General features: G+C 40.0%; 1 long non-coding RNA gene across 2 annotated transcripts; it reads left to right on the top strand.

The window, feature by feature from the left end:
• Positions 1 to 56619: 56619 nt before the first annotated feature.
• On the top strand, positions 56620 to 99470 carry LOC308071918. 2 transcript variants are annotated; one of them, XR_013931383.1, is made up of 3 exons: positions 56620 to 60213; positions 69634 to 73980; positions 77476 to 99470. It is a non-coding gene; the product is annotated as an uncharacterized lncRNA (long non-coding RNA). The 2 variants fall into 2 exon arrangements; XR_013931384.1 differs by having other exon boundaries at positions 56620 to 73980; positions 77476 to 77545; positions 77689 to 99470.
• Positions 99471 to 101799: the final 2329 nt, after the last annotated feature.

Below are 101799 nucleotides of genomic sequence, written 5' to 3'. Positions count from 1 at the left end.
AGAATTAACACTCTTAACAAGGCTGTGAGTGACAAAAGGTAGTTGAAGGAAGCATTGTGCTCCTCTTCTACAGGAGGGAAAACGGTAGTAAGAAGACTCAAGTGATTTGTCTGGAGTAAACCCAGTAGTTTCTCAGAAAAGAGTCCACCTGTCTATCCAGACTGCTCCCCTGCACATCACAAGTCACAGACCATGAGTGCGACACAATTCCTCTCTCAAACACTACTTTTTGGCATGTCAGTTTTCTGTCTTGTTTCCACTCCTGACTCAAGGGGAAGCAGCACAGACTCAAGGAGGAGGTCTGCTTATGAGAGATTTGGTTGAACTCCCAGCATTCTTGTGAGGAAGCAACAATCAGTATATATAAAACACCAGTCAACCTGTTGGAAGGAAGGGAATGATGATATAAAACCATAAGAAGTTATTCACATGTAATGTTGTAGTCTAGAAGTTCTTCAATTTTTAAAGGAAAATAAAGTTGCCAACAATGTTCCTGTAAATCCTAGAAATTGTTCTTCCTTGAAATAGAGGGAGAAATCTTCTGTAGGTTGTGGGCTCCTAATAAAACATATCAATATAATTTTAAATAATTATGCAGTATCATAAACAACTATGAACAGTTTCTGAGAGTTCATTCAATGTTAATAAAGATTAGACATTAATTTATTATCACAGTAATATTTTAGAAATATGAAGCCCTATCTATAATTCTTTGTCAGAATAAAAAGAACGGCTAACAGAAAAGACCATGTCTCTAAACCTAGACTTAACTATAATAAATATAGCTGTTGGGTCAAAGTTATACTTTATTTTACTCTACTGACTTCAGGTGGATTTACTACATCAAAAATGAATATGGTCTAATAGTTTATTTTTCATAGCTTAATCTGATTGTATGAATTTATGAGATTGTATGAATTTATGAGATATAAGAAGAAGTCCTAGCCAAACCATCAGGAGCACATTAAAAATCAAAACTTCATTTTCATTTAACAGTCAACACTAAAACATCAGCATCATTACAATGCCTTCAAGCTTGATAGCTGATTCTCACCCTGGATGCGAACAGCCAGCCAGCCATTTCCACAGTATCAGCTGCTTTCATTTATCAGAAATTAGAGTGACACGTTAATTTTATGCAAAGTTACCTAAATGTGATGGATATTACGTATGCCAGCCACCATAACAGGGTTCAACTCCAGGTTTCCACTGAATCAATGAGACAAAAAGAGATTGTTCTATAAAGCCCTTTTTATTAATAATGCTACAGCTCAAGCTGGGTGCCTCCGAAGAGGGACACCAAACAAAGGAATGTGTGGGGAATTATAGCCTTACAGTCTAAATTCCCCACCCTTCGTGTGACAGTTTGGACCAGGAGTGATATTAGGGTCTGGGGTCTTCCCATACTTCATTGGGTCCTTTCATTGCCTCTGGGCAGGCCTCTTCTTACCTCTAAGGTTGCAGCTTCTGTTAATGAACGCAGCTTCCTTACCTTCTGGATTGAATCAGCTCTGGGGCCTTCTTTAACTTGACTCGGTAAAAATTCAACGTATCTAGGTGAAAGTTCACAGTTTGCAGCCTAAGGCTTCAGCAAATTTAGCTACTTATGCTAAGCAAATTAGCAAGTTACACTAAACAAGTTCTATACAAGTAGTATACCAAATCGCACAACACAAAGAAGAAAACTGTTTGCTCTGATCTCTTTGAAATTTTAATCACTGTACCAACTTCTTCAGGGCAAAAACTGGATTAGCAGTACTTGACAATTCCAAGTATGTGATACAAAAAGTGTATGGCAGGCTTTTCAAGATGAAAGGGAAGCTGCTCTGTCCGTGAGTCTTCTCAACAGAGAACAAGAATTAAGATATTTTTCAATGTGATATGTATCATGCCTTCTTAATAGTATTACAAGGTTTGATGTTATTTTCAGTTCTCAGTTGCCGACAATACTGAGCCTGCTAACTCCAGATTCACAAGATAAATGGCTTTATATATAAAAATGCAAGATACTATCCTTCTAATCAACACCAACCAAGTGTCAGCTGAGGCAAATACTGTTCTTCAAGGGTAGGTTAGTTGTCCTCTTGAAACAAACTATCTCAACTGCTGTTCTTGTTTGATAAAAAATACCACTGCTCAGTTGATTAAATCTGAGTTTGATTTCAATACACCTGGGTTTTAAAAATATAATGAATTTAGAGTTAAACTTATTCATATTCTGATTTTGATAACATGTTAAAACTTCCCTCTGCAGCTGCAGGGGTTTGGAATATACTTTTTTTGGTAACAAAATATGAGATTTTTTAAAACGCTGGGGCTGTACTGTGAGAAAAAAGATGAGAGTAATCCATGAGATCCCTCAGCCTGGTCTCTCTAGCACACATGAAGTCGACATAGTGGTATTTTTCTTAGCATTTTTTCTTTTTGGTGTTAAGGACCTATTTAAGGTGATGGGACTTGTGTCTTCACTGGGAATGTGAATTGTAGGAGGTAAGGACACCAACCACCAAAGCAGAGTTTTTTCTGCAAGTGCAAATTGGCAGTTTTTATTAAAAAATGTTCTTTGAAGCAGTCACATCATATAATCTGAGCAAATGAGGCTAATATAATGAGTTGAAGCATATTTTTTTTCTCACCATCACAGAAAAAGGAAGCAGTTGTTTTTACAATGTGCAGCAGCTATTATATTAAATTAATAGATCTAATATGTCTGGATTTGTAGAAAGCTATTTGACAAAGTTTCCCTTGATAGATTATTGTAAAAGTTCTCTAAATATGGGTGAGGTAATACATTATTAAGATGTATAAGGAATTGGTTAGAAACCAGAGAGATGAATTGAAGGTATCTGTTATTCATAGGAGTTGGTAAAGAGTGAAAACCCACTGGGCTCTAATTGTGTCAATACTGTTTAATACTTGTTTTAACATTTTCAACAGAGCTGTAGCATGATCCTTCTTCCTATTTGTGGGTGTTACCCCAGAGAGAAGCATAGCTCAGTGAATTGTAGCATTTATGGGCTTGAACCAAAGGTTTCAGGGCAGTGGGTCAAGCCACAGGATTATTCGCATCAGTGAAGTGAATGGCTGCACAGACAGAATTTAAGCATTAACCAACCAGAGCATCGTCAACCACTAACACACACTGAAACAGCAAAGACAATGGTTAAAGGATCAATAGCAAAATGTCCCAAACTATAACAAGACAATACTGGAAAGGTTTTACAAATATAAGTAGGGCCAGTATTTTCACGTTTGGGCAGATCTGCGAGTCATGGGAAAGGGAGTTTTTAGAGCTGCTGCACCGATGACAGGCTGACAACCCAAAAACATCTTGTTGTGGCAGTACCGAGTATTGCATGTGCTGTCCTGTTGGTGATGGTAGCCCTGCTTACCATGTCTGAGTGCTCAGATCAAGCTGTGGTTTCTAAAAGGGAAGCTGACATCTGCATGTGATTTAGATGAAGACCACTAGTGCTCAGGCCCCCACAGGCACCCTCCCAGTCAGGTGCAGTCTAACCCACTGGTCCACCACAGACCTGATTGAAATCCCTGTAAGGTCTGGAGATGACAGATGCTGGATTTGGTGGAGCTGGATCACATTGCTCATGACTGCCATATCAGTTCCAGGCACTATGTATGTTTCCATACTGAGCTATATATGTAAAATAGATTTGAAAGGAGTGATTTTTGCAGAAGGAAGGCTGTGCACCAACTTCCCCATGAGTACGATGATTACCTGACAGCTCTCAAGAAAGCTTTCTAGACATTTAAATTTTCTATTGTTCCCTTAATAAAAAAAGGCCCCTTTTATGCAACAAGATCAGCCATTCCAGCTTTTCAGACATTCATAAGGTACACTGTAACAGTGCTTAGAAATCAAAACTGGCAGTTGTGTTTGATCCACAGCGGTGGCTGAAAACAGTGTATACCATCTAAACTGGTATATACAACCCCCAGGGGTGAGGCAATGTCTGAACTTTAAGGACACAATTACTTTTGCAGAGATTGTGACATGAATATTTTATGTGTGAATCAAGACTTTTTTTTCATTCAAAAGAAAGTGAAATATAATTTGAATGCATGCTGTCAGATGAGTGACACCTACGGGGAAATTATAGCACAATAATCAAAGTCTGAGACAGAGGAACACTCTATTCGACCAAAGAAGAGATCACACAGTCATTAATACAACAATAGACAGCAGTTTTAGTACTTAGCACCAGTAGTCTATTTGCACCTAAACGGGAGCAAGACAGCCACTGAGAGAAGAATGAACCTCTCTCTCTCTCTCATTGATTTTTCAAACATTTCTAGCATTAAAAGTGACAGGTCACTTCTAATTCAAGCATAACATGTATGTACAGAACAAAACAATGGGAGAAAAAAAATGAGCCAATTGAGAATTTGATTGCATTTTCCTTTACTATGTCTACCTTTGAAAAATCCATATTTGAAAAAAATTCAACCCTTTATGAGCTGAAAAAGGTCACGTGATAGCCAGGGGCAGGATTACCTGGGGAAGTAGTTTGAATGGCCTGGCCCTGGTACAGACAGCAATGGAGCCCACAGTAGCCCAAAGCATGATTTTTCTGTGCTGGAAAAGGTTATTGGTTGTCTGCAGTGTCATGCCCAAAGTTTTTGCATTGACCGTATTCATGAAATGTATCTGTGCTGCTATGTCGCATTTTTTCCCCCTTTCTCCGAGGTCAGTGATATAATTGTGACTGGAAGAAAGCTAATCAACTCCATAACAGATGAAAAATAGCAGCAGTTGGTTTTGCTCTCTCTTAGCCACAATGTGTACATGTGGACTCTCCTCTGACTCATGGTTTGCTATATCTAATGTCAGTAAGAGAAAAACAGTGTCAGAACTGGATTTGATACTGGGGGAGGGTCTTCTATATTGAGAATAAATACAGGGTGAAGGTTTAGGGGGGCAGGTTTTCATTGAATTAGCACAGGAGGAAAGCAAAGCAGCCTGCCCAGAAATAAGACCGCTATTTAATGAAAAAAGGAGGACCCTGAGAATTGAGTATGGGTGTCTCCAGGAATTTCCAGAATCTTCAGTGTGAAATTTAAAGAGGGTTTTTGGGTAGTAGCATAAAAAGTAAGTTAAATGCCTCAATACCTCCTTTGTATAAGCGTGACCTCCCTGACCTCTCTGCTAAACTGCACAAAGTGCTAGGGTTCCCTGTGCAGCTCTGGAAAGAGTACCTGAAAACTAGCAAAACAATTAGGAAACCATCTAATTTGCCAATAGAAATACAGGAAAAAATGGTTTTGAATTTTAAATTCTCAGTATATTTCAAGCAGGAGCCTAAATATTTTGCCGAATGGTATCTAGAAATAGCTCAACACACTGGACTCTCCTACAGGTAGATACCTGCATACTCTTACATACTCTTTGCTTTCAAAACATGGACACGTGGTGCACAGTTACTGCTTCCTCCTGGGAGTAAGAATCCTTGGTCCAAGTCCTGGATCTAATGACTGTTAGTACATTTTACAATGTATAAGCAAAATACAGACCTTGCCCTTGGAAATGAAACAGGCACCCAGAACTTCCCTCTCCAGGTACACCTATTTAGTATTAGGCTAGAAAGCCATGCCCACACTGTCCCAATTAGCTTTGCATTCCGTGCTAACGAGAATAGCTTCCATGGAAACACCAAAAATACATGTTCCTTACTGCACATAGTATTTTGGCTGATTATTGAAATCAGAGGAGGTGGACTTGACCCCATCAGACTGGAAGAACTGAACAAAGAGCTTTAAAAACCAAGCTGCTATTTAAACTGGTAGGATGGGTGACAACACCATCTTCCTTCCCTTGGCTTTGTCTTGAAGACTATTTAATGCAGCATGAGCTGGTTCATTTGCTGTTACTTGCTTGCCAGATTAGTATGAGGAAAAAAAGTGTGACACTTTGTGGATGTGGCTGGAACTTACGTGGGGAAATACTGAGTTACCTGATAGTGCTAAGAAGGAGAAATTACTGTGTGTGCCTGGAGGTCTCCTTGGAGCTCTACTGTTAAAAAATGATCTCAGTAGGGACTTGAGGCACTTCCAGGCTTGGACAGCAGTTGGATAGTTTCTGTGGATGGCAGTTTTGGTCATCTAAATCTACATCCCAGCTGAGCACCAACCACAAGATGTAGGGTTCAGCTCCCGTGAGGTATTTAGGTGCTTAATGCCCACTGGTTGCAGTAGGAGTCAGATGTCGAGGTACATTCGTAGATGTCACCTTCAAAGTTCATTATACATGTTTCACTCAACCAAATACAACAAGTTTTCTCACTATACATGAAACAGTATTCTAGGCTAGTTTTTATATCTGTACTTAAAGCCCACATGCTGTGCATAGTCCTGCCATAAGAAATGTTTAACCCACACACTGTTCTTTTAAAGGAAAAATAATGTTTTCTTTACATAGCAGCAGGAATTTCACAGTTGAAGGCTGAATAATGTATCTTTTAAAAATAGCCGTTTATGCTTTCATCTCCAAAGCCTTTTGCTAACACTGGGCTCAGCCATGCATCCCTCCAGGTATTGAACTCCTCCGACTATATAGCAAGATACAGATATAGGAACTGACAGGATCAGTCCCATCCTTACACCCCTCCTGTGAAGTAAATTATTATCCTCTTGTTACAGGCAAGGAGACAAATACAGACTGAATTTGATTTTGTAAGATTACAATGCTGGGTCGCTGCTCACAAAATCAAGGCCATATATCAAAACAGATTCTATTAGCTCATTGAGCACACAATTTTGCCCATGCAGGACACTGTGAAACAGGAATTAAGTAGAAGTCTGGCAGTGATCTGTACTTTACTGGGATTAATAAAAAATAATTCTGTATTTATACTGAGGTACTAAAATTATTAAACTAATTAAGGATGCAACGTTACAAAGATCCTAAAGGATATCACTAATTTTCAAGTGCAAAACTTTACAATAAATTTGTTTCAATTTAAGAAAGCATGTTCTCTCTCTGTTGTTATGTTTTGCATATTATTTTTGTAAAAGGAAAACCAAGACATTTAAGAGATTAAAGCATATTGCCAGCAAAAGCACACTTAGAAGTTGCCTCCTAACAATTTTGTTTCTGCAAAGTTAGAACTGTCTGACCTTTCTGGATAGTGTTAAACTTCAGCTATGTTGATGATGTTGAAATTTATATGACTTTGCTAAAAGCACAGTTCTTAATTCTCAAGCTTTTTTGGAAAATTTCAGGGTTTGAATTCTTCAGAATACAAACTTGCTTATTTCTAGAAGTAAAAAACTAAAGCATAGTCCTGGCACATTTCTGTGCTTTTCACTCGTATGAAGTTGTAGCTGTTCTATACACAATACTCTTGAATTTACTGGGACTAAGACCCGGGCTTGTGACCCCATATATCAATATCCATTACAGAGAGGAGCCTAAATAAATGCAATCTTCAAAATGCCTATCATCTAAAAATCTCTGCTTTAATTGTTGCTATGGGAAAGCTGGCTCTTAGAAATTAAAGGTCTGGATCATTGTATGCTAGCTGACTCTCAATGAAGAACTGTATGATCACTTTTAATACACTAGCCTGTGAATTTACACTTATATCTCAAATAGTTACACTTATATCTTAAAGAGACAGACCTGACTTCAACTGGAAGTGCCTCTGAAGGAAGTTCATGATGCTGGCAATTCTCTGAGGTGTTTTTCACCAATCACATTAGGACAGGGGCTCAGCCTGAAGTTGTGCCCAGCCTCTAGGCTAGAAAGCAAATCCACTTTGTCAGGACTTGCACATCCAGCCTAAAACTTTGTGTGTGTTTCCCCTGTGGTGTCTGCACACAAGTCTGGATGTTGAGAAAAGCCGTAAGTTTCTTGGAAAGCTTTCAATGAGCAGGAGTGTGCTATGGCTGTACTAAGGTTTCCAAACATAAATGACCTTACGTGTTTAAAACCTGTGTCTCAGCCTGAACTTTCCTGGCTTCAATATACAGCTGCTGGGTCTTTTTGTATCTTTGCTGACTAGGATATCATCAGTTAGGCACAACATCCACTGTCACTTAAGAAGAGAAGCTGTTCCAAGTGTCCTGAAGGGAGCAGACCATAAGAAATGGCTGCACGGTGTCTAATCCTGTGTCCTGTCGCCAGTCGTGGCCACCAGCAGGTACCGGGAGATGCAAAGCCTCCAGTGACACCTCCTGGTACGCACTCTTGCCAAGAATTTGCAGTTTATGAACTTCTCCAGAGTGATTTAGATAAATCTTTGCATTTAATAGCTCAAGAGGATTTCTTGTCCATGCTCTTACACAGTGTCTTCTTGAGATCATCTAAATGGTTATCATTCATAGCATCCTATAGCAAGGGTTTCCACCAGTTTAACTACGTATTGTATAAAGATTCACCCTGTTCTGTTAAGTGTGAACTTGCCTCCTGCGAGCTTCATTGGGTGAACCCCAATTGCTCCACAGGGAAAGAATATAAACAATAAACTTCCTGGGCTATTTACAGTTTTATATACTTTTGTCACATATTTGATCTTTTCTGGGCTGAAGAGCCCTGGTCTGTACAGTCTTTCCTCACATGGAAGATACTCCATACCTGTGATCTTTGCTGTTTTCTTATGAGCTTTTTCCCACTCTGTCTTTATGAGATGAGGCAAATAAAGCTACATATGTAATAACTGGGTGCAAAATACATTTAAACAGTTGCTCAGTTTTGTAAGCAGCTTCTGCAACCCTTGACAGTTGCTCCATCCTGAAAAACTTAGTATTTGTAAAGACTGACACCTCACCTGTCATTGATACCTACTCCTAAATTGCTTATGGAAGATGATGAACAGCCTTCTGACCACTTACTGAACATTTACTCTTATCTTCTGTTCCCTTCTTTACCGAGTTATTTAACCATGCAACTGCCCTCCTCCTTATAATGTCTGAATTTCCTTAAGAGCATTTGGTGAAGGACCTTGTTAAAAGCCTTCTGGAAAAACAGTAGTCAAGCCCTATCGATATACTTGTCAACTCCTAGAACCTGCAGGTTTGTGAGACAGGACTGCTCATCACAGAAGCCACATGACTCTGGCTCAGTATCTGATATAAATGTGCATTAGATACAAATTAAACTTCTAGTATAAAACCAAAAAAACCCCAGACATTTGATGTGTGGAAGGAAGAAGACAGAAACAGGACAGTCAGTAATACTATTAGAGAAGAGTGCTTCAGCAGAAATGGTGAAAATTATAGAGGATTGAGAAATATTTCAGAGGGAAATAGAAGTAGCAGTGATGAAATTTAACTTGAAGTAATTAAACACACATTAGCCTAAAATAATCCCATATGTTACTGTATTTGCAATGAAGATACAGGGACCAGGTAAAATGGTAGCAGGAAAAATAAGCTTTAGAGTTCCTTTTATTGTAATATTTAGTAGTGTGAATCTAGAGAAAGAAAAGGAAAGAAGCAGTGTGTTTTACAATTATTGGGAAATATATTTAACATGTATAAGTAAACTGTGGGATTCACTGCTGCAAGAGGCAAAACATCGATGATGACCTTGAATGATTAAATTATACTTCCCAAAATATCACAAAGGAAATCATACAGGCAAGGCCACAAAAAGGAGTCAGAAAAATATATTCCATATTAATCTGTAATAGTATAGAACCGATTAGCAACAACAGGAATCATTGGTCCTTGAGGAACTGTTCACTGGATGGATCGGAACATGGTGGGGTTTGTGATTTTCCTTTTGGAGATTGCAAAGTAATAAATACGAAATGTAAAAAAGTTTATATTTTTCGAATCCTAACTTAAAACCCCTTAAATTATAGAAGCAGCTAAGCTAAGCAATGTTTGATCAGCCAGCTAGTTGTCTGCAATATTTATGGTTTTCATGGGAATAACAGTAAATGTCAGAACTAAATGTATGCTGTCATGGCCACTAATGCAAAGTCACAGCTACTTAATTTTTCAGGTCTTCTTTTTAGTGAAACAAGGCCTAAAATGTTTTTAAATGCATTTAGAAAGTTCTTTGTTAAAAACCTTATGAATGTCCAAAAGCTGGTATTTTAAAAAAGATTTTGGAATAATGTATTATGCTAAACTGTCTGAGAATGGCTATGCATCATTGTAAGCATCAGTCTGGCCTATTCATCTTCCAGACACTGTGAATTTGCACAATGAAGCCAAATCCAGAATTCTGATGTTGTTGCACCTGCTCTGACTTCAGTGGAGGACCTTCCTGAGCATGATCACAGGATTAACTGAATACAGGAACTTAAGAACACATTCTGTGTGATGGTGAATGCCTTAACTTGGATTGATTTCAGAGGAAATTAACTTTAGGAAGAGCTAAGAATCCTCTAGGGATGACTTCTTTAAACAAAAACGAAAACAAAGCCAAAACCAAACAACAACAAAACAAAAACAAATAAACCACAAAAAAAAACCAAAACCAAAAAAAAAGTCAGAAAAAAATCACTGTTAATATGTGTGTATAAGTCCTGATTTGGTATTTGGTCATTCTTCAACATTGCATAATTGTGAGCTACCAACTCGTCCTTGAAGATTATCATACTGTGATCTTACATTCATTGATATATGAGAGTTTGAAAGATGTGTAAAGAGAACAATTAATTTCACTGCAACAATGATGAAAATAGGAGATAGCTTTTAAGGACCAGATAATATGAGTATGTAACAAAGCCACTGATTTCCCTATTGTCATATTACAATAATGGTAATTTTTCATTTCTGTGATTGGTTTGTGAGGAACAAAACTTTGGGTTTATCTTATCCGAGGTAGTTCAGATATTTACCTACCTGGATCTGAAATATCTGTGCTCTTACGATCCAGCCACTTGTCCTACATCTTGGGAACACTTCAAAATTTTGCCAAAGTATGTCAAAAAATATGATCTGTGTGAATGAATAGTTACAAGAGACAGTCATGTAAGGCTTGTCTTATCCTTAAAACATTTTTTTTTTTAAATCAGAAGATGCTTATCTAGCCAAATTGCTTTGCAACTCAGGGTGATCAGAACACACCTGTTGCTACCGTAGCTCAGCTGACAGGTAATACCTTATTCAGCTGCATTAGCTTGGTGGCTTAGGACCACCAACTAAACTCCTGCACTCTGCACCCAGAAAATCATTCAAGTAGTACTTTTTGGGTACATGAACTTACAAAGCACTCATCTTGATAAACATCAAAGTCATCAAAACTCTTTCCTCCACAGACAATGGAGTACAGCCCTATGCTGGGAGCCCTCACCAGCATCTTCTGGTTCTCAAATGCTGACATAGGGGGGCTGCCTGTCCTTTGAGGGAGTGTGCCCTGGGCTTGGGTGGTGTCACCTCGGTACCCTTCCTGCCCCCCCCCAGGACTGCTCACCCATCAGACCTCAATTCACAGCACAGAAGGGTGCTGTCTGCATCCTCCTAACCCCACACCAGGGAAGAGCAGGGAGTCAAATGAAACCAGTTTTATAGAGAGTGCAATTAAAGGAAGCAAGGGACAGAAGTTAATTATCCCCCTTTATTAGGTGGTGAGTTTAGATAAGCTGCTCTGATGACAGGACTGCTGTGCAGTTGGATAGCCACAGATTTCTGAACTTTGTGGAAGATAGGTCTTTGGTTTATATTTTGGTCACAAAGGATTTTTCTTCCCACTGAAAAAACACCCCAGTAACTCATAATATTATTTAAACGCAGTAATTTTAATACTGGTGAACACTTTGCAACAGACTGACAGCATGATAATCTTAACAGGTCTATCTTGTAGAAATCTTTCTAATTTCTCAGAATATATTTTACAGTATTTCTTAGTGTAATAATATCATCTTAAACCTCAGCTTTTAAAAAGGTTTTGGGAAAAAAATAATTCTTTAACAAAAATAGAAAATTCTAACATGTTTTATGGCAACAGTTTTAAATGAATGTTTCAGCATTAAAAATCCATTAAAAGTGAAACAAAACCTTCCAGCATAAAGACAAATATCTAGGGATTCAATTACTGAAGCTGCTTGCAATCAACTTATTTAAGTGGAATATCCTTTTTTCGAGCTTACAAGAAAAAAAGAATTCTTGAAATAAAATAGAGAAGCCAATGCCAAAGTTTCTCCATATCACAAAGCAATAAAGTAATTCAATATGGTATTAACATATGAAACAGAAGTTAACTATGCTTTTCAAAGATCTCTTTAAACAGAACTGAGAAAAATAGGCTGATGATATGTTCTTAGGCTTCCATTTTAAAATTGTGATTTTCCATAGTTTTAGATGAGTGCATTGAGTAGGAAAGTTGGTTGTCTTGTACTATGCTTGTGCTTCTGGACCTAATCCCATTCGTAATTAGAAACAGAGAATATTTGCCAAAATTTGTCAAATCTGAAAACCGTTTTGAATTTAGTCTTATCTGACTTATTAGCAAAGTTTCCAGGTCCTTCTTTCCTTCCTAATTAAGATGAAATGGATAGAAATATTCAGTGTTTACTTATATTGATCCAGAACAAATTAAAATACAGTACTGTGAGAATGTGTCTTAGCTTTGTTACACGAGGTCTGGAGTTCAAAGATTTGTACTGCTATACATTTACTATGAAAATAATGTCCATCCTTCTGTACTAGCTGATGATTTCTTTAGCTAGAATATAAAAAATAAGAAAATCACTTTTCTTCCAAAATGTTAATTCTCTAGGAAAAAGTTTTTCAACTGTTATTTGTTATCTTCCTAACAAAACTGAAAATAATTACAGCAACACTTCTTATGACTCAAAAATCTAACACACATAAAATCATGGTAAGAACAGTTATTTTCCAGCTTTATATTATATATATACATTCCTCTTGCTCATTTAGAGGCGGACATTTTCAGCCCAGGAAGGGTGACTGTAAGTAGTATGTCTGGCCTTCTGCAAATTACAGGCTTGATAATGTAAACTGGTCACTTCCTCAACTAACTAGTGGCTGAACAAAAGCACACACTGATTTACATTTTCCAAGTAATGAAAAATCCTCCACTTAACCTGGTAAGACCTTCCAGTGATTAAGTGCTGCCTTTACTAACAGTATTATGTCCTTGGACAGTAGTCAGGGTCAGCACACTGCATGGAAATGCAGCTGTCCTTGCCCTGACATACAGTAGACAAGCTAACAATAACGTTTTTGTTCAGCTCTGCAGAATCAGTTTGCAAAATGTGTAATTTACATAGCTAAGTTGGTAGGGTTTTTTTGTACTATATATATGTATAAGCAAGGGTAATGTAGAAAACTGGGAGGTTATTAGAAAAGGTTGAAATGGAGGTTAAGCACTGGCAGCAGAAGAGGATTATGAATTTCTGGCAAAGACCCACCTTCTCGTCTGTAAAATAGACACATCTCTGGTGTCACACAGCAGAGAAGGAGGAAGAAAGATAGCTGCAAAGGAAGGCACAGCTGTGAGAGAGGCAGACAAAAGAGAGTAATTGCCATGTTAAATGGCAAATAGGGGCATGCCTGCTAAAAGCAATTTGAGTTCACATGGGTGAAAAAGAAGGAGAGCACTGAGTTCACATATAAATGACACAAATTAGTAATAAGCTATTTATTCTTGCCGTTCCCATCACCTTTGACTAACAACAACCTTTCACAGTAAAGTAATGATTAAAGTCATCATGACCAAATTTAACCCACTGACCAATAAGTCAGCAAATGAATCCACTCTTGTGACTAAAGTCAAGAATGGGCAGTGGTACGAAATTAACCCAATCTTAATGATATTTGAGAAATGTAATTTCATGCTCCACCTCGGTTGGTTTGTCTTGCCTTGTTATATTTCTTTAGAATCACTAATACTATTTTTGAACAAGTGAGGTCTTTAGAAATTGAAAATGTCATCACTGAACTGAAGAAGAAAGTTTGGTTTCATCCTCAACTCCTAAATATGCTAGTCCTATGTAAGAGATGTCTAAATTACTGGGATGTCACAGTTAAATGACAGGATAATCAGTTTCATCTTTTATAACAGCTCATTTGTCAATTAACACCACACTCCCGTTTCAGATTTTACCTATGGATTCAGACAGCCGAGGAACTGGAAGACAAACTCCAGCCCTCTCCACCTACAGCAGAACCTGCACCAGCTGCTGGGGGTGGGCCTCTTACGGGAAAGCCCAGCGACCATTAACTGACAAAACTCTCTCCCATAAGGCTCGACAGGGCCAGGATTTTGTACTGTATTTTGACAAATTGTGTGCAGATATGGACTACCCAAGGAAATTGTGCCGCATTGCACAGGACTATCCTGTGGCATGTCAGTTCTTAAAATTCTCGTGTTCACAGCCTGTGCCAGGCCGTCTGCCCGCTGCCACCCGTGCGGTTTGTACTCATTGCTGCACCTCCACACGGATTCCTTCCCTGCGCACTGCTCCAACGCGCTCCACCACACTGTGGTAGCTTCACATTCGCCACTCAGCAGTTACTCACAGAGCTTCACTGCTCACAGCCCCTCCCCGGACACCCGCGGTACACAGCGTGTCCCTCCTGTAACGGGGCGCTGCCCCACCTCACGGCAAGAGCGCTGCCGGCGGCACCGGGCTGGCCGCGCAGCGCTGCGGGCGAAAGGCACACCGGCCCATCTGCACGGAGAACGAAGCCGGCGGCGTTAATTGCCGGCGCACAGCGGCCGACCCGCGCGCAGAACGAAGCCGGCAGCGCTCGGTGCTGGGGCCGCTCCGCGCCCGGCCCCTCCTCAGGCGCGGCGGGGCAGCGCTGCCCGCCTCGGCGCCTGCGTGCAGCCGCGCTGGGCGCTCTGAGGCGGCGGCCGCGGCCGGGGGCCGGGGCCGTGGTGGCGGTGGCCGCGAGTGTGCGCGGTGCTCTCGCTGTGTTTTCGGTCTCCTTACAGCTCTCCTGGGGCCGGCTGCCCCCGGCGGCTGCTGCTGGGGCCGGGGGGCTCCGGCTAGGGGCGGTCAGGCTCCGGCTAGGGGCGGTCAGGCTCCCGCAGTGCAGCAGACGGGCAGTTACCACAGCGGGGGCCTGCCGTGCCCCAGGGCGTGCTCCAGTGCTGGTGCCCGTGGCACAGGGGAGGCCTTTGATCAGCCAGCGCCTTGGGGGGGACGGGGTGACACCCCCCCACCCCCGCCCCCCGCCGTCCTGGGGCTTGAGAGAGTGCCGGGGTCTCTCCGTGGGGCTGGAGCAGCAGCGGCAGCTCCCTGTGGGAGACCAGCCCCAGCACCGTGCCCAGAGCAGGCGGGGGGCTGCAGGGGGGTGCGCACCCTCAGCGGGGTGGGGACTGGTGGCGCCTGTGTGGAAGGTGTGCAGCTGCGATAGCCTGGGCAAGAGTGGTGGCTGTGGCCAGCCGTATGGCAAAGGGCAGCTGTTAAGGGTCTGGCTTCCAGCAGCCGGGGGAAGGTTCCTGCTGCATCTGCTGGGCTGTAGCTGCAGAATGGATACAGGGCCTGGGGAAGATTGAGCAGGACCTGTCAGGGGATACATCAGAGCCAGCTGTGCCCCATCTGAGTGTTCCCGTGTTGCTGGGGGAAAGGCAGGTGGTAGCTATAAGGGACACACTGCTCTGCAGGACAGAGGCACCAATGATGATCTGATGTCTTGGAACATTTGGCTCTTGCCAGGGACTGGGGTTTGGGGTTTTGCAAAGATGCTGCCAAGGCTAATCCAGCACTTGGGCTGTTAGCACTTTGTGCTTTTCTGTGTGAGGACCAGTGGTACTGCTAGAGGTAACCTGGAATATAACAAGTTACTCTAGGCAGTAGAAGACAGACCAAGTGTGACCTCCATCCTTCCAGTGAGAAGGAGAGGCTTGAACAGAGTATGAACACAGAGGCATTGTTGGCCGCAGTCACAGGCAGGGCTTTGGCTTCTATGACTGCGGGATCCTCTGAGGTCAGTGAGCCTCACCTCGGTCCCTGGAGGGATGTTCCAAACACATGGAAGGCAAGATTGTTCCTAGGAGCAGCCAGTGTGGGTTTAGTTTAACCAATGTGAATCTGGTAAATCTTGCCCGACCAACCTTTTGCTTTCTGTGATGAGGTGGTTCGTACTGTGAGAAGGGGAGGCCAGTGGGTGTTCTATGCTAACATTGTAGTAAGGTGCTTGACACAGTCTCCCATAAGCTTGTCACCAAGTTGGTGAGATTGCAGGCTGAATAAATTGGCAGCAAGGCTGGAAAGGTGACTAGGCTGTGGTGCTTCAAAGAATTATGGTCAGTGGTGTAAAGTCCAGCCAGTGGCCAGTAACTAGTAGTATGACCCTGTGATCAGTTCTGGAACCAGTTCCAGTTAATCTCTTCGTTGACCTGAATGATGGGATAGGAGTACCCTCTCTGCAGGTTGCGGATGACACCAAATTGGGGGGGCAGGGGCATGGTCAGCAGGCTAGAGAACAGGGCAGGCTAGAGTACACAGCAGGCAGGAACCTATGAAGTTTGATATAAGTCCGTGTGAAGTCTGGCATCTGGGATGAAACAATCCCATGCAGCAGTACAGGCTGGGGTCCGCCTGGCTAAGACATGGAAATGGATCTGGAGGTCCTAGTGGACAACAAGCGGACCATGGGCGCACAGCATACCCTTGCAGCAAAGGCCAGCTACGTCCTGGGCTGTATTACTAAGAAAGGTAGATATTTTTCTGTGTCCCTGAGTGAATTGCAAATGCAGTTGCCAGTGTAGATTGTTTTGAAGACAACTAAAATTCAGTCATTAGCCAGGTCCAGGAAAGTCATCTGCCCCCTATATTTGGCACTTGTGAGACTGCATATGGAATACTGTGTCTGGTTTTGGGCTCCCCTGTACAAGAAGGATGTTGACATACTGGAGGGAGTCCAGCAGGTCAACAGGATAGTCAGGAACCTGAAACATGATGAATAAGAAGCAAGCTGGGCTTCCTCAACCTTAAGAAGAAAGTGTTTCAGTGGGACCTTACTAGTTGTCTGGAACTTCTGTTACCCAGGGAGGTTGTGGGATCTCCATCACTGGAGATGTTCAAGACTTGTTTGGCCGTGACCCTGAGTAATCTCGTCTGATTAGATGTGCTTTGGGGAGGGATTTGGACTACATGACTTCTAGAGATCCCTTCCAACCTAATTTTTTTCTATGCTTTGAAGTTCTCAAGGCTGCTTTGAGGAGAATGAACAAATCTTGACTAACTGCTTATTCAAAAGCTACCACATACCTTGTGCAGGGAATAAAAGCAGGGAACATAAGAAGTGAAAAGCTTGTAACAGACTAGATCACAGCCCATATGAATAAGGGTGAGATGAATTAAGACTTTAGTTTTGACTTTGTAGGCTAGATATGCTTTTAATGTGAGTGTGTGTGAACTGAAGCAACTGAAGAGCGGTTAATTTCTTAAAGTTGATTTTAGTTTCATATTAATTCTCTTGCATTTACTCTTATAAGTGAATGTAGGTAATTTTTACTTTTATAAGTGAATATAGGCAATTCTTACTGCTTTTAGATTAGTCTGATTTTACTTGGTTTGCTTATTCACCTTCATACATGCGGAGAGAAGAAATTTAAGAAAGATTTCATAATCTGAAATGTACATGAGTTACTTGTAATTATCCAGCAGGTACTGTGAATTAACCCACCTTTATCATGCTCTCTTTTGCCTTCATTGGTTACCAAATAATTTTCAAGCCAGTTAAATTGCTTGACCCTCTTAAATTTTCCCAGACCATTTTTTTTTCCCTTTTCATTTGCTTCAGAACTTCCTACCTTCTGTTGAACTGGCAATTAATCATAACAACTCTGTTGGCAGGCAATTGCTTGCTCTTTATAGAACACACCGTATGTCTCTTGCTCACAGTTCTCTATAGTTTTTGGATATGTTAAAAATAAAGCTGGTTGCAAATAGCCGAGATATGTAGCTATATCTGTGTGGATATAGTTCTCTGTGGATATGGAGTTCTCTGTGATAGAAGCAGAGTATTTTTGTGTGTCAAAAAAGATTGTGCTGTTAGAAGGAAAAGCATGAACAATTACCTTTGTAATTTATCGGTAAGACTAGACCCCATAAAATCGTACATTTTTCACTCAGATTTCCCTCAGATATTTCAGCAATGTCTCCTATCTGAAATAGGACTAACAGGCTGGATTCGGAGCTGAGGTGCTACTCAAGATGGAGTTCAGCGTGTGTTTTGATCATGTATGCAAGCCCAGTGGGAGGCAGTAGGGCTTCAGCCTCTCCTTAATCCCATAAACAATTCAGAGTGTTTATATGCTCTTCAAATGGAAGACTGAATAGTTTTCTGCACTGCAGATTAAATACTTAGAACTCTAGATTCTGGTTGTCATGCTTAATATAACCTTGTGCCAGAAGTGGGATTTGTTTCTTTTGGGTGTTCTGGTGGTTTTGAAGGGGGTGTTTGCCCAAATGTATCTCAAATGATAGTTTGAGAGTTAGGGCATTACTCAGTTTAAGCAATAGTATCACAAACTCTGCGTTTAATTTTAATGAATCTAAGTCTTCTCCTGAGTCAGGCATCACCAGTGTCATGGTTTCACCCCAGCGGGCAGCTGAGCACCACACAGCCACTCCCTCACTTTCCCCAGTGGGATGGGGGAGGCAGTCAAAAGGGTTAAAGTGAGAAAACTCATGGGCTGAGATAAACGCAATTTAATCGGTAAAGCAAAAGCTTCACACATAAGCAAAGCAAATGAAGGAATTCATGCAGTGTTTCCCATCGGCAGGCAGGTAGGCACTCAGCCATCTCCAGGAACGGAGATTTGCTGTGGGATATGCCTCTGCTCAGTGGGGGTCAGCTGTCCTGGCTGTATCAGAACCAAACTAGTACAATCAGATGCTGTCATACCTACGGTATTTTTTTCCCCCGTTTTTATACAATTAAATTCCAGATGTAATTTTCTGAGTAGATTACTTTGAGGACAGCTGGCCATTTGTGTTCAATCATTAGTACTTACTCTTTTTTCCTTTGCCAACATAGGGTTATTTTTAAAGGAGTATTAATAATTAGCTAAAAAATATATTAATATTTTTAGTCAAACATTTAAGTAGAACGCCTCTTTCTAGGTATAGAGGATAATTTTAAGTTTCTAGATTTTTTTTTTAACTGAACTCTGTTTGAGTGTTTTAATGAATAGTTGTAGGAAAAAAGCAGGATTTTTTTTTTTTTTTTTTACAGTGAAAAAGGCTGCTCTATTTTGGACTGTGGGAAGGGATACACAGAAGAATGAAATGTACACTAATGCAGCATTAATAGGAAACCGTTCAGAACAGTTCGTGAGGAACTGATTTGGCCAACATGATGCTGCTGGTTGTTTTTATTTAAAACAAAACAACCCAAACCCCAAACAAACCATGAAGTATTCATATGTGCTAAATTTCATCACACTAGCATGTTTCCACAGCAAAGACTCCAAAGTTACCCAAAGAAGCAAGGAAAAGAGCAACTGGTAGCAGTGATGGCAAACACAATAGAGTTCTTGGGAGCATGAGAAAGTAGATATCTGCTGTAGGAAGTTCTGCTGACTACCCAGATAGAAACAAACCTCTGAACCTTTTACAGCAGCTACTGCATAATTTTTATGTCTGTCTGACTATCTATTGATCAATCTTGCAGAAGACCAAGTTGCAAGATCTTGAGAAATATACCTCTGTTAATGGTAAGGAAAGAATAAGTAAGAAACTAAAAGGTGTCCATCTATTTGAGCATTTTGAAAAGTTTGAAGGAACAGGACTAGGAATTGGTTTTGCAGTCCTATTACTGCATTCTGTATTCTGTCTTTGATATCTTTAGTGCGAAGAGATGATACGTCCTTGTAAATAAAAAATAGTCAAAATACGCCACTGTATTTCCATTTGAATCACAAGATAGGTGTTTCAGTAGTGTGTTTGGCTCAGGCTTACATGATCCAGTCCTTTGTCTCCCGAGGGTGCTGAGATACCGTCAGCAGAAAAAAAACCCAAACCCAAACAAACAAAAAACCAATTTACTTTGAGATGTTAAAGTCCTCATCAGTGATATTCCTTTATAGCCTACTGGTATATATATTGGAAATATATATATATTGGAAAGATGCAGGAATGTTAGTGAATGTACCAGGGGGGAAATATATTGAATTTCTCAGTTTTCTTACTAATAGAAATAAGCTTACATCCCTGGAAAATACAGTGTCTTGTATTTATTAACATCAAATAGTGAAACAGTAGCACGTTCCCTACCATTATTGTCTTACATGTAATATCCCTTATGAAATTGTAAATATGTTGAGTAAAAAAAATCTGAAACACCAGTATTGCTCGGTTGTGAAGGGTTTGATTTTGCAAGTTTGTTCTTAATAATGTAAGAATACAGAGAATATTTTGTACCTGTTTGAGTCATCTGCTGTCTAGCTTTCTGATTTGGTGCTGACAGTTTCCTTTAGTTAGCGACAATTTCCAGACAATTTAGAAGCCTGTTTTGAACAATTAGATATTTTGATGATTTAAAGGGTCAAAGTCCTGGAGCGTATATGAGGCCAAGAAAGCTGTTTAGTATTAAAGGATCACCTTCCAAGGGTCACTAAGATGATAAAGAGACTGGATCATCACTCATATCAAGAAAGGCTGAGAGAACTGGGACTGATTACCTTGGAAAAAGCTCAGGGAGGAGCTTATTAATCTGTGTAAATACCTGAAGGCCAGCCACAGCACTGGCTTTCAAGCCTGAGCTTGTCATGTCATGGCTGTTCTGGAATGTGGTACAGTGAAAGGAGAGATTGAAATGGCAAATTTTCGCCCTCGGGGCGGTCAAATGCTGGCAGAGGTTGTCCAGGAAAGTTGTGCAGTCTCTGTCCTTGGAGATCTTCAAAGGCCAAGGGCACACAGTTTTCTGTGACCTGCTCTAGGTGAGCGTGCTGGAGTAGAGGGCTTGGCCCAGAGGACCTCCACGGGTCCCTTCCAACCCGCCCCTCCTGTGTGGCTCTGTGCTTTGCTTTCGCTCCTAAAGCCCCTCAGCTCAGCCCCGATGCCCGCTGGAAAGGGTGCCGGGGCAAGGGACGATCCCAAACTCCTCCCCGAGGGTCCAATCTGGAGTGTCCAAGATAAGAAGTGACCGTGCCTGGTCCCACAGTTAGAGGAATTCTCCCAGCTGTAAAAAACAGCTGCTACTGACTATTTATCAGACAAAAACATGATTTCCTGATGTTGGGTTGATTTCCACATTTCTTTTTGCTAATGTCAACAGATGTTGCTGTTAATATATACAGGATCAGGAACAACAGAAGGAGTCACTGTGGCAGCTGTATTTTTTCCTCTGCAGCCAAGGGCATTCCTGCCTTTTATTTGGACTTTGCCTTCAGAAGCAGAAGCAATGTAATAGTGTACGGGGTAACTTAGCACTTCTCATCAGTCCTGTATGTTCCAACAACAGCATGAGAAATGTGGGATGTGAGCTAAATATGATATCCTGACTACAGGTTTTTTTTGCAAAGTACTTACAAACCATGAAAGAAAAGTAAAAAATGGAAACACCATGTTTTGGCATAGGATTGGTATTTGCCAGCAGGAAAAATCAACTGTGTGCAGCAGACTTCCTGCTAGTGTAGCAATAGTGCACACTGCAGTTGTTCTTTGGACAGTTCATGCTAGCTCAACCTACAGGTTGGCTGTCCTTGCCAGGATGATGTTGAATTAGAAATGTTATTCCCTGCATGCTCTGGTAAGTTAGCTCATAGTTTTTTGTATGGTTTGTTCTTTTTTTCCTTGACATCTGCTTGCAGTTTTGTTGCTTACAAGTTATGGGAGCCTTACATTAAAGGAAAAGATAAACAATGTTAAAGCATGACGCCCTTTGTTAGTCTAGTGAGCACTTATTTGTGTGACTAATCCTGTAAAGTTCCTTACAAAATCATTATGCAGCCAAGTTAGAAGTTACCCACGTGAGTCGACTCACAAAGGTACATCAGTTTTAGCATTGCTAAAGATAATGTTGTTCCAAACAAGACAATACATTTTGCTTTTTCTCTCAGCAGCTGCTCCTCAATCAATAGAAAGTGGCTGAACTGGAGCGAGGTTTGCTATACAAACACCCAACTACCTGGAGTTTTGTTCTGCAGAACTGATGTTAAAATGAGGACTCCTTCCAACTGGTGCCAGTCAAACAAATCCAAATGTAAGCCTTGCTTTTTTAAGACAAACATGAAAGAGCTTGATTATCAGCCCTGATTTCCAGTATATAGTTCACTGCGTCCCAGGTTACATACATCTTCTCAATTAAAAGTTTAGAGGTGAAGTAGGTGCTTCGTGTGCTTTTTTGTTTATTTTTAGTTCTGTACAAAACAATTCCATGCAAAACCGTGCAGATGGCATTACAATAGATTGTAGCTATTAAGTACCCCCTCACTGTAGTCTCACTTGTAGATTTTAAATCAGTTGTTCTTTTCTATTAGGAAAAACTTCAAATACCATCTGCAATTGCAAAGAAACTGGCAGGCAGACCGTTGCTTTCTTTTGAGAATAAAAAAAACAACAAACAAACCCAAATGCAGCTAATTCTCGTGTTCACAGGCAAAAACATTCATAGCTTTTTAGTAGGTTTTTAAACTAGAAAGACCTTAGAATGAGGTGAACAAATCTTTGGTTTAATGTACCTCAGTCGATATTTTGTATTGTTATGTGTGAAGGGCACATGTTTCATGGTCAAAATACATTGCAGATATGTTGCATGTAAGTATAGCATTATTTATAGAAGCTGAGAAACACAGAATGCTTCAAGTTTCATACAGAGATGTGATGGTCATCTACCTTAATCGTAATTTTAATTAAGATATGTATCCTTACATATCATTCCTGAAGCAAGTGAAGTGAGGTAATAGAATAACTCAGACAATTAGACATGAACCATACATTGTGGAGTTTTCAGGTAGCTGCTTTTGCTTCATAAGTTAAAATGTCAGAAATCTGTATGTCCAGTTAACAATAGTTGAAATAATAGACATATTTCTAAAAGGGAAATGGTGGACAAACAGAAAGAACATATATAGTTTTTTCATTCCTTTCTGAAGGAAGGAAACAACTATAGTGAAAAGCAAGATGCATCGAACTAACTTATGACCAAGGGAATGCAGAATTAAAGCAGCAGGAGAAACCAGCTTTGTGAGACAGGGTTAGCAATCATCTTAAATGCATAATGATTTGTATGTTTTCCCTACATTTTCTGAGTAATCTCTCGTAGTGTAATAGTGTGTGTTCAAAATTCTATTCCTCTTGCATTTGCATTTCATATTTTAAAAATTTATAAGCAAGAAGTTTCTTATTGTTCTCCTGCAGTAAAGATGAAATCCAGAGGCTTGCGAAAGTCAGGAGTCTCAGTAGGAAAGAAGAAAAAGACCACTTGGTTGTAATCTTTAGAACTAGTTATTCACTAAAGCCTTTTTCTAAGACAAGCATCTAGAACACACTTGTTCCATGGGAAAATAATAAAATTGGTGGAAGAATGGAAGTCTTTCAAGAAAAAAAGAGGATGTTGATGATGCCTAGCAAAAATTGTGATTTTTTTTATCTTGGATCTTGTGGGTTTTGGTAGGGTGTTTTAGTCCTGGGTTTGTATAGCTTAAAGCCTGTGAAAAAGCTAACATCTCATCCTGAGATACAGGCTGGAAATATATCGGTTATTGTAAAATCTCTCTTTACTTCATTATATGTAGGACTGGGGGCATGGATCTGATTTGCATTTCATGAATATTTGGGTTTCTTATTGATGGAAAAATATCTCACAAGGTCTTTCATGCTGAGTGCAGAAGGGAACCTGACTGCACTCCAGTTGAAGGACAGATCGCCTGGTTTATTTTATGCCGTGTACGCAGATAACAAATTCGGTCCTGTGAGAAGCTAAGAATGGTTACCAAAATATGAAGGCTGGAATGTGTTTGTGTGAGGAAGTCCTAGACAGGAATGTCCACACGACTTCACTGTGTGGAGCGAATTTCTGTGAGAGTTGGCTGCTGGTACAGATTGGGGTTGGGAGAGTAGAATTTGACTCCGAGTTGGGTGTTCCTATGATGTATATTTTCCTCAGTGTCATAGGTACCTGAGTCTGGAAGCTTACTTCTTATCAAATATCTGCATTTTCGTAAGTGATCTGGAAAGTATTACTAAAATAAAAAATATCTTAAAATTTAAATATTGAATTTAAAATATTAAAATAAAACTTATTTTTAAGTGTACTTTTCTTCTGTATTGATGTTGAATCAGTCAGAGAACAGAAGCCTGAAGAAGTGACTTGTTTTGACAAGCCTAATTCAGATAAAAGTAAAACAGAGCACAGATTGTTGTTATTAAGTGACCTGGGTTAGTCAATTCTGTTCTACAACACAAGTGTAGTTACTCTTGGTAATTATTGGTGTTCTGACTGGTCAAGCAGCAATTTACATTTAATCATGAGGAAAGATTATTTTTTTACAGTGGCACATGTAATGTAGTACATACTTAACAGGTTGGAATAAGCTTCAATCCCATTTCTTTTCTTCCTAGGAAATGCCTTAAATGCCGGTTTAAAACCAAGTTCATGTTTAGTATTTTTCATGAGTAGGCATGCTTTACGTAACCTGAACATGAATTCTTTCATTTTGTCTTTTTTGTTAGAAAAATAGGGCTATCTGTGTGCTGTCAGCATTACCAGGATCTGATCCAAAGACCATGAAAATCAGTGGCAATGATCCCACTAACTGAAAGCAGCTGTGTAGGAGCCAAGCCACTCTCCATTATCTTTGAAAGGTCATGGAGAGCAGGAGCGGTGCCTGAGGGCTGTGGAACACCAGTGTCACTCCAGTCTTCCCGAAGGGCAAGCAGGACCCAGGAGACCACAGGCCGGTCAGCCTGACCTCCCTCCCTGGAAAGGCGATGGGGCAGCTCACCCTGGAACTCACCTCCACGCACGTGGAGGAAAAGAAGGTCATCGGGAGCCGTCAGCATGGACTGACCCAGGGCAGCCACGCCTGCCCAACCTGATGGGCTTCTGCGGTGGGACGCCTGGCCGGGTAGGTGAGGGGGGAGCGGTGGGTGTTGTCTACCTTGGCCTCAGCACGGCTTCTGGCACTGCCTGCCACAGCCCCCTCGGCGGTGAGCTCGGGGCGGGTGGGCTGGGTGAGGGACGGTGCGGTGGGCTGGGAAGGGGCTGAGCGGCGGAGCTCAGGGGGTGCGCTCGGTGGCACAGAGGCCAGCTGGAGGCCTGGGGCAGCCGTGCTCCCCAGGGTCAGCGCTGGGTCCCGTCCTGCTCCACTTACCCACCGGTGACCGGGAGGAGGGGGCTGGGTGTGCCCTCAGCAGCTTTGCTGATGGTGCGGAGCTGGGACCAGTGGCCGGTACCCCCGGGGCTGCGCTGCCCTGCAGCGAGACCTGGGCAGGGGCAGCGCTGGGCGCAGAGGGACCCCATGAAGGGCCATAAGGGCAAGTGCAGGGTCCTGCCCCTGGGGAGGGACAACCCCCCTGGGAGAGCTGCTGCAGCAGGGCTGGGCTGGAGGGTCCGGGGGCCACTGCCCACCCCTACCCTGCTGGGACTCTGTGAGGCTTCATTATACTCTATGTAAGAGCAGGGTCACAGGCTCATAAGAGATAAGATAAATAGAAATGCCCAAATTAGAGTAGTCATAATGATAACTCGTGCTTATTCTGTATAGACTGAAAAGTTGTAACTTCTTTGTCTGCAGCAAGGACTGGTTAAACACTAGAAAGGATTAATTACTTGATAAACATTGCCATTATTATCTGAATCATTTATATGACTACTGCAAAAATATTTAATTATATTCAGTGGAAAATAGCAACATTTATGGAATAATATATTCACAGAATGGCTTTGACAAGGTCTGTTTGCAGCACAAACACTCGAGTCTTGTTCTACTTGAGAAGAATGTCTTGAGAGAGATGAAAGAATCTAATCACTGTTTTTTCTCTATAGTGCCCAAACTAACCAGCTTTAAGATAGGTTTTCAGACATATACCTAGTTTAGGTCATCCAATTTTTATAAAACTTCACAATATATGTTTTTTGGGGGAGGAAGAGTAACTGAGAAATACTTTTAACTATCTATCCAGAAAATAATGATCTTCTGTCAGTATGTTCAGTTTTAGTATTATTAATAATAATGTTAAGTTTTTATATGCTATTTCTCACACAGGAATAAAAAATGCCTTAGGAAAAGACATCTCATCTCTGTGTCACAATAAGACTCACGAAGTGATTAAAGCAATGGCATCAGTACGGAGAGAGAACCCTTATGTTCCAGGCTGATGCTCTAACCAAACAATCAATATTCATTTTGGGTGCACTAGTCCTGCACAGCTCATCCAGGAATACGGAGCAGATCACCGATAGTGATCAAGCAGTATATTTCCTGGTAAGGGTCATGCAGAAACAAAACAAATAACTCCTCAAGTCTAATTTCTGAGTATTTCTAGGGAGGCCAAAAGAGCACACTGGCAATATCCACAGGCTCTCCAAAGATTTAATGTCTGTTACACAGTAAATGCTGCATAAGAAAAGTACTCATGGCATTATAAAGAAATGTTATAATACCGTAGTATATCTATATTTCAATTAAAATAAGGAATGTAAATCTGGTTTACGTGTTTCAAAATAGGTTCATTTTGCAGTATAGTAGATGTTACTGCTTACTAGTTGGGTGAGTTCATGCATGACTAGAAGACACTCTTAATACACAGAATATTTGTAGTACGGTGTCCTGGTTTCAGCTGGGACAGAGTTAATTTTCTTCTTAGAGGCTGGTGCAGCGCTGTGTTTTGGATTTGGTGGGGGAACAATGTCGATAGCACACTGGTGGTGCTGGTTGTTGCTGGGTGGTGTTTGTACTAAGCCAAGGACTTTTCAGCTTCTCAGGCCCTGCCAGAGAGAGGGCTGGGGGAGGGGGCACAAGAATTTTGGAGGGGACACAGCCAGAAGAGCTAACCTGCACTAGCCAAAGAGATATTCTATACCATAAAACATCATGCTGTATATATATAAACTGAGGGAAGAAGAAGGAAGGGAGGATAATTCAGCATTATGATGTTAGTCTTCCCAAGTCCTCATCACATGTGATGGAGCCCGGCTGCCCTGGGGGTGGCTGAGCACCTGCCTGCCCGTGGGAAACAGTGAATGAATCCCTTGTTTTGCTTTGCTTGCGTGTGTGGCTTTTGCTTTACCTATTAAACTGTCTTTATCTCAAGTCACAAGTTTTCTCACTTTTACTTTGCTGATCCTCTCCCCGTCCCACTGTGGGGGGAGTGAGCGAGCAGCTGTGTGGGGCTGAGTTGCCAGATGGGGTTAAACCCCAACCAGTGAGAGAGACAGTTACATTCAATAACATTGCAATTACTAACCTCAAGTGTTTCAATCAAAAGTTAGGCATAACAGTTCAATAGAACAATTTGTAGAAATGTATATTCTGTAGAGTGGTAGCGATGTGGGAGCTATCCATCTGGGAGAACAGAAGAAATACCAGTGTATTTTGATGCTGCCTTGGTTTGAACTTAAATGGCCATACAGGTCCTTGTTTTATTATTATTTGGCTGGATATCTGTATTACATGTAGTGATGGTGGTTTAAGTTTTTTATATGCTGTGTTCATTGAATTATGAATGGTCACAAACAGAAAGCTAATGTGTTCTGCAAGTTCATTTAAGAAAAAAAAGGAAAAAGAGGATGATCATTTGTGAGTTAAATAGAATGGGGTTTACAGAACCTATTTCTATATTCCTACTATCAGGTATTTCCTCAACACAACTTACCTGAGCATACTTTTTAATTGGAGGCAAAAGACTACATATTGCAGCCATAGCCTTTAAAAGAGTGACCTACACACTAAACTTATTGCATGTAACTAACCCTACTGAAGTCCAATTTTGCCTTAGTTTTTAGTGAAGATGGTGACATAGAGGTAGTGCAGCTTACGGAAAATAGTGTATGGATTGGCGTATTGCTGCATCTAGAGTTAAGGCAAAAGATAAAAAATGTTCTCTGTCTAAATTAGAACCATATGAATAGCTATTTTAATAGTTCTTTTACCAGAGTTGACTCTAAGAATGGCAAATGTAGCAAATACACCTTTTGGAGAAGGGTGGAAGGGGATAGAGGTTGCAGTCAGCTGTAGTCCTGTTAGTCTGACCTTAATAGCATTCAAGACTTCAGAAGAAATTTTGAAGATGTAGCAGATTTGACTACAATAATTAACACAGCGAACACACAGTATTCTTTTTTCAAAGGGAGAAAACAGCAAATGTACTAAAAGAAGACATGCTAAACTAATTTATGACCAAGGAATGCAGATAAAAGCAGACAGAAACCATTAAAATCAAAACAACTTGTCTTTTTTTTTTTTTTTTCCCAAGGTTAGGGATCGTATACCTTCTTTGTGGGTTTTACACTTCTAAAGTAATTGTTCCAGTTCTATATTCTTCCCACATATGTAGGACACTTATTTCCAGTGATCAGTGATCTCACTGTTTTTTTATTTCCATATACTTTTTAGCTTGGATTGTGCATGCAAGTAAAATGACCCCTTGTAGCTGAACTGGAAGCCTTTGTAGATTTTTTTTTAACACATGTATGTGCTTATCTCTTTGCAAGGTCGACTTACATCCTGACAAATAATCATCAGGCTGAAAAATTCTTAGGGACTTTTACTTGTCTATAACTGATTCAAATTTTCAGATTTTTGTTGTTACTGGGAAGTTGACTGAGTTACCTATACTTTCCTGGTATAATGTGGGTGTAGTGATGAACTTCTGACCTTCACAGAGGGCTTGTATCAGCAGTTGAGAGTCTGTATTAGGTGATAGCTTGTAACCATCAGCCATTGCGAGTTTTCCATGCCACATCACTTAAGTTAGGACTTCTGCTTTTACAGACAAATTGTTCCCACTGATTCAACATTTAAAAAACAAAACAAAACAAACAAAAAAAAAAAACCAAAAAACCAATCTGCCTGGATGCATCAGAAGTTTGAAACAAAGTAAGGCAAAAGTTACCTCTTGTGAATTCTCGCTTTCTTTAAAGAGAGTTCAAATTGTAAAGAAGTCATCAGCAAAACAGATGAAAAGCCAATTATTCGCATTCTTTTCCCAAGCTTTATTGTCTATTGGGCTGTAAGCATAGCTTGTTTTTACGACTGCCTAAGTATATTGTTGGATGTGACGTACAACTGCTTTTCATAGCCTTTTAGAATGTATTTCACATCATTTTACTCTTACAAAGCATCAGAGAATCATTCCACTGCAATTTCTGGTATGTGTTTTTGAATGTTCAGCATTTTGCTGAAGCCCTATTTTCCCAGCTCACTGCCACAGGTCTGGAACAAAGCTCTCGATTCTAATGAAAGGTGAAATCACAGAAGAGGCAGTTTATGGCCGTAGCCTTGTCCTTTCAGACTGACAGGTTATTTTAATCATCAGTCAAAGCATAGAAGCCCCTGCTTGTTACTGTAACCTTCTGCACCTTTGGGAGCAATGTTCAGTGACATTAAGGAACTTCATGACAAAATGATACCACCTAACGAGGTACAAGATAGTAGGCATTTAAGATGAAAGCTAATATTGAAAGAGACTGGAGCTGTTTGTCTCCTCTTCCTCTTCAGTTTGCTAAGTTAGTGCTAGATTGTGCTTATCTGTGCATCTCCCCCGAATGAGCAACCTGCAGCTATGCTGCAGCAGTTGTAACTCAATGCCTGTTACCCAATTTCTTCAAGGAGAAGTAATTTGCTTGGTCCTTTTACCAGATGTAGCATACCTTCTCCTCTGTTAGGGTAAGTCAGTTGTTCCACCCCTTCCCTGGTTCACGTGCTTGCTTGTTTGTGAGAATGCGTGTGCATGTATGTGTATAGCCAAACTAGTCCTAACGCCTCATCACACATCTCATTCTTATCTCTTTGGGAATGCTGCAGTTCTAATATTTCATTATTTTTACTTTAAAGTTTAGACCTAGCCAGAATCTGGATTTTAATACACAAGTAATTAATTTCATAAAGAGATGATGCATTTAATAAATACACGACCCACTTATGAGATGAGAGGGAGCAGTAGTGACATTTTGTAGGTAAGGAGAACATAAGCTAGAGTTTGGCCTTTCAAACTGTGTGCAAAAATGTTAATGTATTTTCTTTTTGTATCAGTGCAGTCTTCTTGACTTAGACGTGCCACTTATTTTTATGGCCAAATGAGTTTAGACTCGTGGTACAAGTCTCAAATGTACATATGCATAGTAATGAATGATTTACAAACGTAGCTTGAAATGAAATCATTTACAAGTTCAACCCAACACTTTCAAAACTCAGCACTTTGTCTATGCTCCATTAAATAGATTTCCCCTGAAGTCCTTACACACAGTTTGTAGCCATGTAGCTTTGATTGCACATCCTAAGAGGGGAGTGTCTGGCTCATACCAATTTGACTACCTTTGGCTGAGCTGAAGTTTTAAGATTTTTCTGTCATTTCTTCTTTGGGTGGTCTTAAAGCGACAGAAGTTTCAGTAAAAGCAAGGACCCAGTTCTTTGATTCATTTACATCTGACTGGCTGCCCTGATTTCAGTAAGACCAGCAAAAACTGGCCATCCTGCTCCAAGATTCAAGACAGCAGAAAGAGAAGTGTAAAATTCAGTGTTCTAAATATTACCATACTTGGCCTCCAACACTGAAAAAAACATAGTTTACATAGGCTCCTGGCATAAGCTAGAACATCACAAATACAAGCCTTTACCTGTTCTTTCTCTCATGAGTGGCCTGTCCATGCTGTGCTTAAAACTAGTTTATTAGTAGTTCTCAATTTCTCCAGGCCTCTCAATTTCAAAGTTATACAACACTCTCCCTACATCCAGGGTCACTTTTTTCTTAGTGATCAATTTCATTTCACCTTTAATGATTGTTACGCCTGGGAGAAATGGGTTCAAGTATATAGCCAGACATTGAATTTTAATTCAGTTGTGTCTTCTGTATGTAACTATTCTGTTCTTCATAGTCAACACTTATTTCTGTTAACAATTAGTAGGTTGAAACATTGCCTCTTTCCTAAGATTTGATGTTTGCAAAAGGGTCCATTCAGTTTTTCCATGGTTTAGTTTGGATTTTAATGATTCAAAAGGCAATTTAATGTCTCTTGTGCTTAGTGAGTGAAAGTCAAGGTGTTTGAGTGTTCATGTGCATGTCCATTGGTCTCAGCTCTGCATGTTCAATCACAGCCATCTGATTTATCTATACATTTCTCTGTTACTGTTTCTTGAGGTATGTTTTTAGCATGGAAAAAAATATCTTTACTGAGATGGCTAACATGAAGTGTCTATGCTGTGCATATGTATCAGTTTGGGTCCCTAGGAAACATCTAAAAGGACTTCCTGAGGTGCTAGCCCCGGCAAGAACATGAATAAGTTTAAAATCTCGGACAAGTCATGACCAGGCACCTTGGCCCTCAGCCATCCCACCAAGCTCCTGTATTTTTCTTGGGTTGGCAAAGGCAGAGCTAGCTTGGGTGAGTCTGCAGAGAACTACTTCATAACTAAACACCTTTCTCTGTGTCCCTTTCCTATTTTGTCAGGACTGTACTCTTATAAACTGTAGTTTAATGAATACAAAAACCTTTTATATGTGTTTTATTAGTGCCAGGTGCATAATAAGTTCCCAAAATTAGATCAATTCCCTTGATCAACATTCAGCTAATTTAGACGAAAAGTATTCTTTCCATTCTGTCACATTTTTGAAACATGAGGGAAGGATCTAAACAAGTAGTTCTTTGTCTTTTTAAATGGGAAATAATTAAGATACCAGGTAATTTTTAGCAAGATAAGTCTATTCTCTAGGAGTCTTTTAAAGTGAACCTCCATCACCCTTCCCCGAGTGGGAACAAAAAAAATATCCTTTTAGTGATTGCTCCATTCAGAAAATAACTTGGTAGAATACATGTTTCTTATTTATAGAATGAGTTTCATAATGCATTTTAAAAAGAAAAGGAAGAAAATTATACTAAAGTAATACATTTTTCAACCTGAGTGAGAAGTGTAGGGATGAGCTTTTGTGAGCAGAAAGCTACATAGTGAGTAGGAAGTGTAAGTACATAAACAAAAATCCCACTATTAAGCAATGAGTGTGACTGCAGATGGTACCAGCTTGGCTTGCTGGAATCAGGTTGGTGAGCGGTCCAGTTGCTGCTGCCTCTGTACATCAGCTTCTTACACAGGCTCAGATTTCTTCCTGTCCACTTCACGTGTTCTCTTGCTTAGGTGCTGCACCGGGAATTGGCATGATAGCCTGTAAAAATACATGCCATTCATGGCAACATACTGGGCAGTAGTTTGCATCTCCCTTGCTGAACCTGAGTGAGCCCTGGTGGCACCTCACAGAACTGTGTTTTGTCTGTCCATGTGCAGATGTGGTTTGTGTATGGCCAGGACCACAGGGAAGTGGCTTCTGTGTCAGCGATTCCCATCTTTCACTGTTGTTTCCTCTGGGTTTAAGTTAGAGGAACCGTGAACTGACTTGATGTTTTACTTTTTGCAAGGAGCTTGACTTAGGCTCCAGAGTACATGAACAAACAGAAAGGTGAAGTACGGTAGGGTGATGGTGTATAATCCCTTGTATAAACTCTGAAGATTGTGTTAATTGTACATCACAGTGCACATCCACTGTACTGACTCATTTGGAGTTCCCATCATCTGTACTGCTCCGTTACTCCAACTGCAGCAAGATTACCTGCTGGTTGCTTTAGCTGGAGTGGCTTTGAATGTTGGATTCAGTGCCTCTCCAAGCACAGTCAAGAGGTACTTGATTTTCCTTTTGTTACTGCATGTTTCTTTTCATCTTCCCTTCCATTTAATTTTTTTCACAAACATTCATTCCAGGTGAAAGGAGATCACTAGGAGATACAGGGCAAGTAAATAAATTTAAAATAATCCTCACAATTGAGGAATATTTCTAGATAGTCTAGTAAAAGAAAAACTGCAAGAATCCAGTGTTTGTTACTGTGAATGAGGTTTTACCTTGTTTCTTTTTTCCAAGGAATCTAGAACGTGTACTCTTATTTTCATAAGGTGAGAATAAATAAACTTTATTTGTCTTTATATGTTACCTCTATCCATAGTGGACAGCACAGGGGACCAAATAATAGAATGTAGTTGGCTTCCTCTCCCAAAAGAAGTAAAAAGCTTACATTATGTCTTCCCCCATTTGTACTTTACTGGTGAATCATGACATTTATATACAGGTTATTAATTCAAAATATAAGCTGATGGCAAGAAAAGGTTTTTCAAGATAGGTTTCTTTTACCACGTTTTGAATTACTTATCATAAAGATTAGCTGGCAGATTGAGTATTAAAGCAACTCTTGGCATTACTGGATGATATTTCTATTTAGGTCTGCCAATAAAAAAACCAAAACCTAGATTTAGGCTGTTCATTGCTTTGACATTTCTGTGCTGTCTGAAAGCTAACTGTAATGCAAATATAAAAAGAATACTCATTAAGTTTTATTAATTATACCATAGGTAAATCTGTTTGGCGTGCAATTAACTTACTATCACACAAGCAACAAATGCAGTTTTATTTTTCTAACACATCAAATTAATAACGGAAGTTATATAACATGCATTTAAAAGGTATTTTAAAATAAAACTGGATTAAATTTCAAGTAACGGTGAAAAATGATTAACTGGTTAAATGACATCAACGTGAAACTGAAAGTGTTGGACAAGTCAAACTGCTGCAGAAATAAGCAATTTTCATGGCTATTTTCCTGTTGTGTAAGAATTCACAATTTAATGCTGATTTTGGTTATAAATTTTCTCTTTTTTTGTCCTAATAAAGGGTAGTTTTCTTTGGTCAGAATAACCACGTGGATATACTTTATTTATGAAAGCTGAATTATAGATGTAATGCTCTGCCTTTGCTTAGCATGGTACAGCGTGTTGGATGCAGATGCAGTTTAATATGTATTCTGCTTCACTTCCTGTCTTATTTATTATTGTGGGAGGCTGTTAAGTAGCTACTGTGGGCTCCTCTAAGGCAATATTTATCTTAGCAACAAATGATACAACTTAGAATAATTTTTTTTTCAAAAAGCTCTTGGCATATTATATCAGTTGGCTGGTTCTGTCTAGAAGGTGGTATCATTGCTGCTTTTTAAATATGCCAGTGTAAGAAAGCAAAAGCAATTAGCTTTGATTTAGAAGCAGGTAAGTGTTGTTGGAGAGGAATAGGAAGATACATTTTCCTGACGTGATCATTTCCTTTGATTTTCAAAGCACCTTGGCATAGGAGAAGATCAGGCTGAGAGGAATGGTGTACATGCCCCTGGGAATAGGATTCTTCCTCATTGATTCTGATTTGAGCATCAGAATAAAAACCTGCCTTTTTGGAATATATATGTATTTCTGTTGTGATACCTAGATTCCTGCGATGTCCAGGCCCCTGGGCAATGCGTGTACAGAACGGAAAGACAGTGTCTGCTTGTGTAGTTTGGTGGCAGTGTTGCAGGTCACACAGTGAAAAACACACTGTAAGCCCTCTTGTTTCTGTGGGTATAACAAGAGGTTCAGTGAGTGTGGATATAAACAGGCAGAATTTATTTGTGTGTATGGATCCATACATTCATACACAGACATAACTGTGATTAAAATATACAGCTAGCAGAAAAGGGCATATAATTTCTTGGTATATAAAGACAAGAACTCAGATAAATATTCCCACAGAGTTAAATAACTTGTTGTTTTCTCAGAAACAATGGGTCTGTTAAGGGATTAAAATTGAAACAAGAATTCAGACTTTACAGGTATTCCTATCTGTTAAGTTCCATAACCATGAGAGCCCCAAGTTAAAAATTGTCTTCAAGGAGTCTCAGTGAAATGACAGATCCTCATTTCTGTGGAGCTAAGAGAGGAAAAATAATGTTTACTTTATTGCATCTGTCTTTCAACTTCATTCCTTTAATACCTCTTGCTTCCTGCAACAGAGGAAACAAAAGGGGCACATAACAGACTTCCTTTTGCACATGGAACAAAGCTGGATGTAACTTTTATCCTTGACTTTTTTGTTGCTCCCCAAAATTATCCTCTTTGAGCAATCTGCCACTACTCTGTGCCAGCAGGAGCTTTAGAAGAAGGCCATCTGCACTGGCTCCTGTGTTTGGTGACAGACTCTCTTAATTCCTAATGTACTGGAATGCAGTTTTCTCTGTGTCCAGAAATCCCAGCCATCATGTTTTGGGGATGGGGCAGGGATATACACCTGACAGACCCCAGTACTGCTGATGAGTGAGAAATGGCCATTTACTCCTGTATTGTAGAAACGGATATAGCACGTACAGAGTCTCCCCTAAATGGAAAGTTCTGCTATCGTTTCATACGAGTACAGCCAAATAAATGAGTGGCTTCGAGGAAAATTTTCATAGTAATGTTTTAAGTGGGTCACTTAAGTTAGACAGTTCACTGGAGAAAATGCAAAGCTTTCAGCAACAGTAAAGGGTCATCAGGTGTTGGTACGGTGGCAGTACTCGAGAGTGTCGCTTTATGCTATGCAAGTATGGAAAAGAGCAATGCTGGTCTTGAATGTGTTTCCACTGCAATAAATCAGACAAACACCAGCTATAGCTTAGAATCATAGAATCACGCAGTCATTTAGGTTGGAAAAGACTCTTTAAGATCAAGTCTGCCTGTTAACCCAGCACTGCCAAGTCCATCACTAACCCACATCCCTAAGCACCACGTCTACATGTTTTTTAAACACCTCCAGGGATGGTGATTCCACCACCTCCCTGGGCAGCCTGTTCCCATGCTTGACCACCCTTTTGGTGAATAATTTTTTCCTAATATCCAATCTAAACCTCCTGTGGTGCAACTTGAGTCTTCTCCCTCTTGTTCTGCCGCTTGTTACCTGGGAGAAGAGACTCACACACACACACACACACACACACTACAGCCTCCTGTAAGTCAGTTGCAGAGAGTGATGAGATCTCCTCAGCTTCCTCTCCTCCAGGCTAAACATCCCCCGTTCCCTCAGCTACTCCTCACAAGACTGGTGCCCCAGCCCCCCTTCCCAGCACTGTTGCCCATCTCCAGACACGCTCCAACCCCTTCATGTCCCTCTGGAGGCAAGGGGCCCAAAACTGAGCCCAGGATCTGAGGTGCAGCATCACCAGTGAGTACAGGGGGATGGTCGCTGCCCTGGTCCTGCTGGCCACACAGTTTCTGACACAAGCCAGGATGCTGCTGTAGTTCTCCAGATCCTCATTCCTGCTTTTCTTGTAGATGGGCGTCACGCTGGCTAACCCTCAGTCTTCCAGGACCTCCCCAGCCAGCCAGGGCTGCTGATAAATGATGGAGAGTGGCTTGGCGAGCTCCTCCACCAGCTCCCTCAGCACCCTCGGGTGGATCCCACCCAGCCCCCCAGACCTGTGTGTGTCTCAGTGGAGCAGCAGGTCACTGACCGCTGCACAACCTCGCGACATCTCATAGTCCTCCAGCGCTGCCTGCCCCTTCTTCCAAAGGGGGTGAACTCGCCTTTTCCCCTGAGCTCCACCCAGAGCTCTGTTCAGCCAGGACAGTCTCCTTCCCTGCTGCCTGGTCCTTCATCACACGGGGACAGCCGGCTCCTGAGCCTGTACGACCACCTTCTTGAAGAATGTCCAGCTTCCCTGGACCCCTTGGCCCTTCAGCATTGTCTCCCCAGGGACTCTGTTGACCAGGCTCTCAAACAGGCCAAAGTCGGCCCTCTGGAAACCCCAGGTAGCGGTTCTGCTGACCCTTCTCCTTCTCCAAGAATCAAAACCTCTTTCTGTGAGCAGCCGGCCCAGTGGGGCAGCTCCCCGCTGGCTCGCAGACCAGCCGTGTCAGGAAGGTCTCTGCCACACATGCCAGGAGCATCCCAGACCTTTTCCTCTCCGCTGTGTGGTATTTCCAGCGGACATCCCGTAGGTTGAAGTCCCCCATGAGAACAAGGGCTAGTGATCATGAGACTTCTCCCCGTTGCTTGTAGATTATTTCATCTGCCTTTTTATCCTGATTGGGTGGCCTGTAACAGACTCCCACCAGGATACCTGCCGTGTTGGCCTTCCCCCTGATCCTTCGTCATAAACCTTCAATGTTGTTGTTGCCATCGTTCAGCTCTAGGCAGCTGAACCACTCCTTGGCAGAGGTACCCCACCGCCGCTCCTTCCTTGCCTGTCCCTTCTGAAGATTTTTTTAGTCATCCATTGCAGCACTCCAGTCTGCAGTCAAGAGAAAAGATTGTTTAGATTAACTTAGAGACACAAGGCAGAGATTTCTTGTATTTTATTCAGTCCTGCAAAATATAAACTCTTGTAGGTGCTTTCTGGATTCTTGTCTTTCATGTCTTCCTGTTCCCTTCCTGAAAGGTCACTTGTATCTTTATTATGAGCCCTGTCTTTTGGAAGACTGTTAGGGTATTGCCAAAGAAATGGAAAGGACATCTTCCCAAATCCCTTCTGTTCAAGGAGAAAATAACTTTACATCAATTAAAAGGTTCTCCTGCCTCTTCCAGCAAGCTCATTGACCTGTCTTTTTCCCCTACCCTCTGTGTAAGAGGTAAGTTGCAGACTGGTGGAGGCCATTCCCCCAGGGGGAAAACACACTTAAAACAATTACTTTTTTTGACAGACACTTGTCTGGTTCATTATACTTGGTATTTAATCTGTTTTTCTCATCCTGAAGCATTATTTCATAATTGCCATTTTTAAAAGACAGAATGGTTATAGTTTTTTCCTAAGACAAGTCATGAAAACCTCTCTGTAAATACAATAGCACGTTTATTAATCCAAGTGACTAGAGAGGGGAGGCATCAAACATTTTCTCTATTGAGGTATATACAGTTGTACTTCATTGTAATAGTCTAAAAATAATGAATTCTCCTTCTTCTCTCATTAAGAAATGGTAAAACCAGATCGTGCCCTTTTAGAACCTGTTACCAGAATAGTTTTGCCAACAATTACATGGGTTGCATTGTCTGTGCAGCTGTCTTTATAAATACAGTGCTAAGTCAGATACATGAAGGAATTTGTCATCAGAAACCCAGGACTTCAGAATTTGTAAGGAAACATGTAGGATGGGGAGTCTTTAATTAGATTTTAAGTAGAGTTGAATTTGACACCTTCCTTTAAGTATTATGTCCAACAAGGACAGAAATCCAGCTCACTGCCAACATAGGCTTGTACTGCACTGGAGAACATTTACAGAACATTCCCACTCTTGCAGCCCCACCGACATTAGTGATATGAGGAGCTGCAATATTCACAGCTCTCCAGCACTAGCAGCTGTTTCAGCACTGTGTTAATTAGACTGGTTTAATAGACATGATGCTACTGACGGCTGTTGGGGTGCCATCTACACTAGGGCTGCCAGCACTGATAAAGCTGTAGTAGCATTGGTAGCTGTGGAAATTATTTGTGGAGTTCTCCACAGTAAGTAAACCTGAGAGATGTGGGCCGAAGTTATAGTATGTGTATGAATGCATATACGTGATTTAATTTATTCCTTGTTTTCTCCTAGCATCCTACTCACGTGTATACGCTTACTGGTCATTTGTAAAAAACTGAAAATCTCATGTATCTTCTGGTTTGAGATAGTCTTAGATGAGGGAGAGTGGAGGGAACAGAGAAGTTTGATATTTGGGATCAAGGATGTGAAGTACAATGTGTCTGGGTAAGAGTAAAACAGGGATAATAATTATCTCGGTGTGCGTTGTGCTCTCTGTGAAGTGGTGATGAGTTGTATATTGATTGTTAAAAGTACTTTTAAAGGCTCTCAGTGCCCAACACAAGTTGATTGTGCTGGTCTCATCAACATGTATCTGTGTGTGATACCTGCTTTCCTCTGCAAAGCAAGGCATGTTTTCATGAACCAAGCATATTTCTAATGAAATATAATTTATAAAGATAAAGGAATAGAAAGGTGCCTGTACATCAGAAAGTGTCAGATTATTCATTTTTCGTACAATGTTTTGTCATTTGTCTTAAAATTCTGAACAGGTAGAGACACTATTGAGATTACAGGTCTAATCTTTGTTCCGTTTACTCAATGTACCACAGTCCTTGACAATTTTTTTCCGTTATTGGAAATTAGCACTGCTTGGCTTGACCCATACGTGGGATTTCTTAATAAACTCTATGAAGGATAGGCAATTAAAAGAATACTGTTGGACTAAAGAATATCATTGTCCCCTTCCTGTTCCTTTCTAATGCAATTACCTTTGAACCAGCTAGAATGAGCTAGCTACTTTTCAGAAGTAGCCCTTGGGCCTCATACTGAAATCCATTTGAGACAAGTCACTTCTACAAAAAGTTGCTTCTGGACATGCAAAAACATGTAAACAAGTGAGAACAAAATTGCACAATCTGTTTAAACCATCCTGTACTCCTAAGAATAGTTTAAAGGAGAGTTCAGACACTTTTCTGCTTTTATGGATGTCAGCAACGTGCTTTTTTAAATTATGTGAAATACAGACAAAAGGTAGCAAATACTTTTTTCCCCCTGCTTTATTTTAAACGCATGTAGCAAAACTGGCAGGGCCCACTCTGCTACCATGTCTATACCTGTACAACATCAACGCCCGTCTCCTTTTCCAAAGAAATGTACACATGTTCAAGCAAAATGAAATACTCGTTTGCAGCTAAATCGCCTGTGGCAAACATTCAGAACTCTACTGGTTGCCTGATAAATCATCTACCCAGCCATGCACATGCTTGGCTCTAACCATTGTTTTACTCAACCTCATGCTCATACGGAGTTTAGCTTAAAAAATCCAGTAGCCTACATTTGGCAAATTTTCTTGAATATGAAAGAAAATGCCGACTGTTTGAACAGTTCTGTGTAAAATACCTGACAATTGCTTTTTACTTGTCTTATGTAAGAACTCCCATTTTTTTGAGGAAATCTTATAGCTTTGAAAAATGTAATAATTACTTGAATAAATAGAAATATTTATATTCACAGGTAACGAAGAAATATTCATGGTTGCCTTATGTGTGGGGTAAAAATGAATACTTGATTTTTCACCTAAATTTCATCAAATTCAATAGTGAAAGTTTTCTAGAATTAGTGAATTTAGATGAACCTTTTCCATGGTTTTATAAAGACTAAAGTTTTACAAATCCATACAGTTCCAGTGCAGACCTTGGATGACCTCATTCTGTCATCCTTCACTCAATGTGCATGATATTCTGAATTTGAAAATAACTGAAGGTTTGTATAAGAAGATGCTGTTTAATTATTTCACCGTGTATTCCTACCCCCTGTTAGCCTGTATTATTCTTAGTCCTTTTCTTCATCTCTAAGTCTGTATTCTTTTCCCAAGGGATTCCATAATTTTATTTCTATGAAAGGCTATCGTTTGTAGCTGTAACACTGCGAAACATTTTTTTACAGTAAGATCAGACCCACAAGAGCAGAAGATTGATACTGTTAGTAGTAACACCTTTTTCCATAGGCAAAGAAGGATTCAGCCTGACGTTGCAGCGGGTTTTGGTGATTTATAGCTCCTAGACGTTATTGCTGAGAGAAGCATATACATTATAAGAACTGAAGTCAGCAACTTGACAGTAGCTCTCAGCAAGCATTGTCTAGAAGGTGCTCCAGTGATGAGAGTGATGAAGGCATGAAGGAACCATTTCAAGGACCAGAAATATGGCCACTTTTCCTCCTCTGTCTCTGTTCCCTTTTCCATTCAATGCTTCTGACTTTGTCTAGCTTTGGTCCAGAATTCATAGCCGTGGTATTGAGGAAGTGAATGAAAAAAAAAAACCAAAAAAAACCAACCAACAACAAAACAACAACAACAACAAAACGCAACAACAAAAAACCTGAAACAATTCTTCACACAATGATTTAAAACCTCAGTGAAAATTAAGTGTATGGAATTTCTAATTAGAAATGGAAGTAGAAATCACACAGCAAAAGACTGTGGAATAAAAGTTGCACCAACAATCCATCACAGTTTAAAAAATTCAAGGTTTTAATTCAAGTTAATCATAAACAATGGTTTAATCTGATTAGTTTCTGACAGGGAATATTATTTTGCTTTCTTTCTTACAAGATAAAAAGAACTATCCAAAAAATTACTGAATTAAGAATAAGATTCTTTCACCAGCTGCTGAAAATTGTCAGGCAGCTGTCATCTACACTAATTTACAATATTGCCTGTAAACAAATTAGCAATGGGCTTATGTTTAAGACCAGCGAGGAGGAATGGTAAGGGTAATATTAAGTACAATTAACTGGGTCAACGAAGTACTTTGGGTAGGAATTTAATTCAGTTACTTAAAGTGAAGCTGTATCGGTAGGATTTGAAATGAACTCAGCACTAAAGTGAGAAAGGCAAGCATGAGAAAGCAGAAATGGAAAAGTATTTTTTACAGTAATGTGGGACCCGTTGATGTAATCTTGGCTTGCTGATGCAAAGCTACAAAGTTGTGACTGTCTTTTAGCTGGAGAGTGTATTTTAAAATGGCTTCCACCAGCAGTAAAGAATAATGATGATCTCAGATAGTAACACTCATACTTTTATCTTCAGCAAGCCCAGCAGGTAATCTGGGAATGGATCCAGATTCTTAAACATAGCTATCTAGTGCCACCTTGCACGTCCTTGAGTGTCTGAGGAACTTGTCTGGCAGGTAAAGGAGTAGATAGGTGTCTTGTAGGATGTACTTCTGTAGGAGCTGCTGGAAGCCAGATGGGAGATACATATAAAATGGCATAGAACACCGTAAATAACTTGTGTTCCCCTATTAAAGGCATCCAATGCCTCTCCCTCATTGAAATGCTAAAAATACCACTACATTTAATTCATAGTTTTTTTCCACAGAAGCCAGACTTAAGTCGAAGTTAAGGTTTTTCTTCAAAAACTGATCTCTGAAGATACTGTTATTTCATAACGGGCTTTCAGTTTTACCCAAACTTACCTCTAGCCAAATATTTGTAAGAGCATTAAGTCTTACTTCTACCTTATGATACACAAAATGTCTGTATGTCTGGATGCAAACTGATAAATGAATTACTACATGCATTAAGTGTGGCTCTTAATCTATTTGCAGAGATGGCACCACCATCATCCTTCAGTAATACTAGGTTTAATGCTTAATCTTTCCACCTGATATATTATAATTCTAGCCTCCAGCTAGATAGTTCTGCAGGTGGTACTGTGGGAAATGTTTGCAGTTCAGAAACAGGGCTGGAACAGGATTTTAGAAGGAACAGCTTCATTCCCCTTCAGCTTTTCCCAGAACAGAAATACTAAGGTCATTTATTTCAAAAATTATGTAGTATGAGTGGTTTTATTTTTGAGAGGGAAACTCATCTAAATACATGATACTTACCTCCTTGGAGCACTTACCAAGGATCAACAAAGTATAGAATGGATGCAAGGTGCCTTATTCAGCTGGTGGCACTTTTAACCCATTTGCCAATACTGTGAATGACTAGTATTTATTTTGCATCCAGTTTTTTAATCAGAACTACACTTTTGTTTCTAGTAATAAGAATACATGGGACAAGAAGAGCACTGGAAAAGAATGGCCTGGGGAGGAAAAAAAAAAAAAAAAAAAGAAAAAAGAAAGAAAAGGGAAAGAAAAGAAAGAATAAAAATGTATTCACAGAGCAATTACTGGATATGAACAGTAGAATTTTGCTACTCAAAGGCAGAAAAATGGGATTTTTCCTGCAAATGTAAAGTAATATATGAACTGGCTTTGGGGTTTTCTTTGTTAGTTTTGGGGTTTACTTTTTTGAGAGCTTAAAGCTGCTTGCATCAAATTGATATAGCGTGCCAATATTTCAGCACAATGCTTTTTCTGAACTGGGAGCTGGTTTATTAAGTTAGATGGTTGTCATACTGTATTAGCAGTGAAATTGTGGTGTAGCTCAGAAACTGGAGTGGTCAGAGGTATTTGCAGGAAACTTCAATGTTATGCAAATTTAGTTGTTTGCTATAGTAATTGGAAAAAACAAAAATTATTATTAAAGGCCAGCGTAGCCCCTTCCTAGCTTGCATGAAATGTTTTAAAGGCCCTAGTTGCTTTTAGATTTTGAACAGAATATCTAAGAAGTTACCCTCTACTTGTGCATCCGTAGCTTTGTGAGAGGTGCACTTGGATCAGCCCGTGGATCCCGCACAGCACTGGACTCTTTTCCCCCGTAGCTATCCTCCGACACACTGTCCAGCACTATATAAATGCAAAACTGAGATGCTCCTGTGGGCCTGAGTCTGACTGGACTAAGCCAGAGGGGGGGAAGAGAGGCAAAGGGCTCGTTTGAGGGCTGAGTGAGAGGGAGACCCCCGTGAATTTGCACTTTCCACTAAATGCGTATGATTGCCCCTGGATCCTATGACCAGTTGCAGCCCAGAGTACGGCAAGTTCTGAGCACGGAGGGAGGCTTCAAAGGTAGCTTGTGGAAGATTGCACAGGGCTCTGGAGAATACCAGCCTCCCTAAAATCATCTGGAGAATACCAGCCTCCCTAAAATCATCTGGGGGAAATCAGTATCATGCACAAAGGGAAGCAACCGATTTCTGTGGTTCACATCATCTGCAAAACTTCCCTGCCCTTTGGAAGGAAGGAGCTTTCACTTAGCTTCTGCAGCCAAGTTCTAAGTAAGATACAAGTAACTTAGTATTTTTGGTGGGTTTAAATCTTCAGGAAATTATTCAGATCAATGCCAAACTGTCATATTTTTAATCTTTTAAACAACTATTATGATTAGAATAGGGGAAAAATGTTTAGAGATGCACATATGTGTACTATATATCTATGTGTATGTATAGCATACTATCCACTAGATGGACTCATGAACAGAATGTTCAGAATCAACACTCAGACTCCTAGCGAGAAGGAATACCTGATGTTCAGCTGCTGCTAGAGCCTGGCTCACAGCAGCAGAGGTGGGGAAAGGACCTTCTGCACCTGCACCTTCTGTCAGTGCAAGGACGCCTGTAATTTGCTAGGAGGGAGGTTCTGGCTGGCTCCCAGTGCGCGCTGTAGTGATGGTGTGGAAAAGACTGGAGTCTATCCAGCCAAGGATCTTACAGTTTTCTGAACATGCAAAGCATTATGTAAGTGCTTGAGGTAATTTAAATTGGACCTCTCGTATGTGCTCAGAGTGCATGTAGGGGCACCATATGGCTGTAAATGTGGGAAAGGTATGCACTGAAATGGACTAATAATTAGCTTTAGCAGACAATTGACTATTCTACTTGAAATGACAGGCTTATTCACAATCATTTTCTTCAATTACTCCCCTCCTCTCCCCTTCCCCAGTCACAAGCTGTATTATTATTGCTTTGTGTTGGTTTGTTCCTTACCATAACCAGCTGCTTTTCACTTTAGTTGCTGTATTTGTTAAATGATGCAATACTTTCTCAACTCATAAAATCTGAACAGCTAGCAAAGGCATCAGCAGCAACCATTTCATTAAAATAATTGTTTTTAAATCACCTTGAACATACAGCTGTAGTTATCCTACAGTAAGGGCTAGACATGACCTCCAGAGAACGTGCCTATATTTCCAGCTAGCATGGGGCTGTCAGAGTAGCGCTGTGTTATCTGCTTACTCAGTTCTGACATCAGAAACAAGCCAAGGAAGAGTCAAAAAAGAAAATGGAAAAAGACATCAGCAAAGCTTTGTGACTAATACCAACTCTTATTCCAGCTTCCTTGTTTCATGCAGCACAGAAGCTGAAGTAGTTCTTCAGCAGCTGTGATGATGCTGGGGCTTGACAAAGGTCCTGGGATACTTGACTGTAAAACTGTGTGGAGGATAAACAATGGCTCTGATGCTTGATAAAATAGTCAATGATGTCAGTGGGTCAGGTGTCCCAATAGTAACAAGACAATGCAACACAGAAAGCAGAAGTGTCTTAGTGCTGTGAAAGCAGAGTAAACTTAATGGAAATAAATAATGAATGCTGCAAAGGAAAGTAAATGTGTGCTCCTACCACAGCCATTCAGTCACTATAGCTGACTTTAGTTCTTCAAAGAGCAGCACCCTGAATGCTCCAGTCCTTTTGGGGAACTGGATTAAACTTAATAGAGTTTTTTCTTCAGATACAAGTATAAGGGAGGTCAATCTTTTTTCTTCATTTCAGATCTGTAGTTGTCTGTGAATACATCTTTCCATAAGTGTTTTGTGAGAAGTACGTGACTACATTGATAGTGTACCATGTGCTATATAAGTGAATGTTGTCAGAATCAGAGAGGCATAGGACTGCAAGGAACTTTATGGGGTCACCTAGTTCAGTATGGAAATACTTTCCCTATATCATTCCTGGTGGATTTTCCATTCTTAATGCTATGAATGGCTATCTTTTTCTCAGAAACTGCCAAAGACAGTGACTCTGGGACTTCTGCAGGAAATCTGTGACAGTAGTTCATTATCTCTATTTTTTAAAGCTGAATTAATTTTTAATCAAAACCCCCTTTCTGTATCCTGGGTCTTGTCTAATCAACACTCCTTTCTTGTCCCTGTCTGCTATGGGCATGAAGACCAAGATTTTTTCCTTCTTCATTCCAGCAGATTTTTGTGTCACTGAAAGTCTGACCATGTTCCTGTTTTTTACCTCCTTTCCTGTATTCTAAACAACCCTGATCCAAATAATCATGACGGGTCTTGAGGAAGAAATCTTATGTTTAAATCTAAGCCTATCATTAGTGGATACATCAAGTGGATTTGAGAGGCCAACTTCATTAGAAGTTGAAATGAAATTGGGATTGACTGCTCCTCCCAGCCATGGATGACTGATCACTCTCCACATGAGATCAGCCTGTTGCCATGGCCTTCTGTGGGATTTCTGCTGCGGTGATGATAAGATATTGAAAACTAAAGAAAAAAAGACATGCTTAAGATACCACAAGAGAAAACAATACATTTGTGGAGAGACTGTGTTTTCTATGTAGTCTTTCAAATATGAAGAATCAACAGTGAGAATATACACCTGTGAGACAGGGTTATTAATTGAGCAAGGAGGATCAAGGTCAGGATGTTTTAAATGGCTCAGCTGATGGTGGAGGTTTGAGAAACAAGAGTCTTTTGCAACTCAGTTTAGCAAATACTGAGTAATATTGGTCTCTTGAAAGTTTGTCTTTGGCATAGAAGTACACTGGTCTTCTAAATATCCTAGATGAGAGAGTCTTTTAGCTGTTTGCATGTGGTCTCAGTTTATGTTCTAAATTTTAAGCCCAGTGTAAAGAAGGCACCATAGCTAGTATTTATGCAGCCTCTTTTGAAGTGGGAAAAATATGGAATTTTAAAGGAGAGAAAGAATTTTGATGAGGTTTAAAAAAGGTTCTTGTTTTTTACATGGCTTTCTTGCATTTTCCATCACTGTGAAAATAATACAGTAAATAACCCTGTCATTTTCCTTGTGTTTTGAATAGGTTCCTTTAAGTAAAGGACATGTACCAGCTTGCAGTATTTGCTGTAGTCCTCATACTTGGAATGGATGATAACATCATGGCAAGTTTCATTAAAACACGTAATAAATGCCCTGGGTTTTTACATCATGTATGTAGTCAAATGAGTAATTTTTCTGATTATAGGGCATTGTTCTAAGAAAATGCTAGTGTGTTTTGCTTAAAGAGGCATTTACACCATTAATGAGGAGGTAATTAGCAGTTTAAGTAAGAACAGTTGTTTAAGGGCTTCAGCAGTGCACTAGGACCTGGAGACTTGAGTTCTGTGTCCCACTGGCATATTGAGCTGTCTTGCTGTGTTACTCCTCTATCTGCCTCAGTCTTTACTTCTGGGTAAGTGGAAACACTGTACATGTAAAGCACACGGAGACCTGCAAGTGAGAGTAACTAGGTGCTATCAGGAAAATATCAATACTAATTAACTATGCATTTTTACATAGTGTGATATGACACTTACCTCTACAAACAGGTAAAATCAGTGTGTTGGGTAGGTGTTCAATGTATTTCATGGTCTTGTGAGAGAAATGTTATGTTGTTTCCATAACGCTCTCTCAATATTCACCTGCTACTGAGGCAGCGTCAGAAAGAAACTGTGAGCTTTGCTAGTTGTGCGTTAATGATACCAAGTCTTAAGTGTGTTTTGGAAGAGCTCTGAATCACAATGCTAAGTCATTCCTACTCCATCTTTCCAAAATCTGATTTAAAGTGATGACTTAAAAAAATCATTTCTTGATGCAGAATGGTTAACAACTGCAGTCAGCTTGCCTGGAGTCATAGTAGTAACCTGTATAAGGGGAGGGGGGGGTCATGTCCACGGTAGTCTTTCTTGTCTTATATCTCTCATATCTTTTCTTAGTGTTTCTCTGTCCAGGCTGGAGTATGTAGAGCTGTAGTGTGCTGTTCACAGAAATTAATAATCCACAGGTTAGCACCCCTCTATGGAACTGTGAGACAGGCCAAATGCAACAGTAATTTCAAGTACCTTCTTAGTTTCTCTCATTAGCCATTCTCTCTTACTAGTCCTGCTGATAGGAGGTTACAACCAGGCATATTTTTCTTAATGAAAACTGCAAATCTTAAGTAGTTACATGAATGTATACTTATACTACAAGCACTTGCACCACTGGCAAACATGCAAATTATTAAAAAATGTGTAATAATATTGCAAGAGTGGACAGGATTCTGAATATAGCACTAATCCCGGCTCAAACCCCCGCTGTCCGATGCTTTCCTTGGTTGTCTGTGCTTCGATGTCAAGAAAGCAGCGAGCACTAGGGAGTGGCAGCAGCTGCAGTTCACTGTACTCATATCATTAAAGAATACATCAGCTGTGACAGTTTAGCAGCTGTAAGAAAACACGATCACATTTGCATTTGTGGAATTCCTGCAGTTTTAAAGAAACATGGCAAGTGAATTTCTGTCCTCTGTCCTACACCCTTGCTGATGTAAAGGGACTGGGCACAGAGACGTGCATATGGTGCTGAATTAATAATAAGATGCTAAACTGGTGTTGCATTTTCTTCATTGTTATTAAATATTCTTCATTGCTTTTGAAAAATCTAAAAATGTGTCTTTTGCCCAGCATTCTGCTACCTGCTGTCATCTAAAACTGTATTTGGCTATATACATATCTAGTCATATATACAAGTATATTTACTACTTCTGAAGAGAAAAAAATCTAAAATTGATGCCTTGTAGTGACCTGCTGTTGAGTGAGAAGCTGTTCTGTATGCCTGAATTGATGCTTCATTCATTAGTTGATGCAGAGCACTGGGAAACCCTGCTTATGTGTCATGCCGTTAGAAAAAAAAGAACCAAAACCAACAACACAGTTGCTTGCTCTGCTTAGTTTGGTCCTACAAAAGCTGTAATAAATCCTTGTTATTGTGTTGAGTGAGTTATTTCCTTTAGAAGTTAAAATAAATCTGGGTGGTCCAAACAAGTTGACATAAAAAATTCACCTGGTATACACAGGAATCTGGAAAATGATTGTCAGGGTCTTCAAAATACCATGTGAATTCTGAGAGATGCCTATGCATTACTTCTACCCCAGGACTAGTCCAGTGAATTCCCAAAGTCTAACCACATGTGATATATTCAGACATTTTTATGGAAGGGTATTGGCTAATCAAGACATATCTAACTAAAAGGGGATATCGGTACTTATAGATTGGTTTGGTGGCTGTGAATTTTTGGATGCATCTTCCAGTTACTATGGCTGAGCACTGTAATGATAGGCTTTATAGCACAGTTGGTTTTCTAAGCCCAAAACCTTCTTATCTCTCCAAAGGGATACTACAGATTCTTACATCCTGAAGTCTGGTTAGAAGTTTTGCAACATTTTCTGTCTCTGTAAAAGCCTGCAGGGTTGTGTGGAAAACTAGCAATACACAAAACCCCAGCATTCTTTGATGAGTATCGTGGAAAAGAACCTTCCTCTTTTAGTACACTTCAATAAAAGTGGTTGCTTGAGTTAGTGACCTATGGAGTTATTAGTCACTGGAGCTTCCAGAGAATGAGGCAAAGCACTCAAGTGCCAGGTAGGTGTCACTGACTGGGTGGAAGGCAAAGCTCTATTTCAGTTGTGTATTAACTGAATGAAGTTGGCTGCGTGACTATCCTGTTCAGGCATTTGAAGCTGGGCACAATTTATATTTATGCATATTCTCTTGTGAGTAAAAAAATATTATTTTTTTTATATGGTGAAGTGTATTGCTATATATGTGTCTGAAAAGAGAGGCAAGTAAGTTGTGGAGGAGCACTTAATTACTTGCAATATTAAGTGTTTAAATTGTATAGCAATATCCGTTGTCACAGTTGGCTCAGGTATTTTGCTCTGGCATGTGAACTAATAAAGCTGCTCGTTTCCCCCTCAATTTAAAAGGAAATGATTTTCTCATAAGCTGATGAAGAATTAAGAGACTTGCCCTATTCGTTTTTTCTTATGTATGCCAAAATGGTGATCTGTTTATGATCACTTTAGTCTTATTACAGTTTGGCAGGAAATTTCTCTCCAACTGGGCTAAAACAGGTCTTTTGACAGCATGAATGTAAGTAAGATTTCGAGTAGAAGATCTGGCCAGCAGGCAGGGCCCCTTTTTCTTCTATGGCTAGGTAGTTTCTTGAATAAGAAGGGAGAAAAAAATCCCCCTTGCGGATGATACAGCAGAAAAGGACACATGTCATCATTGGGGGTCACTTACTTTTCCCAGAAGATCGCCCACGCCAAGCTCACGATGGTGAGTATCCACCCTCCATCATGCCCTGCACATCGCACAGCTGCAGGTTTCCACCACAGCTGGATTTAACTCATTTAGCCTCAGGACCATGGTCCACAGTTTGTCAAAGCTCTTATTTTCTCACTTTACTCTCTGAACAGTTTTCTGTAAAGAGCAGTTTCTTTCCACACTGGCTAGACCTTCATCCTGTGGCACTTCCAAGGGCTGTGGGATCCTTTTCGAAGAGGATGTATATGAATTTATGCAGGACCTGTTGTCTCTAATTTAAACAACTGAATATTCTCATGTCACTTAGAGTACAGCTGCTCGTTTCTGTTTCAGTCAACCAGGCAGAATAAAATCTTGTAAGCTTAAAGTACGTATATTAATAAATGTTTTGGGAGTTGCTTAATAGTATTCATGATGTTGATTTTCACTAATATGTCTATCTTAAACATTTCTTTCCTGTTAAATCGAGGCAACTGAGTGATGCAAGCCGTATTTTTGAGATAGACAGGTGCATGCTGAACTAGCTGTGGATTTTTATGGTACAAGTATAAAACCATATTTCAAATCCTTTGATGTTTTTTAGCAGTTATGGATATCTTTGCTTTTCAGTTGCATATTTTCCCTTCCTGTTTCTGTTAGCTGTCGCCTCTGTTGTGATTTCCATGAAGTCCCTCCTATTGCAGAAGAGTCTGTTCAATGAATTAAGGATAAGATTGAGCTGCGGAGAGGCAGTCAGCACAGTGCCATGTGCTGCATGGGAACTGCTTGGAGGGTACAGATGAGGCAGCCAGGCAGAGGCAGTAGGATCACGGTTACTTGCTACAAAAGTGGTACCGGTGCCATCACCTCTGAGTGCTCTGGAGCAAACCTTGATGGGGAAATAGCAAGAGGAGACATGAGATAGCACTCACACTCAGGAGATCAGCACCTGCTGACATACAGAACCAAAGTATTTTGAAACCTTGACTGTTTCTTTCTAGAAACTTTTAGGAGACTTTTTGTTTATTTCTTTGGTTTTAATGTCAGACACCTCATGAACATGTCTACCTTGGATTGTGGAAAAGTGCAGAAATTTCCTTTGAGCAATCCTAGCCAGCCTTAATAACTGCCTATTTCATCTGGCAATGAATTAGGCTGTCAGTCTCATGTACTATTTGCTATAGCTCATTTCAGAACTTCAGTTTGGCATTTTTATAAACATCTGCATTACTACTTAATAAATTACTCATTGTACCTTAAAGCAAAATGGTAATGCCTGTAATACTACTTCAGTACAGTAACTAAGTGAATGAATAATACATGTTTGTTTCATGGTAAGTACAAGGAAATGCTGCTTCCTTTCGCTTTCAGTGTATCATCGGATGTGCAATTATTGTATAATTAAGTTCAGATTACATGACAGGTGAATGACATTTCCACATTGCTGTTCCAAGTTGACTTCTCAAGCACACTAAATTTGTACAACAACATTTCAAGCTGAAGCAATGCAGGCAGCTACTTTACTGCATTTCATGAGCCAAGATGGCTTCTGTCTCAGTTTCTGCTCCCATGGATAGGCAAGATACACTTTTGGCGACGTGTATGAACTAAGAGACCCAGCAAGCCAGTGAAGTTCCTTAATTAGAGTAATCACAACAATGAATGAGTGTGGAGCACTGGAGTTGTGATGGTTAGAAGGAGTGAAGTTGAATGTCTTCCATGGTGTAATTTCTGTCTTTTCTTCCTTTGTTTGAATGTGACTACACCCATTTGTCAACTGACAAGAAGTCCCATACCACATTTGCAATTCTAAATGACTGAGCCCTATGAATCATTCTGCAAGGGATGTGTAGGAAGTCAATCTCAAGGGAAGGAAAATATTCCTCTAATCAAATCGATATCGCCTATCTCTCACTGCAGCTCTAAAAAGAGTCCTTGTGGTTGCATGGGAATTCGCAAAGCTGTAACAGTTAACTCTTAAACTGCTTGTAATTTGGGGAGATTGTTTTTGACATGATAAGCCAATTAACATGTACTATATGGGAGGGTGTTGTAGAACCATTATAGTCAAGGAATAGCAGATTTTAACTGTGTTAGGTGTTTCAGATGCAGATTCAGACAACTTGCTGGAAAGGTGGGTACTATTTCTGTTACTACAAAACTATGAATGAGCAATGCAAAAAAAAAAAAAAACCTCACTGTTTTTCACAATGTTAAAATAAGCAGCATTACCCAAGTCTGCAGAAGAGGCAAACCAGAGGATGCTGTTTCAAAGTTCTCTTGTTCAATCTGTGCTAGACGGACGGGTGTGACTTTATTTTGTTCTGTCTTTTCCAGGGTTTTTCCATGGGGCTTGTCTGGGCAGCATGGAGCTCAAATCAGAGTTTTCCCCTTCATTTCAGCCCATAACGAAGAGCTTCTTCTGCAGGTAATAAGAAACACAAAATGGTGAAATGTTTTGTTTAGATGTGAACTCTAAACCACATCTGTTAAATTCAAAATGCGAAACAATTTGTTTTTACCAAGTGCCCAAAGTTTTCTAGTCAGAGACTGTGAAGTGAGGTAAGATAATTCCCCTGCCTCCAAATCAGAAAATAGGGTAAATGTGTAATCAAATGTTTTAGTTTAATCAAGTAGAATTTGAAAGAGGTTCAGAGGATTCTTTAAAAAATTCTGTTCACAATGTCTGGAGATAAAACACACACATAATTTTTGAAGGCTCAAGGATCTAGTTATATTTCTTTCCTGTTCTGAAATATGCAGTTGACGTTATGATACAAAAGCAGGCTGATTGTGCTGGGATGAAGTTTTGTTACTACCTTATTCACTGATTGAAAGAGGTGTGAAGATTTGAAATAAATAGTAACTATTCTTTTTTAATGGACCGCAGTTCCTATTTCTCATCATTGGGTTGAAGAAATACCAGACATAAAACAACTTAAGATTGACTAATACAAAAATCTTAGACATTAGATTTAATCAGTATGAGCCCAGAAAAGGTCACATTTGTCTGTCATTTCAAAGTTACTAACACAAAATTTTAAAAGAAATCTGTTACCAGTTTTTGACCAATGTGAGATGTTTGTACAGTGAAACTTCATCCCACTTCTGTTCTTCCTGTTGCCAACATTTTCCCTTTTCTGTACTCATGATGCCTCCCAATAGCTGTGGAATCAATACGTTCCGTGAGTACACTTCTTGTGCCAGGGTCACCGATACAGATTTTGACTGACAATGGGGAATAATAGACTTTTTTGCACCGAAGTGTTCATGGACAAGAAATCATTCTTCTTCTAGGTGGAAGTTTATTCCATGTCTTGAAATCTGTTTATATATATATATATGTATATGTATATATGTATGTATACATATCCATATGTAAATATTATACCTAACAATTACATTTTTGCTATTCTCTTTAATTAAAATTATTATTAACATTAATGTCAAATCACTATTAAGGCATTGTAAGATTGTCCTGGTACTGACAAGCAGAAAGCAAATCCTTCAAGCTTTTAATCTCTGACTCTTCCATCTACGTTCAGTTCAGTTCAGTTTCAAAATGTTTATCCATCAAGTATTTCCGTGAATAAGATACTTACAAAGCCATAATTTCCTGCTAGTTACTTACACAGGCCGTGTACACCTTGAATAAATAATAATAAAGAAATTGTTTTACTCATTCATTACCGCTTATACCATTGGATATATCTTTGTTTTTGGTATTGCACCAAATGAAAACTCAAATTAATTGGTCTTTACCACCAGCATGGTTAACTCTTTGTTCTGTTTTAAACTACTAAGTGCATTAAATAAATATTTCTTTACAGCTCCCTTAATATGTTTTGCATGGCTTAATAGAGCTCAGTTTGTTCTTGAAAGTTCTCTGTCTGATGGAGGTAGAATTAAAACTGAATACTTATGTAATGTCTGTTTGAAAGGTCTCAGAAACTAGTAAAATAAGTAGCCTGATCAAAGGAGCATCGGTGGTCAATGAGTGAGGGAGATCATAAAAAATGCAGGATTAATAATCATCTAGTTCTACATCTCATCAGTTAAAGTTCCTCTGCATACCTATGCAATACATATGCATTATTTAGGAGAACTCTTCAAAGTACTTTGTTACCATTAGGACGCTTTTGAAGACTGTGGCAAATATTTATCTTGACTTTCCCCAGAAGCAGGTAAACATTCACTGCATGTTTTCACAGGAAGGCAAAGGCACTCCGCAATATCACTTTAAATGAGGGCACACAAAATTCTGCTTGTGCTTAGATCCCAATTGCTTTCAAGTATTTCCTCAAGTAGAAAACAGCATAGTAGCCTGTAAGTAAGGTGACATAATTGTGGTGTGTTTTGTTTTGCTATGAGAAGGCCACGGCATCCCACCTGACCATGGATAAGAAGAGACCTAATTAAACATCACAGCTCCATAATTTTCAAAAGCTCTTGTGGATGCTAAGCAGTCTCCTCTGAAGGCAGTTTCAGAAGGGATGAATCTTTGATGCTAGTTGCATATTCAGTAATAATTGCAGTATTGTACTTTTCTGAGAGCAGCACTGCCTTCTTTTCAGGAAGAAACTTCAGTGTCTTGTTTTCAAACTTTGTGTTAGGCATTAAAAAAGGCTCACAATTCATATATCTGAGTGTCATTTAGCACCTTAACTGATCTACAGGTAAGCAAAATTCTCAGCTATGGTTTGTAAAAAAACATATTAATTAAAAATATGTTCATTTGACTAATAGTGGTTTCATACTTAAGTATTTTTATAATGTACTATATTGTTTGCAAAGAAGTACACAACAACTTAAGAAAATTCTTAGTACCTTAATAAGGAAATAAAGCGCACAGTTCTAGGTCTGTCTGTTGTGTGTTAACCTTACGTTAGAAATAAAACAAAAGTAAAATGCAAGGGAAAGGTTTTACGTAAATTTTTGTTTCCCTGTAGAATATGGCATTAATAGAGAAAAAAGGCTTGGGTGTACTTTCTGTAGCTGCCACCTAGTTGCTATATAACACCGTTGTGATGGTCAAGCAGGTGGTGATTATCCATGACTCAAAATGATGTTTCCCAGCAGCCATCCACAGCAGGGAATGAATCATGGTGTTCAGCAATGTTCTGCTGGGAATCACGTGGAGAGCGAGGTGACACGCGAGTGCTGTGGGCAGGAGGGACCGGGAGCACAGAGGGGGTCCTTCTCCTTTGGAAATTGCTGGCATCGTTTAACCATCTGATGGTTTTGTGGGATTGTCCAAAGAATTGTAGAAATAAGGACAAACTGCCTTATGTTTACTTCTCATTGGGATTTACGTAGATTGTTCTAGAATGAGTATATTATTAAACAAAATTATAAAGGAAGTCCTTTTTTTTTCCCCAGTGTCAAAATCCTTCACTGAAAAGTAACAGCATGCTGGATAGAAGTACAAGTCCAAGTCCTCTTCAGTTTTTTTCCATTATCAAATCTGCAACAGGCCAGATGCAATTAAGAGAATAAAGGGGAAAGGGTGATCTAGACAAACCATAGATCTGTTACATTCATCTCAGTACTTCGTTTGATTTTGGAGCAATTGCTAAAAGAAAACAAGATGCAAAGGTGAATGTAAAATGAAATACAATTCCATTCTTAGAAAAGCAGGAGTAATGAGCCTGCCCTCAATGTTTTCTTTTGTGCAAGAGAAATTGCTGACCATCTAATCTGGTTGAAAGTCAGTCTAGCATTTGGGATGGAGAATATGGATATTACTAATATTTTTCAATCACAAGATGCAAGTCAAGAGCCTTTTTAGAAAAGGTGAAATGTTCGCACTATCCTGCAATGCAAATTCATTTGGAATTGTGTGTAATTTTGGTTGTCCATGTAAAAAAATGATTAATACACACTGCAGCAGGCAAAGAACAGCAGAATGATCAGAGAAAGGAAAGCTTATCATGCAAGAAAGTAAACAATCTTGGCTTGTTTGATTTAGCAAAACACAGATGGAAGGAGGGATATAATTCTACTTTATAAATATGTCAAGGGAAATACCAGGGTGGGAGAAGAGCTGTTTAATGTGAGGCTATGTTTGCACATTGGAAAATTGTATAAAACTAGCTATAAATATATTTAGGATTGATATTATAAAATGCTTTTGAAACGTAAGGTGCTCCAGTTCTTAAGGACAAGCGGTAACGGGCACAAACTGAAATACAGAAAATTCCATTTAAACAAGGGAAAAACCCTACTGTGAAGGTGGGCAAACACCATTCCACTGATTCTCAGAACTGGGTAGTTACATGGTATATTCACCAGCATAATTCAAGTGTACTCAGAAATAGATCACATGCTCTGAGTATTTAAGCCAGTTTCTCCCACTAATGCTATTTCTTTTTCAATAGGCTGCCATGGTTCAAGACAAGGCAAAACATTTCAAAACGTGCAACTCCCGTTGACGTCAAAGAGACAACTCTTACCAAAACCAGTCATCATATCTTTCGAGATTGGCCAGAACAGGTTATATTATTATTTATATTATACTATATTAAATATTTATAATATATTTTAATATATTGTGTTCTATATAATAACAGGTTTTTTTATTTCATGGAGTTTGACTTACAAAAATCCTGTTGGTTAGTTGGTTTGTTTGGTTGTTTTTAAATTTAGTAGCACAAAAAAAAAAGGAAGAATATTTGCTGAAAGACTAACTTTGTTGCCTGCAGCTTTGTACAGCTACAGGTTGTTCATGAATAACCTGTTCTGCTTTATGAAAAGGATCAGAGCAGTGAACCCTCTGGTCTTGCTCCAGTATTACCTCTCCAGAGGGAACATTTTAGACATTACACCAAAAAGAAACCACTACAATACCATTCTGAGGAAGGACAAGGCCTATCTTACGAACACTGAGGCTGTTGAAAATGTGTAAATCCATCTAAATTTCATAAAACTCCCCTTCTAGTTTTTTGTTTGGTAGGGTGGGTTTGGGTTTTTTTATGTTGTTTTTTTTTGGTTGGTGTTTTTTGGGGGGTTTGGGTGTGGGGGGTTTTTTGTTTGATTTTTTTTTTTGTGTACCAGCAAAATCCCTGAGGAGGCAGTTCTTTAGTAGTCATACTTTGGCTGTACGTTGCGATACGGTTACTTTCTCCAGTTGCTGCTGCTACTGTAGCTACTGCTAGCTTCTGTCTCAAGAGTACTTTTTGGGCTGTGTGTTTATTTTAATTTTCACCTTTGGACAGATAAATAAAAATTCCCTCCCATACAAAAAGTCACGAACTTAGGCCTCACTCTTCATGCACAACCTTCTCTCTTTGGAGAACCAGTGCTGCCTTCTCCCCTTCATTCCAAACCCTTCTTTTGACTCTTTTGACTGGAGAAGGTCATCTAACTTTTCCAATGCTTCACCTTAACAAGATACTGTTTTATTTCCAAGCTCTTGATGTTCATTCCATTCTGTCCTCACATCAAAGCCAAAACACAGCACTGTACTAGCTACTAAGAAGAAAATTAACTCCATCCTAGCTGAAACTAGGACACCTTCATTTGAGATATAAAGGCTTAATAAGAAAATATCAGTCTTACTGCTTCTGTAATCCTTGCTTTCCCTACCACAAAAATAATTTGCCTGTTAATCCCTTACACCTCCTGCCTGATCTGGCTGCTACAGTGCCTCACAGAATTTCTTCTTCAGCTCCTTCCAGGTGTTGCAGCTGATTCAAGGCAGTGAAGACCTACCACTTTCTCCTGTTCTTGTCCTTACTGACATGCACCCCAACACAGGAAGAGGTTTTGTACCGTTGCATACCGTATGCTGACACTTGTCTTCCTGCCTTTGACATCTTCTGTTTAAGGATTACAACTCTGTGAATGTTTGCCCAAATCCTACTGATTCTGTCTTCCTTTAGGTCATCAGCCTCCCCAGTAGTACATACTCATAATTCAGTTTCCTCTGTCTTGGCTACAAATTAGATTTCATTTTTTCTTATTGCACGCTGCTTATTTTAATCCTAATTACCTAAACTAGGCTGTGCAGTGCTCCACAGAGTGAACCACTGACCTTCCATTCCCACTTTTTAGTCATTTTGTAGTTTGTTCAGTTGATCATTTTTGGACATAATCATAGGATCATCATTTGCTTCCCTGTAAGCTTGGTACAAGGTAGATGATGTGAAATGTGAAGGCAGAGTTAGATTTGCTTCCAGAGGACCAAGACTTGAAATCTTTATTTTCCTGAATGATCTTGCTGATTTCTGTATAACAGCTGGGGAGAGAACATCTGCGGGATCAGATCCAGGCTTTTTGTTGTTGTTTTGTTCATAGAGACAGTTCACGTGTGAGGGTCTGACTACACCAATCATTTACAAAGTATTTTTGGTAATATTATGTTTTTTACCATGCTCACTGAATTGAGAAACCCTGTGTAGCAGCTCTGCATTTTAATTTCTGATTATAGATAGGGTCTATTTATTGCTCAGTTTACTTCATTCTAGGTCAACAGCTTTAATTAGTGTATTTTTAGCAGGCCATGAAATACAAATGCACACAGACATGGAAATATATTAACTAGTATATTTTCAGGCATATATATTTTCAGTATATAATTCAGGCAGTTAGTGGTACACTTTTTTGTTGGTCTATAAACAGAAACGGTTACTTTCTTGTAAGCATCACTAAGCATTTGTTTTCTTTTCTTGTACTCACACTACCATTTCTCCATGTCATAGTTCTGTTTTTCTTCTGCCTTTATTTCCCCTGTAAAAACATAATTCTGACTAGTGAAATCTAATGAAAAGCAGTCTTCAACAATGTGTCTGCTCAAAAATTTCTAACTGTAATAGAAAAGTTAAACTGATCAGAAGTCCTTTTCTAGAACATGACATTCATGTCTTTACTGTGGACTGCAGCTGAATTAAGGCATTTCCTATATGTCTAAAGCAAATGTTAGGGTGAGATGAGATGAGGGAATCACAATGTTGACATGAATTATAGGGAAAAGTAGAACAATTGGATTTGATTTACTAACACATGCTGCAGATTTTTTTCTAGGTAGACTTTCCTACTTAAGAGGTCTTACGCATAGGCTAGTTAAAAAAAAAAATTAAAAAATTAACTTCAGTTCAACAGTAGAGACTGTGGTCCTTGAATAGACCCTGGGTCTGAGAACAAATTTTTTGTTGTACTAGTGCATCCATGATTATTTTTCCAGTGGAAGCATTGTCTGCTAGTCCAAGGCTCCGTTAAATCTTCAGTTCCTAAATTAATACTTTTGCAGGCGGGACAGTCTAGAACAAGGCTATTAGTACAACACATTTCTTGTAAGTAATCACCTAGAAGTTACCTTCCACAGAGCATTTTTTCCTAATAGTTGGACCCCGTTGCGCCCATGCTCCGGTATCTGCAGATCCCATCAAGCCCTGTGGGGAAGCAGGACTGCAGTTCCCGTGCTGATGCTCTGGGAACCGTTGTGTAGGTAATGTTTTGTATCAGGCTGGAATCGACTTGATGGGGGCTTAAGAGAAGGTTAAGTGGAGGACAAATTACCATTGTCATTCTACAGCAGCAGTTAATGCTGAACTTTATAGCATCTTTATAGCCAAATAATATACATTCTGACATAGCACTTAATGGATGCTGCATGACAAATGGTAAAAGTTATGAATGACTTCTATCAGCCTTCATTTTTTCCTGCTTTTTAGTTAATATTATGAAGCCTGATGTAATTATCCATTTGGCAGTTCTCCTTGTCAATCATCTGCTGATTCATAAGCCAGTCAAACAATATATTACCCACTGGATCATCTGTGAGGAGTTCCTGGCACAGCTCCCGGCACTGAATTCGGTTTTCTAGGGTATCCCAATAGAACCGAAACTATCCACATTGTTCCTAGGCCAGCCTTCTTTCCTTGCTGTATACGCAGGTGTAGGCTTGTAAGCTGCACGTCGTCTCCTGTTGCTCGATAAGACTCATATGCTGTTCCTCCAGAAAACAGACAGACAACTGTGCTGCTTTTGGCATTGGTTTACTATGTCAGGAGATGTAAGTCAGGCATGAATTTTGCAGTTGTTTTGGGGATATCTACAGTTGTGTGCAAACCTGCTGTTGCATCTTGAGGACATTTAGTTACCTTTGTTTCCTGTGGTTTGGTAGCCTTTACTTGTTAGGGGGCCTGCTTCACTGCAGATGGCATCAGAAAGGTGCAAATTACATCAGGGCCAAGAAGAACTTAGTTCATATTTTTATGAGGCTAGCTAGGAAAAGTGAGAAAAATTTGCTGAGTGCAAACTACTGGTGCACTGAAGATCCTTTCTCAAAAACTTTTTCTCCTTGGTGTAATTCCCTGCTGCAGCTTTCTTCTTCATACAGCTTTGTAAGTTCCCACCTCTGAGCAGTCTTGCTGTGTGCATTATCTCCTCCTAGGTTGTTAAGCACTGACAAGATAAATAATGCATGATGCTGAGGTCCAACTCTAAGCAAAAAAAAAAAAAAAATAGTAATTGTTTTCTCAGATTGTGATGAGGAAATGTCAGTTGTCATGTTTTCCTTTTCCAGAAAGGAAATCCAAACAACCCTTGATACTGTAACTCTGTATGGAAATGAAAGCTTGAAGGAAAACATGGAAGGAGTGATTCCAGTATTGAACAGTATGAGAAGTACTGCAAGGTAAGCTAATTGTGTACCCTGTAACAAATGTTCTCTTGAATATAATCTCTTACAGATAACGTTAAGATGTGCTGCAGGAAGAATTAGAAGGTAAAGAAGGTTCATAGCAATTAGTTGCCAGTCTTCACTAGATGAACCTGTTCTCAGGGGACGAATCTTTTTTGCAACCTACTCCTTCCCTAGGAAGCCCTTTACAGCTCCAGCCCTGCTAGAGCTCTAGGCTGTCTCTCTCTCAAACCAAAACCTAAGCAAAAGCAAACCCTAATTAGAGAGAAGTGGGATCTCTAAGCCTCGGCACCAGCCCCTCATCCCTGTCCTTAATGAGGAATTTCTCAATGGAGAAAGGCAGCCTGTGCCTTCCATTGGCAGCCTTAGCAAAAACCTCTATGCTCAAGCCAACGAGGAAGTTCTCAGAGAGGGGATGTGACCAGCTTATGCCGTGCTTTGGCAACCCCTTCTCAACGCCCCTCCAACAGAAGCCTTAGAAAATGCCTCACACTCAAATAAAGACCGGTTAGTATTAGGGCTGGGCTTGGGAGAGAGAAAAAACTTAGAGGTCCATTGGGTTGGGTTACAAAGGGCCTAACAAGGGAGGGGGCAGGCCGCAGAAGGAGGTGTCCCCTGAAGAATTCTTAATATAGGGCAGGTCTTTGGTTTTCGGCTCAAGCCTTTGCCTGTTGTTAGGGTTAGGTTCATGATTAGTTCTGGGAGAGGGACATTCTAGAGTTTCAGTCGGGAGTGGAGCTGGAAGAGGTAGGCTGCAGGCAGATTTCTCCCATGGCAGCTTGTCCCTCTTCTTTGTCAACCCCTTCGCACCCACACTCCAGCTGAAACTCTAGGCTTTGTAACCCTTTATCACTCAGCCCAAGCCCTCAAACGTGGCCCCAAGGAAAGGGATCTAAAGGGAGATCACCTTGGTTTTCCTTAGCAGTCGCTGAAACTGAAGAAGGAAGTCCAGAACCTCATGGAGAAAGGTGTCCTTGCTTTATTTCTAGAGAGACTGCAGACAGAAAATGCTGAACATTTTGGTAGATGTCTTTTATTTCTTTTTCTCTTTTTCGACCAAAGGTGTGAAAATGAAATAGCTGGCTTCCTAAATTTGGATTTTTTTTCTAGCGAGAAGGGCACTGTATGAGGAATGCCTGACTTGCCTTTTTCCACCCATTTGTTCTCATGGTTGTCTTGTACAACAGGAGCTCTTACAGGGCTTGTCTTTTAGTTGTTGTATCTCATCCTAACAACAATTGTGTTCGTACCAGCTGATCTTCACTGGGCTGTATGTCACAGCAAGTTACTTAAAGCCATTGAAACTATCAGGGTCAGGCTAGTGATGGACCGCCATCTGTTCGATGTTATAACCTGCAAAGAAAATCAGGTAGTACATCTAGTAATTTTGTTTTACATTATGTAGTTACTGTAGAGGCTTTTTGTGGAACTGTGTGATTTCTGGGTTATCACAAGGTGTCATTATAGTTGCCTTTTCTGAAGAGAAGAAAGTTAACTTAAGAGATTCAGTTCTCTGCTCTGATACTTAATTATTCAAAATATAAATCCTTTTTGTACATAGTCATTAACCTATATACACATAAGCAGCCACTTACGTGGTGACACATATTCTGTTATAATTTGTCACTTCTGTTGGTGTGCTGGAACTTTGCCCTGTCTCTTACATTTCCCTTTAATTAATATAGATTTTCACTTTAATACAGTTCATAGCTTTTTATCAAAGCTTTCACAAAGAAGTCTGAGAGTTTTAATGATTCCTTTTACCTTATAACAGATCTAATTTTAGCACATGAGGGAAATGTTAGCTAATGATAATTTTTTGATATACTTTGAGGGAGTATATTTTTACAAATGATAAATTAAGTAAGAACTTATTTGCTGACCACTTTTTAGCCATGGGTTAGAATTGAGAGCTGTTAAAACTGTTACTCATCTTAGGTTTATCTTTAAATATATAAGCTCTTTTTGCAAAATTATATTTCATTATTTTCTCACAGTTATTTGCTAATAAAATAATTAAAAATCAGTTTCAAGATGTTATTCAGGAAAAGGAATAAAAAATGGAATTAATTTGATCAGGGGAAGGAGAAATGCTTGGCCATAAGTTACCCACAACTTATCCTGAAATCAGGAAAATTTTAAGTATAAATGTCTATGATTTATTAATTTTTACTCACCTCAGTTTTCCTTAGCAGTCACTGAAACTGAAGAAAGAAGTGCCAGAATTTCATGGAGAAAGGTGTCCTTGCTTTATTGCTAGACAGACGGCAGACAGAAAATGCTGAACATTTTGGTAGATGTCTTTTATTTCTTTTTCTCTTTTTTTTAACCAAAGGTGTGAAAACGAAATAGCTAACTTCCTAAATAGCTTTTTTAAAATTATTTTTCCTTTTACAGCTCAAAGAGCATCTGAAACCTGAAGTTTATATATCAGTAGAAAAAAGACAGTCCTCAGACACAGCAGGCAAACCGGATGACAGGGATCATTTTGGCATAAAAACTGAAGTATTAAGTGTTAACTCTACACTGTAGTAGTAGGTGATAATGCAACACTATATCTGAGAATAAAACATCACTTGAAAACCAAGGTCATTTCTTAGGAGGATACTGAAGCTTCCTGCATAAGGCCTGTGTAAGGTCCATTTTCTGATTATTCTGTTTAGCAGTAGTGGAGGTAATAGCATTAACTTTTGATTAACATTACCAAGGTTAGCACTCCATTGATATGAATGAAAACATTCAGATTCACGTGGAGTCCCCTAGGTGTGACAGGACTAATGGGTTGCAGATATCAAGGTTGCAGAATGATGAAGGACTGGATGGACTGGCTTGAAATCTCCACAGTTCAGCTTTTCTGCCACATGCTTATCAGCAATTTTTTTTACAGGACATCTGGGCTGTATCACACTGCTTTTTCTAACACTGGTTAGTGACAGACAGGGGATTAAGATTTTCTTCCCACTGGAAAATTCTCCATTACTACAGTAGGTCATAATTAAGTCAAAATGGCATTCTTGCTCTCTCTCCAGGAAGAAACTGATACCTTGACTGCTATGTTCACTGCTTGCTCAAGTGAACAGTGCCTATAAGCTTCTCCTATAAGCTTCTCCCTTATGTCTCTGGGCATTGACAAATTCTGATCTCTGTGGTGTTGGAGCTCTTGGTTTCCTGTGGCCTGAAATTCAGATAAATTCAGTACACAAAGCAGTCTGGTGCTGTTAAGTTTTGCAAAATAGTGGCAATAGCAAGGGAACGTGTGCTCCGATTTCAGTGCAGTAACGGAGACAGTGAATAAAATTCTTGTGTATGTGAGCTAGAACAGAGCGGTCAGTATGATCCTACCTCAGTATGTAAAATAAATAAGAAATATGTCAAAGTTTGCCTTTATTTGATTTTTAAGAAACTGAGAAGTATGCAGTAAAATAATCAAGAACTACCTGATCTAAGTTCCAAAGACAAAGTTCTTTTCATTGGAGGCCTAAGCACTGTAATCTACAGGGTTTTTTTCCAAATAAAGCTTAAGAAGTGTTGAAAGGTAGATTATAGCACATGACTGTTTAAAGGGAAGGAAAAAAAAAAACAACCAGGAAAAGACCCAAACATTAGAAATTCAGAATAGAAATAAACTGCACATGTTTAGCAATGAGGGTTACTAACCTCTGGAATGGCTCATCTAGTGATGTGATAGGTTGCCAGTTGCTCCTAACCTTGAAACCAAGTTAGGTCCATGTTTGATTGAAATCCTTGAATTTTTCATGTCTTCCTGCATGTAAAAATCGTTGGTTTATTGTTGATACATAAAAGTGATCTTCCTTCCATCAAGCCAGATTGTCAGCTGCTCATGAAGAGCAATAGCACATCACTACTCACATGTGCATCTCTTCTGCTTTTAAAAATCATAGATCTAATTCTAAACAGAATCGTGCTGAATTGTTTGCCAGGTCCCACTACGGAATAACGTCTTCTTAGAAGAAGTGAAATTTAAAATGCAAAGAGTGGTTTTGTCAGGCAGGAAAATGGTACCTGCTTTAAACTGACAAGTATGTTCCCGTGTGGATTCCCTCTCTACAGAGCACCGTCATTCACGTTAGCATTACTATTTCAGCTTGCCTTCAGCAGTCTTTTCAGTTCAGTCATAAACCCCGTCAGGGCTCTCAGTGCTGTAGCTGAGCTTTAGCTTGTGGAGCAGGTTCCTGACTGCTTCCATCCTGCTCTGGCCTCTCACTTTTAACTCCTGATTTCTTTTTCACTTTGCCATTTCACTGTTCTGCTAATGAGCCTTTCTTCTTACCTGAGGTGGGTATTGTGCATGTTTCTGCTTGATTGATACTCCATTTACAGCAAAGCTCAGCTAAAAAGCAGTGTTTTCTTCTTCTGGATGCCCAGTCATTTTCTTACTTTCTTAATCTGTTTTGTTTTTTATATTGAAGAGATATGTGGCAGTGGCTTATTGTGCCTCTTGTAAGTCATTGATCAACTCCAGGCAGAAGAGTGGGGGCACGTTATGATCAAGAAACTCAGCTTGTTAGTGTTTGGTGGGTTTTTTTCATGTTCTCTGACAAACCAAGGCTGCTTCTTGAGATCTCTCCTTGTGAATCCTATCAGGATTAAGCTTGTTACGCTGTATTTTGATATTCCTGGAAAGCACTTCGAGATACATTTTAGAATCAACTGACAAAATACATATATGTTATTTTTAAGCATTATGCAGCATTAGATACCAGATGCGACAGAGCCATTTCTAACAGACTTGAATTCAAGAGGCATCTGCTTTTTGCTCTTTGGGCAAGATCATTACATTTAAGTTCAAACCAAAAGGCACAATAAGGAGCTGGTCTTAGATTCCAAATAAAGTTTAAGTCATGAGTTCTGAGTAAATCTTGGGAGTTTTGCTTCACATTTGTATTTGATGTCACCAAAACCTCATTAGCTGTTCTTAGGCGCCGGCTTCTCAGCCTTGAGCTGATATAGCAAATGGCTTCTTGGCATGTTGTATAATCTGACCTAGGCAAAAACATTCAGGTAGAAAGGGACCAGATGCCTCCTGTTCAATAATAAGACCTGAGGTCCCAAAATATGAGTCTCCAAATTCCTTGGAGCCATCTATGTGCAATAGAAGACATCATGCTGTGTGAGCACAATTCTGACAATTTCAAACCTCACATTTAGAGGTATTAAGAAGCATGTGTATCATCCATAGCTTCTGTGGAAAGAGTGGCTCTCAGCTGATGCTCTCCCCCCCCCCCACCCCCCCCCCATCAGACCACCTGGTGGGACATCCACTGTGACTCACCCCGGGTTGTGCCATTTCTTTATGAGGTCCTGATGTACTTTCCAGCCTCACACGCGCGAGGGAGGTGCTGTGCTCATTAACGTCTGCACTGTTGCAGGGCCAGCAGTTCAAACAGGTAGAACAACCTTCACAGATGCATCTAGGCAGGCAAATCCCAGGTTTGGTTTGAGCAGAAACATACTTTGGCACTTAAATGCAGCAGAGATCTAGGACCACAGGAGAAGAAATTGAACAGATTTAACAGATGATCTTCTGGAAAATTTACAATGTGTTTTCTCACTTAAGCTTCTCCATGTTTCTCAAACACGTTACAGTCTCGGCATCTGGCTATGGATAGATGGCACCTATCAGAAATTTTTCATCCAGCTGTGTCAGTCTTCATCACACCATAAGCTTAACGATGAATCCCAGTGTGGCTTGTGGGAAGGTGACCTACCTTTTTTGCAATTATCATTGATTTTCATGCGTAAGCAGGAGTGTTGTTGAATCAGAACCTGTTTGCAAGCTGCTTTATTATTTTTCCCCCTTGAGAGGGCATTGTTTTCCATATACATGGCCTGCTGATTTCTCTCGCAAGAAATGTCACTTTTCATGCACAGGACCTGAAACAATGCTTATGGGCATCAGGACAAGGCATTGTGTTTATTTCAATGGACTTTGGATTAGGTCCAAGTTTCTGTAAGACGGTTTTCTTTCCGGTTTCATTTGATAAACATCTCCATGAAAGAAAAAGAAATATTGCAGTGCTACTCTGCTGTTCTTGTTAGAATAAGTGTTTCATACTTCACCTTGCTTCCCACAAGTTCTGCTATTAAATTCTGGGTGGGTTTTTTTTCTTGCTCTTTGGATTTCAGTGGGTGTGAATAGGAAGGAATTTGAGACTCATGCTTTGTTTGGTAACAGTTGCAAGTCCCTTTTAGGTGAGATGGAGCAGTGGTGCCAGCCATCGTAACACAACAGGCCAGCCTCTGCTATCTGACAACTTGGCCAGCAATGTCTGGCTTTGAAAATAAGCATATCTGTATAAGCCTGGAGAGGGAAATTCCTTAACAAAATTATTCCACAGATCACACTGATAGTCTACTTTTCCTGTAAAGGAAGAATGCTCTACCTTTTATTCTGTGTGTGTTCTTCTGTGTTCCACCATCAAGGCAAACATCTCAAAAATAGATTTGTAAAAGGCTCCAAAATACCTTCCAGGTTCTTCACAGCTGATAGATTTTCACTTTGTCTTCCATTCAGGATTCAATTTTTGTGCAAATTGTTTCATGCTGCTCTCTGTAAAAGCATTTGAACTGTTGCTTCCCCAAACCCTTGTTCTGCCACATCTCTTCAAGGAAGTTAGTGCTTGTGTCTCCTGTTCCTTTTCTTTTTGGACATCAACCAAGCAAATGAGCTACAATGGGATGAAAACATTTCCATAGTTCTCCTTTTTCCAGTTGTGTTTCCATTGAAAGGTGATGATGGTTGCTTTCCTTGTTCATCTCATTTCACATCATTAAATAAATAATCTAAAATATATATTTTTTTAATTAAAGGTTGTCAAGTTTCAACATTTCTAGCTCTTTTGTCTGTAGAAGAGGCTCCAGAGATGGACAATATATTTGCTAAATTCAACCCACAGGATGGTTTTGTATGACACAATTTTATCCCCATTAAAATCCATTAGAGGTTTGCTGTTGAGTTGCATGACTTTAGGCTCAGAAATATAGGCGGGTGATTTTTTCAATAAGCACTCGAGGAAGGCAAAACAGTGCTGCACTGAAGTACGTTGTACAGCCGGTGGTGCTGCAGCCGTGGGTTGCTGAGTGCAGCTGGAGCCCTGAGAAGCCCTCACAGGCTGGTAGGTGGCTCTCAGGGCTGTCCTCTGCAGAGCGGTTGTATGGACGGGTAAGTAGGTCGGAATTTTAAAGGTATTGAGGGGAAGACTCACACATGGAAATTATTCCATAAATCAACTCTAAGAATCCAGTTACAGACCACGGAGTTACTGACTTAGCAGTTTTATCTAAACCATTGATTCTTGAGAGCTTTAAGGATAATTCGCTTAAATCAAGGTTACCTTAATTATGTAAACTTGATTAATTGCTGCAGTGCTCTGGTTTTCTTGAAACATATTAATCCTAATAGAGGCGCCTAAGTACCAAAGCCTTGACAAATACCAAGTGTTGTGTATATGGCATATAATTTACGTTATTGCCAATGTAACTGTTACGTTCCAAGACGCATTGTTTCCACCAAGTGTTGCTGCACCATTTTGCGTAATTGTTCCTGACTGGCCTAGCAATGTATATGACAAATGAAATATAATACAATCAAATACCCAGGAATGCATTGTGCATTGCTTGCAGAAACGCAGCACATAAATACAAAATGAGCAAGAAAGAACTGAAGTTGACTTTGATTGGAACGTAGGGGAATAGTGTAGATCTGCTCTCCGTGTGGTTTAAACAATGTGGAAAAGCAATTTATAACTAAATAAAGTGCTGGATGCACTTATCTGAAATTGCAAAATAAAGCTGATGGATTCTGAAGTTCAGATGAAATCGTACAGTGTTCTTTGTCTCGTACTCATTTCATTTAATCTCTTCTCACACAGGACTAGGTGGCTTAGGGTCTTAGCAATGAGATCTGATGCTTTTCCTGTGCTGGTTTTGTGGGTTTTTTTGGTGACACATTGAAAGCATTCTTAAACTGTGCTTTAGTTTTGAAATGACACTCAAAAGAAGAAACAGTTAAGCAAGGAAATGTTTTATATAGATTCAGTCTTAATGTTTTCCTCCTCTCTCTTAAATTTGCCACCCGTGGTAAACTGGCAGGTATTAATTCCCCTCTGCAAGTCTGTCACACCATTCCTGTCATACATGCCATCACATCTCAGAGAGGTGGTTGCCTTCAGCATCAGATTCAGAAATGTCTGTTATAACTGCCAGCTTAAACAAACAAATTTCACAGTTTCCTATTGACAAGTGTTTCTTAGCTTGGTGACTTTTCGACTGTTTGGCTGAACATAATGGGCATCGTTTAATTTTCATAGTTGCTCACCATTTCTCTTGTTTGAGAGTCAGAACCGGCTTGGGTTTTCAGTAGGAGCTGCAGCGAGCAGTGTAGCTTCAAAAGAGTGGGTACATGAGTGATAATGTATACATACACCCACTTACACCCTCACACGCAAATAGCTTTATAAGGTAAATTTACAAAAGTGCGTAGGTTTACAGATGGAAAACAGGAGGCTAATGGACTTCAGATGCTTAGACACATTTACCAGCCTTACTAAGCACCCACTTGAATCTTACAGCATCTAAATACCATTTAAAATATAGCCCTGAGCAATACTGTGCTCTTTTGATCTCTGAGATAAGTAGAAAGAGCCTGAAGGCAGTTCTGTATCACGTGGGTTATTTAAGGTCCTAGTAATTTGTAACCAGTCATGACACTGTTCCTTCTTTACGCCCTCCCCAGGAGCTGGGGTGGGCAGTGGTGTGCTGCCTTTGTGCCCTGGAGTGCCTCGCTGCAGAGCGCAGCTCCGGTGTCCTTGGGCTTGCTTGAAGCCATTCCTCCTCCAACAGAGGTTAAATTCAAGACAAAATTCTAGTCATGGATGCTGAACACTCAAAAAGGGCTCAATAAAGGCACAGTGTGTGGTTGTGCAGTCTTTAAGTTTTGCAAAACATACTGGTTTTACAAGAATTGCAGTTCTATGAAGATGTAGGGTAAGGCTTGGTATTGCCAGTATATAGAATTCACGCTATCGAAATATTACCCGGTTACCTAACAGCAGCAGTGCCATGTTTGCAGGCCACAGGTAAGAAAAGCTGTCGCTCTCTTCAGCTTATTATATGACTCAGGGAATGTGTGCATTAATAAAACTAAACTGCAATTAACACTATGAAGTGTGTTTTCATCTAGTTAGGCATTGTTTAAATAATTTGGAGCAGGAAAAAAACTCCTGAAATCAATGTCCTGGATCATCTAAGATGTAAGAAGTAATACATGAATTGGAAAATAGAGGTTGTCAGGCCTTACGTGGAGTTTACTTTCCTTCCTCCTTGCCCATGTTTTAGTGTGACCCTGGCCATTAGCTAGGTCATCAGCTAAACACTTGTCTTTTTGCCATGCAGTCTCCTAACATGGGATTATAAGGCTCTGCTTGGATTTCACGATTCATTTGGTAAGTGTCCTGCTTAGAAATCGGCTAAGTGTATACATTTAATTTAAGCAAAGGTATAAAATTTTACTTTACTATAAGTATAATAATATTTACGTGGGATGTGCAGAAACGCAGTTTATAGATGATAAGTACTTGTTAAGACATTTTAAATAATTTAATGAAAAATAGAAGGTAATTATTTAACCAAAGTTAAAAACACTGTTTCCAAATTTATGGTAGACGTTAGAAATTATTTTTTTACTACATTTTAGATACAGAGTATCAGTCTTAAATAAGGTTTAATCCTCTCAAAATTTGGGCTTAAGTGTTGTATATATGATCCATGGTCCCAGACTGAAGTTAAATCTATGACATACTTTATTTACATATTGCAACAATAATAATATTGCATATAATTATATTAATGTTGGAGTACACTGCCAATTTTTAGTTCCTTATATTTAGTCAGGAATTACATTGCATATAGTAAACAACTGAACATTTCAGCTCCTCAGAGATGATAACGTACGTTCTTTCACTATACACAAATATGTAGGCACGAATGACAGACTCCTACCATCAATAGTCTTCAGAGAGTCTATGTATTATGCCATCCAGGAGGTGGGTTTTGGTGATGATAGTACTTGCTATATAAAAATCTGTGAACACTGTAAGACAAAGAAAAATAGTAATTCTTTCTGTGTGCTTTGGGATAAGGTTGCAAGTGTATGTTTGCCTATGCTGTTAGATAGCTTCCATGCGAGGAATGATTTCTTCAAATAGACATTTCAGCAATTGCTGTTCTGTATATATCTTAGCTGGAATTTCTTTCTTCCCTTGTAATTTTTGATCATATTTTTTCTTTTTTCACCATCTCTGAGGTTTTCACACTATGCTCATCAGCACGAACTCTGTCTTCTGAGTCCTTTTGACTGCCCCCAGGCTGCCTGTTATCTGTGGACGCAACCGTTGATGGGCCACCCCTTCACTTAAAAGGGTTGTGTTTGTAAGACATACCCATCTACAGGCCAATACACTCACTCTTGAAAACTATGTATTACGTTTCTCATTGTCGGTGGGCTACAGATGTCCTGTGTGCATAGGGCGGTTAGGGTACAGAACGGTGCAGTGTGATTTTACAGCACAGAAGACACCCCAAACCACCCTCTGGGATAAATGTTCATCCTACTAAAAGCAAGATAGCTCGTCCCATTTTCACTCAGCATTGCCTGCCGCAGTAGCAGCCTCATTCACACAATGGATGACTGTGCAGTCTCCTCCCTGCTTAGGCAAGCCTGAGCATATGATTTTTAGCAAAAGTGCTGAAGACAACTGAGTGCTGAGGGACTGAACCTTCAGGACACGGGTGCTCGCAGGCCGAGAGGAGGGAATGATGTGGGAGTCCTGAATAGCAGTCCTTTTAAACACTCTGAGATATTTTATTTATGGAGAATAGTAATCATGCATGACAGTTTAAACATTCACTAATCCACTTACTTCAGATGCTGGGACGTCTGAACAACTTGCCATGCCACACATTGCCTAATGAACCACAACATTATAGAAGGAAAAAAGGAAACTCCAAGTAGAAAAATATGCTCGGGACTCTAGATTTTCTAGAGCTCAGTGTAAGACTTTTGGCCTTTCAGCAACTGAAAACGGCAGCAGAAAGGATGCATAATTTAAATGAATAATCTATGTAAAACATGATGATATTTTTTAAAATAATACCACAAAGATTATACATCTATCTATACTGCTGGCATTACCTGGTACAAATGATAATCTAGATTTCCAATCAGCAGTATACACAGCAGGACATCTAAAATGTTAGAATATAGATTAAGACCCGTTTTCTCCCTTCCAGATCTCAGATGTTTCACACACTGATTCACTTGAATAGAAGTACTACATCCCCTTTTTGGTGTATACACTTGGTCTTGCTTCCCTTTAAGCTGTTAGAATTACTCACAATTGTTTTAAACTAATAAAAACTTTGACAAGGCCAGTGTTCCCCTTCAGGTTCTCTTTATGGGTCCCAGCCTTTATATTTTGGTTTTTTAAAAAGACCATTAAATTGCTCTTTACAACTTACTGGATTAATTTTTTAAATAGGTTATATATTTATTTGCTGACATGAAAAATCCCTGTCCTTTCTACGTGTGTTCAACATGATTACCCTTTTAAAGCCATGTGTCAATGTGTGTATATGTAACACACTTAAATGATGATATATTCACAAAGATGGAGATAGAGTTCTACTTAAGTACCTAAGTTCTAAAAGACACAGAATCTTTTATTAATAGGAAATTGGCTACAAACATTGGCTGTTACTGCCCCTGAACCATGAATTGTATCTTACTGCATTGTTATAAATGTGTGCTGACTTATTTATTAGTACTGGAACAACACCTATTGATGTTCCTATGAAAGACTTCCACCTTCAGCAGGTTTAATTACTTGCTTACACTGGCCAGTCTCTTGTTAGAAAGCCTTGCCAACGTACACATACTTTTGAGGATAACTTTTTTGAAATGTTTTGGGTGCTGTTTATTTCTCACCTGTAGTGAGTTTAGATCTAGTGAGTTTAGATCAGTAGAAATCGTTTCAGAGTTCTCATCTACACACAGATAAAAAAGCCATTCCTTGGCTTCATATGCAAGTACCATCAGCTTCATAAATCTGTCTGCGTTCTCTATGCCGTTAAAAGTTCAAGACTAATCTGTTTTAACATTTAACTCCATCTTTGTCTCTCTTCTCTTCAAGAGTATTGCCTTTGTAGAATCTGGCATTGCGGATCTGTTCGTCAAATACAGGCTTTGGGATTTCCCTGGAAAGTCAGGAATACACATGGCTGGCCACAGAGCAATCAGGATTCAAAAGAGTAATGTTGCCTATGAAGTGAAAGAAGTTTATTCTGGCTTTTGGGTATTCATGTGCAGCTGTAGAAAATAAAACCACAGCTACAGCTTGATTTTTTTATGCACAGTGCCTCACCCGCTTGAGTCCATGTGATCTAACCTGAGATGAATGACTGAATACTTTCATCTGAAAGGGCTGCCAAACATCCCTGGTCTTTATTTCACTCACTCACATCCATGCCCCGGTATTCCAACCAAGCTGGGAGAGGCACGCCACAGCCTCTGCGACATCAGCTGAGGTGGTCGCACAAAGAAACAGAAATCCCTCCAAGTGAGTAATGTGCTTGGTAAGTCTTGTGTGGAGCAAAATAGGATTCACCAAGCATGAAAAGCAAATTCCTCATTCAGTTCTCTGGGTGGGCTCTGCAGGACTGCTTAAGCAACTCTCACTGCCGTGTAACATTGGCGATAGCCAACATCTTTTGAGATCAACAACACTGAAAGCAGAAGGTGGATTTAAGAGTAACCACTAGCTCGGGCAGGGAAGGGCAGGGGTTCCCAGTGCCTGGTTTGCCTAAAAAAAATAGATTACTCTTTAACAACTGCCTGGTTTCTTACCTAAAGAAGGCATCGGTTTTGGCCCACTCAGTACTCACTACACAACAGTTGTACTTTACTGAAATGTGAAAATTTTACTCTGATATTATCTAGGACAAAAAGAATGGAAAATTAGCACTCACGGGGTAGGTAGCCTAGACCTATCAATGTAATACAAGTCTATTCATGAAGAGTGTTCTTAGTGCTGTAGCAATGACAAATAATCTATTTGCCTACTACATTAGAAGTCATCAGGTTTGAAAAATATTCTGTGCCTAATGAACTGGTTGCTAATCGATGCTTCAGCATCTTCCTGAATTATCTTTCATAGACGTTTTTCTGTAAACCAAGCCGTTCTCTGAGCAGTGAAAATATGTTGGGGCTCAGGAGGGAACTGACAGAATGGCCCAGTAAAGTATTGTCTTCTAAAGCCATACACTGAGAAATGTTATTATTCTTCATGTGTTAGAGCACAGACTGCTAGATCAAGCCTTGCCTTTGAACTAAATTCAGTGCCTTCTGAAAACCGCCTATGAATAAGCTGCATTCAGTGTTGGGAACTAATATTGTCTCCCCACTCCCAGAATCTAATAGTGTACGACTGTGGGGATTACAGCCTCCAAACACTGATCTGAGCTCTTGCAGGTAACAGAACTTCCAAACCATTTTTATGTATAAGATAAACTTGTCACCATCAGTAAAGATATCTGTCACTTGTCCCATTGACTCTCTTCCCTATGCTTTTTTATACCGTCAGATCCCAGGGAACTTGTAATTTAAAAAGTAACATGTAAAAAGAAAAGTAAGATGCTGATTCCCTGAGTTCCCGCTGCTACAGTGTCAGATAAAAATAAAGCACGGTAAGATGAAAATGATCATTTCAACAATTTTATGACCGTTAAGAGAAAAAACCTAAACACAACTCTGACTCCCTAGCCTTAAGTGGAGCCTCATCTGTTTAGCAGAGGGTAACAACTTGGAGCTCTGGAAGCAGATGCTGCCATTCACTCTTAGTCAGCACTTTCTAAAAGTCAAATTCCTATTCTTAACCTGGATTTCAAACACATAGAAGTGCTTCAGCTTGTGAAAGGTGCCTGTCAGTCATTTGTCTACAGATACCTGAATAGTTTTAATGATCAGCTTTTCTGGCTGGGGATGTATTGTGAGGCTGCGCATCACACCTAAGGTTGATAGCTGCACTATCAACACTTAAGTGCTGCCTGAGCTGATGCATTTCAGAAAGCGTCATGGGTTATTCTGCCTTTAGAAATCCTTAGATTACGGCAAACCAGTAAAACTAGGTGCAATATCTAGCCTAACACCTGGAATAAAAGTGATCATTTTGTTTATTGAACCATTAAATTGTGTCAGACTAAAAGCCATCCTGAGGAAAAATACCTAGTTTTGGTCTGGAGACATCAACTGATAAAAATCAATGCTTTCAATCAAATCGATGCTCAGACGGCTGGAGCCCCTCTCCTGTGCAGGCAGGCTGAGAGAGTTGGGGTTGCTCAGCCTGGAGCAGAGAAGGTTCCAGGGAGACCCTGCAGCACCTGCCAGTGCCTAACGGGGCCGACAGGAAAGCTGGGGGGGCTTTTGACAAGGGCATGTAGTGATAGGCAAGGGGGAATGGCTTTAAACTAGAAGAGTTTAGATATTCACAATAAATTCTTCCCTGTGAGGGCGGCGAGGCGCTGGCCCAGGCTGCCCAGAGCAGCTGTGGGTGCCCCATCCCTGGCAGTGCCCAGGGCCAGGCTGGACGGGGCTGGGAGCAGCCTGGGCTGGGGGGGGGAGGGGGCCCTGTTTGTGGCAGGGGGGTTGGAACTGGATGATCTGTAAGGTCCCTTCCAACCCAAACTGTTCTATGATTTTATGATTCCCTTTGAATCTTGTTCCAGTAGTTCATAGCCTTCATTGTTAGGAGTTCTGAAAAATCAGGACTGTTTATATTTTCATTAAGCTTTCAGACCACCTCTGCAGGTTGGGATATCCTTTATAACTGGGTGGAATAATTTTCCTTCCTGAGTGAAGCCCCCAGGAAAATCCTCAGAGAATGGCAGTTCCAGCTCACTAAACACCAGACAGGTCACAGTGGGTGGGTATAGCGGGCTCCTGGTGACATCTGGGTGCCTTTCATCCCAGGTCGAGCAGTGTGCAGCCTGTTCTGCCCAGCTGTACCAATATTTCCTTATCCCTTTATTGTCATACAGCACATGACCCCTGTAGTTCAAACCTGGGAGATTCCTAATTCAGCGTAGGAAAATGTTGCCTAGGGAGACTTTTTTCCCCACTACATTTGCTTGTAAATCTGGCAATTTGATAGGTAGTTTGGCTTTGTTGGGTTTGGCTTGCTTTGTCTCCAAGACAAAGTTTGAACGACTTTGGTTCTATTTTTTTTTTCCTTTTTTCTTTTTTGTTTGTTTTGTTTATTCACCAAGAACACCATGATCTTTAAAAAATATAGATGTTATAAATACAAGAGGTGTTCCATACTGACAGCCAGGATTGCTGTCCACCAGACATATGATTAGAGGCAGAGCATCTACAGAGAGAGGTAGGGAGATTTTGTCTAAGGCAGAATTTGACCCCATTTGCTCTGGCGAGTCTGTCAAAGCAGAGATGGGATTGTGACAAATACTTGTTTGTTTGCAAACCTCAGGCATGCAAAAGGAGATTTGAAGAACAGCATCCCACTATAAATAAGTTACTAGGACTGCATGAGTTCAAGATAATAATTACAACCATTTGATTTTATAGAGTGAAATAAGTCTATTTCATTTCCTGAAATGGGTGGTAGCTTTATGAATTAAATATTGGCAGCTTTGGTTTAAAATACTAAAATAAAAATTAAGAAGATACTTTAATAGCTAATTAAGCCAGCTACTGCATTATTTCATCTTGAAAATGATACCATGCAGATGTAAAGCTTAGGAGAAGCGTGGTGTAAGGAGCTGTGGTCACTGTCGAACTCCTGACTATCTGCCTGTCAGAATGAAAGTACACGATAAAGTGAATGTACAGTAGTTACCTTTCACAGGCATATCCAGTTAACAAACTATTTTTTTCTTAACAAATGAGTGGCTGTAGTAGCAAAAATTCCCAGAAGATAGAGTTCCTATTTTCTAGGCATTTTTTTTATTCATTTAAATATATATAATAACAGTATTTGTTGTTAAAAACAGTCTTTGTTTTCATGGAATATCTCCAATGGGTAGAAAATTGGTTACAGCAAAATATCAACCATCTTTTTCTTTGCTTCAAATGAAAAGTGATCATTTGGAATCACACCTGCTCAGACAGTATTCGGTATGACCGTGAAGCAGTTAAGACTATATAGATGTACACAGTATGCTGGGCAAAGAAACGAGCTTTCTGCTTTCACTTCAGGATTAGAAAAGCAGGACCCACCTTTGATCTGTACAGTATGGCAGCCCTTTTTAATATATTCTTCTCCTCCTCAGGATTTCTTGTCTGTACTTTTAACCCCACAGTTGCAGGATCACGTGTGTGGCTGGCGTGTGGTTGTTCACATGTGTACATGAACAACTGATCCTAAAGTAACAAAGGATTTAAGGGTTTGGGCTGAGCTCAGCAATGAGTTTTTGAGAGCAGATTTTTGGGAGCATAGCGGTGCACATGCCAGAATTTTAGGGCATGCACTTAATGAGTCGTACCTCCATACATATTGTATGGATGTATTTTGCCCATTGATTCAACCCACATGGTTAGTGAATGTTGGTTGATTAAAACATGAAAGAAAAACTGGTTTTCCACCATGCTCTCTCCTAGCATGAAGCAGTCTTACCCCCATCTTCCTTCATTACTCTCCGGTGCTGCCCAGGGAGGTGGCTGAGTCACCATCCCTGCAGGTATTTAAAAGACACATCGATGTGGCACTTAGGGACATGGCTTAGTGGCGAACTTGGCAGTGCTGGGTTAACGGTTGGATTCAGTGATGTTAAAGGTCTTTCCCAGCCTAAATGATTTTATGATATCATTGGAAAAAAATCTGATACCACTAATCGTGAGCCCATCCTCCAAACAACAATACAAGCAATTAAAAAAAAAGCCAAACCCCAAGCCTGTCTGTTGTCCTTGCCAGCACAGAATAGGACACACTGACACATACTTTCCTGACCTTGAGAATTAATTAGATGAGTTCTTTACACCTAGGAATGAAGTCTCACATGCTGAAAATAGTCAGAATAGTTTCAAGGGCAGAAATACCTTTGGTCTAAAAAAAAAAAAAGAAAAGAAAAATTACCATCACACTGTTGTTCTGCTCTGTACACTCCTCCAAATATTGAAAATACAAGGAAGTTCAAGGTCTTTATCCTGATATTTAAAATTTCCAGGGAGATTTTTCCTGAGAGGAATTTTCAGCTTTAAAATTGAAACTGTCAGCCATGAGGAAAGCTCACACGGGTGAGTAGCAAATACCTCTCAGAGGTAAACAATTACTATGGAATTCAGTTGCATGGGAGCTCAGGCTGGCCATGCACCTTTTCACTCCCAAAACCAGCATGTGAAGCTATTGGCATTTGACTTAATGTCATTTTTTCACACAGCACGTCCACTCATACAGAAAAGCCCAGGTACACCAACCAGATGAGCTGTTTCCTGCAACCAAAGTACAAAATGAGAGAAAAAAGGAGAAAAAAGGTAGGTTGTAAGTCTTGTTTCTGGGTATGGATATGTGCAGTATTTTCAGATATTATAGAGATAAGGACATAAAAATATAAAGATTGCTTTCCATTTCTTGAGGGTGCATGGGCTTTTGAGTCATCAGTGCTGTACTGCTTGTTACGTGCGCTATGAGATCTGTGCATAGGTATTAAATTAAGTGAAGTCGACGTAACTCAGCCCTGCTCCATGAAGCTGCTGTAGGGACTTAGATCACAATTTTCATCTTTAATATATTTAATTCAAAAGTATACGTGTGAGGAAGGAAATGTCTTTATGACCACGTTACAAGCTGGACACTGTAGCATGGAGAAGTACTTTTGTGATGGCTAATGAGATGTTTAGAAGTGTCTGGGTTCCTATCACCACATCCAGGCCTGGGCTACATGATTTGCTTCAGGTCCCATTGGCAGTGAAGGGAACGGATCCAATTTCTTGAATGACTTGTCCAGGTAATCTGGCTGGTGGATCATCTGTTTTTTCTCAGGCATGAGAAAAGGCAACAGCCACAGAGAGCGAAGGACGGCAAGCTGACAAGTTCTGATAATACAGCACAGCCTGCAGCAGCAGCACTTGTTCTGGTGTCGGTTCTGGGGAAGGAGGTTGGTAAGAAAATACTGTGCTGTAAAAGAAACGTGACATTTGTCCACTGTTGTTTTCACAGGAAAAGTTTTTTTGTCTAAGTGGTACGCTCGCGTTCTTTCTTGCTGTGTCATGCACAACTATTTGACGCGACACAAAGTGACATGAAGCTGTGACAGTGTCCCCCGAACTGTGATGCCTTGTCAGCTGGAAGCTGTTACCTGGGGAGAAGAACATGCAGTTCTTGTAGCACAGGGTATTTGCAATGACCCCTCCATGGGAGGAGCTGCCTAAATTTCTCCATGCCAGCTAGTGCTGCAAACATGGGGAAGGTTTGTGGAAGTGATATTATTTATTTATTTATTTATTTATTTAAAAAATGGGTGATGTTGTGCCTTCTTTGCAAATCCTACCTGGGCTTTTGTGAAGAGCTGGGGGAAGGCAGAAAGTGTGTGCTCTGTCTCTGACACAGGTGCACAAGGATGGACAAGGGTTATTGCTACAGAAACATTTCCCCCAGGTGCTGGCGCTTCTACTGTCTGGAGACAGTAAAAATTTTCTCCCCTTACACCATCAAAGCAAAGGATTGCTTAAGTTGCTAACTGATCCAGTTCTGGAAAAAAATGATCAGTCTCCTTATTGCAGTGATTTTCTTCTAGGACTCTCATTCTCTAAGGACAGCTTCTACTGCCATAGAGAGTGTGTAGGTGACACTGCTACATCCTCAAGTATTCCACACTCAGATTAACCTTACACACCACACTGGGACCTGATTTAGGCCCTCCTCTTTAATCAACCAGGTTTCATGTTCAGTGGAAGAGCAAAGGCAAGGTGTGTGTGTACACAGCTATGGATCTAATGTTGCTTTCATTAGTGAATCTGAAGATTTTATGGGTTGACTGTATATCCATCAAAAATATACTTCATATTCATTATGCAGTACAGCAAGAAATGGATACTGGATTGGGAGGGAAAAAAAAAAACTAAAAAAAAAAAAAAAAAAAGGCAAAAAAAAAAGCAAAGAAAGGCTAACAGCACCCTCCAGCAAAAGTGTTTCAAATGTTTAAGCCACTGTGTTCCAGGAAGCAAGATTTCAGTTTCTATTATTGCTTAAAATGGCTAAACATAGAAGCAAATGAAAAATCTTCCACAGAGGGATGCTAACACGAAGAGCATCTTTTTCCCCTCACAGCTATATGACCCTGCCTGAATGGGGGTTAAAGGGGTGTAAGTAAAAGCAGCATATGACCAATAATTCTCCAGTTTCCTTTAAGGTACAGAAGGGAAGCCTGAGAGGTGTGAAGTTGGCCTGCGTGTGAAAACAAAATCACAAGGCAATGTGAATAAAATTTAAAATAAACAGAACGTCCCCTAACCAGGGTTTAGTGTCATCTCCAGCCCAAGAGGCAGCCCTTGGTCTCTGAACCATGGTCTCTGCAGGTACCTCCGCCTTAGCATCCCTGACTGCTGCTGCTGCTGCTGCCCACAGAGCCTCTTAACGAGCAGAAGCTGTTAGCTGGGCTGCTGAGCTGGGAAGGTGCATGAAATCCATAGTTCAGTAAAGCTTCTGCTGTAATTCTGGCTCTTTTTTCTGTTCTTTGCGGCAAGAGATGCAGCAAGCCCTGCCTTGAAGATCCAAGCACTTAATGACTTCAGTCCCATTTCGGAAACCACTGGAAGGTTTTCATAGCTTTGAATAAAGATTTTTCTTGAAACTACAGTGAAGGGTCTTTTATTTGTTCTTTCCACACGGTTCTTAAAATCTAAACAAGCCTGCAGCCTAGGGAAACGGAGCACTTCTGCACACCCCCACCCCCCACATATTTCCATATCAATATCCGTATCGGTGTCAATCATTACAATTGCTACTGATAGTTAATATAGGCTTTATCCTAGAGGTGCTTGGTCCCGTTGAAGTTGCAATATAACTTAGATATTTGAAGCTATAAAAATGTTGTAATAAGATGGATAAACCCAGCATATTTCCAACTTTGCCACATGGTGGGTTAGGCAGGTAACTAGATCAATCTTTGGCCATGCAATTAGGATGTTCTGCATGCATTTCATTTACATAGAATTGCTTCCTCATTTTCACTGTTCCATGCTTTGTCTTTCTATACTAATATTATTATTTTAGTTGGTTTTGAAGGGGAAAAAAAAGCTTCACTTAACATGTTCTTAAAATTTTCACATGAAAGAATGTCGAGCTAATAGCATCTGCTTGTCAGATATATTTTTTCACATACCTGCAAGGCTACATATTACTGTCTTGGTGATATTAAGCTTGAAAGGCATTTTGCCTGAGAAGACACTGGAAAATACCCTGCAGAGCCAGGATATTGCTAGTCTCCATACTACTCTATATGGCTTACAACACCTGGACCAATACACCAAGGAAGAAAACTTTTTCCAGATCTATCTGTATTTTTTAATCTAAACAAGACACGAGCATTATGCGGACACTCCTTGCAAGTATTTTATGAGCCATGTAACAAACTTATATTGTCATAATGAGTATCAGGCTATTTCATGTGTTTATTAAAGCATTAGTTTCTGGGGGCATGGGAATATGAAAGCCTTTTGATTTTATTTTATAACATCTGAAAATCTCCCCTTGTGGCTGCAAAAATGACTTTGGAAAATGTGTGCCATGCAGGTTCAAAAGTCAGAAAGAAAATGGAAAAGAATTAAAGTACACATTTTAAAAGTCTAGAATAAGAAAAGTTTAAGATTGATTTCAGTGCCTGACTTCAGATTTTTTATTGTTTACAATTGTTATGCAGTATTATATTAGCGAATGTTACTATAAGCAAAACACAGTAACACAAAAATGAATGTTAACGGTGCTCAAAATGCAGTTTTTCCCATGCTCTGCATGTAAGTCTGGCATTTAGCAGTGTTTAAGTCAATATGCGATGCAACAGTTTTAATTTCTTTTACCCCTAAAAATCATGATTTCTACTGAAAAAACTATTCTGCTAATATTTCTTCAGAATTTCCACGACTGTTTGGCACCAGAAATGCCCTTTAGAAACTGGAGAACAACTTAGCAGTTATTTTAAAGACTTTGTACCAGCCGACTTGCTAAATGGAGATAAATGATAGTCAGCCTTAGCCATGTTTATGAGCTCGTCGAGATCACAAGGTACAAACACATGAAGCCACCAGGGTATTCCCTTCCACACGCAGGCTCCGGGAGCAGTTTTAAAGCCATGAGGAGACATCAGCTCTCAGTCCCCTTGAGCACAAGGGCTTTAAATGGCAGAAGGCTGACTGCTAATTACTAGAATGAAAATGCGTGTGTTCTAAATGTGCAAGAAACTGCTCTTAAAACATGAGAGCTGGCAAATGTGGTTTTCAGCTACACATTTTTTAGAGACTCTGTAACAGTTGTTCTAGGCTAGTGTGCACATTTATTTTGCAAAATGCCGTAACACGAGACCTAACTGGAAGTCACAAAACCGGTTGCTTCAGTATCTCTCACATTTTCCTTTTCCTCTGAGGTATCATCCCTGAGGTGGTGCTGCTCCATGCTCTTCACCTGTTGGTAACACAGTCCTCAGGGCCACAACACAGCATTTGGCAAGGGCAACCATTCCGCTCAGGTTTGTGATGGGAGGGTGGGATATAAGGCAGCATGACAACAAGGTGCATGCACTGGCAGCAGTGCAGAAATGATCCCTGCGGAGCAGTGGTCCAGATTTTGCTGACTGGGAGAAGACCCAGATTTTCCAAGATGCTTTGCAGCTGCCTGCCCTTGACTGAGTGGGAAGGTATGTTCTTAAGTACCTCCAGCTGCCTGGGCGTGCTGCTGGGAATAAGCATAAATATAGATGCCATGGGAGTTGCTAAATCCTGCCTGCCTTTTCCACCTAAAAGCTCACTTTTGCAGGATGTTTCCAAGTGGGTAAAATGCTCCAGGTTTAATTACATGATCTTGTGGGGCTGAAGCATGCCATGCTTTCCTAAACACTGTAGACTCCCTCTGCAAGGACTTAAGGTACGTGACCATAATGGCCTCTTGAAACATTACACAGTCTATATATGAAGATTGTGCTTAAAAAGTGTAATATTTTAGATATAAATGATACATTTACTGACAGGAGTTTTCAGTAAGCTCCTGTGACTTAGGTTCTCCCCACCCCTCACTCCCCCCAATCCAGGTGGGCTCCCGCTGAAGTTCAGAGTAAGGGGACAAACTGTTCTATCATAGTTATTTATATAAATGACATATTTTAGCCTTAACCATATCCTTGAATATTTTATTATTTATAGTCAGTATTTTAAAGTCACCTTCCTCCCCTTCTCCCACCACAAGAAAATGAATGCTGGGACATTTTGATCTCATTTATATGCCACAAATCTAGAATAATATCCACTGATTATTTTACAAAATGCCAGTTTCTGTATTCCAAACAACTTTCCAATCAGCTTAATGGGTTAGTTATCTTCATTGTAACTACAGCATTGACTTGAGTCATGGTAGTATGTGACATGCAGTCTCTATTTTTTGGGCCACACTTTGAACTTATTTCAGAGATCTGCCTGCAGAATAAACTGAGCAATATGTACAACGATGTATCTCTGTTATGTCTGTCAATATTGGCTTACTCATCTCTTTATTTTATATCGGTGGCAGTTTGCAGTATGCAGATGGACACTGGTCAGCCTGCATTCGGTAGTCATGTTGAAGATAACGGCGGAGCCATGCTTGGAGGGCCGGGCCGTTACAAAATCAGTGGCTGCACATGTTGAACAATCTTCTGCTTAAGGTGAGGGATAACTCTTCTTGCAGTGCTTTGTGTGTGATATATTGGACAACTCGTCTTCCACAATATTCTGCTGCACGGCTGGCATATTCACAATTCAGTGTTGTGGGCTTTATCCTCTCTGCAACAAAAAAAGAACTAGAAAATCTGTTGTAAGCCTTTCTGTTAATATTGCAGTAAACTGGTGGGTCAGCAGATGGTTTATACTGCGTTTGGATGCCCTTTTCACTGCTTTTCTGTGAGTAGGTCATACCAGGTGATGTGGCTGCTTGTGTTAAGTTCACTGCCACCAGCTGCAGGGGCATTTGTTTCCTTTGTTCCTTTCCCCTTTTCTGTAAGCAAGCCATTTGGGGTCTGAACTGGAAAACAGGAAATTATTTATAGGGCTTTTATCACTATAATGCTCTAATTACCTGATCCTTATTTTTCATTACTGTGGTGTGACAAAATAGTTGGGGAAAAAAAAAAGAAATACAGTCTCTGACAGTTTTTGAAGCAGAAGCTCCAGATAAATAACCATGAAAGTGTTCAGGCCAGTCTGTGCAAACTTTTCTTCCTTTGAGATGAGTAGTGCACATCAGCAGTGCAGGTAGTTAAGTGCTTGCCAGTGCAGGTTGAGCCCTGCAATTGCAGTTCTCCTTCTGGACCTTTCCAGAAACATATCTTGTCACCAAATCAGTGTTTTAATATGGATTTGGATTGATCCAAAGAAGCAGAAGAATTTCAGTATAATGAAATATAGGAAAACAGGATATGCAGAGTTCATTCAGTCTGTGTACCAGGAAAACAACCTTTAATCTCTAAACAGGCAACTTTGTGATGTTGACATCAATATAAAGTATAATATGAATGAAAGAAAAAATTAATACGTTTTGTTGTAATATTGTATAGTGTTGTCCTGCGAGGTGCTGAGTGCCTTTAACTTCCATTGTCTCCATCTGAGAGATAAACTTGTATTTAATGGTGACATTGTCTTCAAGGTAAATAAAATAAAAGCTGATGCTTTGAAAAAATTTACATATTATTGTCTCTTTTGGATTATCGTTTTATTGATTTTGCAAATAGAAGAGCTATTAGTGAGTTATGCACATCATCCAATGTAGGTGTCAGTAAAACTGATTCCAGTGTCAGTGCCGGAATAAGCATTTAACATAAAAAAAGGCTAGCAAAACCCCAGAAACGGCACTTGCCTTCCACTGTAACTGTATTCCCTACCAATGTATATTGCAAATTATCTATGTTTTTCAGATATTTTATTTTATGGAGTTTGTTTTAAGGCTGGGTTGTAAAGCCACTGTATTATGGTAAGAAGCTCAAGCAGGGCTGGGAATGGCTTGGCTTCCACAAAGCATGGTGGTTGTGTAGGGATGAGTTTTATGGCCCCATCCAGAGAAAAGAGAAAAAAGTAATTATATGGCTATGTATGCTGTGGAGCAAGGGTTTTTTCTGTGCATCCTCTTTGTGTCAAACCTTTTTTTGGTCTGTCAAAGTATCATGTGTGGAAGAGATGAATTTTTAAATCACATCCTGTTGTCTCAAAAACTGGGACATACGCTGTTGTCCTACTTTGATGTAATAACCTATTTCATCATTCAAGAAGTTTCTTTTCCCATAAACACTAATGATTTCTTCGAGGCCTAGTCAGTCAAATAGATTTTGCTGAAGTGTTTGCCAAAATATAGTAAAAATTTCAACTTCTTGTAAAGGGTTTAAAGTGAAAAGCAAATCAACAATAAAACAGATATGATTTTACAAGTACTCCTTACCCTTTGGGTTTTTTTAACAATCCTTATTCAATATAATCATACAAGTAGTATTGACCACATTACTTAACCCCTCCAACGAGTCTGAAAATGGAAACATCATACCCTTCAGTAAAAATCTAATTCTGAGGAACTAATTTAAAAATAAGTACTTCATAAATATTTTCTAACATTACATTACCAAAAATTTATAATTTTAATAATTAATAATAATGTAAATAATTCATATCAGCATGGTATTTTTTCTCTTTTGAGGAAAGACATTAGTTGTTTGTAGATAATTCATGACAAAGGCAAGGACCTCAAAGTTCAGAGTACCAATTCAAATTTGCCTTTTAACTGTGCTTTTACCACTCATTTTTTTCTGCTGAGAAGAAAGTGTTTATTCTTGCTGACTTATGGATAATATATTCTTTATTTATTTAAAATTTTATACTAAGGTCCCAATTTATTGTGCTCTGAGGTTGTTTTCCTTTTTTTTTTTAAGTGCAACTGCCTTTTCACTCAGAAAGGAAAGGTGGCACTGAAAGAGGCATTTCAAAGGTATTAAGACATTAAGGATGTGAGTCCAGAGCTCACTCATTTCCTGCCGCTGACTTTAGTTTTGTGATGCATATATTACAGAAACGAGCCCTGCATTTCCAAAAAAGTGTTTTACTAATCCTACAGAGGTACTACAGTTATTTTATATTCTTTTCTAAATTTCTGTGGTTAAGGTTATAAATTAAGTGTCAAAAGTAAAACAAACAAACAAAAAAACCCGCAAAAAAACCCCAACCCAAATTACATTATTTTTTCTTAAAACCTTGGTCTAATGTGTTGTGACGACCCTGCTCGGGGTCTCCTTTCTGCTCACGGTCAGCTTTACCCCTTCTCGCCCCTTGCAGCTTCCCTCCCTTCCCACCTCCCGCCACCCACTGCTGTGCAGCTGCCCACGGATGGGAGCTGGGCTGTCACTCCAGCACTCCTGCAGTAGCACAGTAGTGAAAGACTGGTTGTCACAGAAGCAAGGAGAATAGTTTACAGCTACTTAGCAGTTTTCTTCCCTAAATCATTAGTTTCCACACTGGAAGAGGGAAACAGGACTTTCTTCTCCCCTGTGAAAATCATCAATGCTTCTTTTCCCATGTTCATCATCAACAACAAATTTCAAAACCTTTGGGGAAAAAAAGTTACAAAGGTATTTGAATTTTGGACAAGTGATAATATGATTGTGGTGGTCTGGAGAAGCTATTTTAAATCCTTTTCAAGACTGTGTTTTCTATTACATGACCATTCTATATTTCCACCTCAGGTTAGTATTGAAAGGAGCATTTGTTCCAGGTTGTCTTCCCACCCAGGAGTTGTTCAGACCAGCACATGCTGGAGCATAAAGACCAGTCTGTACTCATTGGGCTTGGGGTCACATTAATAGTCATTATAATTTGTATAAGAGGGGAAAAACCTAAACCCCAATCTCCTTTTCAGAAGGTTTTCTGTAAGAACACCTGCTGCTAGCAGCTTGCCTGTAAGTCCGCAGACAAAGCAAGCAGAATACCTGATAAACTGTAAATTCCATTTTGTCCATAAGTTTTTTTTCCTGCTTCGTTAACCCCATCCCAGCTGTGGGTAAGCGTTACCCTGCGACAGCGGCTGCTTTATTGCCCTTCAGCTGCCGCCGTGCAGGCAGGAGGCACTTTGGGCGCTGGTATGTGCTTCAGGTTCTGCTGTGGCAGGGCTGGGGTGGCACATGTGCCGCTGCCATCCGCCCCTGCTTAGTACAAGAGGGAAATAACTCGGGCAAGATTTTACCAAGGTGATCCTCAGTCAGGTTTAGTGGGGATAGACCTCACTGTCGCCCGTGTTAGAGCTGCCCCAGACCTTCCTTAGACATGTCTCTGCACGCTGCTGGAGATGCAGAAGAGGTGGGTGGTGCCTGTACTGGAGTTACAGGGGTCAGGGTCTCTGTGCAGTAGGGTAACGGGCAGGAAGGCGTGCAGGGAGGATGTGCAAGGAAGGCTAAAGAAAAGCCAGTCTTCTGGCTTGCAAAAGCAAAGGGGAAGTTATTAGGAAGAGGTCAAATGGCCTGGGATTCAATACAGCTGCGTGGGGAGTGTGGAGCCAAAGGAGAGCTCTGGCAAGACTGTGAGAATAAGATTAATATTAGCATTTTTTCTATGAATAGAAAGAAAGCATGTGCTTCTAATTGTTTTACATAATGCATTTGAAACATATGCTTGATAACCATGGAGGACATTTGATAGAGTGTTTACAGAATAATAAGCAGAACAATTAGAATAACAGATCTCTGTGTGTCCCTGGAACTGCTCCCATTTTCCCCACACCCCCTTTCCTTAGCTCTGCTGGCTTTTTCCCATTCTGAAAGTCTTTTTAGATTGTTGCCATTCTGTCAGTTTGAGCTGATTTAAAATTTCTCATCAAACTATTTTATCCCCATTGACAATGTATTTTGTACACCCCTCTGCCTGATCCATGGATAACAAAGCCCTGCTGAATTCCTGGGCTTGAACTTGAGCTCCACCAAACCAAACCATTTCCCTCTCGGCCACCCATCGTTATCCTGCCTTGGAACGGCCGCAAGGCAGAAGCCTCTAAGCCAGCCTGACAGCAGCAATCCCACACTTTCTGGCTTCTCGCCTTTTTTACTTGATCTCTTCAACCTGTATTTTAGCAAGCGCAGAGGCAGAAGAAGGTCAGATTGTCCCCAGGCCAGCGTGGGGGAGTCTGGGGTATACCTGAATGCTGAACGCACAAAATAAGGACATCAGCAGGGTTCAAAGTTTGTGCCAATTGGATGGCAAGAAGTTGGATGTCACTGGATGTCACTATGGATGGACTCTAATTACTTCTGTCTGGATTATAGATTTCCCTTTGTTTGGCAACAGATATTTGTGTGACAACAGATATTTTGATTGGACTTTGGTTCTGGGTTCATCCACCAGAAGCTTGTGAAGTTAAACTAATTAATAAAAAGGCTGTTGATTTCTGGTGACATTTTTGGCCAAAGATTCCTTCCAGCAACTGATAAGACTATCTTAATGTGAATTCACATATTCATTTGATTATCTGAACTGGATAATTCTTACTATACAACTCCCCACCCCCTCACCCCCAGAATTCAGTAAAGTTTGAAATAAAAATAAATATTTGGTTAAATACGTGCAGAATCCATCCAGTTTCATTGTACCTTTGGGCAGCATGAAAACTCTGAAGTCCAAGTCCTATTTAGATTTTTCTGTGACATTCCCCTTGATGTGAAAGATGGCAAAATGCTAGATACCTATACATTAAGTGTCACCGCTTACCTTTACCGTGCGCAGAAGCAGCAGGCATGTGGATGGCTGTGCGTGTGTGTGGGTAAGGTGAAACAAATCCAGCTAAAATTCCCACATCCCTAGCTTGGATCTGATGAAACCCTAGTATAAAAGAAGTAAAAAGTTGGAGAAAGACGTGTGGGACTTACTGTGCGTTAGTGTGGAGACTGAAACTGATGTAGGGTTCATGGTTCATCTATGACTGATGCGGGGATATAAAAATTGCTTCATTGAACTATTACAGGAGATCCCTGACAACATCTCAAGGGGGTTTTCATTCAGTTTTTGATTGGCTTGTACTTTAGAAATATCAGTCCAGATACCTGGAGATTTAAGACAATCAGCAGCTCTTTATAAGGAGTTTTTCTCAAAAGGGAAAAAATATCTTAATGTGCCTAAATATCTTCATATCACCCATCTGATGGCAGATGTTCCCTTTGTTTCTGTCTGCCAAGTGGTGTGGTGAAGCAGACAGGGAAAGGGAGGAGTGTTGGATAAGCAGCTCAAGACAGATGTTTTAAAAGTTTTAAAATACTTAGCTGCTGAATAGAATTTAAGATTTTGTGCATAGTGTGTATTTGGGGAGTATTTCCACATGATAGCATTAACAAAAACACTGTCTCATTAAAATTGCCTCAAAGGGACCTTTTGAAGGAAAAGAAATTCTATCATGAATGTTTTTTACATAGTATGTGGAGCTATTCAATATTACATGTTTGAGGTAAAATATTGCATCTCTTAGAAATATTAAAGGTTTGTGTAGCTTTCACAGTTATATACATAAATGTCCTGTTATTTCCTTTTCACTTTCTTGGTACTTAAAAAAAACCGAATCAAAACAAATAAGAACAACAAAAACAGACAGACAAACAACAACAAAAAAAAAGAACCAAAGCAAGAAAGAAAAAAAAAAGTTACATTGGTATATTAAAACCAGCCATGACTTGGTTTAAGCTGGATGGAGCACATTAACTTTTTTTTAGTCCCTCAACTGAGAGACACAGGTTTGGTTTGGCCATAGCAAAACTCTAACCATAACCCACTGTATATGGCAGTTCTAAAGAGTATGCAAATAGTCTGGAAGATCAGAACTAATTACAAATCACCTGGTTTGGTTTGTCTATACCAGCCTAGGAGATCCATGAGGAGGGAGCTGCAATAAGAAACCAGACTGCAGCAGCTTTAGAAGAGCTTGAGTTACATCCCATGCATGACTGCTACAACAAAGTGAAAACTTTACAAAGTTTTACTTTTTTCACCTTCCCAAGAAAGGAAATATGTTTAAAACTCAACTCTGCACTAGATTTGGGTAAGTGGTACGTGCAGGGTTGCTAAAGACGAATGTGGCTGAGAAGGGCAATCTAAGCTTACCTTCATACTTTTTTTTTTTGTATGTACAGGTTTGTACACTGTGTTTTGCTTCATAAATAGTGTGAATTTGGGCAGACCAAAGTTCAGCTATCAGAACTTCCAGAAGCTGGAAAAATAATTTTTCACAGATTAGGTTAAAAGGATCACTCTGGTAATGTGAGTATTTTAATCTGGCAAACATTGAACCAAACTGACACTTGTCTCTAGTGCAGTGCCATTATGATAAGGTAAATAAATTATGGGAATCTTTCGTTATTATCAAACCAACCATTATGAAAAACTAGGAAAATATGTTGTAACCTGATGGGAATGCATTTTTGAAGCACTTAAACAGATTCATCCTTGTCTTTGACCTTATGTAATATAAATGCAGTACTTTTTAGAGCAATATACATTTTGTTTGCAAATCCAGATTATAACGGCAAGGACACTTTTTTCTCACTTTGATATTTTAATATTACTTATCCTGGGCAGAGCTAAGGTTCTTGGACTGACTTAGTTTTTACATTGCCATAGCTTTAGTGCAATAAGACACTACAATATTTCTGAATTTTCCAGGAACATAATTTTTGCTGAAGTCATTGAAATATTACCGCAGTGGTTTCACAGTTGAGAAACTAGCAGCCACATTCCCAGGCTTAACTTGTTTTGAATGTACATTACATCTGGGAGTGTCCTCTTTTTTAATTAGTAAAATTTTCATACAGGAGGAGTAAACAAGAAACCTAGAGAGAATGTTAACAACTTTTATTTCCAATAGCATGAAGCTATGTATAAATATGACATGATGCATCCACTTCCCCTGTGGAGCAAATATTTGTAATTGTCAGGATGGATGATGTTGAAATAATAATCAGTTTTGCTTTGGTGCAGTTTCAGAGACAAGCCATAATTATGTATGGCAAATATGCTAGAATTGACCCTACTGTCTATAAAAACTTATAACAGCTGCTGTAAGTAATCTTAGTAGGAGAGGCATGTGCTAAGAGATTATTTCTCTTTGAAAAGGAAGATATTTTTCTTTCAATGTTCACTATACATTTGACACTAAGTGATGTGACCTTTATTGTGGCGTTTTTATGTATTTACAAAATGATTTGAAATATAGTTGTGTGAAAACAAGAGGAGCCACACTAATCTACTTGCTAAACAGTTCCATCAGGCTTTTTATTGAGTTTGTTGGTTTTTTTTTTAAGATATACTAAGTGACAGTTACATCTCAAGATTTAGCATCAAAATAGCTATGCTTGTGTGAAACTTCTTTATCTTGCACATTGTTGCTTTTTCATTCCATAATATTTTATGTACTATAAGTGCATGTTTATTTGAAATTTCCAGCAGATTGCTTGTTTTCAACTCAAAACGTAAACAAGCACAGGCTGTTCATGGCCGTTCATGGCCCAGTACCATCTTCATGTCAAGTATTTCATTCACAAATAAAAACCTGACTTGGCAGATCAGATAAATAAAGCAGAATACGTCCTGCCTCTAGATCTGCTCTGTGGCTGGAAGACTTGGAATTCTGCTTAATAAAGTGTTGCAGTTATTTTGCAGCCCATTTCTGATTTTCTGATGGGTTTTGCTCTGCCTTTTTCTCCTGCATCACCAACCTCAGCAAGTGAAGACAATTACCTGGCTCAGGGCTTATGCACCCTGTTAGTTCTCCAGCCCTGCTCTTTCTTTCTCAAGTGCATGCAAAAAGCACAAGGAATTCAGCTGTGCATGAAAGCAGCCCTGCAAGCCAAGCGCACCTGATGCACCACATTTAGTCGCAGGCAGGAGGGAACACAGGGCTAACTGATGAAAGCATCAGGCTCTCAAGCCACAGAATGGAGCAGGTGCATTTGCGTGCTGCAGATAAGTCCTTCTGCAAAAGGCGATGCCTCTTGCTGGACCGTCTGTGCAGGAAAGCAGCAACGGTGTTTGGTCAGAGCCACGGGAGTTACAATTTCCCCAACAAGGATAGGTACTGGTGAGCAGTCGGTTTGAATCTGGCTTTGCTAAGTCAAGACAGGACTTGAAAGCAGCTACCACATCAGTGCTGGGCTCCTCTGCCTTCTGTTACTGCTCCATCTATCTGATAGTTACAGCAACCACGAGCTGGTTCTCCATTTATACACGCCCTCCTTTGCCTCTTCTATTGTCACAGTCACACAGAATGGGTGAGGTTGGAACGGACCTCTGGAGGTCACCCTATCCAACCCCCCTGCTGGAGCAGGGCCACCTAGAGCTGCTTGCCCAGGACCAGGTCCAGATTTTTAATATCTCCAAGGAGAGAGTCTCCGCAGCCTCTCAGGGCAATCTGTGCCAGTGCTCAGTCACTCTCACAGTGAAAAAAGCATTTCCTTACGATCAGGCAGACCTTCCTGTGTCTCAGGTTGTGCCCATTGCCTCTTGATGTCAGGCGCTAAACATAGCGCTGTAGCGAATGGAAACAGAGATGTAACCGCTGTTACACCTATGAGCTATAGGAAAAGAACACAAAGGCCATCTTCTAACGGAAAGCTCTGTAGTCTAAGAAAATGCCGCTGTGTTTTTGCTGTGGGTTGAAGGCCTCTTTACACACATTTGTCCGTGGGAAGTACTGGTGGCATGGTCTTGTATTTCAAGAAACTTTTCTGTTGAGTTTACATTTTGACTCTGTCCAGTACAAGAAAGCAGAATAGACTTGTTTCTTATATATGGGAGGGGATCATACCTCTGCACATGCCACAGCCTCTCCCTTTTTACCTTTTAGACAATATATCTTCAGTTATGTGCGTGGTCATTGCTCCTCTGACTTCTGTAGCACTGTACCGGTTCTCGCCAGCCTGTCCGAGGAGTTACAGACTGATGTCAAATAGTGATTTGATATGTATGTGCCCATGTCATACACTTACAACACAACGTCCCTTGCTTTCTGTCTCTACTTCTTTGTCTTCAGATTTCCAATAAAACCACTGCTTTCTTTCCAGTCACTGCCAGCAATCTCCAACATCGAAAATGGGTTGGGAATGAGATGCAGCCTTGAGTAGAATTGGCTTAATGTCGATTCCAAATTTACTTCTCCTTGTCTTTATCTCCAAGGATGGTATCCGCAGAGGACAGGGGGATTTTTAACGCTGTATTTCAGGACCTTGGTTCAGCTTTGTTAACTCCAAAGATGTGTGATATATATGACAAAGACTGAAAGCCGCCAGAGCCCACACTTGGTTGACAGTATCATTTCACATGGTAGTTTATTGCCTGCATGTTATCTTTTGGGAGAGTAGGAAGCATCACTGATTTTAACTTGACTTTTCTTTTGTTCACTTAGCAAATAGGCATTGTGAAAAAAAACACCTCCCAGCTTTACCCAAAAGTACTGAGTTAGGCCCAAAATATAGCCCTCTGTGAAAAATGGATGCAGAACCATAGTGTATGACTGTTGAAGGTGTTTTCCTAGACTTTACTAAAAACATGTACATTAAAAAATAAGCTGTTCTCTGACACTATTGAAATGTATGAGACAGCAATGTTTTACTGCTTCATAAAGGCTGGTGAATGTAACTCACAGGTATCATTTTCATCTGTCCCGAATCTGCCATCCTTCTCTCTGCTAAGTCTTTGTCATTAAAACTCCCTTTCCTATCAGAGCTGCAAGCAGGGGAACAATGTGGGGGACAAAATAACTCGTAGCGAAGCCATAGATGGAACAACTGAATTCCAAAATAACAGGGTCAAAAAGTTTTCCTAATTTGAACTAGACTTGGTATTTTTTAAGCTTTCTTTTTATTTTTGGAAATGTGTATTAGCTGCAAGCAAGTAGATATTCTGTGACAGTGATCTTACAGACAGCTCACAGCACCAAGGGGAACGTGACCAGTGCTTTCGTTTTTGCAGGGTCCTGACTGTACTGTGATATGGCTCTACCAAAACGCAGGCACGCTGAAAATGCTAGAAGGGTTTCCATCATCCTTGGCTGTAGAAAAAAATCTCTCTTGCTCATAAATCGATGTTAGAAAAATGGTGAGTCTCAAAATAGGATTTGGCCTCAAGTCTTCATGGTGGGTCTAAGCTGTGCCTGCTGATGTAAAGGTGAATGTTGTCAAAACACTTCCCATTTCTTCTCTGTCATGGGGTTTCATTGTGCATATTTTCAGTATTTGTTAATTAGGAGGAACTGAAAAAAAAAAATAGTGTGTGGACAGGCAAAGTTTTATCCGTCTACTTTAAAAGCAATTAGGAAAAAAACCTCACCTGACCATAAAACAAATAAAACACAAAAAAATCTCTTTAAAATGTTTAGCTGGACACCAGCACTGTGCCCAGTGATGAACATGGAATGAGCCTCTATAAGTCACGTTGCCAGCAATGTTCGGTCTGACCTGCGGCGCCTGGGCTCCCCTGCCGCGGGGTCCCTGCTGGGAAGACCCCCGCTGTGCTGTGCCGTGCAGACTGGGTGACAGCCGCCCCTTTGGGCAGCTGCCCACTGGGATGAGGCCACAGAGGCATTTTGACAACTGAGCAGGTAATTGAGTCAGATCGGATAAAATGTAACAGAAAACAAAGCAGGAGAAGTGGGTATAATGAAGATTGATTGATTAATACAATAAAGTGTGGCCAGTTTTGCCATTGGTGTCCTTAGGCTGTGGTAATTTCACAGTTTGTGTAGCTGCTTTACTATTTAATGCTAGATAATGTAAAAGAATGGATTGATCTATTGACGTTTATAGCAAGGTAAGCATTAAAATACTCTGCTGGCCTAGCTAAGGATTTCCTGTCTCACTGGAGTTCTCTGAATACATTGATAAGTAAAATGAGACTGATGAAAATTTCCCTCTTAGGTCTTCTCTGGGATCCATCCTGCCTTTTTCGCTCACTTTGTGAGTGTCATCCTTTTCTCATTTGCTTTTCTTCCAAGTATCAGACTAAAATGTTCCAGAAATTTGTAGCTGTGAGAGTACTCTGCATTAACTAAGTGCAGCAGGCGGGTAGGCAGTCACTTATGCCCGTGACATTAACCCCATCTTCTTTAACAATCAGAAGTGGGAACTAAGCATGTAATCTATGAAAACAGGCTGTCTTGTCTCCTTCTTGTAGCATAGCACAGATTCTCATCCAGTTATTCCTGTACTGAACACAGATCACCAGCTTTACGAGGTGTTTAGGCTTCAGACGAGACATCTTGTCTCTATTAAAGGAGTTTTGAGGTGGAGGATACACTTTTCCTTCAGTATTTTCTTCCAGTGGTTAATGACATCCATTGCAGCGTGTGAAACATCTCTTTTGGAACTGTCTAACTGAGATTTCAGGTTGTTGGCCCTTTTATAATTGGCAGACTCTCTCAGGGTGATAGCTGCGTAAGACCTATCATCGCTGAATTTGCCTTTGAGCCAAACAGAATTAAATCCATTAAAGCCTTATTTTCACAGGCTCTTTCCTCAGCCCATAAGTCTTTTGCCCCCCAACACTTCTTTAATTGCCTTTATAAAGTAAGTTTAAAATGAAAATGTATTTTAAAAGGAAGCTCAAGTATCATTCTTGCCGATGCCGTGTGCTGTTATGAAAGATCCGCTCTCTCCAGCTTGCCGTTCCCTCTTGCAACCATGCCAGGTTCACGTTAATCCTCCCATCCCTTGCATCACCCTGCAAGGTGTTTTTCAGTTCTTTTTGTCTTCTGTGATTCCTGCATCTTTTATACAGTAGAGCATCCATATAACAATGCGTAAAGGAGCATTTGCTAACTTCTCGGGAGGAGTTGCTTGGATGTAGTTATTGATGAGAAAGGCAAGAAAAAGAAGAAAAAAACTGAAGTGCTGTGATCATGTGCTTGTGTCCCACTGGCAAGTTATTGGATACTTGTGGAGTAGTGGTCTGCTGGGGGCAAGGGAACTCAATGAAGTCTCATGAGAGTTTAAATGTATTAGTTCTTTGAAAGGCAAATGCATTCCTCAATGAATTCTAGTGAAAGTGTTTTTACTGAATCTTTGGAAGAGTTATTCAGCCACTCAGGAAAAAAAAAAATCAAAACAGTATATCTCTGAGGTAGAAGAAACCAGTTTAAATGAGCTACTCTGACAGCACTTTACTCCCTAGCACTGTAGGACTGATCCCTTCAGTGCATTTTCTGGATTTTGTGTGTGCGCGTGTGGACTGTTCAGGGGATTTGACCAAACATTGAGTGTTGGTATGAGTTAGTTTTACTTCTATATATTTGCTATAAAAAGCACCTGGAGGGCCATGCATTCAGGGAGTTTTAAATTGTGCCACATTTTGAAGTTTGGGGTTCGAGGAATATATTAGAAAGGTTCAAGGTGTTTTGATCAGGGACTAAAAGTGAGAAAAGTTGGTTGTTCGGTAGACCAAATGCACAAGTAAAAGTCAACTCCGTTGACGAGCCAAACGTTCTGAGCATTAGAGGTGAAACTTGCAGAGATTAACCAGTTAATTTGTCCCATTCTTTACTCTGTAGATGTGGAGCCGAGTTTTGCTGTAAAAAATCCATATGGAAGGTAGGCTCATGTCTCTCAGGGCTACCAAGAAACCGGGATACCTCAGCAGCACTGGTTCTTTCTGCTCACAAATCACAGCGGTTGTATCCAACAGGAGAAAGCACCTGCACACATCATCCATGTGGTATCACTGCACAGGTGACATTGTGCACAACATTGTTGCAATACCAATTTTTTATGGGTAAAGAACACTATTTTCTGTGATTTGCCTATTTCTACTCTGTTTAAAACCCAGAAGCTTAAATTCAGAATACGCAGCTTTCATGACATTGCATTTTTTCATCTGTTTTATTGCTAAACTTCTTACTGTTTAAACTTTCTTACTGTTCAAAGAACTGACCAATCTCAAACTGTTTTCTAAGATTCAATACTACTGGGTGGACTGCTGTAGATAAGGAATTCTTAGTGCTATCTTACTGGGATGTTGATATCCTGGGATCGTTTTACTCTCCCTATCAAAAAAGCATGGATTTTTTTCTTACACTGTTGTTGATTTTTTTTTTTCTTTTTCTTCAAGTTCTTTAATTCACTGACGGTTTAACTGATCAGTGTGGCAAAATTCACTTTTAGTTTAGCCACTGACTCCTATAAATGCTCTAGGCTGAAGAAAAGCATCTTTCCAATGGCTTTTTGAAAACTGAGATTAAAAGCAATCAGAGAATACAGATATTTCTTGACTTGGGGGTATGTTTGAACACACTAACTAGAAAAGGCTCATACAAATCTAGTTAGGCAAACAGGTTAGTTTTATCAATCCCCCAAAAACCACTATAAATGAAACACATATCTGAGTTTGGGAAATTTCTTTGAAGTTTGTTTTAGAAAATGGGTATGTGGTATATTTAGCTGTCAATATTCTTGCACGTTCTTATTTCCTGCGAGCACCATGATATCACTGTCATGAACCAAGTGCATGTGCTGGTGATGATCGGAACAGCTCAGCCAGAAAAGCCCCTGTGCTACAGATGCTGGGCAGCTATCACTTGATAACATGGGGATTAAGGGTGGAAAGCTTATGGCTTCAGTGACTAGTGGAAGAAAAATGAATTGGTAATTATAAAGGCAAAAAGGTATCTTGTCCTTTGGTGAACATACCTGTTCCTTTTTTAGCTGCAGAATGGTAGAAGAGTTAGAAGTAGCCAGAAAGATTTTATAATAAGTATGTATGTGAGTTTACATACTCTCTTTTCAAGTCCTCTTGCATGATAACAGGAGTACACCAGCGTAGGGTTATCGGCACCAACAAACAACAGCAACAAACAGGTTAAGAATGTGTGTTCCTTTTTTTTCAAGGAATATAGTTTCTTCAGCTTCCTCCTACCAAAAGAATTACATGTATATTTAATATCAAAACATTTTTCATTGCCCTGAACTTTAGAGCACTTTACTGCAAATAGCTCAAATTATTTCGGTGTGTGTGGTGTCTCTGTTTCTGTCTGCCTCTTTTCTTTAGATGGTGTCGTAGGTTGGTCTCAGTGTCTTGCACTGGAGGGATATTCCCCTGACAGTGCGGTACGTGATACTGCACAGGGCAGCGAGGTCATCATGAAGGGTGAGGGTGCATCTGACTGGTTACCCATCAAGGAAAGCATGCAGAAGTTGCCCAAATTCCTGAGACATGCTAGACACAGCACCAAGCTAACAAAACCAAATCTTTCGATGCATCTTAAATCTGAAACTTAATCTGAATTAGCAGGTTGTGATACAGAACAGAGTTAATATTTCTGATTTGGCTCTCTTAATGGAGCTGCCATTCTGCAGGGTGATATTTTGACCTTGCCTTTGTCCCTTTTTCAAGGAAAACTCCCAAGGCAAAGTGCATCTCCTTTGAACTTTCCGCATTATCTCCTGCCTTTCCTTTCCTGAATACAGGACATTATAATACGTGGGTAAGGCTGAGTCGGCTCCCACCAGAAAAATCTGCTTTTTATGCATTTTTCTCTTCATTGGCCAGACACTGTTGCTGCAGTACAGAACCAATTTCATCCTTGTCAAGTAAAAGAATTTACTGCTCGACTAAAAAGGAACACAATGTAGAGATTCCAAATAAGACATGTAAATTACAGTGCCATCCTTACCCTTAGGCTTTAGGCCAGTGCTTCTGTCCACCTTGGAAAATAGACTTCCTTCCACATGCTTGTCTTGTTTTTTTGGTGTCCTAAAATGATTACAGGATGCTCCTGCTCCCAACTAAGCTGCTTTTCTTTAATGTCAATGCTGGCCAGCTCGGCTTTGGGAGCTTCAAAAGGATTTTTAGTCTCAGTCTTCCTGTTTGGAGGTACAGAGGTTGTAGGCACATAGCAATTAGAGCATTTTACCTCTCATTACTGGCCATCTTCTTCTGTAAAATTCTAGCAAAAGTCTGAGTCATAGAAACCAATATTTTTGCTGTTAATACTGTCAGAAAAGAAACAGAATTCTGTGAAGGGATTGTTGAGTCCCGAATTGCTCATAAACCATATGGAAATGGATATAATAGAAAATCAGCTTTGTAAAAACTAAAGAAATTAAACATTAAAAAGCCGTTAAAAGCATATTGTAATAATAAATAATAGTTTTAATAGAATTTATCTTACTCCCTTTTCCTCCTCACTTCATCTGTATTATTCAGTGGAGATGCTGGTCTTTATCTGGGGTTGAATCAAAGCAATGTTTTATTTCCAGGAACTTTTAAAATTGTTTTAGGTCCCATATAGTAAATACACCAGACTGTCACGCAGGGACATTAACGTAATATCACGTTAGCCCAAGATTGTTGGCTATACTCCTTGTACAATGTTGCTATATGATCCTAAGCAAGTCACTCAACATTTTTTGTATGGGATCCCTAAGAGAAGGATTTAGTTGCCTAAAGATAAGCAGTACCAAATCCATATACTTCCAGAGGAGACCTGGAACACATCAGGAGCAGTTTGCGGGGTGTGAGTGCAAGCCCTTGACGGTTTCTCCTTGCTCCTGCTGGTGAAGGGACAAGGCTTAGGGAGAAGCAGACGGATCCTGTGGGTCACCAAGTCACTTCACTACTGGTGTTGCTGGCAAGGATTTGACTTTCAGGATCAAGGGACCATTTTTCAGTATGAAGAACTGATGGCGAGGGGTGGGATCCACCCAAAAAAGCAGGAGAAATGCATCTTTGCCGAGAGGCTAGCCAGCTTGCCAAGGGGAGCTTTTAACTAGGGATGATGAGGGAGGAAGCTCCGTAGGGTGAAAGAAGTGACAACTGCCCTCTACTCAGCACTCATCAGACTGTATTTAGAGTAGGTGGTCCAGGGTGCTGCCCCCACCCCTCCCTCCCCAATATAGGAGACAAGTATTTTGGCTCATAAGTTAGACCTCGAGAGAGTGCAGGGGAAGCCACCAAGGTGGCCAGGCCCTGGGAGGAGAAGCTCTGGGAAAGGGGCGATTTGAGGTCTCAGCAGCAGCCCCTAGCACCTATGTGGAGGGGCCTCAACTCTTTGTACCAATGAGAGATGACAAGAAATAACCTGCATAAATTGAAACAGGACAGGTTCAGACTGGATCTAGGGAAAAACCTTTTCACCCTGAAGACGATCAGGGCTGCCCAGAGAGGTGCCGTTTCCATCCATGGTGGTTTTCAAGATACAAATGGATAAAGTCTGAGCAACCTGGTCTGATGACAGAGCTGACCCTGCCTCTGAGCTGGAGGACAGATCAGACAGGTCCTTCCAACCTGAATTATCCCACGATCGTATGGTCCTGTCTTGAGGCAACTCAATTATGCTATGCCAAAGCAGTCTAGCTCATTTTATGTGAGGCTAGGTGGACATATGGTCCTGAATTGCAGATGTGATAAGGATTCATGACAGAAAACAGTCATTTTTATCCTTGCTAATAAAATATAAAAACTCTATTTTACACTTTAATATAAAATATTTTTTTTCCAAATCAAGGCCTTATGAGTATTGGGTTAGTTCCATTTTCCAGACTAATGTGGTATCTTTGTGCTCCACTGTTTCTATAAAGTGGTTAGCGTGCAGTCTTCATGCAGATGTTGCAAAATAAATGTGTATTCATGAACTGGTCACAGCGACTAAAGTAGCAAAAAGTCCTTGAGGAAATTAATAATTCTGTAACAGGATTTTAATCATGTAAAGTGAAGAAGGCATAGGATTACATATTTAATAAGGGAGATAAATCCTAGAGGTGGGGATCAGCTCATTAAGTGAGCATACTGTCCCATGAGTTGATTTGAGTCCTGTGAAAGAAATAGCAGGTGAGCATGTAATTAAAACTGAATGTCCACGCATACTGCACATATGTAATGGATAATCACAAAGTAGAGGGGGTTTGAAATTTAATTGACAAATTCTGCTGTAGTATTTCTTACCTTTTATATGCTTCACTACCAACCTTAATGTTTCCTGATGTAAGAGCTCTATTTTTTCCCCAATGTTATACCTTTTAATGAAGTCTTTGGTCAACAAGTGTATCATGCCAACTGCTCAAAAGAGAAGTAAAATAAAACTCTCAGCTAAATTTCACGAGTTAAATACGTGTAAATACTTGCAATTTGTAAATACTTGCAAATTAATACAAGTTAAAATTCTTCGGATGGAATAAAGGTTGTGAAAAATTATTGATCTGACACATACATTTTTGTTTGCATGTGCTCCAGGTTGTGGTATTCCAGGTATTCATGAGCACAGTCAATTCACGAGAAACAGGTTGCAAAATGCTGTCATAGATGCTGTCAGCTTCCCTTATACTGAAACTTCTGTCCTTGGTGGCCCCTTTCAGGTTGTGGTATGGTACGACGTGGTCTAACTACAAGGCAGCTGTAGCCGCTGGTGCTATGAGGTTACCATGTACTGAAAGACTTTATTTTTCACAGTGTGAAATTTGAAAGGAGAGTATATACATTTCTATGGGAAGATAAACAAGGTTTTATATATGGTATCATAAATCACCAGTATTTACTTTAAATTTTAATGAAATTCAATATACTACAGACTGGTAAAGCACCTTAAACCACTTTGTACATGTGGAAAAGTATAAATAAATAGGTCTTTACTCGGTCTCAGTATTTTACTTATTTAGTAAAGCTTTCATAGGTAAAAATTTATACAGGAAAATAAACTTATTTTGGAATATGATGGCAAAGCCTCAAAATGTAGCTTTGCAAGTCAGACCAGAGGGGGATTGTTTGAGTACAAGCTGAGTAGGAAGAACATACAAATGAATTATCGCTGATAGGCAAATGGCTCAGCTTGTAAAAAGGTAAAAGCAGAATTGTTCTCACTGCAAAGTACTGTAGGAATATTTGCAGGCAAACAACATGTGCTTTATGCCTTTGCTAGAGTAGATAATGACCCTGTAGTGGCAATGAATCTCCTGATAAGACAGGCTTAAACAGCTGAGCATGTCCTAGTTTATATTAGAAATGAGTTCAGGATGCTGTTGCTTTGAACCTGTGACTAGTTTCCAATGAAAATGTTTCAAACAGTTGTACACAGTCCTTGCTGCTGGTCTCCTGTGCCTTCACCACTGGTCAAAATGTCATTGCCCTTTAGACATTGTCCAGGTTGAGCTGGTCAGGACCAGGAAGGATTTGGAAGGAAAATACATATATGAAGCATTTTAAATTTCACAGGCTTTGAAACTGATCTGTGCTTTTCCAGAACTTCATGAAATGTGATATTTCTATAATTAAAAATAAACTAGTAATATCTTTTTGTTAGGTTTATAATGTTAATATCTATCACT

The sequence above is a fragment of the Falco punctatus genome (genome assembly GCF_963210335.1).
Source record: "Falco punctatus genome assembly, chromosome: 12".
Taxonomy (NCBI): domain Eukaryota; kingdom Metazoa; phylum Chordata; class Aves; order Falconiformes; family Falconidae; genus Falco; species Falco punctatus.
Note: the sequence above shows the minus strand (reverse complement) of the source record. Positions and strands in the feature narration are given on the sequence as shown.